The sequence below is a fragment of the Moschus berezovskii genome, chromosome 14 (genome assembly GCF_049115385.1).
Source record: "Moschus berezovskii isolate FMDL1 chromosome 14, NW_MosBer_1.0, whole genome shotgun sequence".
In the NCBI taxonomy this organism is placed as follows: domain Eukaryota; kingdom Metazoa; phylum Chordata; class Mammalia; order Artiodactyla; family Moschidae; genus Moschus; species Moschus berezovskii.
In genome coordinates, this window is record NC_142473.1 from 50,888,265 (window position 1) to 51,027,951 (window position 139,687).

General features: G+C 48.7%; 6 protein-coding genes, 1 long non-coding RNA gene and 1 pseudogene across 13 annotated transcripts; 4 read left to right on the forward strand and 4 right to left on the reverse strand.

Annotated features, from left to right (window-relative positions):
* Positions 1-9,151: 9,151 nt before the first annotated feature.
* Positions 9,152-11,273, reverse strand: TIMM10B (translocase of inner mitochondrial membrane 10B). Its single transcript, XM_055423493.2, has 3 exons — positions 11,179-11,273; positions 10,884-10,979; positions 9,152-10,704 (listed from the first exon to the last, which is right to left on the reverse strand). The coding sequence occupies exons 1-3, from the start codon at positions 11,218-11,220 to the stop codon at positions 10,492-10,494; spliced, it is 351 nt and encodes a 116-aa protein (XP_055279468.1). The 5' UTR covers positions 11,221-11,273; the 3' UTR covers positions 9,152-10,491.
* A 96-nt stretch (positions 11,274-11,369) lies between these two features.
* Positions 11,370-16,488, forward strand: ARFIP2 (ARF interacting protein 2). The gene is made up of 8 exons (XM_055423495.2): positions 11,370-11,517; positions 12,325-12,465; positions 12,721-12,817; positions 13,768-13,886; positions 14,063-14,284; positions 14,830-14,987; positions 15,135-15,309; positions 15,755-16,488. Exons 2-8 carry the CDS (start codon positions 12,367-12,369, stop codon positions 15,908-15,910), a joined length of 1,026 nt encoding a protein of 341 aa, XP_055279470.1. The 5' UTR covers positions 11,370-11,517; positions 12,325-12,366; the 3' UTR covers positions 15,911-16,488.
* A 1,485-nt stretch (positions 16,489-17,973) lies between these two features.
* Positions 17,974-18,543, reverse strand: LOC129554587 (uncharacterized). The gene is made up of 2 exons (XR_008685615.1): positions 18,347-18,543; positions 17,974-18,109 (listed from the first exon to the last, which is right to left on the reverse strand). It is a non-coding gene; the product is annotated as an uncharacterized LOC129554587 (long non-coding RNA).
* A 156-nt stretch (positions 18,544-18,699) lies between these two features.
* Positions 18,700-44,589, forward strand: TRIM3 (tripartite motif containing 3). 4 transcript variants are annotated; one of them, XM_055423496.2, is made up of 12 exons: positions 18,700-18,870; positions 27,272-27,437; positions 34,541-34,772; positions 35,000-35,151; positions 35,360-35,540; positions 35,823-36,555; positions 36,688-36,791; positions 41,929-42,096; positions 42,268-42,436; positions 42,679-42,749; positions 43,749-43,889; positions 44,012-44,589. In XM_055423496.2, the coding sequence occupies exons 2-12, from the start codon at positions 27,307-27,309 to the stop codon at positions 44,162-44,164; spliced, it is 2,235 nt and encodes a 744-aa protein (XP_055279471.1). In that variant the 5' UTR covers positions 18,700-18,870; positions 27,272-27,306; the 3' UTR covers positions 44,165-44,589. The 4 variants fall into 4 exon arrangements, with proteins under 4 accessions (XP_055279471.1, XP_055279472.1, XP_055279473.1 ...); XM_055423497.2 differs by lacking the exon at positions 44,012-44,589 and having other exon boundaries at positions 18,739-18,870; positions 43,015-43,883; XM_055423498.2 differs by lacking the exon at positions 27,272-27,437 and having other exon boundaries at positions 18,747-18,870; positions 34,541-34,767.
* A 7,417-nt stretch (positions 44,590-52,006) lies between these two features.
* HPX (hemopexin) lies at positions 52,007-61,518 on the forward strand. The gene is made up of 10 exons (XM_055422544.2): positions 52,007-52,132; positions 52,503-52,573; positions 52,664-52,735; positions 52,896-53,017; positions 54,632-54,782; positions 55,715-55,927; positions 56,190-56,297; positions 60,686-60,816; positions 60,898-61,060; positions 61,181-61,518. The coding sequence occupies exons 1-10, from the start codon at positions 52,056-52,058 to the stop codon at positions 61,450-61,452; spliced, it is 1,380 nt and encodes a 459-aa protein (XP_055278519.1). The 5' UTR covers positions 52,007-52,055; the 3' UTR covers positions 61,453-61,518.
* Positions 61,519-70,304: 8,786 nt separating this feature from the next.
* Positions 70,305-74,976, reverse strand: LOC129553581 (uncharacterized; annotated as a pseudogene).
* APBB1 (amyloid beta precursor protein binding family B member 1) lies at positions 70,967-93,934 on the forward strand. Of its 3 annotated transcripts, XM_055423499.2 has the most exons (14): positions 71,277-71,425; positions 78,156-78,887; positions 84,985-85,160; positions 85,259-85,315; positions 85,399-85,484; positions 85,582-85,645; positions 86,067-86,216; positions 86,578-86,705; positions 87,094-87,208; positions 87,355-87,439; positions 87,858-87,941; positions 92,843-92,958; positions 93,103-93,279; positions 93,362-93,934. In XM_055423499.2, the coding sequence occupies exons 2-14, from the start codon at positions 78,170-78,172 to the stop codon at positions 93,527-93,529; spliced, it is 2,124 nt and encodes a 707-aa protein (XP_055279474.1). In that variant the 5' UTR covers positions 71,277-71,425; positions 78,156-78,169; the 3' UTR covers positions 93,530-93,934. The 3 variants fall into 3 exon arrangements, with proteins under 3 accessions (XP_088699247.1, XP_055279474.1, XP_088699246.1); XM_088843121.1 differs by lacking the exon at positions 71,277-71,425 and adding an exon at positions 70,967-71,094 and having other exon boundaries at positions 92,843-93,279; XM_088843120.1 differs by having other exon boundaries at positions 92,843-93,279.
* A 132-nt stretch (positions 93,935-94,066) lies between these two features.
* SMPD1 (sphingomyelin phosphodiesterase 1) lies at positions 94,067-98,521 on the reverse strand. Of its 2 annotated transcripts, none has more exons than XM_055423501.2 (6): positions 98,054-98,518; positions 96,392-97,164; positions 95,686-95,857; positions 95,337-95,413; positions 94,989-95,134; positions 94,067-94,836 (listed from the first exon to the last, which is right to left on the reverse strand). In XM_055423501.2, the coding sequence occupies exons 1-6, from the start codon at positions 98,351-98,353 to the stop codon at positions 94,427-94,429; spliced, it is 1,878 nt and encodes a 625-aa protein (XP_055279476.2). In that variant the 5' UTR covers positions 98,354-98,518; the 3' UTR covers positions 94,067-94,426. The 2 variants fall into 2 exon arrangements, with proteins under 2 accessions (XP_055279476.2, XP_088699248.1); XM_088843122.1 differs by having other exon boundaries at positions 94,668-94,856; positions 98,054-98,521.
* Between the last annotated feature and the right edge of the window lie 41,166 nt (positions 98,522-139,687).

Consider the following 139,687-nt stretch of genomic DNA (forward strand, 5'->3'; position numbering starts at 1 on the left):
TCCACCCTTGCCCATACAATCTGTTCTTTTTAGACCAGACCAGCCAGTGCCCTTTTTCAAATACAGGCAGATCATATCACTACTCTGCTCAAACTCACTAATGTTTTATCATCTCATTCCCTCAGGAAGTCCTACAAGGCCAAATTGCTACTGCTTAGCTGGCTACTACCTCTGTGAACTCTGTCCTTCTCTCCCCGTTCACAGAATCACACCCAGCACGCTCCCACCCCAGAGCCTTAGTACGGTGCATCTCTGCCTATCAATCCTTTAAGAGACAGACAAGTTTTCTGTGGCGGTATAACCAACTGCCACAAACTAAGCAGCTTGAAAGCAACACCCATTTAGTATCTCACAGTTCTGTATGTCAGTGCCCTCAGCATGGCTTGACCGTGTTCTCTGCTCAGGATATCATAAGCCTGAAATCTAGCTGTTGGTTGGACTGAGTTCTTGTCTGGAGGCTCTGGGGGAAAATCCTCCAAGCACATTCTGTTTTTTTGTGCATGTGTGTATGGAAGTGCAGAGTCTTAACCATTGGATGGCCAGGGAAGTCCCCAAGCTCATTCTTGTTCTTGGCACTTTTCAGTTTCTTGTAGTTATGGGATGGGGTCCCCGATTCCTCCTGGGCATCAGGGGCTACTCTCTGCGCCATCCAAGAGGCCACCAGTCTTTTTTTGCCATATGGTATCTTCATCTTCAAATCAGGCACAGTGCCTCAAACCCTTCTTATGTTTCAAATCTCTCTGACATTCTCTTCTGCCTGCCTTTTATTTATTTATTTATTTGGCTGTGCCAGGTCTTTGTTGTAGCATGTGGGGTCTGGTTCCTGACCAGGGATCAAGCCTGGGCCCCTTGCATTGGGAGCATGGTCTCAGTCACTGAACTACCAGAGAAGTCTTGAAAACTCCCTCCTTTTAAAACGTGGTTAGAGCGACTGAACTGAACTGAACTGACTGAAGCCTGGCCTATCCAGATAATCTCCTTTTCTTACAGTCAAGTATGTCACATAACACAACCTAATCAGAGAAGCATTGATCACTGAGGAAGGCTTTCTTATCTCTCCTTGCTATTCTTTGGAACTCTGCATTCAGATGCTTATGTCTTTCCTTTTCTCCTTTGCCTTTTGCTTCTCTTCTTTTCACAGCTATTTGTAAGGCCTCCTCAGACAGCCATTTCGCTTTTTTGCATTTCTTTTCCATGGGGATGGTCTTGGTCCCTGTCTCCTTTACAATGTCACGAACCTCCGTCCAGAGTTCATCAGGCACTCTATCTATCAGATCTAGACCCTTAAATCTATTCCTCACTTCCACTGTATAATCATAAGGGATTTGATTTAAGTCATATCTGAATGGTCTAGTGGTTTTCCCTACTTTCTTCAATTTCAGTCTGAATTTGGCAATAAGGAGTTCATGATCTGAGCCACAGTCAGCTCCTGGTCTTGTTTTTGCTAACTGTATACAGCTTCTCCATCTTTGGCTGCAATGAATATAATCAATCTGATTTCGGTGTTGACCATCTGGTGATGTCCATGTGTAGAGTCTTCTCTTGTGTTGTTGGAAGAGGGTGTTTGCTATGACCAGTGCATTCTCTTAAAACTCTATTAGCCTTTGCCCTGCTTCATTCTGTGCTCCAAGGCCAAATTTGCCTGTTACTCCAGGTGTTTCTTGACTTCCTACTTTTGCATTCCAGTCCCCTATAATGAAAAGGACATCTTTTTTGGGTGTTAGTTCTAAAAGGTCTTGTAGGTCTTCATAGAACTGTTCAACTTCGGCTTCTTCAGCGTTACTGGTTGGAGCATAGGCTTGGATTACTGTAATATTGAATTGTTTGCCCTGGAAACGAACAGAAATCATTCTGTCGTTTTTGAGATTGCATCCAAGTACTGCATTTCGGACTCTTTTGTTGACCATGATGGCTACTCTATTTCTTCTAAGGGATTCCTGCCCACAGTAGTAGATATAATGATCACCTGAGTTAAATTCACCCATTCCAGTCCATTTTAATTCACGGATTCCTAGAATGTCTATGTTCACTCTTGCCATCTCCTGTTTGACCACTTCCAATTTGCCTTGATTCATGGACCTAACATTCCAGGTTCCTATGCAATATTGCTCTTTACAGCACCAGACCTTGCTTCTATCACCAGTCACATCCACAACTGGGTATTGGTTTTGTTTTTGCTCCATCCCTTTATTCCTTCTAGAGTTACTTCTCCACTGATCTCCAGTAGCATACTGGGCACCTACCGACCTGGGGAATTCCTCATTCAGTATCCTATCATTTTGCCCTTTGATACTGTTCATGGGGTTCTCAAGGCAAGTATACTGAAGTGGTTTGCCATTTCCTTCTCCAGTGGACCACATTCAGCTGTGGTCCATGTGATCAGATCAACTAGTTTCCTGTGATTATGATTTCAGTATGTCTGCCCTCTGATGCCCCCTCCCAATACCTACCGTCTTATTTGGGTTTCTCTTACCTCGGTCTTGGAAAATCTCCTCACAGCCGCTCCAGCAAAGTGCAGCCGCTGTACCTAACTTGGACGAGGGGTATCTCCTCAAGGCCGCCCCTCCTGACCTTGAACGTGGAGTAGCTCCTCTCGGCCCTCCTGCGCCCACGCTGCCACCGCCTGTTGGACGTGGGGCAGCTCCTCTCGGCCACTGGCCCTGGCCTCAGGCGTTGGGTAGCTCCTCTCGGCCGCGCCTCCGGCATCTCTCGCGTCTGCGCCGCCGGGCCAGCAGAAGCAGAAGATATTAAGAAGAGGTGGCAAGAATACACAGAAGAACTGTACAAAAAAGATCTTCAGGACCAAGATAGTCACGATAACGTGATCACTGACCTAGAGCCAGACATCTTGGAATGTGAAGTCAAGTGGGCCTTAGAGAGCATCACTACGAACAAAGCTAGTGGTGGTAATGGAATTCCAGTTGAGCTATTTCAAATCTTGAAAGATGATGCTGTGAAAGTGCTGCACTCAATATGCCAGCAAATTTGGAAAACTCAGCAGTGGCCACAGTACTGGAAACGGTCAGTCTTCATTCCAATCCCAAAGAAAGGGAATGCCAAAGAATGCTCAAACTACCGCACAATTGCACTCATCTCACAAGCTAGTAAAGTCATGCTCAAAATTCTCCAAGCCAGGCTTCAGCAATATGTGAACCGTGAACTCCCAGATGTTCAAGCAGGTTTTAGAAAAGGCAGAGGCACCAGAGATCAAATTGCCAACATCCGCTGGATCATGGAGAAAGCAAGAGAGTTCCAGAAAAACATCTATTTCTGCTTCATTGACTATGCCAAAGCCTTTGACTGTGTGGATCACAGTAAACTGTGGAAAATTCTGAAAGAGATGGGAATACCAGACCACCTGACCTGCCTCTTGAGAAACCTGTATGCAGGTCAGGAAGCAACAGTCAGAACTGTACATGGAACAACAGACTGGTTCCAAATAGGAAAAGGAGTGCGTCAAGGCTGTATATTGTCACCTTGCTTATTTAACTTATATGCAGAGTACATTATGAGGAACGCTGGGCTGGAAGAAGCACAGGCTGGAATCAAGATTGCTGGGAGAAATATCAATAACCTCAGATATGCAGATGACACTACCCTTATGGCAGAAAGTGAAGAGGAACTCAAAAGCCTCTTGATGAAAGTAAAAGAGGAGAGTGAAAAGGTTGGCTTGAAGCTCAACATTCAGAAAACAAAGATCATGGCATCTGGTCCCATCACTTCATGGGAAATAGATGGAAAAACAGTGGAAACAGTGTCAGACTTTGTTTTTTTGGGCTCCAAAATCACTGCAGATGCTGATTGCAGCCAGGAAATTAAAAGACGCTTACTCCTTGGAAGGAAAGTTATGATCAACCTTGATAATATATTAAAAAGCAGAGACATTACTTTGCCAACCAAGGTCTGTCTAGTCAAGGCTATGGTTTTTCCCGTGGTCATGTATGGATGTGAGAGTTGGACTGTAAAGAAAGCTGATCGCCGAAGAATTGATGCTTTTGAACTGTGGTGTTGGAGAAGACTCTTGAGAGTCCCTTGTACCACAAGGAGATCCAAACAGTCCATCCTAAAGGGGATCAGTCCTGGGTGTTCATTGGAAGGACTGATGCTAAAGCTGAAACTGCAGTACTTTGGCCACCTCATGCGACGAGTTGACTCACTGGAAAAGACTCTGATGCTGGGAAAGGCTGGGGGCGGGAGAAGGGGACGACCGAGAATGAGATGGCTGGATGGCATCACCGACTCTGTGGACATGAGTTTGAGTGAACTCCGGGAGTTGGTGATGGACAGGGAGGCCTGGCATGCTGTGATTCATGGGGTCGCGGAGAGTAGGACACGACCGAGCGACTGAACTGAACTGAACTGAACTGAATCAGAAGCAGAATCTGTCATATCCACAGTCCTGGGGCTTATACATGGTGTGTACACAGTGGGGTGGGGAATCTTGGGCACCATGTTAACATTCTGTCTACTACACATATGCTGTAATAACAAAAAGACCCCCCAAATACAAGGGCTTAAACAGAAGTTTATTTTTTCTCTCATAGAACTGTCCAAGTATAAGTAAATCTGGGGCTTAAATGGCAGCCTTTGAGTTGTTCTGCCTTCTTCAAGGAAGCGGTCCCTGTCTTCAAAGTCCAAGAGAGTTCACCAGCATGTGTGTTGAGCCCCATCCCAAGTAGTGAGATGGGGGAAAGAGCAGGAGAAGGCATGCGCTTACCCTTAAGAGCACAATCTAGCAATGCATACATCATTCGTCACATGGACACACCTAGCTGCAACGAAAGCTACAGAATTTGATCTTTATTTTCAGCAACCATCTGTCTGGGTTAAAGTCAGGGGTTCAATTAGTAAAGGAAGAAGGGGACAATGGATGCTGGGTCAACTAGAGGCTATAGCTCAGTGAACACTCTTCTTCCAGATGTCCCCAAGGCCTGCTCCCTCATTTCAAGTTTTGGCTTCGAGACCTCATTAGTGAGTTCTTCTCTGACAACCTAGCATAAAATAGCAACAGTATCCCCATCTTCCTTGTCCTTCTTACTCTGCATTAATTTTCTCCATAGCACCCATTACCATCTCATATCAGTACGTTGTTAACTGCTTCTTGTCTGTTTCCCCTGACTAGAAGTCTAAGCTCCATGGTGACAGATTATGACTGCTCTCTGCTCTCTCTAGTGCTAGGCACCATGAGTAGGTGACCAGAAAATATTTGTGGAACAAATGCATAAATGTACAGCAATCTTCATTAGTGAGAAAGAGGTCAGACTCTGGAAGTCAGACTGGGCTGAACACTTGACTCCACCAATTACTAGTTGTGAGATATTTTTCTGCAGTTTCATTTTTCTGTGTGTAAGATGAAGATAATAGTACTTACTTTACAGTGTTGTCATGAGAATTAAATGAGTTGTTATATAAAAAGGTGAAATTAGAACCCGGTAGATAATAAGCATGTGATATAATTGATTTGTGCAAACTATGTATTTTTGTTGTTGCTTATGGCACTCTACCAACTGCTGTGGACATAATGGTGAATGAGACAGAAAAAGGTTCAGTAAGGGCCATCTGAGGAGAGAATGGGTTGCTATTTTAAATAGGGTAATTAAGGGAGTTCCCTGGTGGTCTGGTGGTTAGGACTCACTGCTTTCACTGCAGAGGACATGGGTTCCATCCCTGGTCAAGGAACTAAGATCCCATAAGTGAGGCCACACAGTCTCCCAACCGAAAAAAGTGATAAGCTGATAAATAGGGTAATTAGTAAAGACTCTTGAGAGTCCCTTATACTGCAAGGAGAGCCAACCAGTCCATTCTAAAGGAGATCAATCCTGGATGTTCATTGGAAGGACTGATGCTAAAGCTGAAACTGCAATACTTTGGCCACCTCATGCGACGAGTTGACTCACTGGAAAAGACTCTGATGCTGGGAAAGGTTGGGGGCGGGAGGAGAAGGGGACGACTGAGAATGAGATGGCTGGATGGCATCACCGACTCTGTGGACATGAGTTTGAGTGTACTCCGGGAGTTGGTGATGGACAGGGAGGCCTGGCGTGCTGTGATTCATGGGGTCGCGGAGAGTCGGACATGACCGAGCGACTGAACTGAACTGAACTGAATTAGTAAAAGGTGGCATCTAAACAGGAAAGGTGGAAAAGAGGGCAGCACTTCCCCCTGTCTATTGCCTGGCTAATTCTAATTTATCTTTCAAGTCTCCCCTTCAGAATCATTTTCCCAGGGAAGTTCTTCATCCCACACACAGTTAAGTTAGTACTACTGTCTGTTCTCATTACAATGCGTATTTCTTCTTCATGACATACGTCACAGTTGTGATTGCTTGTTCTATATTGACCTTCACCATACCCACATTGAGTTCCAAGAAAACGACTGCCTTTCTCATTAACAATGTTGGTAAAAGCAGTCACTCAAGTATTTGTGATTTATTATAAACATATGGAAGAATGTGGGGCATAACCAGAAAAACAAAGAGTCCAGAGTTAGCAGGATGTGTCTGAACACTGCAAGTAAATTGATTCCTTTATAACCAAGGATAAGAGAGTCAAAAGCTGGCTGAAGATGAGGCCAGAGCCCATCAGAGAAAGCTTCAGTTGTGAGGAGGAGTCTGAAGGTCATGGAAAGCGTTAAGTAGATGAGTACCATGGTTAAATTTCTATTTTACAAGAATCACTCTTGGTTAGTATGGAAAGTGGATTGGCAGTACCTTCCAGTAGCCATTCTTTTCTTAGTAACAGAACCTCAAAGTTAAAAAAAAAAAATCTTTATTTATGTATCTTTATGGCTGCACTGGGTCTTTGCTGCTGCACTCAGGTCTTCTCTAGCTGCAGTGGGCTGGAGGCTACTCTCTAGTTGCAGTACACAGGCCTCTCATTGCAGTGATTTCTCTTGTTGTGGAGCATGGGCTCTAGGTGCCCAGGCTTCAGTAGTTGTGGCATGCAGGCTTAGTTGTCCTGTGGCATGTGGCATATTCCCTATGTGGCAAACTCGTATCCCCTGCATTGGCAGGCAGATTCTTCACCACTGAGCCACCAGGGAAGCCCCAGAACCTCCCACTTTTAACTGGGTAAATGACTAGTAAGATTAAAGATAACATTTCCCAGCCTCCCACATAGTAAGATCTGAATAATTTGCTGCAGACAGAGGTTTTGGGGTGTTGACTTATCTCATTAAGGAAGATACAAAAAGTGAAATTTTGAATGAAAAAAACTTCAAAATCATTGGCAAAATGTCAAATGCAGATTCATTGCTGTCCCTTTTGATTAAAGGTCTCTTATTATATAAATAGTTGATTGAGCTAGGAAGACTGAAAGATACTCATTCAACAAATATTTATCAAGCACTTTTATGTGCCAGGCATGGTGATAAGGATACAATGGTGAGCAATACAGACAAGGACTCTGACCTCACGGGGTTTATAATTACCAAGTGGACAAGTGCTACACGCCAAAAGCAGAAGCATTTATGGGAGCTGGAGTCTGGGATGAGTTATTTGAGGAAAGTATTTGAACTGAGAACTCAAGAATGAGTAGAAATGAGGTGGGGAAAGGGGGAAAGCACTGCAAGTCAGGAAACAGCAGGTACAAAGGAATCAGGTATGACAGGCTCGAGGAACTGAAAGGCCAGAGTGGTTAGAACTCAGAGTGAGGTGCGTGGTTCCTTTCAATTCAACAAACAGTATTAACTGTCCAGTGTTTGACAGTTACTGACAAGATTAAGCTGAGATAGGCAGGGACTGGATCATGCAGGGCCTTGTAGGTCACGTACAGAATGTGTTTTTATTATTCTAAAAACGGGAAGCTACTGCAAGGTCTTAAGCATCAGTTTGTGTCTTCTGGCTGATGCATGGAGAATAGATTGGAGGGCTGCAAAAGTGAGTACGAGAAGCAGCAGGAATTGCAATAATCCTGGTGAGATTGTGATGATGAAGAGAAGCAGACAGAATCAAGGGATTTTTAGAAATTTAATCTGATAGGATTTTGGCAGTTGAGTGAAGGGATGAGTGAGGTTTCTAGTTTCTGCAACTGGTTGAGTACCAGGCACAGGAGGAAAAATTTATCAGAAAACATGTTGAATTGGGATGTTTTTGAAGCACCTAAGTGGAGACATCAATCAAGTAGCTCAGAGGAGAGATCTGAGTCATCAGTAACTAGGGCTCAGCATGAGGATGAAACAATCCCAGAAAAACTAGACTGAGAAAGAACAGGACCTAGTGAAACTTTTAGATTTAATGGGTGGAGGCAGGTAATCCTACAAAGGAGGCTAAGAAGCTGTGGCCAGAGGTAGTAGTAAAACCATGTGTGGAATCACAGACTCCAGTGAGTGTTGATGAGGAACTAGTCAATAGTACCAGATGCCACTGAGAAATGAAGTAAGCTGGAGAAATAGCCACCAGATTCAGGGACATGAAGGTCACTTGGTGAGCTAGGGTGAGCTCACGAACTATTTCAGTAAAGGCTGCTGTGCTGTGCTGTCGTGTCCAACTCTTTGAACCCCATGGATTGTAACCCACCAGGCTCCTCTGTCTATGGGGTTTCCCAGGCAAGTGGTAGTTATTAAGGATAAGTTCTAATAGAGGGTGGTAGAGTTGAATAGGCCCAAAGGAAGGAGACTTGACAAATGAGTGGGCAGTTAAGTTCTAAAGCCACAATGGCAAGAATAACCCTGTCTCAAGTTATGTTGGTGAAAAAATGATAAAGCTTTATCAATGTTTATCATTGTGTTGTGCTTGAAATGTCACATTGCTCTCATTATGCCAATGACTAACACTTTTTATGCCAAGACCTGAGGGAGACTTCAGTGACAATAGAAGATCGTAGGAATAAGGTTTTTTTCATAAATACTGAACACATTTATACACAGAAGAGATTGAAAAGTTAAGGAACTAACTGGTGGATCAGATTGAGAAACACTTATTTTTCCATGCCTAGGGAAAGGATGACTGCAGATGAGCAAACAAACTTCGGAAGCTCGAAGAATACAGACTTGGTAATTCCTTGTCTAGTAGTTATGGTCAGAGGTTCACTGCCTGGTTAGGAAACTAAGAACCCAGCAAAGGGCAAAAAAGAACATAGGCTTTAAGAGTCAGACAGATCTGTGTTGTTAACCCTTCTCCAGCAATTACTCAATTATGTGACATGGGAACAGATAATTCACATCAGAAGTTTATTGAAAGGATATACATAAATGTTGATGTGGAAGAATCTTTTGACCATCACCACAGTATTCCAGGTCCCTGTTCTCGTCTTTGGGACTTGGGAAATTCACAAGTGGTTTCATCTGCATTTATACTTTCCAAGAGACTTTATTGGGCAAACATGAGGCCACTCAGTAGGAAAGTTTCTGGTCAACAACTTTTTTGTTAAGAAAGGTTCTTAATAAACCTGTACAAGATTTGTTCTAATAAAGAGAGCTACTTTTCTCCACAGGTAACTGTGTATAAGGTGGGCTTCCGGTACATACTGCATTCTTGCTTCCTCACCTGTTGAGTGAGAGTAATACCTATATCAGAACCTATACAAAATGGGTACTCAAAAGATATTTTGAAAGGCAGCCTGGTGGAGTAAAGAAAACATGGATTTTAAAGTCAGATCTGCATTTTCAACATCCTGATACGTACAGGGGTGAAAATATCTGCTTTGTGGGTGGTTGTACTTAAAAAAAGGCACAGTGGGAACACGAAGGGGTAGAGGAAGAGATGGAGTTAGGAGATTATAGGCAAGAAGTGAGACATAAGGTAACATTCAAGAAGTCCTGAAGATTTTACTTTCTTCCCTTTTCTTTCCATAACCATCACCACCTACTTCTCCCTTAGGTTTTTATCCCTCAAGTCTGAATGTATTGCAGAATATGGTTCCACAAGTTTTCCCCTTTCTGACTGCTCCTGAAGACAAGAACACAGATTTTATTTAAAGGTTTAACTGCTCATCCTAAGAAGACAGAAAATATTAAGTGAGTAACATCTTGAGGAAGTGCTTGATGTTCCAGAACACCCCTGAATTCTTACAGGTTTCATCTCTGTCTGACGCTACTGACTTCCCAGGAGGTAATGCCTAAAAGCCCTGTGGATTCTTAATCTGTTTTCCAAGATATCTCCAGGCGAGCCGTTTCAGTCAGACAGATTTAAGGACAGCTAGATAAGAGTTCCCATTTCCTTTCATCGGGGCAACCAACTTGTTGCTATTACCAGTCTTAAAACTGTACCCTCAGACCTTGCTTTAACCAGATGCCTGGCTATAGGCTTTCCTTCTACAAACAGAAGGCAATTTCTCTGCTTCCAGGGCTGAAGCATTAACTGACAGAATAATGAAGATGGTGCCAACAATGTGGGCAAAACTTCCTTGCCCAGAATATAAACCAAACAGAGGAAAAGTGGGTTTATTAGCTCCATGAAAAGGAGCAACAGTACCCAGCTCTCGGCCAACTCCTCACTTGCTATACACAGGCTGCACCCAGCCCTAGGTCCACTGACTCCTTCAATTTGAGGGTTCATCCAGCGCCTCCTTTCCCGAGGTTGGCGGATGGCGAGCTGCCGGATGGTGAGGTTTCCGGTTGTTCAGCAGCAGCATGTGGCACAGCTGAGGCAGCCTCGTAGTCTGCCATGCGGCGCTGTACAAGGGCAGGCATGAGCTGCACGTAAGCGGCCATGAGGCGGTGATTAGAATGGATCAGCTTCCCGGCACAGCTGTGCAGACATGCCTCCTGGAGGGAAGACAGGATGGAAGCAGAAGTCAAAGGAGTCCTGTCAGGTCCTGCCGCAACTCCAGCCTAGGGGCGAGGGTCACAGAAAGGCCGGGGCCAGAGGGAGGGGAAGTGAAAAGCGGTCTACTGTTAACTCTTGAGGGTCGAGGGTAATTCCCCCACTCAGTGCCCCACCTAACCTCCTCTGCATCCAGAGCTCGGTGGTGCAGGCTGGGCACGCAGCGCTGGAAGCAGAGTTCTGTCATCCGATTGTAGACCAAAAGGAAGTCCCGCAGCTGAGAGGAAGGGGGACAAGGAACTCAGCGAAGAGGGGCCACATCTTAATTCAAGGCCGCGCCGCCCGAGCTTTCCCAGGACCGCGCCCAACGGCCCGACGTTCCCAGCCCTCAGATGCTTGGCTATTTGGGGTTCCCGCTATGCAGACACGGATGCTAGTTGAACGCATGGCCCTAAAGCGACTTAGCTCCCACTCACGTTTCTTAATTGCTGCTGCTGCTGCTGCTGCTGCTGCTCCATCACGCCAGCGGCGTGAGCTCTAGGTCACTTCCTTCTCAGCTTCTCGGTAACGCCCCGGAAGTGACGTCTCGTAGCTCCCCAGGGACAGAAGGGTTAGCTCCAGGATCGCCCCGCCCCGCGTGTCAACGTCACTTCCGCCCTCATAATCTGCGACGTGGCCGGCTTCTTCTGCCCGGGTGGAGACGTCACTTCCACCGAGTCCCTGACCTGCTGCTAGGATCGCGACGGGAACTGGAGCCGGAGGTCCCCGCGCGGCCCGGGCCTGGCGCCCTGAGGGGAAGAGCGGCCCGGCCAGAGGTGAGAGGGACATGCATGGGCGAGGGCACGTTGAATGCACGAACCTGACCAGAGGGCAAGATGCCTCTGAGCCCTGGGGAAGGATGAGGACACACCTGATGCCCAGGTGTATGTGGGGGAGGGCGGAGACTCACACACCTGGGGAAACTAAACTGACTTTGGAAGGGATCACCTCCCTATGTCCTGGGAAAAAAGAGGTTTTTTCCCAGAGGTCGAGAACTTAGACCAACTGATTCAACTAAGGCCTGGGGGGGCAGGGCCGGAGGAAGAGGAGGTGCATGGGATGGAGGAGGGGGAGACCACCTGCTGGAAAGGGAAGAAACACGAAAGGAGTGTGAACAGCCAAACAGTGGTGAGCATGCCTGAATGGGAGTAGACACCTGAGCTCGGGGAAAGGGGTTAATCTCCTGATGGGGAGAAACACCTGCATGGGGATGCGCTTCTTGAGAACACAGACTTTATCTTTCTTGTTCGCTGCTGTATCTCCACTGTCTGAGATAGTGTGTGACACATAGTAGGCACTCATTAAATATCTGTGGAGTGATTGATTGAGTGAATAATCAGTGGAGTCCTGGTAGGGTGAGGGGTTCATGGGGACATGACCTCAGGTCAGGCACACCTGAGGCCTGGGTTTGCCTGTGTACAAATATGCACCTTGGAGGGGAGAAATACACAGAGTTCAGGGAAGAGTGGTGGCCAAAACCCCAGAACTCTGAAGCCCTGGGACAACCTCTAAAATGGTAGGGGGAGACCTTCCTCTTTGGAGTACTGGCCAGTCTCCAGAGCTGTCTGTGTTGGGTTTTGCAGGGCGCTGGGTTGGAGACCTTGACTCCAGTCCCTTCGCTCGCCATGACGGACGGGATCCTAGGGAAGGCAGCCACAATGGAGATCCCCATCCATGGGAACGGTGAAGCTGGGCAGCTTCCTGAGGATGATGGGCTGGAGCAGGTGCTTCTGTTTGATTCTTCATATTGTTTCAATTGAGGAATCCCAACTCATAAACCCTGAACTCTCACCTCTGTTCCAGTAGCCTTCCCCTAACTTACCTAACTCCCTTCAATCTTTTTACAAATCTTTGTTCTGATTCTGTGCAGACTTCCCTTGTGTGCTCTCTCTATGATGCTTCAATCCAAGCTTGTTTTCACCCCCCAAATGCTTCAGCTGCCCCTATGTTCCTGAAGCCCCCTCTTCTCTGGCCTATAGGACCTCCAGCAGGTGATGGTGTCAGGACCCAACCTCAATGAAACCAGCATTGTGTCTGGTGGCTATGGGGGCTCTGGTGATGGACTCATCCCCACAGGTATGAATGATCAGAATAGGACAGGGTGCTTGAACGGAGATGGGGAGAGGGATGGTTCCAGGGAGCATCAAAAGTTCAAAGTGAAGTCGCTCAGTCGTGTCTGACTCTTTGAGACCCCATGGATTGTAGCCTGCCAGGCACCCCTGACCAAGGGATTTCCCAAGCTTGAATACTGGAGTGGGTTGCCATTTCCTACTCCAGGGTATCTTCCTGACCCAGGGATTGAACCCAGGTCTCCCGCACTGCAGGCAGACTCTTTACCGTCCGAGCCACCAGGGAAGTCCTAGACTGTGGAAGCATAGACTATGTCTAAGAAGGCTTGCATTTTGTTTGGAGATCCTTGGAACCTCTGTTGTATGAGCCTTATGGAATCTCAGCCCAAAGCCAGCTCCCAGAGTTGTCCTTCTGCTCCCGCTTGCAGTGACAGCCCCTGCTGTCACTACCTAAGACAAGCAAAGAACTCTGTTTCGTAGCTCTCCTTCCCCCTAACCTGCTCTAGAGCCTGAATCTGATTTGGAACTTTGTGAGGCTTCTCAGAGTTTTAATTTGACGCTTAATGTTTAGAAGAACAAACAGTTGTGAATCTCATGCTGACTAGAATCAACATGGGAGTTGTCAACCGGGTTTTCTGTTTGCTGGACTCACCATCCATGAGCAGTCACCCCATACTGGGCCTACTTCCTGCTGTTTCCTCTACCCACCCCTGTACACGTGCCACTCCCTCTCTTTTCCAACCCTCACTTTAAGAAGAGGCCAGTGTGTATTGGGATTTGGGTCTCAGGGCACAATGTATAAGTTTCTCCTGAGTGAGTAATAGAATCTAATTGTCTCTAGCTTCTGCTGCTTCAGGGAAGTCATTTTGATGTGCTGGGAGGGGAGTGGCGGGGGGAACCACAGAGGTGTCTGATTGTATCTGAGAGAGACTGGTGTCAGAGAACTTGGTCCTTTAGGGTCTGGCCGCCATCCATCTCACAATGCTACTCCTGCTGGCCCTGGAGATGAGGTGGCTCGGGGCATCGCTGGAGAGAAGTTCGACATCGTCAAGAAATGGGGCATCAATACATATAAGGTGGGATTCAAGCACCTCTCCCTTCCCCCAAACTGCCCTGGGTACCTTTTCCCCATCTTCCAGATCCTAATATCCCAGCTATGGCTGAGACTCAGAAGCCTGGGGATGCTGGGGTAGGTGCCTTTTCCGGGGGCAGGGTACTAGGGTCTCTGACCTGCTCCCCCACTTCCCATTAGTGCACAAAGCAGCTGTTATCAGAGCGATTTGGCCGAGGCTCCCGGACTGTGGACCTGGAGCTGGAGCTGCAGATTGAGCTGCTGCGTGAGACGAAGCGCAAGTATGAAAGTGTCCTGCAGCTGGGCCGGGCACTGACAGCCCACCTCTACAGCCTGCTGCAGACCCAGCATGCACTGGGGGACGCCTTTGCTGACCTCAGCCAGAAGTCCCCAGAGCTCCAGGTGCCTCGGCCAGGCCAAAGAGGGTGGGGGGACTGGGCCCAGGCCCTCCCAGGCAGTCACCCCTCAGCCTCCCTCCCTCCCTCCCTCCTGCAGCCCAGAGGGAGAACCCCTCCAGGGTGGGCCCAGCCCCGCCCCCAGCAGCACTCACCTGTGGAGGCAGCCTAAGGGTTTGTACAGAGGTCCAGAAGTGGGAGGTGGTGGGGGAGGCGGCACACTAGGTGCCTCACAAGTAACCCTTCTCTGCATTGACAAGAATGCCTTCTGTGCTCAGCCTAATCAGAGCCCCTCCCTTGCCTGCTGCACTAGCTTTCCCTATTCCAGTCCTATGAACTTATCTGAGAGCCCCCCCACTCCAACATTCCTGCCCCAGGCAGCCCCAGGGTGGCCCCACTAACGTTGTGGCTAAGAGAGCCTTGCTGGAGGCAGTCCTGACTTGTTCCAGTGTCATTGGCTGTTTCCTCCCGGGAGAGGAGGGGGAGGAAGGGCCCTTTAGCTCCAGTCAGGTGGTGATTGTTACAAGGCCTGTCCCTTCCTTCTGCCCTCAGGAGGAATTTGGCTACAATGCAGAGACGCAGAAGCTGCTGTGCAAGAACGGAGAGACATTGCTAGGGGCTGTGAACTTCTTTGTCTCTAGCATCAACACATTGGTAACCAAGACCATGGAAGACACTCTCATGACTGTCAAACAGTATGAGGCTGCCAGGTGTGGGCACTGGCAGGGCCTAGGGTTTTGGGAGTTGGCTGGCATGGGAGAAAGTTTGAGCTTTAGGGGCAAAAGAATTGAGAAAAGTAGGAGAATATGTGTGGAGGGCAAAGGGGTGGAGACCAGCCCATATCACCCCCTCCCCAGGCTGGAATATGATGCCTACCGGACAGACTTAGAGGAGCTGAGCCTAGGCCCCCGGGATGCAGGGACGCGTGGTCGACTTGAGAGTGCCCAGGCCACTTTCCAGGCCCATCGGGACAAATATGAGAAGCTGCGGGGAGATGTGGCCATCAAGCTCAAGTTCCTGGAAGAAAACAAGGTGCTAACCCCACCCCTTTGACCCAGCCCACCTTTCCATCTGTACCACTGACCTTCCCCTCAAACTCCCCATCACTGATTGGGGAAATGCATCCTGCCTAAGGAGTGGGAACATCCCCCAGCCCACTCAATCCCTGGACCTTTCCCTATCATCCTCCCTCTGATCCCTGGCCCTTTTCTATTAGAGGATTTGGCTGCTGATCCCAAGAACACAACTAGGAAAAAAACACCCCTTGAGCTTAGGTGCCAGAACCCCTGGCCCAGCCAGGCAAGTTAGGTTTCTCCTACTACAGGCTTTTATCCCTTGACTCTCTTGGTGGAGTTCAGCCCCCACTTCAAAAGCACCATCAGAGCAGAGTCCTTGTGCCCCTGATCTGGGTTCAGGATCATAGCCCCTCAGAAAGGGTGTCTGAGTCCAGTCTCAGCTAACCCTGCTGGACCCCCAGATCAAGGTGATGCACAAGCAGCTGCTGCTCTTCCACAATGCCGTGTCCGCCTACTTTGCTGGGAACCAGAAACAACTGGAACAGACCCTGCAGCAGTTCAACATCAAGCTGCGGCCTCCAGGAGCTGAGAAGCCCTCCTGGCTAGAGGAGCAGTGAGCCACTCCAGCCCAACCTGGCTATCAAGAAGGACATCGGGAGGGGTAGTCCCAGGGTGGGGGAGATTCGGACATGGGACATCCCTTGCCACCTGCACTCTGGCTTGGGTTCCCTTTCCCTGGCTGGGATCTGACAGGGGGCCTGCAGGCCCAGCAGCTGCAGCCCTGTCCTTTATCTTCCTGGCCACTGGGCTTCATTCCCAGATCTTTTCCTTTCACTCCACAGCCAAAGGCTATGACAAAACCACTCCCTGGCCAATGGCATCACTCCTCAGGCCTATCCCCAGTTTCTGGGGTGTGCCCCCTGACCAATGGCAGAGCCTCAAAAGGCCCTGTCAGCCAATGGCAGCTCTTCTTGGGCTCCCCTGAGCCAATGATGTTGCCTCCAGTACCCTTTGTCCCTCCTCAATGCGTGCCCATTGCAGAGAAGGGGACTGGGACCAAAAGGGTGGGGATATGGGGAGCCCCATTTTTGGCCATGCATCTGAATGGGTCTCCCCTCACCTGCCCACCCAGTTTAATTGTGCTTAGAGCCCTGGAAGATTGGGACCTAGCACTAGGAATAAACCTTTCATAAAAGCAGGCCCAGTGAGGTCAATTTGTGGGGGATTCTAGGAGGGTGGTCTGGGTGGATAAATGCTCAGTCTAATCATACATCAAAATCCTACCATTTCAGGAGAACTGGGGCCAGATAGCTGAAGTCACAGGTTTCTGGAGAGCCTAGTCCCCTCCCCCAGCCCCAGGAGGAGCCAAAGCTTTATTTGCCCTTTAGGCTCGTGCCAGGATAACAATGTATCTTAAAACACAGGGCCCAGAGGGGGTTGGGCCTACCGACCTCCATCATCTGTTCATTCATACAGCAAATATTTACACTACTGAATGCTTTTATTTGCCAGGCACTGCGCTAGACCCTGGGGAGACATCAGGGAATAAAACACGGTCCCTGCCCACAGTGCTTACGGCCTAGTGGGGGATAGAGGCAAGTAACCAGGCAACTACAGTACAGTGATAAATACTAGAATACAGAAGTACAGGGAGCTATGGGAGCACAGAGGATGGATGCTGGATGGAGCCTAGATGGATGGAGGTGGGGATGTCAACTTGAAAGCTGAGACCTGAGGGTAACTAAATGACGGCCAGGTAAAGAGTAAGGGGAAGAGTATCTTAGGCAAAGATGCTGGTGTTATGTGAAGGCCCTGAGTAGGAACTGGGAGGAATTAGCTTGGCAGAAATGAAGGGGGAATGGCTAGAGGATGACTACAGGGGCAAGGTAGCAAATCATGCTGAGCGTTTTCAGGCTGCTTAAGGACTTTTGCCCTTTGAACAGAGTGCTGTTGAAGCCTTATCAGCAGATATTTGATGGCATGAGGGACATTTAGGGTTGAGGAAAGAAGTCTTGTGAGGCTTAAAACAGTGTTCTGCAGACCCAAGTCACCTCATATTGGGTAGTCTCCTAGCCCTGGCCCCAAATTACGGAGCAATCATGAACCCTGAGGCTCATTCACAGGCACCAGAGCACCTGTGCCAGAACTGAGGCAGGTGAAAAGCCAAGGCACTTCTCAGGGTCCCTGCTGCACCCAGGTGTTGAGCCCAAACCTGAACCTTGTGTGTTGCAAGAAAGCTCCCTAACAGCATTTTCGTTTAGTCAGGGTCCAGGTACCATTGCCCTATATCCCTTGGCCAAAGAATGCTCCAGAATTCAGCATTGTCCTCTACCTCAAAGGGTGCAGTTTTCTGACAAGTTTGATTATTGAGTGGGGTGGCCCACATACAGGCCCCCAGCTTACGGGTCACTGGGATACTTCAACATGAAACGTTCTGAGGCTCCACCTAACTGGAGCCAGGACCTACAAGCAGAACTCAAACCCTGTTTCCATCCCTTTCTACCTGAGTGAACAGGGTTACTGTCTGGGGAGCCGAGGGCCCTCAGTTCTTTACGTTGCAAAACACGGCTAATGAAAGAAGCTACCTATTAAGATGATGAGTATTAAAGAAGATTATTAAAGAAGATCATATATTTAAGGTAATGCGTTATGTGTCTGGCACATAATAAGCAGTCCCTGCTAACAGTTACACTTTTTATTATTTTACGCCGGGACTGGTTTTCCGCAACGCGATGATTCTGAGAATCGCTCCGGTCTTGGATGGCGGAAGGGAGTCGCTGGATGGTCTGAACCATAATTTCCTTGCGAGGGGGCTCCTGAGGGAGAGTCAGGCACCTTGAGCCAAATCAAGCCCCGTCTTTCTCGGCCGTCAGCCCCTTCTCCCAGCGCTCTGGGTACTGCCCTTCCACTTTGGGGCTCTTCCGTCGCCCAGAGATCCGCGCCGAGACACAGGCGATCCCTGTCTCCCCCCGCTCAGCAGAGACCACACTAGCATAGTCCGTAGGAGCCCCCCAAGACTGCCTGGAAGGGCACCTCCAGGAGGCAGCCCTTACCCGCTCCCAGAGTCCGAAAACCCTGCTGCCCAGGCGCCTTTTCGTAATGGAGCGTCCGTCCAGTCCCTGAGACCGACTACGCTGCCCTTTCCTGGAACCGTCGGGAGTCAGAGGCAGCTGGCGGGGATCGAGGATCCGGGGTCCGGGATCCGGGATCTGGCTCAAGGGTTGCCCAGCCCGACCGCGGAGGCACCTCCTGCAGGAGCCTCAGGGGAGTCTGGGGATCTGAGCGGGTGGGGTAGGGGCGGGCGGGGCCTCCTCGGCGGCGGGCGGGGCGTGGGTGGGTCTTCGGTCTCCGAGCCGACCCCTCCTCCGGCTGGTCCGCAGCCCCGCCCCGGCCCCTCCCTCCGGCCTGTGCGGCGGGTCCGGCGGCGGCGCCGGCGCGGGGACAGGCGGAGGCGCGGGACGTGGGGCGGCGCCGCGGGCACGGCCGGGCGGACGGGCGCTGGCAGCAGGGGCAGCGCCGCGGCCCCCTCGGCGTGGCCGCAGTCCGGGTCTTGGCCCTCCCATCCTGCCTGGCCGCGGTGAGTGCGACGGGCGGCCCCCAGGGGTGCGTTTGTGTTCCTGTCTGCCTGGGTCCGGGTCTGGGTCGGAGCGGCGATGTGTCTGTCCGAGTGGTTGTGGGTGGGGGCATAGATGCTTTTCAAAAGCTGTGCCTGTCTCTGCCCACGTGAGGCGTGTCCCTGTCCGTGAGAGCCGTGGGGGGATTCTTCGGGCTGTGGCTGCTCACGTGAGGTCCATGTTTGAGGGGGGAGGCGCGGGTGGATGGGTGATGGTTCCTTGGAAGAGCGCAGGGTTTGGGAGCTTGTGTATGCTGGCGGAGGGTGCGAACAGTGCGGCCGAGGATGATGGGGGGCGGGGGCGCGGGTGGGGCTGCTGAGTGGGACTCTGGAGTCCAGTGGCCCAGCTTGTCTGAGGGTTCCTTTCTCCCCGGTGCAGACGCTTCCGCCCCTTGCTACCCTCTCCGTCCTCAGGCACCTGGAGGCCCATCGGCGGGTATAGAGGACACCCTTTCCTCCTCTAGCCTTGGCCTCAGGACGGGCAGCCTCGTCCGGAGGCTGTTTCTTGTAGGAAAGGACTCTTCTGTTTCCCATGCAGCCAGGGCCCCGCCTGGAGGACCCCAGGCTCCTCCCTGGTTCTGGCCTCCTCCCTTCTGGACTTGGCTTCAGATCACGGGCTGCAATCCTGCAGGGACAGATGGTTGCAGGTTGGAGGGGCAGGCTGCACCCCAGGGAGGTCAGTTCGCTAAAGGCCGGTCCTGGGCTTGTTCCTGCGCGAGGGTCTCTGATGTGGAAAGCATAAACGAGGACTGGCCCCTGGAGGAAGATGAGATCTGGGAGGTTGGAGCAGGTGCAGAGGTCTTTTTCACAGGTCTCTCCCTGCCTGTCTGTCCAGCTCATCAGTGCCCATTCATCCCCTAAGCAGTGCTGTGATTTGCTGCAGAATTGGAATCAGCTGCAGGCCTGACAGGTGCCCTGCCTCCCTTGGCTTGCATGCCTCCAGTGACAGAGCACTTACTACCTTCTGCTATGGGGAAGCTTCTTTATGTTGAGTGGAGGTCTTTTTCCTTGGAACTTTGTCCCCTTGTTATTGCTTTGATTTTGCCTCTCTGTCTGCTGAGAGGGAACTGCAGTGATTTAAACATGGCTCTCTTGTCACCAACATATACTGAGCACCTCTGTGTGCCAGGTGCTGCCTCAGCCACTCAGGGGACAACGGCATTCTTGCTGAGAGAAGAGCCTGAGCAAAGGCCCATAGTTTGTATAGTATTTGTGTTCAGAAAAACAGCAAAATCATTTTGCTGGGCTAGGGTAGAGGGTGTTCAGAAGAAGTGTCATTGGTGCCCTCAACTCAGCAAGAGAGGTAGACAACTACAACCGTTGTCTAACACACCTAGCCTTGCTTTGAAAACCAGAAATCAAATACTCAAGGTTGTACAAGGTTGGATTTGATCATGGACACATATTACAATCTGTAGAGACCTTTAGCTGGACAGAGAACCTTGGGAATCTCAGATTTGGGGAAGAAAAAGATATGCACACCCCGCCCTCCAACACACGCACACAATTTGTAAGTAAGGGGATGGAGTAGGAACTTGTCCAGAGTCTTACCTTGCATTAGTGAGGTTAGTGAGTGAGAGTCAGGACTAACCCCTGAACCTCCTGACCTTTAACCAAGACACATTTTAGAAACAGAAGCAAGGATATAGTCATAGCCTATACCTGAAAATTGAAGGACAAGAAGGAATTGAGAAGACTCCCAGGATTCTGGCTGATGGAGCTAGATGGATGGTGGTGGCTTTTATTGAGATGAGAGATGTAGCAAGATGAATATGTTAGGGGAAAGTGAAGTCAGTTTTAGACTAATCTCTAGCATCATCCCTGTACAGATGTCCTAGGTACAGCTAGATATACAGGTCTGGGTTCAAGAAAGTTTTCTGCAGAGGAGATAAGACTTTGGGAGTCGTTAGCAAGGGGATGGTAACTGAAATCATGGGGGATGGTGAGATCTCCCAGAGTATGAAAGTGAGGGGAGAAAAGGCCCTAGAACAAAGCCCTGAGGAACTAGACAGATAAGGAATGGACAGTAAAGGAGCAGCCAGAGAGGCTAGTAGAGAACTCATATCAAGTGGGTCGTGATCACATCAAGTACAGCCACTGCCTTTTTGAGTCTCGCTCTCTTGCCCAACTGGTCCATGTTTCTAAATTTTTCATGCTTCTGTTCCTTGACTCACTGTTTTCCCAATGTACTTATCCTATTTGTCCCCCAAGATCCAGTTCATATATCCCTTCTTCTGCAAGTTGTCTTTATTCTCCTCCCCTACCTTCAGAGTTAGATACTTCCTCCTCTTTGCTGTCACTGTAGTTTGAATATGTTAATATCATGACACTTATCACATTGTAGGTTATATAGTTACAAGTCTGATTCCCACCCTAGTCTGAGAACTTGTAAAGGACAGGGAGTGTGTCTGTTTCAGCTTGTGTCTCCAGTAACTGTTTTAAGGGCCTTGTCCAGAGTGCCCAGGAAATTCGATTGCTTGATAGGATGATCAGCTGATTGAATGGTTCATTCACCTACTCAGTCTAGCAGTAGGGGGCGAGGAGAGTGGTACTGCAAATTTCATCACTTTCCTTCCTTGCCAGTCTTACTGCAAGGGTTCCTTGGCTTTGAGGACTTTACCTTCTCCAAGGTTTCAACTGTTCCAGAGAAACCCCAGAGACAGTAACTTGCAACATTCGTCATTTTGCTGAGGCTTCAAATGATCAAGTACACTTGAGGCTGGTGAACAGGAGAAAGTCATTTTCAGAAGTGAGTGAACCTAACTGGCCTTTTGCAGCCACTGTTTAACAATGTCTTGGTCACCCACCTTTACTCACAGCTGTGTAAGTAATGTATACTGGGACTCCTGTGAGGTTGTAGGGGGAAGTCCTAGAGGAAATTAGATGCTGCTTGAGAATTTGGAGAAACTGAAAAGCCTTGAAATACATCCTTTGCAGATGTCAGAGATCTAGTGGAATCAGCACTAGCTATCCTCATTTGCTCACGATCAACTTCCTCTTCAGCTCCCTGGGTCTGGTTTCCTTTCCTCCAGCCCTTAGAAACCACACTCCCTGGGGTTAATACCAGCTCTTTTAGAGCTTTAGATCATGGGAACCCTTTGCAGCATTTCACAGTGAAGACTGTTCTCCTGTCCATGAAACTCTCTTCTCCCTTTGCTTTCAGGATATCTTTCCTGATTCTCCTGCCTCTTTGGCTACATCTTTTCAGCTTGTTTGCAGGCTTTGCTTCCTTAAATGTTAAAGTTCCTTGGGGCACAGTCACAGGCTCTCCTTTCTCATCTTATACTCTCTCTGGATGATGTCATCCGCTTCCATGGCTTCAGGCACCATGTCTACACCCAGGACTCCAAATTCATTATCTCCAGGCCAGACCTCTTTCCTAGGCTCCAGCTTATCTTTCCAATTGCCAGCTGGATCTCTCCACTCAAAAGTCCCATAGGCACCTCAGATTCCTTTTACTAAATAAACACTGAGCCTGTCACCCTCCCATTCAAACTGCTTGTCTTTCAGAGTTTTCAAGCTAGAAAACTATGAATCATCTCTAATTCTTTCTTCTCCCTCTACTCTTCATATCTAATAACTGGTCACCAAGTTCTGTGATTTCTTGCTATGAAATCCACTTCTCTCACCTCCCCTTTGCTACTCCACTAATCAAGGTCACTCTCATCTCTCCTCTAGAATAACATGGCAGTCTCTTAACTTTCTACTTGTGACACCCTTCATCTTTTTTCCACACTGCAGTCAAAATTTTACTCTCCTCTCTCCCTCAGCCTGTACTTAAACCCTCTCCACCTCCCCACCCTGCCCCTAAAAGGTTTCCTTTGCTCTTTGGATAAAGGCTTAACCCCCTGCCAGTGTAGGGTAAAGTCTAAATTCCTTAATAAGACCAACAAAACATTGTGATCTAACTGCCGCTTACCGCTCCATCTCATTTCTCAGCCCTCCCCTGTCACAGTGTTTGACTCAGTCTCCTGTTGCAAAAGACATGCTCTCTGTAACTCTTACTCATCCTGGAGCTCTTGGATGACCTTTTCTTCTGGAGAATTCCCTTGACCTCCAACCTTTAGTACCCTCTTCCCCTGCCCAGGATCTAGGTTAGGTGACTGTTAACAATCTGTCCTTCCCTATCATAGCCCTCACCGTATTGCACTGCAGTAATCTATTTATTGGGTTTCCTTGGAGGTTCAGATGGTAAAGAATCCACCTGCAATGCTGGAGACTTCGGTTTGATCCCTTGGTTGGGAAGATCCCCTGGAGAAGGGAACAGCTACCTACTCTTATTTCTACTCTTAGATTGTGGAACCCATGAAGGCTAAGCTGTGATTATTTATCTTTGTATCCCCAGACCTAGCAGAGGTGCTGAATGAATGCTGAAAGAGGAAACCTTTAGAACCTCAATTAAAAGATGGGAAGGATAAGGGATGCAGAGATGGCAGTAGGCAGCCTGAGGAAGCAGGGTGAAATCTCAGCTCTGAGTTCAAGATCTTCCGAGTGTCTGCTGTGATAAACAGTTCATTTAAACCATGGCCTATAGGACCTTGGGGGCAGTGAGACGGGAGTGGTGGGAGTAGAAGCCCGGGAGAGGAAGGGAGCCTAGTGATTTAGGCCAGGGCGGGGGTTGGGGGGGTTGGGGAGTGGGTATGACCTACGCAGCTGCGTGCCCAGCACGTCTGGGTGGGGAACTGAAGCAGGAAGGGGAAGGGAGGGAGGAGCTGTCAGTGCCTGGATGGAGCCCAATCCCCGCCCCTGTGTGACAGGCTGGGAGAGCCCCTTGGGCTTGGAGAGAGGCGGAGCCTGACTTCCAGCTGCTGGAGAAGGGCCTGGTGGACCACTCCTACTCTTCCTCCCAGCCCTCCCCTTTGCCAAACAGAAGCATCAGCTTGGCCCTGGCCTCCTGTTCCTCCGCCAGCCCTCAATCTGTCCTCTTCCTGCTGGGTTGTTGTCTTTGTATTAAGTCTGCAGATTCAGAACCCATCATATCTGGAGAAGGAACCTCAGAATCCCAGTGATCACATCGGGGGAGGATGCTCACAGGGATGCTTTCCACCCTACCCATGCCCACCCTCACATAAATATGAGACCCAGGCAGCCAAGCCTCGCTCCCGCCCCTCCACCAGCCTGGAGAGGGCTCTGGGCTGGCCCCATTGCATTCATTCATTCTCCATTCACTCATTGTCTTTAGAGGGCCCATGCTACATTGAGCTGGGCACAGAAAGGGATGGCCTGCTCCTCGTCACTGCCTGTTTTGAAGTAGTCTGATTATCTTTCTGCCTCCTTTCATGGCCATGTTTCTCTCTTAAATGGTTTACATCCACTGTGTTAATTTCTTCATCTCCAGTCATCCTTCCTTCACTCTGACTTGGATTCTGCCCCTTCCATTCCACCACATCCAAATCTGTTGGATACCCTCAGTCTTTATCTTCTTTCACTGCTCCTTCTTTCTTGAGTCACTCTCTTTCCTGGATTTCCTTGATCCCATACACTCTTGCAACCCACTCCAGTACTCTCGCCTGGAAAATCCCATGGATGGAGGAGCCTGGTGGGCTGCCATCTGTGGGGTCGCACAGAGTCGGACATGACTGAGGTGACTTAGTAGCAGCAGCAGCAACAGACACTCTTGGTCTTCCTCCCATCCCTCTGGGTTCTCCTTCACCCTTCACTCTCTGTCTCTAGATGGTCCCATCCATTATCATTGCCAGGCGTGCGTGCATGCTCAGTCACTTTGGTTGTGTCTGACTCTTTGTGACCCTATGGACTGTAGCCAGCCGGGCTCCTCTCTCCATGGGATTCTCCAGGAAAGAATACTGGAGTGGGTTGTCATGCCCTTCTCCAGAGGATCTACCCAACCCAGGGATCGAACGGGAGTCTCTGGCATCTCCTGCATTGCAGGCAGATTCTATACCCACTGAGCCACCTGGGAAGCCCCACCATTACCTTAAGTATCATTAATATGCCAGTGCTTCAAGTCCAAAACCAGTCCAGACTTCTCCCTTGAGCTCCTATATTCTGTTCCTTACTTGACAACTCTACCTGGGTTATCACATCTCAGACATAACTGGCCCAAATCAGTTCCTCAGCTTCACTGTCTCTGAGCACAGTCCACATCTGCTCAGGAGAGAAACCTGTGAGTCCTTATTGCCTTATTCCTTTCCCCTCCACATCTGGTCAGTCATGATATCCTCTTGACTCAACCTTATGGCTATTTCTCAGCTTAGTTCACCTTTTTGCTTATAGGCTGGTGGCTCAGATGGTAAAAAGTCTGGCTGCAAACTGGGAGACCAGGGTTTGATCCCTGGGTCAGGAGAAGGAAATGGCAACCCACTCCAGTATTCTTGCCTGGAAAATCCTATGGATGGAGGAGCCTGGAGAACTACAGTTCATGGGGTCACAAAGAGTCAGACACGATTGAACAACTAACACACTGCTGATACCCAACATCAGCCTACCTGAAGGACTGGGGTAGCCTCCCCAGGGGTCTTCCTGCTTCCACCCGGCTCTTCTTCAATCCTCGTAGCCACCAGAATAGCTCTTTAATTTATTTTTATTTTTTTATAAATTGCATCATTTCCCTCCCAATTTGGGATAAAACCCAGATTCTTAACATCAAGGTCCCTTTGTCATCTCATTCCCAGAGTTACCTCCAGTCTTTTATTCCTTTGTTCTAACCATGTGGTCCTTTCAGGTTCTCAATGACCTTTTGCCTAAGAGCTTTCCTTCATGTTGTTCCTTCAGCCTGGAATAAATTCCCTCCCTCACTTCCTAATGCCTCTACCCTCATCCCTGCCATTTACCTTCTAGCCCCTCAAAGCTCTGCTTAAAAATCACCTGCTTGGAAAGGCCTTCCTCAATCACCCAACTGAAACCTCATAACTTTCTCATAACACCCTTTCTTCTGTATAGCACTCCCTTCCCCAAATTTGTGATTATATATGTGTGTGTGTATATATATTCATTTATTTACTTTTTAAATATCTGTCACCACCTCCCCATCACAAGGACAGTGACCATATCTGTTCTGTTTATCACTCTATCCCCAGTGCCTGTACAAAGTAGGCACTTAATAAATAGTTACTGAATTATTGAATTTCTTCAATAAATACCAACCAATCCTTATATCAGACTCTGTGCTAAGTGCTAGGATTAAAAATGAATAAAATATAATACCTGTCTTTAAGAACTCTTCATAAAGTGGAAGAAACCAAGAAATAAGAAAATTACAGTGTAGTGTATAAGGGCCAGGATGGAGGAAATACAGGGTGCAGAATGATGCAAAGGTGGAGCACCTCATCCAGACCTCAGGAAATCAGGGAAGGCCTTCTGGAGGAAGTGACATTTACGCGCAGACCTGAAAGATAAATGAGAAATTAGACAAAGCAGGGGTTAGAAGAGGATCTCAGGCAGAGGGAACAGAATGTGTGACTGCCCAGAAGCAAAAGAGAACAAGGAGTTTTCCAGGAACTGAAAAGAAACCAGTGTGACTGCTCACAGAATCATGAGACTTGAGGTTGTAGAGGGAGGTATGGGCCAGACAAAGCTAAGCCTTATTGGCCAATTTAAGGAGTTTGGACTTTGTCCCTGGACAATGGAGAACCATTGAAAGAATTTAAACAGGGAGTTAGTGACAAGATGGAATCTGTGTTTAGAAGCTTCATTCTGGCTGCAAGGGGGATTGATGAGAAACAGGCGAGGAGGACACCAGTTAGGCTGTTGCTGTATCGTTGGAGAGAACTGGTGGCAGCATGAATTGAGGGTGGTATCTGTGCATTTGGAGTAAAGGGGATAAGATATTTGGGAGGCAGAATCCATGACATCTAGATACTGATTGGATGTGGAGAAGAATGCGACCCTGGGCAGTTGTGCTGGGAGGGGGGTCAGAGAACTGCTAGAGGGGCTGTAGGTGGCCAGAGGAGAGACACTGTATCAGAAGAGCCTCCTGGGGGAGGGTTTAGGGAGGCAAAGGAGATAAAGGGTGGGTGTGTCCATGAAAGTGGACATCCCTGTACCATGCGCTTGACTGCACTTGACGGACGCAAGTGAGAATCCTCAAAACAACCATTTCAGGTAGGAATTAGTGTTCCCATAACTGCAGATTATGGAAACTGAAGCACAATAAGGATATATGAGTTGTCCAAGGTCACATAGCTGAGAAGAGGCTGAGCTGGGTTTGAAGTCTAGTCTAACCTGATGCTTGTGCTTTTGACCAGAGCATATGGCTCAGAGGGCCCCCAGTCCACCCACTTCACCTTGCTCCATTCCCGGCAGGGAAGAAATGGGGCTAGTGCTTTTCAGGGATTGTGGGTGGTGGGGATCACGTGGAGGAAGGGAGTGCTGGCTTCCCTGGTGCTGACCATCTCTCTGGGTACAGGCTGGTGTGAGTGGCAGGAGCCGCCCGTGGGCACCATGGCGAAAAGGGAGGACAGCCCTGGCCCGGAGGTCCAGCCGATGGACAAGCAGTTCCTGGTGTGCAGCATCTGCCTGGATCGGTACCGGTGCCCCAAGGTCCTGCCTTGTCTGCACACCTTCTGTGAAAGGTGAGGGGGTGTGTACCGGGGAGGGATGAGGACCTTGCAGGCCCTCTGGAGAAGGGAGTGGCGTGCGTAAACCTGTAAGCGGTAAGGGAGATGTGTGCACAGGTGGAGGGGGGCAGATGAACCCTGAGCTGCAGGAGATGAAGGTTTGGGCCTGCGAGAGGTCCAGTGGTTTCCTAACACTGGGCTGCACCTCCTGCCTAGAACGGGGCCTTCTGTGCCCCTGCCCAAACCCTGAGGCAGCCTTCGACAGCACCAAAGAAATCAAAGAGCTGAGGCTCTCAACCAGCTCTGGCACCAGAAATTTCTGACCAGTGGGAGGATGTTCAAAGCTAGGTCTATCCTCCCTGCCCGTCCTCATTGTCATCCTGAGGCACTGAGGGAAAGGCAACCCCTCCCAGCCTCTGGGCTTCTATCTATTGTTCATCCACTCAACAAATATTTGTTTATCGAGCAACTACTACGAACCAGACCTGTCCCAGGTGCTGGGCAAGCAGTGATAAGCAAAAACAGATATGATCCTTGCTCTCAAAGGGCTGACAGTATAGTGAAGGAGGAAGATAGTAATCAAATCATCATACAGCCAGACTACAGATAAATGTAATATTGCAGATAAAGGTAATATTGATAGAGATAAATGTAATTTTGCACCCTGAATAAGTGCTGCAAATAAAGTGCTAAGATGGGATCTGTTAGAATTTAGAGAATCAGAGAAGCCTTCCTTGAGGTCTGATCCAGAGGCTGGATGGGAGTTCACTGAGTGAAGGGAGTGGTCAGAGCCTTTCAGGCAGAAGGCAGAACGTGAGGAGGCCACATGGCATGAGTAACTACATCCGTGAGAGGCTCTAGAGGAAGCCCGGCGAGGCTGGAGCATAGCGAGTGCAGTTGAGAGTGGCCTGGGACAGAGCTGGAGCTCAGACCCAGAGGGCCTTTGCGGACCTCTTGGGGAATTTTGTTCTTAGCCTGAGAGCCACATGAAGCCTTTGAAGGGTTTCATGCATGATCACATCTGTATTTTGACAGTATTCTCTCTCCAGCCTCGTCCCTTATTGCTCTGCGGTGAGTTACCAGATCCCTGGGTCTTGTCACCATTGCCTCCACCCAACCCCGCCCCCCCAACCCCTTCACTGAACCCGGCTCTGCCCCAGGGATGCTCTTCCCTTCCAGCCCTGCTCTTTCAGGTTCCAGCTCTACTGCTCTCTCTCCTCTTCATCAGCTGGAAACAGTCTCAGCCTTCCTGTCTATTCTTACATCGACCTGGCTGACTTCACTACCTACCTATGCCCCTTAGTTCTTGACTGTTTCTCCAGGGATGCCCTCCATACCACTTCAGTCAGACAGCCTCCCAAAGACACCCTGGATCTTGCCATCACCCAAAATAACGTGGCCACTTCTTCTGTGGCCACAAGCTCCAGCATCCCACTCTTGGCTCCCATCACTCCACTTTCAGTACACCAGCTTTGACTGGATGTAGATGTCTGATGCTCTTGACGGCTTCCCTCTTCTCCCAATCACCCGCTCCTTCCTGGACTCCCTGTCTTTCCTACCCATTCTGAATCCTATGCAGACCATATACCTTTGTCCTCTTCCAAACCCATGTGGCAGAAGCCCAGTCCTCGATCTGAGCTGTAATTAGATGTCTCCACACCTTCTCCTACACCCAGATCACTGAGAACTCCTGGGAAAAAATCAGTGCCTGAGAAATTATAACAATAGCTACCATGTATTGATTGCTCACTATTTGCCAGGGACTGGCTAAGTGATTTACATGTATTGATTTACTTAATCCTTCCAACAGATACTATATTATCCCCATTTTTAGAGAAGAGGAAACTAGGGTTCAGAGTCATTAATAAGAAATATTTCCAAGGTTCTGCAGCAAGTGAAACATTCAAGGTCTGAATCCAGGTTTGACTGCAGAGCCTTCTCTCCCAACTACCACTCATTCACTCATCCCTTGGTCCCTGCTCTCAAAGACTTATGCTCTAGTGAGAAATGAGACAGTAGGCGAGCAAATAATCAAACAGGAGAGTCACAGTTTGGACTGTTTTCCAGGAAATAAATAGGGAGCAGGTGAGAGTGGTTGGGCCAGGGGCTAGTCTACAGAGAGTCATCAGGGAAGGCTTCCCCAAGGAAGTGACGTTTGATCCGAGACCTGAGGATGAGAAGGAAACAGGCATGTGCAGATTGTTCCAGGCATGGGGATCATCTTTGCACTGTTTCATGCAAAAGCCTTAAGGAAGGAGTAATTGGGGCATGTTCAGAGACCGGAGGAGACGCCATTGTGCATGAATAAAGAGGAAAGTGGGGTGAAGTGAGGTAGGAAAGAGTCAGAACAGTTCATGGGGGAGCTTGGCGGTTTTAGAAAAGTGTTTGAAGTTTGTTCTAAATGCAGTGGGAAACCCTGGAGGATTTTCTTTAGCAGGGAAATAATGTGACATAAATTGGGTTTTTCAAAGCTCATTCTGGCTGCTGTAGAAGAGTGGGTTCTAAGGAAGCAAGAGTGGAAACAGGAAACCAGTTAGGAAGCCATTGTAAGCCAAGCATGAGCAACACATAGGATGGGGTTCTTGATGAGTTCAAAGGTATTCTGCAGGGTAAACCCCAGATTCAGCGAGCTTGGAAGAGAGCTACAAGGGAAACTAAACGGAATGGTTGAAATGCAGACTTCAGGGTTGATGAGACATAGGTGGTGCTGGGAACATGGGAATAGATAGCTGAGGTTAAGTAAAGGAAAAATTCCTGGGGGTAAGGGGGTAAAGAGGCTTAGGAACTAAGAAATCTTTGTTTTTCTCACGTCACGCACAAATGTGTGATCTTAGTTCTCTGACCAGGGATTGAACTCATGCTCCCTACATTGGGAATGCAAAGTCATAACTGGTGGACCATCAGGGAAGTCCCTGGAACTAAGAAATCGTGATGGTGGGTGGGTTACTCTGTGGATGTCAGAGTCATTGAGAATAAGGGCAGGAGTGTGTGTTGGGGTGGGAGAGGAGTAATAGAAGAAGAGAGTGAGCCAGGAGAAAGACTTCAGCCAATGGGGAAGCAACCATTAAGTCAGCAGAGACAACAGCAAGGTGGGGTGTTGTAGACAGAAGGCCTGAGCTTCCAAGGAGCTGAAGAAGGAGAATTTAGAAATGTTCCAGTTGCGGGTGGGGAGGACTCAACCCCACCTTCTGGCCCTGAGGAATGTGGAGTATGAGACCAAAACCACCCTCAGCTTGAGAAGACTGAAGGGGAAACTAGGTCACCAATAAGTTAATATTTGTGAAGCACTTAGAACTGTGCCTGGCACATAGTGTTTGTTAAATAAATGAGATAAGTAATTCAGATCAAGAGGTGTAGACAACACTAGGAGGGGAGATTGAGGATATGGGAAACTTTGCACCAGTCAGATTTTCCCTCCACAAATTGGTGGTCTCCAAACACGGTGGCTCTAGTGGTACAGAGACTGCCTGCCAATGTAGGAGACTTAAGAGACGCAGGTTCAATCCCTGGGTCGGGAAGATGCCCTGGAGGAGGGTACTGCAACTCACTCCAGTATTATTGCCTGGAGAATTCTACGGACAGAGGAGCCTGGCAGGCTATGGTCCATAGAGTCTCAAACAGTCGGACACGACTGAAGCAACTTAGCACGCATGCAAACACAGCTGCCATCAGTCTGTTTCTAGTAAGACCCCTCTCCTCCTCCCTTCAGTGCTGAATCCTAGCCTCCTTGTCCTCCTGGGCCCACCTTCAGCCACTCATTTGCTTTCAGCCGCTACCCTTGCCTGAGGCGAGTTCAGTTCAGTTCAGTCGCTCAGTCGTGTCCAGCTCTTTGCGACCCCATGAATCACAGCACGCCAGGCCTCCCTGTCCATCACCAACTCCCGGAGTTCACTCAAACTCATGTCCATCGAGTCGGTGATGCCATCCAGCCATCTCATTCTCTGTCATCCCCTTCCCCTCCTGCCCCCAATCCTTCCCAGCATCAGACTCTTTTCCAGTGAGTCAGCTCGTCGCATCCTAATTTTGGCCCCCGGCGCTCAAGTACAGCCACCTCCATTTCCCCCTCCCTCCGTCCATCCATGCCTCTTCAAGCCAACCTGAGCCACTCTCCCATCCCCAGACCTTGTCCCCTGTCTTGTAGTCTCTTCCCTCCCTCCTCTGCTGGCTCGTCAATTTATAAACACGCTCAAGCCTCCCGTTGCAGATAAGCACTCTCCTTTGTCCCGCTGTCCTTCCCAGCTGCCACCCAACCCCTCAACCTCCTTTTTACTCAAACTTCCAACCTGCCATTCACTCTTCAGTTGGCAACATTTTCGCACCCTTGCCTTCCCTGACTCAGCTGCTTTTGACTCTGATGACTACTCATTCCCTGCTTCTGGAATTGCTCCCCTCACTTGGCTGCCCTGGCCCCATCTCTCCTGTCTCTCTGCACGTTCCTCTTTGCTCTCCTCGTTCAGTATTTGCTGGGTCCTGCCCTTGGCACTGGAATCCCCTTCTTGGTGATCACGTCCTCTCCCATGGCTACAGAAGCCATCTGAATGTTGGTGGCCTCCCTCTTTCTCTAACCTGCCTTCTCCCCAGCTGTCTACTGATCCCCTCTGCCTGGATGTCCCAGGGTTACAGTCAACTCAACCAGGCCAAGGGTGAACCTCCCTGGAAACGAGTCCTCTTTCTGTGTTTCTCCTCATGGTGAATGGCACCACCCTCCGCTTAGTCATCTAAGCTAGGATCCTGGGAGTCAACCCAGGCTCATCTTTGACTCCCCTTATCTAATCAGACAACACCTCCCCCTGGCTGCACTTCTTAAGCACTTCTCAAATTTGTTCCATTTTGGTCTACATTGTTATTGTTCTGTTGCTCAGTCATGTCTGACTCTTTGCGACGCCATGGACTGCAGCATACCAGGCTTTCTGTCCTTTACCATCTCCCGGAGCTTGCTCAAACTCATGTCCCTTGAGTCGGTGATGCCATCCAACCAACTCATCCTCTGTTGTCCTTTGGTCTCCATTGCTAGTGCCCAAATCCAGGTCTTCCTCACCTCTTGCCTAGACTATTACAGAGTATCTTGCATAAGCACATGCATTACCTTGGATCTGCCTCTTGTATTCACTAGCTTTGTTATCTTGGCGCACTTAACCTTTCTGAGTCTGTTAACAAGCAACAGGTGTACACTATGTGGCACATTGCGCCTAGTAAATGGTAGCTGGGTGCTAAGGAGGAAGATGCTACCACCCCTTGTCTGCTGTCTCATCATATTCACAGTCATTACCTCCTCTTCTGCCCTTCCTGGCTACCCGCTCCACCCATCCTTGGCCAGATGCCCCTTCTGTGAATTTCCTTATTACTACATCTTCTGTGTTCCTTATATTTATTTGTTTGTTTTGACTGTGCTGGGTCTTTGGCGCACGGGCTTCTCCAGTTGGGGCATGCAGGCTTTAGAGCATGCAGGCTTAGGAGCTGTAGTGCTCCTGTTTAGTTGCAGGATATGGGGTCTGAGTTCCCTTACTAGGGATTGAACCCTGGCTCCTTACAGTGAGGGGGCTTAACCACTGGACCACGAGGGATTAACCACTGGGCCACCAGGGAAGTCCCTGTGTTCCTTATATTAATGATCAGTCCCATCACTTCATGGGAAATAGATGGAAAAACAGTGGAAACAGTGTCAGACTTTATTTTTTTGGGCTCCAAAATCACTGCAGATGCTGATTGCAGCCATGAAATTAAAAGACGCTTACTCCTTGAAAGGAAAGTTATGACCAATCTTGATAGTATATTAAAAATCAGAGACATTACTTTGCCAACAAAGGTCCGTCTAGTCAAGGCTATGGTTTTTCCCGTGGTCATGTATGGATGTGAGAGTTGGACTGTGAAGAAAGCTGATCGCCGAAGAATTGATGCTTTTGAACTGTGGTGCTGGAGAAGACTCTTGAGAGTCCCTTGGACTGCAAGGAGATCCAACCAGTCCATTCTAAAGATCAATCCTGGGTGTTCATTGGAAGGACTGATGCTAAAGCTGAAACTGCAATACTTTGGCCACCTCATGCGATGAGTTGACTCACTGGAAAAGACTCTGATGCTGGGAAAGGTTGGGGGTGGGAGGAGAAGGGGACGACAGAGAATGAGATGGCTGGATGGCATCACCGACTCTGTGGACATGAGTTTGAGTGTACTCCGGGAGTTGGTGATGGACAGGGAGGCCTGGCGTGCTGTGATTCATGGGGTCGTGGAGAGTTGGACACGACTGAGCGACTGAACTGAACTGAACTGAATACTTATACCCGTACATGAATTTGAGCAAACCCTGGGAGATAATGGAGGACAGAGAAGCCTGGTATGCTACAGTCAATGGGGAAACAAAGAGTCGGGCACGACTTAGTGATTGAACGACAACAAATACTGATAGTCTACAATATATGGCACTTGCTGTGAGTCAGGCATTGTCAGCACTTTACATTTAATCCTCCATGCTTTGTGAAACCTGTACTGTCTCCATCTTACAAAGGAGGGGTCCTTAGTACATAAAAAATTAAGTAACTTGTCAGGGGTCACATAGCGTAATAGGTGATGGACCTGGGAATTGAACCAGGCAGCCTAACTTAGGACCCATGCTTTTAATCATCACACTGTTTACTTCTACAAACTCTAATTTTGTTCCTTTTTTTCCTCTATAAACTGGAAGTATTTTAGAGGTAGGCACTGTGCTTTATCTTTGTATTCCCAGAGCTTGGCACAAATTTGGCAAGAGTAGGCAGTCAATAAATGTTTAATGAATTAATGGCAGGGGGTGGGGACAGGCAGTCGCACGTTTTCGCACGTTTGAGAAGGGTTTGTAAACACCCGTGAAAGGTGAGCCTGTGTTTGTGCACGCTGTGAGGAATGCGGATCCGTCTGCTCTTCTGAGAGATGTCAGGGTTGTGTTTCCACTCACAAGTTGTGAGAGAGGAGGCCTCTTACCCCTGCTGGCAGGACAGGGTGCATGTGCCAACCAGAGCGGTTTCCAAATGAATGTAATGGCACACCTGTGCGGAGAGGGATTGGCACCCACAGAGGTGAGAGGAGGGGTGCGCTGACACCCCCTCACCCCTTCATTCCTCTGACGCCCCCTCCTCCCTGGCCAGATGCCTCCAGAACTACATCCCTGCCCAGAGCCTGACACTGTCCTGTCCGGTGTGCCGGCAGACGTCCATCCTCCCCGAGCAGGGCGTCTCTGCACTGCAGAACAACTTCTTCATCAGCAGCCTTATGGAGGCCATGCAGCAGGCACCTGATGGGGCCCACGACCCCGAGGACCCCCACCCCCTCAGCGCAGTGGCTGGCCGCCCCCTCTCCTGCCCCAACCATGAAGGCAAGGTGGGCCCAAGCAGGCCCAGTGAGGCCAGGACTTGGGGTGGAGGGGCAGGAGAGGTCGGGGGAGGGGGCTGAGAGGCTGTGGGTGAGAAGGGATTTCTCTGGGTAAAGTGGTCCAGGTAAGGGGATGCACCTGGAAGGTGAGCGGCAAGGAGGGCAGGTGGGGGAGGGGAGGGGACAAAGAAGTCTGGTTTCTAGTGGATGCCTGACTGGAGTCCTTATGCCGCCAGACGATGGAGTTTTACTGTGAGGCCTGTGAGACGGCCATGTGCGGCGAGTGCCGCGCGGGCGAGCACCGGGAGCATGGCACGGTGCTGCTGCGCGACGTGGTGGAGCAGCACAAGGCGGCCCTGCAGCGCCAGCTCGAGGCGGTGCGCGGCCGGTAGGCGCCTGGTGGGAAGCGGGCTCCTGGGGCCATCTGGGGTGGTGCTTTCCCAGGGGCAGAAGAGAGACCCTCGGGAGGGTGGAGATACAGGCAGGTGGCAGGGAGGGGAATTCGCCCAGGGCAGCGGTAGGGTCCCCAGGGAGAAGGAATGGGTTGGCGCGGGCGCCCACAGGCAGCCCCAGTATGAGATGTTTCCCCTCCCCAGACTGCCACAGCTGTCCGCAGCTATTGCCTTAGTCGGGGGCATCAGCCAGCAGCTGCAGGAGCGCAAGGCAGAGGCCCTGGCCCAGATCAGCTCAGCCTTCGAGGACCTGGAGCAAGCGTTGCAGCAGCGCAAGCAGGCTCTGGTCAGCGACCTGGAGGCCATCTGTGGGGCCAAGCAGAAGGTGCGTCTGCGCACCCTTTCCCACCGCTGTCCATCCTGAGACAGCCTGCTGCCTTCCCCGCCTTTCCACACCTGTGCAGACCTTCCCCTGGCCTCTGCTTTCCGCCTCCTCACGTGGTCAGTAGGCGCTGCGGGCATCCGTGTCCTTTGTCCATACCCACCCTCTTGTATTTCTTTCATGCCATAGTACAAGTTCATCAGGAATCACAAGAAACACCCCCTGCCTAGCCTTCCCCCCACCACACCAGTCTGCTCACCCAGACCTCCCGGAACCCCTCCTCAGGTGTTGCAGACCCAGCTAGACACACTGCGTCAGGGTCAGGAACACATCGGCAGTAGCTGCAGCTTCGCGGAGCAGGCCCTGCGCCTGGGCTCGGCCCCGGAGGTGCTGCTGGTACGCAAGCACATGCGAGAGCGGCTGGCGGCTTTGGCGGCGCAGGCCTTCCCGGAGCGGCCCCACGAGAACGCACAGCTGGAACTAGTCCTCGAGGTCGACGGGCTGCGGAGATCGGTGCTCAACCTGGGCGCACTGCTCACTACCAGTGCCACTGCACACGAGACGGTGGCCACGGGCGAAGGCTTGCGCCAGGCGCTGGTGGGCCAGCCCGCCTCGCTCACCGTCACTACCAAAGACAAGGATGGGCGGCTGGTGCGCACAGGCAGCGCCGAGCTGCGCGCCGAGATCACGGGCCCGGATGGCACGCGCCTGCCGGTCCCCGTGGTGGACCACAAGAATGGCACGTACGAGCTGGTGTACACGGCGCGTACGGAAGGCGAGCTGCTCCTCTCGGTGCTGCTCTACGGACAGCCGGTGCGCGGGAGCCCCTTCCGCGTGCGTGCCCTGCGCCCTGGGGACCTGCCACCTTCCCCGGACGACGTCAAGCGCCGCGTCAAGTCTCCTGGCGGCCCGGGCAGCCACGTGCGCCAGAAGGCTGTGCGAAGGCCCAGCTCCATGTACAGCACGGGCGGCAAACGGAAGGACAACCCCATCGAGGACGAGCTAGTCTTCCGAGTTGGTACAGCGGGGCCGAGGGCTGAGCCAGAAGGGGCGGGGCGGGGCGGGCAGGGGGCGGGATGGGTGGGGCCAGCGGCTCAAAATGACCTCAGTGTGAATTTTTGTCTGTTTCCGTTCCATCTGTTCCCCACAGGGAGTCGTGGAAGGGAGAAGGGTGAATTCACCAATTTACAGGGTGTGTCCGCAGCCAGCAGCGGCCGCATAGTGGTAGCAGACAGCAACAACCAATGTATCCAGGTAAGCTCTCCCTTGACGCCAAATTGAGATTCTCAGGCTATAGCCTACTCAGAAACAGAGTATCTCTGGAAGGAAAGGTGAAACCCTGCAGATAGTACCTTTCCTTAAAGAACAATGAATCATGGTACCACCCCTCACCCGGCCACTTGCCACCCCAACCTCACTGGCCACAACGGTAACCAGCAACTTCACAGTTAGGCACCAGGGTTTACTGAGCTGGCAGCCTCTACCTCCCAGGCTGTGGTCAGGCAGGACCATCTCCTGGACCCCAAAGATCTGGCTCATTCTTCCTTTCCCTCTGCCTCCACCTGAGGTTCCACTTGGCTGGCTTACATCTTGCCCTTTTCACCACCATGTGGTCAGGACACAGGCTCCACACCTCCCCTACTATCTTCCAACATGCCTGTGTGTCATCTGTGCTGGTCTCTGCAAATGTCCAATTGACTAGACGGTCAGACACGGGTAACTTGTGAAAGCAGTGCCTTCCAGTGGCTAGAGCGTAAGGCATTTCATAGGTGGCCCTGCCCCTGGCCCTCCTAGTGCCTCAGGCACCTGAGTGGGCATCCACCACTCAAGGGGACATGGTCTCTGCTGCACTCTGGGCTCCAGAAAGCTAGAAAATGTGGTTTTCTCTGTCTCTTCCTTGTAGTGAGCCTAGGAGTGGGCAGAACCTATGGCAGTCACCAGTGTTCTAGATGCAGCAGCGCCGTTCAAAGCTCAAGGTCTGAAACCAGACACCTGGGCTTGAATCCTAGTTCTGCCACTTACTGACAAGTCATGTGACCTCTCTGAGCTTTGGTTAACTCATGTGTAAAATTAGGAAAAGAATACCTCAGAGGGCTGCCTGACATAACGAACTGTGCTTGACACCGAGTGAACCTTCTAACGTTAGCTGTTGTTGACAATATCATTGTCCAGGTGGGAGCTGTAAACAAAAGTCAGGAGGTGGGAAGGTGCTGGAGGATGCTGTTCAGGGAGCTGGAGAGAGGGGCTGGAGGGAGACTATTTTAGGAGTGAAGTATCTGAGGTCACGCTGTAAATGGTTTGGGAGCAGAAGCTATGGGATTTTGATTTTGATAACTGCACAGGATTGCTCTAACTACTGTAAACTTTCAGTTCTTGAAAACATTTTGTCGAACAGCAAAACTTGTCCTTGAGCCTTACTTCACACCTGTATGTTTAACTTCTTCCCGACCCTCTGCCTGAGTACCCCTGTCACAGATACGGCTCTTCCAAAGGTCTGTCTCCTTAGACTCAGCTCCAGCTGGCCCTTGCTTTCCTTCTAGCAGACTGAAGGAGCCAGGGACTCTTGCATGAGTGTATTCCCCAGCCTGTCTAGCCTGCCTTTATTCCCACCCTGTTGCTAAGTGCAGAGGAAAGGAGAGTCTCAGGTCAGCACAGGGAGGCGTGTGGGTCCATCCTGCATAGCATGGAGTGGAGCAGGTGGGTGGGTAGGGCTGGTGATGAGGCCTGCTGTCGTACCCTCCACCCTCCAACTTGATTCCTCCTCGGTATGCCAAGGGTGCTTTCTGGCACAAAAGTTGAGGTTGGGGAAACTTCTCCTGGGGTGGACACACATGTCACGTTGTCTCCCCAACAAGGGTCTGTGCTTGTCCATTGTTTCCAGGTGGGAACTTAAGAGGGAGGGCCTAGTACAGCCCCCTCCTCGCTCCAAATACTTCCTTCCCCTGCAGCAATCCTCCTGGCCCCGCCCCCACCCACACAGCCACCTCATAGCTGCTAGGAGTCTGGCTTTCAGTTCTAAAGCTGGGTTTCTACTGCTTTCACTCTGGGGTCCTCAGGTCTGGTATGGGCCAGGCTTCCAGATGGACTGTGACTCCCCCCTCGGTTCATGATGATTGGAGCCCTCGTGAACTTTTCCTTCTTTGGAGCTGGCTATGGTGGCGGCCAAGACAAATCTCCTTGTGTTGAATCCACATCAGCTGACAGGAGAGAAAAAACATTTTGTGATTTTTGAATGAAGGATTTGATTTGGCTATATTATATCCTTGTGAAATTAATTGTCTGAGTCCAGAAATTTTATCAGCTCTTTTGTGAAAGCATCCTCATTTCTTTCAGGCAGAATGTTAATCACATTGTCCTCTGAGCTCCCTCAGCCTTTTGCCATGGCCCTTTTCATTCTTTACTAGAATCACTGGTTTGCTTGTTTTATTTTATTTAGTCTCTTGCCCAAGTAGATACAGGTCCTGAAGTTGTTTACTGCTACCGTGGCATAAGAGAGAGATGTTAAGGGTCAAATTAGGGCACTGGTAGATTCTAGAGATAAGTAAGCAAAGATGACAGGTTTTGATGAGCCATCAGAAATCAAAAGAGAGGGAGGGATCAAGAATTGCAGCACTTGGTGCCCTGGGTAGGTGGTGTTGCCTTTCAGGAAGGGGCCTGGGAATGAGTTGATGAGTTCACACTTTGATGTGTGGTGAGTTTGAGATAACTGTGCAGTACCCGAGGAGAGGTGTCAGTTTTGGTCTGGGAGTGAGCTGACGGATTCATTCATTTGTTGAATGTCTGCTGTGCGCCAGTTGCTGTACCAGTGCTGCAATGCAGCAGCGCATAAAACAGACACAATCCATGCCTCACCTAGGGCTTACGTCCTTACAGGGAAGGCTACTTAGCAGTTATTTAGTTACAGAAGTGACAGTTGTTATGAAAAGAGCTAAATAGTGTGTCTTATGGAGAGCTAACTTTATATATATATGTATTGATTCAGGTAGTCGAATTGAAGCTTCTCTGAAGAAGTGACCTGGGAATTTTGAGAATTGGAAGATGAATTGGAGTTGGCCAGTTGTAAGGGTTGGGATAGGATAGGATGAGAAGAGTAAGACCCCCCATAAAGCCTCAGTGTTGAGATAGAAACGAAGCTGCTCGCAGTGAAGGACGCAGATGTGTGGCTTCACTGCCGATCTGGTTGTACCTTTTCGTCTGTCTCATAGCAGCTCTTCAGCCCATAGAGTGCCTATCTTCTTGTGCTGGCAAGTGCTGTCCAAGCATAGGACCAGGGAAGAACCCAGGGGCTGTTCTGATCAGACAGGGAGGGCATGATGGAAGGTCCATCTTAGGAAGAAGTGATGTCCATAGGTGGGACCAATTCAGACATCCCAGCAGGCCTGAAATATGGGGATGAAGCAGGCGTGGGGACCTCAGTCCACTAAAGAGGGAAGAAGTCTGGAGCAAGAGCAAGGCCAAGGCCTGTAACTTGAGTTCTGCAAGGCTGCTCTCGGCTCTGATTTACCTTGTGTCCCTGGAGTTATAACAAAGACTTAGGCAGACAGATGTTTTGGCTGTGAGGAATAAGCAAGAGGGCTTAGCTATAGAGAAGAGGAGCATTAAAGTAGTGTTTTAAGGATGGGGAGACCTGACTGTGTTGCTAAGGTGGGGGAAGTAGAAGCAGGAATGAGAGGTTGAAAGGTTTATTCTGTCCAGATTACTTCATCAGCCTCATAACCTGGAGGGGCTAATCCTTGTCCCTTACCCTGACCCTCACCTAACCCTTTCTTGTCTGCTACCAAGTCCTGTTGAGTCTTCTTCCTTATGTCTCTTGAGTCCATCTACTTCCCTCCAGCAAGTGCCCTGGTCCACAAGCCAGGATTAGTTCTCCCCTGGATCACTGCAGCACCTCGGACTAGTTAGCAATTTCCAGTCTCGGCTTCTCCCTGCAGCCAGAGTGCTCTTTTTTTTTTTTTTACTCCTTTAAAAAATTTTTTTTGGCCATACCATGTGGTATGTGAAATCTTAGTTCTCCAGTCAGGGATCAAACTCTCACCCCCTGCTGTGACAGCACAGCATCTTAACCACTGGACTGCATGGAAATCCCTAGTGTGCTCTTTCTTAAAAAGCTCCCATGGGCTTTTTTCCAGCACCACTAAGCAATTCTCCAATTCTCAGTGGACACTGACCAGCGATCCTATGAATTTAACTCAATTCGGATACTACCTGAAGATGGCATCACACCCACAGGTTAAAGGCTCAGCCCCATAGGATGGCCCTCTTCAGAGGTTAATCGACAGTTCAGGTTGTCACCTATTCTCTGACCCACCAGCTGTAAATTGGAAGTTCCTACATCCCACTCCTTGGGCTCAAATAATTAGCTACAGCAGCTCACAGAATTCAGAGAAATATTTAATTATCTTTATCATATCCTTTATTAGTATAAAGGGTATTACAAAAGATATAGATGAACAGCCAGAAAAAAGGTACATAGGGTGAGGTCTCCTAGTGTAGGAGCTTTGGTCCCTGTGGAACTGGGGAACACACCTTCCTGGCACCAACCTGGAAGCTTATCGAATCTTGTTGTTCAAGAGGATTTCTTAATGTGTGCTCCCAACCCCTTCTCCTTCCCAGAGGTTGGTGGGCAGAGCTGAAATTTCTGACCCTTTAATCAGACGGTCTTTCCAGTGACCAACCTCATCCTGAAGCTATCCAGGGGTCCCACTCTAAGTCCTTCATTAGCATAAACTCACAAGGGGCTCCTTGTGAATGACAAAAGACACTGCTACTGATCAGGAAATTCTTTCAGGGTCTGAAGAGCTCTGTGCCAGGCACTGGGGACAAAGACCAAATATATTTCATATTATAGCACAGAGTCAGATCTTGTCATTCTCCTGCCCAGAACTTTTCAGTGACTCCTCATCGTATCCAGAATAAAGTTTTCTTCTGTTCTTTACGGAAATGCCCACTACAGTCCAACCACACTGGACAAGACCACACTGGACAAGCAGTGCCCATGCTGGACTTAAGTAGTGTACATATTGAACTCTGTGCCTATTACATACTGTTGACTCAGCTTAAACACCTTTCTTCCTCCTTTTTACTTGCCAACTCTGGCTCATCTCTTGGCATCCTTATGAGGCTGTTAACTCAGATTGCCCCTGCTCTTGGAGCCTTTCCTGACCACCCCTCACCCCTTTCACATCCTCACAATCCCAGTCACACCTCTGCTGCATGTCCGCTAAGGTCTGCCATGTCTGATTCTGCCCTGTACCCCCAGCAGGGTGTCAGGAAGTGCTGGTTGAGTGATGAATGAATGGGGGGGTCTCCTTCCTCAGGATTCTGCTCCCTTCCCTCTGTGCCCACAGTCTGTCCCCTCCTGCCCTCTCCCTCCCTCGCTCCTCTGCTCCAGGTTTTCTCCAATGAAGGCCAGTTCAAGTTCCGCTTCGGGGTCCGAGGGCGCTCACCCGGGCAGCTGCAGCGCCCCACGGGTGTGGCCGTGGACACCAATGGAGACATTATCGTCGCAGACTATGACAACCGTTGGGTCAGCATCTTCTCCCCTGAAGGCAAGTTCAAGGTGAGAGGCCTACTGTCACTCTACTCTGCAGCCGCAGTGGCCATTCTTTTGCCTCCTGGTGGTCAAGGCCTGGACTGCCCGATCCATCCTCCGCCTAAGGTTCTGTTTTGGTGCCAGGCTGGGACTGCTGTCCCGACCAGGCAGCCCCTAACGGGTCACCCGTTCCTCCAGACCAAGATAGGAGCTGGCCGCCTCATGGGCCCCAAGGGAGTGGCTGTAGACCGGAACGGGCATATCATTGTGGTCGACAACAAGTCCTGCTGCGTCTTCACCTTCCAGCCCAATGGCAAGCTGGTGGGCCGTTTTGGGGGCCGCGGGGCCACTGACCGCCACTTTGCAGGTATTGGAGGAGGATTGAGAGACCTAGTTCCCAAAACCCCAGCCGCAGAGAACTCCCCTATATGCCCCAGTTCTAAAGACCCCTTCTCCTATATTTTGACCCCCCTCCCTGCACTGTACCCTAGCACCATCATCCCAGAGACCCCACCATCTCCTCCCAGCCCAGCTTTGTCATCACAGATGTTCTTCCCACCCTGCTCAGTCTCCCGGCTTACTGCCAGAGAGCCCACTTTGTATTTTCAGGGCCCCATTTTGTGGCTGTGAACAACAAGAATGAGATTGTAGTGACGGATTTCCATAACCATTCAGTGAAGGTCAGTGCCCTCCCTGCCTCCATGACCACTGTCCCAGCATCCTTTCCTCCTCCACAAGACCCCTCTCTCCCTCACCTCCCTGCTTTCTCCCCCGAGATCATTCCTTTGCTCAATAAACATTTGTGACGTGGTTGCATTGTCCCAGGAACTGTGCTCGAGGCTGGGAATAATCACTATGTTAAAGCAAATATGTTCCCTATCCTCTTGATTTTGGTCTAGTGGGGTTGAGAAAAAGGTGCCAGGGTATTGTAATATGATGTGACAGATGCTGTGCTACGGGAGTGCGGGGAAACTCGGTGAGGGCATCGCAGGAGCACTTGATTTAGGTGAGACTGAGAATGACCTGAAGCACAAGTGGGAATTAACCAGAAGACAGGGGGACAGGAGCGCTAAGGAGGTGGGAACTCTTACCATGTAGTTCAGATGAGGTTTGAAGATGGGGGAGTAGTGCCAGGTGAGAAGCGAGGCTTGCTCACTCCCTGAAGGGGCTTGCTTTCTTCCTAAGAGTTATGGGGAGTCACTGAAGGATTGCAGGCAGGAACGTGATGCAATCTTGTGTGTCTTAGAAAGAGCGCTCTGACTAGGGTGAGACTAGAGGCAGAAAGATCAGTCTTTTGCAGTAATCCAGCTGAGCACCATTGCAGTGGCACTGTATGCACAGGATACAGATTTGACATAGACTCAGCGGCTTATGGTAATTCACTGGAGGTCAAGCAGAAGAGAAGGTGGAGTTGAGAGTGACTTCTGGCCACCAGGGTGTTGCCAGTCACTGGGAAGGAGAATGAACTGCCTTCCTGGGGAAGGTGAGCTGCCCAAGGGACATCAGTGGGGGTGTCCAGTAGGCAGTGGGATGCATGGCCGTGAAGCCTAGGGAGAAGAAATTGGTTTACAGCTGCAGATCTGGGGGTCCTCAGCCCTGGGGCTTCACCCCATCCTCCTCCAAGGCCCTGCCTTCTGCCTGAGGCTGGGTCCCCAGTCCCCAGACCTTTCCTCTGCCAGGTGTACAGTGCCGACGGGGAGTTCCTCTTCAAGTTTGGCTCCCATGGCGAGGGCAATGGGCAGTTCAACGCTCCCACAGGGGTAGCTGTGGACTCCAATGGGAACATCATCGTGGCCGACTGGGGCAACAGCCGCATCCAGGTGAGGAAGGCCCAGGGGTGGCACGAGGCTGAGGTTTCCCGCCGGGCCCCGCACACCCCCTCCCCAGCTGCCGCTCATCTGCCTGATCTCACCTCTCCCTCTGATCTCCACTCCCTCCCCAGGTATTCGACAGCTCTGGCTCCTTCCTGTCCTATATCAACACATCTGCAGAGCCACTGTACGGCCCCCAGGGCCTGGCACTGACCTCGGATGGCCACGTGGTGGTGGCCGACGCCGGCAACCACTGCTTTAAGGCCTATCGCTACCTCCAGTAGCTGCACAGGGGCCCTGCCTGGCTCATGGAGGGATGGACATAGGGGTGATTGGACAAGATGGTCTGGCCGGGAGGTGGGCCAGGCCTGGCAGCACTGAATGTGGGCTGCGGGCGTGGGTGCGCCCGGTGCCCTCCCTCTCCCCCCTCCCAACCCCCCACGGTTGCACTTTATTTATTCGGTTCTTGCTTTGGTGACTGGGTGGGCCTGGACCATGGTCCCAAGGATGTGTGCAGAGCTTCACCCTCCCCTCCCCACCTTACACACCTCCCCGTCTCCTCAGTCTGCTCCCCACCCCCCAGCCTGGGGCCAGAACAGCCTCTTACTCTAGGGCGAAAGTCCCTCTGGTTGTCTCCCTACCACCCTATACACACTGACAGAGGCAGCAATACCCCACCCCCCATATTAAATAAATGTGTTCACCACGATGGTTTTGTTGCTTTCTTGTGGGATGGGGCTTGGAAGGGGAGATGAGGGTACGACCAGCTCTTGATGAAAAGAAGGGCAAGCAGCTGGGTTAGGGGACCCAGATTCCAAATGCGCCCTGATGTTTTGAAGCTTCAGGAGAAGAGAGCAGAGAGGCAGAGCCCCTGGAACTCAGCCACCTCTAAATGCCTGTCCCCAGGCCCACGTCTCCTGCAGAAACAGGAAGGTCTTTGGTTCTCTGCTCTAGGGCTGAGAAAAGACCCTACCCAAACACAACCAGCAGCTGTGGGGAGAACAGTTGTAAGGATGACAGCAATCCTTGAGGCGCAGGCCTGGGTTAGGGACCTGGGACGAGCCGAGGCTATGGGAAATTCGGGGCATTGGAAAACTCAGTCCCAAAGACTTTGAGCTCTGCTTCATCCTCCTGCTCTTTGAGCCAAGACTGCTGCCCTTTCCCTACAGTGGAGCAAGGGTCCTGGCACCCTCTTCTGAGCTCTATTGTGCCAAGGTTTGGCTGCCAATTCCAAAGATAATTACCAGCAGCGCTCAGTGATTTGGGAATTAGGGTTTATGATTTCTCCCTGTCTACAAAAGGCTGAAGCTGCTATTTATTGCTAAGTAAGAACAGAGCCCAGTCTTGAATCTGGAGCGGTCATACCCCTAACTGGTAAGTTGTAGCACCTCATTCACCCAGCATGGTAACTGGCAGAAAATGCACTCAACAGTATTTGGGGAGTGATGAGTCTGGGAAGGTTGGGTATAAGAGGTCATGGGGAAGCTCAAGACTTTGCCCTGGTGGAGCACCACCTTTATGGCAGAAAGTGAAGAGGAACTAAAGGGCTTTTGATGAAAGTCAAAGAGGAGAGTGAAAAACCTGGCTTAAAACTCAACATTAAAAAAACTAAGATCATGGCATCCAGTTCCATCACTTCATCGCAAATAGATGGGGAAACAATGGAAAACAGTGACAGACTATTTTCTTGGGCTCCAAAATCACTGCAGATGGTGACTACTTCAGCCATGAAATTAAGACACTTGCTCCTTGGAAGAAAAGCTATGACAAACCTAGCGTATTAAAAAGCAGAGACATTACTTTGCCGACAAAGGTCCATCTAGTCAGAGCTATGATTTTTCCAGTAGTCACATATGGATATGAGAGTTGGACCATAAAGAAAACTGAGTGCTGAAGAATTGATGCTTTTGAACTGTGGTGTTAGAGAAGACTCTTGAGAGTCCTTTGGACTGCAAGGAGATCAAACCAGTCCATCCTAAAGGAGATCAGTACTGAATATTCATTGGAAGGACTGATGCTGAAGCTGAAGTTCCAAAACTTCGGCCACCTGATGCAGGGAACTAACTCATTGGAAAAGACCCTGATACTGAGAAAGATTGAAGGCAGGAGGAGAAGGGGACGACAGAGGATGAGATGGATGGCATCACCGACTTGATGGACATGAGTTTGAGCAATCTCCTGGAGCTGGTGATGGACAGGGAAGCCTGGCATGCTGCTGTCCATGGGTTTGCAAAGAGTCGGAGATGACAGAGCAACTGAACTGAGCACGATTCCTGGGTCTAGGGTGGGAGGGCCTATTCATGGAGCTCTGGAAGACAATAGGGGCTTTTCAGAGATCAAAGGGACACCTTGTGGACCATAGGGAAGTCTCAGTTATGTATGATTTGATAAAATAATCACATTAAGTGTTTAGCACAATGCCAGGCAATACATGTGCCCAAAAAATACAAGTAAATTATTATAATCATTCCTAGGGAGGGACCAGAGGTGGCTCAGTGGTAAAGAACATGCCAGCCAATGCAAGAGACTTGGGTTTGATCCCTTGGTGGGGAAGATCCCCTCAAAGAGGAAATGGCAACCCACTCCAGTATACCTGCCTGGGAAATCCCAAGGACAGAGGAGCCTGGCAGGCTACAGTCCACTGTGTTGCAAAAGTTGGACATGACTGAACACACAGGCAGACACACATTCAGAGGGAAGTAAGAATGGACTATGCAGGAAGCCCATTATAGACGGAAAATCTTGAAGGAGTTGGTAGAGAGCAGCAAACACTTTGGGTACCTGGAGCTGCATCCCAATTCTTCTAGGTCCAGAGAAGAGAGAATCCCATCTCTGCTGCCTGGAGTGCTCAGCACACGCAGCACTCATGGAAGTGAGAAGTAACTGGGATGAGAGAACTCAGTGGCAGAGCGGGCTGCACACAGCCAGTCCAAGGGACAGTAGGGCAGTGTCCAGCTTAACTGCAGCCCTTGGCGATGCCAGAGGAAGCTCTGTCCAGGAAGATGTTTGCAGGCACACATTCACACTCCCTCCCTTAGGGGGAAGTCAGAGAGCTGCTGGTCAGGAGGGTTGGGAAGAAAGACTACATGGTAAAGGGCATGGTTAGATAATTCTGGGCTTGAATTCCCCAAGAAATCAAGCAAGGGACCAAGGTCCCTACACCTGCTCGGGGCAGCGGAGATTTTCAGAGGGAGGGGACATGGCACTCAGGCCCCACAGCGAGGCTGAGAACAGTGAAAGGGAAAAACTGTGGGGAGCTGGTTTCAGGGAGAAAATCTCTGGGGCTGTGGCTTCTGGTTGCAGGGTGGGAGTGCACTGATCCCCGAGGCCTCCAGGGGGCGCTCAGGCCCAAGTTTGGACACGCGCTTTGTCCACAGCCCAGGGCACAGCGCTGGGAATAACTCAGGACAAGCAGAAATGGCCAACATATCCACACCTGGGTGCTCAAATGGCCTCTCAGCCCCTGCTGAAGCGGTGAACTTTCATGCGAGCTGCCTGCTGTGCAGAAGACTCTGTTGGCCTAGTCCCTGAGCGGTTGGGGCGGGGGTCGGGGAGGAAGGAGGAGGGCTTCCAATAATGCCATGTGAAACAGCTTAGAGCAGACAAATTAGGAAACAATGGTGGAAAAGTGCCACAGATCAGTCTTCTGTGATAGGTAGATCCAGGGGTGCTGTGATGGGGACCAGAGCTGTGTGGGAAAGAAGAGGCCAAGCTGAGAAACCACCATCCAGTGTATGTGCTGTCTCCCTGCAGAGAGCCCTGCTAGGCCACAGGGGAGGCTGCTCCTGGACCAGAAGGTCCACGCAGGGCCCTGCCAGCACTATTGAAGACCCTCATAGTGGCTTTCCCTGGGGGTGTTCCCGCTCGGTGTGAACACTTCAGTCTCCCCAGGCAGGCTCAGTGAAAGCTGTAGGACACGTGGACACAGTTCTGGAGCTAGAGATGGTTGTTGAGGGGTTGGTGATGAAGGGTCACTGGGTGCTCAAGGAGGGCTAATCCCAGGAAGGTTATAAGATTTTAGAGACTGAAGACAAGGAGAAGGGGAGTCTGGGAGTAGCAGCCCCTGGTGCCCAGCAGCTGGGAGGAAACAGGCCCAGTCAGAGATAGCCTGAAGTGGGGGAAATGGGTGTCAGGTATCTGCTGAGGGAGTCGAGGTGCTACCCATGCTGCCAAGGGCCTGAGGAGCCCAGCTCTGTCCACTAACCTCAGGGGAGGAGTCATGTTAACATGACGTGTTTTCATGGTAAGTCAGGAGAGGACGCCAAACCTGATGGCTGAGGCCTGGTAACACGTTCCAGGGGTCCCAGAAATCTCTGTCTTCCTGTCAGGAGGAAACTTTGCAGAGTAGATAAGGGATCTGAGGCCTTTGCTGAGGTTATTTAAGGGGATGTCAAGGGCATCTGAGAGGGATCAGAGGCACTTCAGCCTGGATTGGGGAACAGGGATTCTGGAACCTCAGCCTGGCCCAGAGCTGACTGTTCATATTTGTCTCCTGCAGCTATGTCTCAGATAGAAACAGGCAGACCCCAGTGGGTACTGAAGATAGCAGATACTAGAGATGGCAGAGCTGAGAGGAGGAGAGGAATGTAGGGCTGGACACCGGAGAATGAAACAAGACCACAAGATGAAGGTCAGTGTCGTGGAGACCTATGACCCCTAGATCACAGTACGTCTCCAAAATAAAACACCCCAATCCTGATATTCTCCTTACCTGGGAAGGAGAAAAACTGTCAGAAATTTGGCAACATTAGTAACACTATTCAATACTTGAAATTAATATTTTTCATTCAACAAATATTTATTTAACATCTAGAGATGGCTGGATAGCATCACCGACTCGATGGACATGAGTTTGAGTGAACTCCGGGAGTTGGTGATGGGCAGGGAGGCCTGGCGTGCTGTGATTCATGGGGTCGCGGAGAGTCGGACACCGCTGAGCAACTGAACTGAACTGAACTGAACTGAACAGGCATACCTAGTTTATTGCACTTTGCTTTATTGCACTTCACAGATAGTACTTTTGTTGTTGTTGCTGTTGTTACAAATTGAAAGTTTGTTGCAACCCTGGGTTGAGCAAGTCTTTTAGCGCATTTTTTCCAACAGCATTTGCTCAGTTCATGTTGCTGTGTCACATTTTGGTAATTCTTGAAATATTTCAAACTTTTCCAGTTTTATTATATTTGTTCCAGTAATCTATGATGTTACTATTGCAAAAAGATACAACCCCCGAAGGCTCAGATGATGGTTAGCATTTTTAACAGTAGTGTTTTTAAATTAAGGTATAGAAGCTTCCCTGGTGGCTCAGTGGTAAAGAATCCGCCTGCCAATGCAGGAGACACCGATTCTCAGACCCCCCGTCTGAGAAAATCCCAAGTGCTGTGGAGCAACTAAGCCCTTGTACCACAATTATTGAACCTGTGCTCTGGAGCCTGCAACCCACAACTACTGAGCCCTTGAGCTGCAACTACTAAAGCCCACACGCTCTAGGGCCCATGCTCCACAACAAGAGAGTAGCTGCCACTCTCTGTAACTAGAGAAAAACCCACATAGCAACAAAGACCCAGCGCAGCCAAAGATAAATAAATAAAATAATTTTTAAAAATTAAGATATGTACTTTTTTTGATCTAATGCTGCTGCTGCTGCTGCTGCTGCCGCTGCTGCTGCTGCCGCTGCTGCTAAGTTGCTTCAGTCGTGTCCGACTCTGTGCGACCCCATAGACGGCAGCCCACCAGGCTCCTCCGTCCATGGGATTTTCCAGGCAAGAGTACTGGAGTGGGGTGCCATTGCCTTCTCCTGATCTAATGCTATTACATACTTAATAGACTACAGTATAGTGTCATTGTAACTGAAACTCCAATACTTTGGCTACCTGATGCGAAGAACTGACTCATTGGAAAAGACTCTAATTCTGGGAAAAATTGAAGGCAGGAGGAGAAGGGGATGACAGAGCATGGCATCACTGACTCGATGGACATGAGTTTGGGCAAGCTTTTGGAGTTGGTGATGGATAGGGAAGCCTAGCATGTTGCAGTCTAAGGGGTCGCAAAGAGTCAGACACAACTAAGCGACTGAACTAAACTGAACTTTATAAAAACAAATTTCCCAATGTTCATCGCAGCAATGTTTATAATAGCCAGGACATGGAAGCAACCTAGATGTCCATCTGCAGACGAATGGATAAGAAAGCTGTGGTACATATACACAATGGAGTATTACTCAGCAATTAAAAAGAATACATTTGAATCAGTTCTAATGAGGTGAATGAAACTGGAGCCTATTATACAAAGTGAAATAAGCCAGAAAGAAAAACACCAATACAGTATACCAACGCATATATATGGAATTTAGAAAGATGGTAACGATAACCCTGTATACAAGACAGCAAAAGAGACACAGATGTATAGAACAGTCTTTTGGACTCTGTGGGAGAGGGCGAGGGTGGGATGATTTGGGAGAATGGCATTGAAATATGTATACTATCATATGTGAAATGAATCGCCAGTCCAGGTTCGATGCGTGATACAGGATGCTCGGGGCTGATACACTGGGATGACCCAGAGGGATGATGTGGGGAGGGAGGTGGGAGGGGGGTTCAAGATGGGGAACACATGTACACCCGGGGCGGATTCATGTCAATGTATGGCAAAACCAATACAATATTGTAAAGTAAAAATAAATAAATAAATACAATTTAAAAAACGAATTTCCTTATTTTATTTCTAGTTGTTCTGGGTCTTCATTGAAGCACACTGGCTTTCCTTAGTTGTGGTGAATGGGGGCCACTCTCCAGGGGTGGTGTGCAGGCTTCTCATTGCAATGACTTCTTTTTTATTTACACTGAGAAACCAAAAATTTGTGTTACTTTATTGCGATATTCATTGTATTGCAAGGGTCTAGAAACAAACTTGAGATATCTTTGAGGTATGCCTGTACATGCCTGGTACTAGTTTAGGTGGAGAAAATATAATGGTACAGGAACTTCCCTGGTGGTCTAGTGGTTAAGACTCTACCCTTCCAATGTTTGGTTGGGGAACCAAGATCCTATATACTACATGGCGCAGCCAAAAAACATTTTAAAAATTAAAAAAATACATAATGGTACATAAGACAGGCAAATCAAAGCTAGCAAAGAAAAAAAAAGCATAAACAAGCAGAAGCAAAAGCATAAACAAACAAAATAATTTCAATTTTTATTAAGTAAAGAAAAGGAAACCAGCGAGATTCTGAAATAGCTAGATGAGGTGGACAAGAAAACCTTCATTGAAAAGATAGCATTTAAGCAAGAATCAACTATAAATATTGTGAAACCCCAGTATAGTTTTATTTATTCTGTAATAGGTAAACAAAGCACTTTCCCCTTAAGATAGAAACTATGAAGAAAGTCTAATTACTAGTAGGTCTCTCTGAAAGAGACACCTCCTCCAGCCCTTCCATCCCAGGTGATTTTTGAAAAGTCTGTGGGGGTGGGGGCAAGGGCGGAACTTGGACTTTCAGCAATGGTGAAATATTATTGACCTGCCAAGGGTGAAGATAAAGAGACTTGGGAATGCCCCCAACAGGTCCCTGATGGAACTTGGAAGAAACTGTTCTCTGAGTAGTTCTAAGTTTGCTTGTATGTATGTGGTTATTAAGTATACGTAAGTGTTAGTGTCTTTAAGAGTCTCAGAGCTGGGCTTGGCACAGTTCACAAAAATGTTATTTTCCTCTTCTCCCCTCCTGCCTTGTTCAGGTAAGTCCAACCACAGCCAGGTGGTCCTCAATCAATCTACCCCCTTCTTACCCTTTATGGGTACCCAGACCCATCAACAAGGTGAAGAGTCATGTTGAACATCAATGGCCTGGGCCAGTCACTGCTTAAAAGTCACTAAAGGGCTTTGCTGTCCACCTGAAACTATCCAACATTGTTAATTGGCTACACTCCAATATAAAATAAAAAGTTAAAAAAAAAAGTCACCAAAGGGGGATGGGGCCTCCTGCCGGGAAGAGTTAGTCCTGGACTCAGATTTCTGTTCAGACCCTGACCTTATTTACACTTATGTAATCAGCCAATATTGGCATAGTCCTGAGAGATCTTGTTCCCAGCAGGCTTGGAGGTGGGGGTAGTGCTGCTGCCTTCTCTATATAGGGGGTTCAGCCAGGTGCCCAGCGCTGTCCTGGGGCCTCTCCGGCTCACCATGGCTCGGGCATTGGGAGCGCCAGTTGCACTGTGGCTGTTGGGTTTGTGCTGGTCTTTGGTTAAAGCCCACCCTCTGTGAGTGAAGCTGAGGCTGGGAAGGAGGACCAGGGTTGGGATTAGAGTGGGATAGGGCCAACTTTTAGGTCTGGGGTCTTGGGACTTCCCTGATGGCCCAGATGGGAAAGCATCTACCTAAAATGCAGAAGACCTGGGTTTGATCCCTGGGTTGGGGAGATCCTCTGGAGAAGGAAATGGCAATCCACTCCAATAGCCTTGCCTGGAAAAATCCCATGGACGGAGGAGCCTGGTAGGCTACAGTCCATGGGGTTGCAAAGAATTGGACACAACTGAGTGACTTCATTTCTCTTCTTCAAGTCTGGGGTCAGGAGCTAAGGGAGAGGGGTTAGCTCCTGTGGAGCCAGACAGCTCTGCGTCTTCTCTCTAGGGCTAGAGCTCCTGAGCTTGGGCACGGAGTTGAAGGTGGGAATGCGGCCAAGCCGGATCCAGACGTGACAGGTGAGGCCCTGATTCTCTGCGTCTGTCTCTGCTTCTGCGTTGTATCCTCTTACTGGTCTTTCACCTGCTGTCTCCCTACCTCCTCCCCAGAACGCTGCTCGGATGGCTGGGGCTTTGATGCTACCACCCTGGATGAGCATGGGAACATGCTGTTTTTAAAAGGTAGGAGGGGCTGGGATTGGGGCATTTGGGACCTCAGACTTGGTCCCCCTCACCAGGATGTATCCTGGTGGTCATAGGAATTATTTAAGAGCAGCACCCACGGCTTCTTTGTGACTATCTCAGTTTGCTCCAGGTCCCTCAGTGACTGTGTGTCTTGCAGGGGAGTTTGTGTGGAAGGGTCATGCCTGGGCCCGGCAGTTAATCTCAGAGAGGTGGAAGGATGCCCCCAGTCCCGTGGATGCTGCATTCCGCTATGATCATAACAGTGTCCTTCTGATCAAGGTACGACTGGACCCAGGTCAGGGCCAGGCCAGAAGTGCTGGAATCAACACGAGAAACTCTCTCCCAGGTGGCCCTTGCCAACAGATTCCAGGTTTCCTCCTCCTGGGCCTTCCTTTCCTGAGAAAAGTCAGGCTAGGGGTGTGTGTGTGCGTGTGTGTGCGCATGTGGGCCTGACAGGCACCACATCCAGTGGCTCTTCTTCAGTCCTATCTGCGTCCACGCCTCTCTGCTATGGCTCAAGCTATGGACCATCCTTTCCTTCCTAGAAATTCTTCCTTGGCTTCCATGCCCCCACATCTGGTCTTCTTCCCGTGGTTGCCAGGTGTTTGCCGCCCAGCGGTGCCTGGCTGAGGGGTGAGTGGAGGATGAAGTCCAGCCTGCTGTGCTCATCAGGCCCCGGGCCCTGGCCCAGCTTGTGTCTGCTCCTTCTGGGCACCTTCTCCTGACTCACACAAAGATGCCACATGGCCGGGTGGCCCTCACTGCCGGCTTTGTTTTCCCTCCTGCCTTTTGTTTCTGCTCTTCTCAGCTTCTCATCCTGGGCCACTCCCTGAATCTTCCTTGGGGATCCTTCCCAACCTTTCCATTCAACCTCCCTGGGTGATCTCAACAACTGCCATGGCTCTGAGACTGTCCACGTTGTGGACACCAGATATGGATCTCTCCCCAGAGTTCCAGACATTTCTTTGCAATTTCCTGGCTGACATCTGCAACTTAGAGGTTCCGTAGACACCTGAAATGCAGCATCCCCCAAACAGAACGCAGTATCCTCTGTACAAATCCCTCTCCTCCCGAGTCCCTGTTTCAACAAATGGCACCACCACATGCTGCATCCTGTAAGCCAGGTGCACACAGGTCATGAGACCTGGCCCTTGCTTATCTTTTCAGGTTGATCTCTTCCCCCACCACACTCACTGTGTGCCAGCCACATGAGTATTCTGTGTACATGCTATGCCTTTGCTAGTAATACCCTGTCCACACTTGTCTACCTGGAAAATTCCTGCTCAGTTTTGAACACCTGGCCCAAATGTTCCTCCTCTGTGCAGCCTTCTAGGAATTCTCTAGGTTAACTTAGGCTCCTCTCCTTTATTCCCAATGCACTTCACACGCCTTCACCTTGGGGCTCACATGGCTAGGACTCACTAGGGGCTCACTTTCTGCTTTTGCACAGTGAAAAAAGAAAATGAAGTCCTTGAAGGCAGAGATAAGAGTCTTGTCACCCCTTCATGACCAGTGCTTCTCACAATACCTGGCATACGGTAGTCATTCAGCAACTGTTTCTTGAGTGAATAAATGAATAAATAGATGTTTGAATGGATGGATGATTGCAGGATGACTGTGGATGTGTTTGCCAAAACCAATGGTGTTGCAGATAATTGTACCATGGGAGCGCTAGTTGTACATAGTCAGATGTGTGTGTGTAGTAACAATGATTGGATTTGCACAAACTGAAGGTATATATTTGTGCAAGGGGTCAGCACATTGTTGTCCACAGATGGACTGAGCGTATGGGGGACTGCAGAAGAATATTAAGTGCATTAGATCAAAGGTGCTGTGTGAGCAGAGTGGCAGTGTCTGGCGTGCATATTAAAAATAGCATGCTTTTGTGTGTAGGGGGACAAATTCTGGGTATATCCTCCTGAGAAGGGGCAGGAATATCCAAAGTTGCTCCAAGAGAAGTTTCCTGGAATCCCATTCCCACTGGATGCAGCTGTGGAATGTCACCGCGGAGAATGCTCTAATGAGGGCGTCTTCTTCTTCCAAGGTCAGTGCAGGCTGGAATAAGAGAGCGTGGAGTAGTGGTGGGAGGGTGGTGAGGGAGGTAGTGGTAGGGAGGGTGGTGCTGGTAGACCCATGATATGGTTTCCCAAGAAGGAGAAATAGAGAAGCTAATTAAGGTCTACACAGTTTAAGTAGGGGAAGTAAGAGGAAGTCATTCTGGGGAAGTTCAGTTCAGTTCAGTTCAATTCAGTCGCTCAGTCGTGACTGACTCTGCGACCCCATGAATCACAGCACTCCAGGCCTCCCTGTCCATCACCAACTCCCGGAGTTCACTCAAACTCATGTCCACAGAGTCGGTGATGCCATCCATCCATCTCATTCTCTGTCGTCCCCTTCTCCTCCTGCCCCCAATCCTTCCATCAGAGTCTTTTCCAGTGAGTCAACTCGCCTGGGGAAGTTAACTGGATATAATCTCCTAAAACTCCCTCACTGTCTTCCATGACCCTTAGGACAAATCTATGTTCTTTAGTCTCACAGACAAGGTTCTTCATGACCTTTCATACAAGGTTCTCCAAGCCCCTCCAGCCTATTGACCCTCCAGCCTTTAGTCTCTCAATCCTTTCCCTTGAATATGAAGCCCCCCAAACTCTCTGCTATTCCCTAGACACCCAATTTGCTTCATGCTTTAGGCTTCCATCTCCCACTCCTATCTGCTTTGTAACTCCTTCAGATTTTAGTTTAAGTATCACCTTCTCTGGGAAGTTTTCCCAGACTCTCCCCACTGCCCTTGCTGAATTGATCATATGTACTTTGCTGCTGAATTTTGTCATATGACTACTTTCCTCAACTCTTTCCCTGCTGGGCTGTGAGCTCCATGTGATGGGGACCACATCTGGTCCATCCTGGGGCCCATTGCAAGCATAAGGGAGGGCACAGTCTGGCCTCATCGAATGCCTGTTGGTTGATTGGACAAAGGTAACCACACGTGGTTCTGGGACTTCTCTACGAGAACCATAAAGGAACGTTCCTGGCCGGCCGTTGGGAACTGCTCCTCAGCCATGCGATGGCTCAACCGCTACTACTGCTTCCGGGGTAACAAATTCCTGCGCTTCGACCCCGTCAAGGGAGAAGTGAATTCCAGCTATCCTCGGGATGTCCGAGATTACTTTATGTCCTGCCCTAACAGAGGTGAGAAAGCCCCAGCCCTGGGACCTCTGGAGACATGTGCACCTTCCCTGAGTCTGCAAATGCCATCCACCACAGCTCCTACCCTCACCTATGGAATGATACCTTGGCCCTTGCCCCAGCCCTACTTCCATTCTGGCTCTTCCCAACTGTCTTCATATGGGGAAGACCTGCACCCCCAATACCCCCAGCAGTTTCTTCCACCTCAGACCTCATTCTGACCTCTTGCCTCCATGTGTTCTCCCTTGCTTATTTCTCCCCCAAGGCCATGCGCATAGGAATGCATCCCAGCATGTGGATAAGCGCTGTAGCCCACATCTAGTCTTGTCTGCATTGCTCTCTGACAACCATGGTGCCACCTATGCTTTCAGTGGTAAGAGACACCCTCCAATCCCCCCATCTCTGTCCTCCAATCCCCCCATCTCTTTCCTCCATACCTCCCAACTCTTTCATGTGTGCCTCTCATCTCTGAGCTATTTCCTCCATTTTCATCACTGTGGCCTGTATGAAAAGCTCCCATTCTTTCACCCTCGCATGCTCCTTTTCCCCTCTCATTTCCTCGGATGCATATGGTCCAACCTATCTCATTGTCCAGGCCTCTAACTTCTTCCACCTGTCTGCCTCTCAGTACTGTCCAGGCCAGGTCTGTGTTTTCTCTGGACACCCTGAACCTATGACTCCTCATATTCCCTTTGCTCCTGCCTGTCTCTGACCCTCTCCCCGCCCCCCTACCTCAAGCTTATCCCCAGGAGCTCCATCTTTTTCCAGGTGCCTGGGTCCTATGTCCAGGCCTCTGGGCACAGCATTACCTGGAAATAAGATGTTACCATTGCTGAGAATCAGCCAAGAAGTATTCAGTTCCTTAGATCTTTAGGCAATAGCTTCACTAGCCTGATGAGATTTCTCCCTTGAGTGACCAGGGGAGAGCCCTCTCCCCAGACCTGTGCCATTAATTAGTAAAAGCCATCTAAGGATAAGTCTTGATCTATACTTGAGGACAGCTCTAAGAGAAAGAGTGACCTACCACGTTACACTCTGCCTAAGACATAGGTATGACAGGATACAAGTGTGAAACAGTGGTTTAGAATACAGCGGAGTGAAAAATCCTTCCTTACTCCTAACCCCTGAACAAATCCGATCAGATGTGACTACCAAGCTATAATGAAAAATACACAGCCACAAACAGAGCATATCCCCATAACAAGGGGTATATATAACATAATAGCATATCCCCATGATGTAATGGGAACATACATCCGTGATGAAACTCACACCTATAGTGAACGAGTAGACCTGCACCGAGAATACACGCCAGAGTAAGAACACATCATATCAGGAGAAGACGCAGCTATGGCACCATCGGGAGAACACACCCACAAAGTGAGACCGCTATGCAAACAGAGATAGAGGTCGATAGAAAGACATGGAGATAGAAACGCTAAGAGAACAGGGCTACAGGGACCACAGGGAGAGAACACTCACCCGTGGCAGAGCGTGGAGTCTCAAGACCACGTGCACATAAACAGAATGCAACTGAAATCCTAAATCAAGAGTATTAGAGATGTTCCATAGCTGTTGAGAGAACACCATTATGTTAAAAATACCCAGCCAAGGTGGGAACTCACTGTGTTGGCAAAAACACCAGTATGACCTAGCCATTCAGCAAAGGGCCAGTTCTCTCCTCTCCCTTACTGATAAATCTCTTGCCTCTATCTCACGGTTTCTGATCCATTCTTTCTGCTTTCCCAACTTTGGCTCACACACGGACCATTATTTCTCTCGATTTTCTCTCTCGTTATGATCTTTTAGCCTCAGATACAACTGATAACTGCTTTGGTTACTCTTTTTCCTATTGGCTTTCCAGAGAGAATGGGACTGGCCCAGCCCCATAGTTTTATTCCAGACCACATTAAAGTGGCTGCTGGTTGGCCTCTGCATTGGCTATTGATGGACTGGGGGCTCAGCACTTATTTCCTCTGCCCAAAGAGCAGCATAGCTCTGATTCTCAAAATAGGAGCCATGAGCAGGGTAGATTCATCAGGAGGGAAAGGTGGACATGTGGTCACTGAGACTTGCCTGGTTAATACACATAAAGAGAGCCTGTGGCTGCATGGGGAATACCAACTATTTATCAAGCACCTGATAGGCACTGGGCATTGTTCTAGGCACTGGGATACAGTGATCAACAAGGCAGACAAGACAATTACCCTCATATAGCCTGCTGGAGAGAGAGATGATAAAAAAAAAGAGAAAATAAAAGAGAATACTTTCAGGCAGTGTTAATAGCTGTGAAATGTCCTGGGAACATTAGAATATTTCTTATTCCCAAATACCATCTGAAGTATAAATGGATTTGTGAGTTGTTGATATTTTAAAATATAAAATAAAAAATGTTAAGTGTCAAAATGCTATGAAGGAAATAGGACAGAATAATTGGATAGAGGTGAAGAGAATGATGGGCCCCTTCTCTGAGAGATGATTTTTAAAAAATAGTTATTCTATTTATTATTTGTCTGTGCCAACCTTAGTTGTGGCATATAAGATCTTGTTCCCTGACCAGGGATTGATTAAACTCGGGTTCCTGCATAGGAAGCATGGAGTCTTAGTCACCAGACCACAGGGAAATCCTGAAGAGATGACTTTTGAGCTGAGATTTCAGTGATAAAGAGAAATTAGCCCCATAAAGCAATGGAGGAGAAGCATTTTAGGGAAGGTGAACAGCAAATACTTTGAGGAGTCAAGAAAGGAGGCCAGTGTGAATTGAGTGTCAGGAAAGAGCAGATGAGTGGCTTAAAAAGAGGGAGAAAGGAGCCAGATCACATGGGTCTGGGAATTCCCTGGTGGTCCAGTGGTTAGGACTCTATGTGTTCACTGCTGATGGCCCAGGGTTCTGTCCATGGTCAGAGAACTAAGATCCTGCAAGCTGTGCATGGACCAACCAAAAAAGAAAAAAGATTATATCGTGGGCCTGGTAAGGATTTTCAACTGTAAAAAGAAGCCAGGAGGGGATCTTGAGCTGGGCCATGATCTGTTCTGACTTAATTTTTTAAAAGATCATCCTGGTTTCTTGTGAAATGTAAGTCACAGAGCTATAACTGTATAAGCAGGGAATCAGGCAAAGAGTTCTCGCAGCTGTCTGGATTAGAGGTGATGACAACTTGGACTGGGATAGCAGCACAGAGGTGGTGAGCAGTCATCATGATGTATTCTGGATTCGAGTCCACAGCATTAACCAGCGCCTTGGATATTGGTCAGAGTGGGGAAGGGAAAAGAGAGGTTGCAAGAATGACTTAGCTTTGGGGAACTGGGCAGCTAAGTGACAAATGGTTCCTTTTATTAAGATTGGAAAAGACTAGGGTAGAAGGTGTGTGTGTTTGGTGGGAGCAGAAATGAGTTTGGACACATTAGGGTATTGGTATCTAGTAGCCCCAGATGGACATGTCAGGTAGGCAGCTGAGTTTGAGCCTGACACTCAAAGAAAAGGTCCATCAGAGGTGAAGAGAACAGATCAGAAGTCTTCGGTAGGCAGATGGGGTTTAAAACCCTGGACTAGGTAAAATCACCTAGAGAGTGAGGGCAGATAGAGTGGAGGCCCAAACTAGGGGATTCTAATGTGAGATACCAGGCTGAAGAGGCATCAAAAAGGTAAGAACACTGGAAGAGTCTGGAATAACAAGCCAAAATTAAACAAAAAAAAATTTAAAGAAGGGAGCTGTGAGCAGTCAAATGCTGCTTAGAGGCAGAGTAAAAAGACATTAGATTTGGCAAGTTGGAGGATGCTTAGCCCTGAAGAGAGACATTTCAATGGCAGAGGGAAATAGGAATGTAAGTGAAGTGGATTGAGGGAGGAAAGGTAAATAAAAGTTTAGACAATTTCTTTAGGAAGTTATTATGAAAAGGGGAGAAGAAAATTAGGGGGCTGGTCTGGCTACTCCCTCTGTCTCTGGCCATCTCAAGGGATTAGAGAACACAGCCTGTATGAGAACACCCAGTGGGAGCTTGCTGTGGTCTTCCCTTTTCTTTTCTTTTTGAACTTTTTATTTTGTATTGGGGTTTAGTTGATTAACAATGCTGTGATAGATTCAGGTGAACAGCGAAGGGACTCAGCCATCCATATACATGTATCCATTCTCCCCCAAACCCCCCTCCCATCCAGGCTGCCACACAACACTGAGCAGAGTTCCATGTGCTACACAGTAGGTCCTTGTTGGTTATCTACTTTAAATATAGCAGTGTTTTAGGTTATAGGTCCTTGTTGGTTATCCATTTTAAATATAGCATTTCTAAAAAGAAATGACGCAAATGAACTTACTTACAAAACAGAAAGAGATTCATAGACATAGAAAACGGACCTATGGTTGCCAGGGGCAAGCGACAGTTAGTGAGTCTGGGATGGTCACACATGCTGCTTCCCTTTTAACTTCTGGCCACCATCTCATTGTAGCACCTCCTCACATGGACATCTGAGATGCATAAGGAGCCCACACCAAACCTCATCACGTTGGCCTGATCTAGCAACCCGGCCACTTTTCTCCAAGCTTGCCCTTCCATCAGGCCCCTACTGCCTCCAGTTCCAATCAGGTCACCATGCCTAACTTTTCCAACCACACGCTCGCTCTGCTTTCTCACCTAGCCTCTTCCCTCTTGGCCTCTGGATGCACTCTCTCCTCCCTCTCGGGACTCACCCCTGCATCTGTCACTTGCCTCTTCACGGCCTGGCCTTTTACCACCAGCACTAAAGCTGCCTCTGCTACCCCACAGAGAACCACTACTGGCGTCTGGACAGCAGCCGGGACGGGTGGCATAGCTGGCTCATTGAGCATCTGTGGCCCCACGGTCCCTCAACAGTGGATGCTGCCTTTCTCTGGGACGATAAGCTCTATCTGATCCAGGTGTGTGATGGGAGAGATGCCTGAGGTGGAGACTGTGGAGAATACCCTGCTCCGTGCTGATTAATGTCCTTTGTCCTCCAGGGTACCCAGGTATATATCTTCCTGACAAGGGCAGGCTACACTCTTGTAAAAGATTATCCAAAGCAGCTGGAGAAGGAATTTGGGAGCCCTCATGGGGTCAGCCTTCATTCCGTGGATGCAGCCTTTACCTGTCCTGGATCTTCTCGGCTTCACATCATGGCAGGTGAGGGGCGTCGGGTGCTGAGGGATGGTTGGTCCTGTGCTTCTCCATCAGGGCGTGAGAAAGGCCAGGTGCAGATCCCCGTGACGTGGAAGCCAGGTTACATCTGGTGTTTCTTCCCAGGCCAGAAGCTGTGGTGGCTGGACCTGAACTTAGGAGCTCAAGCCACGTGGACAGAGCTTCCTTGGCCCCATACGAAGGTCGATGGGGCCCTGTGTACAGAGAAGTCTCTGGGCCCCCACTCATGCTCCGCCAATGGTCTGGGCTTGTACCTCATCCAAGGCCCCAACCTGTACTGCTACAAAGACGCAGAGGAACTAAGCAAGACCAAGGACCTTCCCCAGGCCCAGAGGGTGAACAGCCTCCTGGGCTGCGCTCCCCTCCAGCACTCCTGAGGCGAGTCTGGCCCGGCTCCTCCTCCCAATTTCCTCACAATAAAGCCAGAGTGCTTCTTCACTTGAATCAAAGGGCCCTGGTTGTGGAACAATCTCACGTCTTTGAGTTGAGAAGCTTGTAACCTCTCTTTCTGAGGCTCTTAAAGCTACAGGAGATAAGGAAGGGGAGGGCTGAAGGACAAACCTCATTTCTTTACAGGTGATTCCTGAATCCTGGTCATAAACTGGCTTCTTCCAGACTATCACCACAGACAGGGAAACAGAGGGGAGGGAGATTCCAGAGGGAGGGGATGTGTATATATCTTTATGACTGATTCATGTTGTTGTACGGCAGAAATCAACACAGCATTGTAAAGCAATTATCCTCCAATTGAAAAACAATATTAGAAAAAAAAAGAGAAGGGAACAGAGAAGAAATGAAGAGAAAGGAACCCCTTTGTTGACACAGCAAGAAGCAGAGCAGGGACTCTGCCCGGCTAATAGCTGACCACACCTTGGCCCCAGGACATCAGGAAAATAGGGTTGGAAGTGGCTACGCATGCACCAAGTGAACTGGCCCAGAGCTGCCATGAAGGGCTGTGGCAGTCCTCAAACTGTAGGTCCAGGGGGTTCAGGCAGCATCACAGCAGAAGATGAGGCTTGGTTGCTATGAGTTAGGCACAACAAGTGGAATGAAAAATGAATGTTTCCACCTGCCTGAAGCAAGCTGGGAAAATGGAAGGACTGACTCCGGGACCTGCACTATGAAACACATTTTCAGAATGTCACACAGCCTCGTGGGCGTCCTGTTGGCTACCCGTCAGTCCCCTGGGTATTTGCACCATCTAGGCCAGCAGTGTCATCTGGGTGGAGGTTACAATGGCTTGTAACCTCCTTTTCTGGTCATAAGCTGACCAAGACTTTAGGGTCCAAACTTACTGACAACCATTTGATTGGGGATTGGCCTGGACTATAGGCAACTGGGTCTCAAGGTGAGACCTTTTTCTTCCTCTACCTTTCCAAGTCACCTGAGGTTGAAAACTTGTTTTAGACTCAAAAAAACACAAAAAACAGCCTCAGACTCTAGCAAGGGGCCTCACTCTGAGCCTCCATACGCTAGCCTCAGTGACCTCTTCCATTAAATGGGCACATACTAGACACTTCCCTGTGACAATGAGTATGGACTCAAACCCACATCTTGGATTCACTCCAGAGGATCCTTGGAAGGATAACCACACTCTGGTCCATGGTCCCTCCTGACCTGGTGGCCCCATCCTCTGTGGGGCTTTGGGGTCTAAGTAGAAGAGAAGACAGACAAACCTGGCACTGAGAGGCCAGGCCATAGCGTGGTTCCCAACAGGCACCAGGCCCTTGTTGTTCAGAAATGCCTCAGGTTCCTTTCCCAGGCTCAATGCCTGGAAGAGAAGCAGGTGATGAACCCAGGCCCCTTAGATCATGGTCCATCCAAGACTTGAGTTTGGCTGGGACTGGAAACAGAGGTAGGGGCCAGGCACCAGGGCTGCGGGATCCACTTCCAAGAAGTGTCTTGAGTTTTCCCTTCCATCCTTGAAGATGTCTGGATGGTTCTCCTCATGGGGTTGGCTTCTTCTCCTTCAGCCTGAGGGGTGAAGACAAGGCCAGAGTCTTAGTTCTAGGTCTCGTCCAGTCCATGTGCCACATCTGGGGCCGACACTGCATCATGTCAGGATGCCTAGAGGTGCCCTTAACAGCTATCCAGCAACTCTGGTACCGGAGGCTGACTTCCTCCTCTCTACTGAGAAAGGAGGACTGCGTCTCCTCTTTCTTCTCTTCTCCCATCTGCTCTGTTGAAGGGAAGCCTCTAAGCTTAAGTCCAAGGAAATTTCAGAAAAGGTCAACTCATGATTCTTCCATCCACCCTCTTAGCACCTCCTATGCTCAGGGCAGTGTGTCAGGCAGTAGAAAAAAAGATGGGTTGGACAGTTCCTGCCCCCAAGGTCTGCCACTCTAAACAGCTGGGGCCAGGGGAGGTTGTGGGGGGGAATGCAGACAAGGCATCAGATAAATGCAATAGAGCGAGACAGACATTAAGATGGAAGACTATATATGAAAATAAAATCAGAGCCAGCAATACCTGGATGGGGAGCAAGTTAGGAAAGTCTTTACAGCTGAATTTTAAAAGATGAGTAGAATGTATGCAGTCTTTTAGCAAATACATATATTCATTGCCTGCTATGCACTACCATGCCTGGTGAATTACAGGCAGAAGAGGCAACACAAGCAAAGAAGAGCCAGGAGTGGGAACCACAACTTCTCAGCAGGGCTGAGTTCAGTGGATGAGTGAGAGGCCGCTTGGATGTGAGGCTGGAGAAGGAGCCAGGGGCTTCTCAGCTCATGGGGGGCTTGCCGGTAAGGCTCGGAAGCTTGGATTTTGTCTATCTTTGGGGCAATGGAGACCTACTGAGGGGTTTTAGACCAAGGAGTCCTCACACTTGATGAGATTTACATTTTAGAAAGATGACTCTGTTGCAGAGTGGATTCTGGGTGAAAGGAGATCGCTGTGGATGTGAGAAAGTCACTGAGGAGGTCAGTGCTGTGGTCCAGGTATAAATCATGGAGGCCCAGACACTGGTACAATGGAGAGGAAGAGAAGCAGGCAGATTAAAAATCATTTAGGGGATCTCCCTGATGGTCCACTGCCTGAGACTCCACACTCCCAATGCAGGGGGATGAGTTCGATCCCTGGTCAGGGAGGTAGATCCCACATGCTGCAACTAAGAGCTCGCATGCAACTAAGTCCAACTAACATCTGGTGCAGCCAAATAAATTGCTTAATTAAAAAGAAGACATTCTGTAGGACTTAATGATAGACAGGATAGGAGGGTGATAGAGTGAGAATTTCACCGCCAAACTACTCCATGGCCCCTTTTTCCTGCTCATCATTGCGCTACTTCTTCCCAAACTTCCCATGGTGCCCTCTCAAACGCACACTCCATGGTCAATAAGCTTCTCCATATTCTTTACAGACTCCGTGGTTAATATGCTTCTCTCTTTCTCTCCAATGAAGAGATCAGGCTCTGTCCCAGGGACTTTTTCCTTCCCCTGGATCTGTCCCAGTGGAAGGGAAGCAGCTCAGCATTGGCAAGACTCCCATACACGCCTATGCTATTTTCTTCCTCTTTCTATACACGTTAAATTCTTTTCTTTGGCATCAAGCAAATGAGCCATAGTATCCTTATGGCTCCCTTCTACTAACCTCCTGACCGTGTCCTCACTTGCTGAAGACCCTGCTTCTGTCACCCAAACTCAGACCCTAGTCCTCATTCACACCTGCTCCACCTGTGAAGAAATTCCTTAAATTCCAACACCCTCCTTGTGACCACAACCTCCTACCTTTATCCTTCTTCATTCTCTCTCTCACTGCTCTCTGACTTTTTCCCCATCGAAATTGAACATCAAGGTTGATCAACTGAACAGTTTTCTTAACAATGGCTTTATTTCTCTGTTCCCTTTAACTTCTATTTAATCTAACTATGGAAAAGAAAAAAAAAAAAACAAAAGCCAACTTTAAGGCAGAGAAAGAGTGCGAGCTAGAGGCAGACATGTTTGAACTCCAGTTCCAGTTGGCCCACTTACTAACTCTGTAGATTTGAGAAACGCAGCCTTTCTGAGCCTTGTGTGTGGTGTATATGTGTATGCAAAATAGGAAAATATGTATCAATCACTGTTCCATAAGGATAGAGAGAGCACTCTAGATATTCCAAGTGGAGGAGGACTTTTTTTTTTGCATTAAAAAATTACTTATTTTTAATTGGAGGATAATTGTTTTACAATGCTGTGCTGGTTTCTGCCATACATCAACCTTAGAGGAGGATTTGATAGCAAGGAATTTGTTACAAAATTGTGGAGGAGGTCTGAAGAAGCATAAGAAGGAAAACAGAGTTACCCAGAGACCAGGAAACTACCACTAGTCTTGACTTAAAGGAGCAAAAGGCAGAAAAGGTTTTGCCCAAAGAACAACAGGGAGGTGGAACCCACAAATCTGCAGTGGGTGCTAATACAGCTGGAGTTTGTATTGCTGATGCTACTCTAACAGCCTCCATGTTTGCTAGGGTTGAGCCGCTGCTCCTGAATTTGCCAGAGGCTCTGCCAAAAGCAGAGTGACTCTTTCCTTCCTCCCACTTTCCTCAAGCGAGGGTTCCCATTGGCACAAACTAACTGGAATGAAGGGACAAAGGGACCTGAGAAATGTGGTTTTCAGATCTCCAGCCTTGTTGGTACAAGGGAGATTACAGAACAACGGATGTAGGGCTGAGTACCAATAGGCAATATTGACCTCATATATGTGTCATAACTCTTGGTTGCAAGCTATAAAACCTGACTCAAAGTGGTGCAAACAAAAAATATTGATCAATTTATGTGCCTTCAGGAAAAGGTAAACAAAGGTTTTAAATGGATGTTATCAAGCATCTGTCTCTCTCCATCCTTTAGCTCTGCTTTTTTTTGCATTGGCTTCATTCTCAGGCAGGCTTATCCCTTCTGGTGGCAAGATAAAGACCAGGCTTATAGTCTACCAGCACCGCTAGCCCAAAAGTTGAAGGAAAATTCCTGGAACTGAGTTTAACTGGCTCAGATTAGTCATGTGCCTATCTCTGAATTGATCATTTTGACTTGATCCTGGATAAGAGCCCAGCACTGAAATGGGTTGTAGAGTTCGAATGATTCCCATCTGAACCCCACAGATTAAGAGTGGGGAGGAGATGGGTCTTCAAAGAAAACTGATGTGCTGTTACCAATCAGAGGAGGAAAAGATGCTGCTGCACTGGTAACAACAAAGGCAACAACAACTTATTCATGACAAGATAATATATATAAGGTTTTCCATATTCAACATCCAATCCTCCTTCCCTTCCTCAGCTGGAGACTTCAGAAAATTGATATCACTAGGCGTGAAATACCTTAATCTCTTGCCTGGCTCCCACCATATTAATTATCCTATCTACCCTCTATCCTCACCCCAACCCTTCAGCCTATAAACCTCGGGTGTCCAATTCTATCTGAGCCCTTGATCTCACCTCCCCTCATCACCTCCAGGATCTCAATCTATCTTTCATTTTCTTTCCTTTCAAATCTATCTTCTCTACTTGGTATCTTTCTGTAGCTTATACCCAGACAGTGCTGGTGGTAAAGAACGCTGCCAATGTAGGAAATGTAAGAGATGCAGGCCTGATCCCTGGGTTGGGAAGATCCTCTGGAAAAGGGCATGGTAACCCATTCCAGCATTCTTTCCTGGAGAATCCCATGGAAAGAGGAGCCTGGCAGGCTACAGTCCACAGGGTCACAAAGAGTTGGACACGACTGAAGCAGGCACACAGACCATATTCAAGTCTCTGTCATTTTTAAGGAAAAAAAAAAAAAGATAAAACCAGAATCTTCAACTTTGTACCACTTTTTAGCTACTGTCTATTCTTTCTTCCAACCTTCTTAAAGAGGGATCTGTACTTACTTATCCTACTTCTTTATTTTCATTTGCTTAAGTACTATTGCATTGTGGCTTCTACCTCTATTTTCTGCTAATATAGATCATATGGGGATCCATGACCTCCATATTGCCAAATTCAAAGGATACATTTTTTGACCTTGACCTGTTGGAAATCTCTGTTGCATTTGATGCTGTTGATCACGTCTTCCTCCTTGAAAATCTTTCCTCCTTTGGATTTCTTCCATGACATTATTCCATGAATAATCTTCTCTTATTCTCTGTTTCTTCTCTGCTTTCCTCTGGGCCTTCTTTTCCTCTGCTGGCTCACCAAATGCTAGTATTCCCAGAGTTCAATCCTCCATCCTTTTCTCATTCTCTACTTGGTCTTCCTAGGAATGTACTAGAATAGTCCTGTTGAAGAATGGTATTGAGGAAGTCCTTGCTAGACCTAGCAATTGACTTTTGATATCCACTGCATATAATATGGGAGAAGGCAATGGCAACCCACTCCAGTACTCTTGCCTGGAAGATCCCATGGATGGAGGAGCCTGGTAGGCTCCAGTCCATGGAATCGCTAAGAGTTGGACATGACTGGGTGACTTCACTTTCACTTTTCACTTTCAGGCATTGGAGAAGGAAATGGCAATCCACTCCAGTGTTCTTGCCTGGAGAATCCCAGGGATGGGGGAGCCTGGCGGGTTGCCATCTATGGGGTCGCACAGAGCTGGACATGACTGAAGCGACTTAGCAGCAGCATATAATATGTAGTAAGATTTTACTCATGGATTTCCCAAATGATAACAACCAGTCTGAAGAAAGAGGGTTTATTGTATCAACTACAAGAAAAATTACAATATCAAAGCAATATTTGCATGTAGTAGTAGAAAAGGTCATCTTCGCTCCAAAAGTGTCTTTGCTGCTAATAGGGTTGCAAGCTCTATTCTTCCCTATAGGTGACTTGGTTGATACAGATGTTCACCAGGCTGATCTATTAAACCAAACAGCATAAAGTCAGTACTCCTGGTAAAGGACTCTGGGTGGATTTGCTTCTAATCAGTTTTTCCTGGTAAGTCCAAGGTAACACTTTGAAAAATTTGTTGCCTCAGTGGGACCCACATTGGTTAAAACCACACAGAGTATCTGAGATGGCTCATAAGCTACTGGTTGTTATGGAAACCATCAGAAGAGGGATGAGATACAACATGGCAAGGATGGATGAAGGGTACAGGTTGATGCCCCACCAATCAGGAGGCTTTGCAGAACTAGGAGAGCAGGGATTCAGGAAAACTGTGTGTGGATCAAACTGCACTGTATGGACATCTTTTCTTTTTTTATTAACAGCTTGGTTACAGCTCAAAGTTTTATTAGTAAACAAAGGATAGTACACCCCCCAAGCATGAGGGTGGAGAGGGTGGAGATCCCAAAGGAGAGGTCTGTATGTACATCTTAACTGCACTTAACAGTACGTTTTCATCTTAACTAATTAGATGCCTCTCCCCATCTTCACCATCTACTTGTGATGATCATCTCTGATTACCTGAAGAGACATCCCTGGATTATTACAGCCATCCTGCTTAATGGGATTGGCAAGACAAGTATTCTGGTGGGCTGTCTGTAAATGGGTGCTATTCCTGGATTTTTTTTTTTCATTTGCTCAAGCAGAAATCTGGAAGTCATCCTTTCCTTCATTCTACCTTAACCAATCAATTAATCACTAATTGTTGAGTTCTTTCTCCTGAATATTTATTAAAGCTATGCAATCTTCTCCATCCCTAATCCCACCACTAGAGTCATTTCCTAGAATTTCTTTCTAACTGGTCCTCATCCTGCCAATTTTGTTCTCTTCCTATCTACTCTCTACTTAGCAGCCAGAAGTGATCTTCTAAAATGCAAGGGTGGGACTTCCCTAGCAGTCCAGTGGTTACATCTTTGCTTTCCAATGCACGGGCTGCAGGTTTGATCCCTGGTTGGGAAGCCAAGATCCCACACGCCTCACAGCTAGTATATATATATATATATATATATATACATATATATAATTATGCATAAAACAGAAGCACTATTGTAACAAATTTAATAAAGACTTTAAAAATGGCCCACATCAAAACAATCTTTTAAAAAATTTACCTCTTAAAAAAAGAGGATTGATGCTGAAGCTGAAACTCCAATACTTTTGCCACCTGATGAGAAGAGCCGACTCACTGGAAAAGATCCTGAAGCTAGGAAAGACTGAAGGCAAAAGGAGAAGCAGCCAGCAAAAGGATGAGATGGTTAGATAACATCACCGACTCAATGGACATGAATCTGAGCAAACTCCAGGAGCCAGTGAAGGACAGGGAAGCCTGGTGTGCTGCAGTCCACGGGGTTGCAGAAAACTGGACACAACTGAGCGGCTGAACAATGGCAAAGACAAATTGCAAAGGTGAACGAACATGTCCCTCCCGTGCCCCAAACCTTTTGATGATTTCCCATTGTCCTTAAAGTCCCAAACCCTAAGCCTAACAACATGGTTTGCCTTGATTTGGCACCTACCTTTGCAGCTCACCTTATGCCATTCTTCTACATTATCACACCCATCCTGGCCTTCTTGCACTTCTCCTTTGACTTGGAATCATTTTCTCTTCTCCTGGATGACCTCTTTCTTTTTCACCCTTTCCCCTCACCTAAGTGCCACTTCCTTGTGAAAGTCTTTCCAAATACCCCTAGGTAAAATTTAGTCCACTCACATAGTATTCTGTAGATTTCATTCAAAACACTCATCAAAATTCTAATCATATATTTAGTATCACTTTCCTTTGTTACTCAAGCTTCATGAGGGCAGGGACTGAATCTTGTCTCTTGACAAGTTCCTAGCATCAAGGACAGTGCCTCCCACACTATAATTATTTGTTGAGAGAGAATTATCAAATGAATGAGGACATCTTTCTTCTTCTGAGTAACTCTTACTCATCTTTCAAAGACAAAAGTCATATGTTATACCCTCCAAGTTGGGTGACAGTCAAATCTGATTCATCTTTGGGACCCTAAGACCTAGCCTGAGGCTTGGTATGTGGTTGGTATATAATAGAAGTTTGTCAAATCATAACAAACTCTTGGCCAGGAGTTGATAATTTCTGAAGTCGAAAGATGGGTATATGAGAGTTCATTATACTATTCTGTTATTTTTCTGTATATGTATTTGAAAAGTTCTATAACAAAACGTTAAAACATTTATATTCACCTCAAGTCAAGTGAAAGTGTAGTCAAATATGATCTTGAGACTTCTGGCTTAGGCAAGTAGTAGATGGTGATGCCACTCACTGGGATGGATGAAGTAGGGCTGCATCCAGTCATGGGTATGTGTGTGTTCTCAGATACATGTACTGGATAGAATTCTTTTTCACCCCAGTGAAACTTCTTAAAAGGCAAAAAAAAAAAAAAAAAATGCGGTGAGACAATAATGAGCTTAGATTTGGACATTTTTAGTTTTAGGCATCCCAAAGGCATCTTCAGTCAGTTGCTCAATAGTTCACAGGTACAATAAATTAAACCTCTGCCTTAGAGGAATGAGTCAGGGGAGGGTTTCTGGATGGTGACACTCCCTCTCACTGGCTTTGATGGCCTCTGGGCCACTGACCTGACCAGTGGGGACTACCAAGGAGTCTGCAGTGTTGAGCGCCACCATTCGTCCTTCACACTTTTCATCTGCATTCTCCCCTTCTTCTTGCCCTCCAGTGAATTTCTGCCAGGGAGCTATTCGTTCTTCACATCTGCAAGGCCTTGGTGTCACCGTCTCATGTCCAGCCGCAGAGGGAGGGGTGAAGAAACATCTGGGCTCCAGTTTGTTTCCCCCACTTACCTGTGACCGCAGACAAGTCGCTTTACCTTTCTGAATCTCGGCATCTTGTCTGCAAACTGCGGATAATCAGAGCGGCGACTTCACAGGGCTGGTGTGAGCACGAATGCGTACAAAGGGTTTAACACAGAGCCTGGCACCGTGAAAGCGGTCAATAAACACGAGCTATTATTATCATCAACGCTGTGTCCTCATCGCTTACCACCAGGACATCAGGGAGTGTTGCCACAAGAGCCGAGCAGGCGGCCTCCTCCAGCCCCTCCCCCCGCGGCCGCGGCCCGGGCACCGCCGCCGCCGCTCCCGCTCCAACCTCGTCTGAGCTTCGCCCCGCGGCCGTGCGGGGCCAGGGCCCCGCGGGGCGCGCAGGGTGAGTCCGGGGTCCCCTGCTGGAGGGCGGTGCCGGGCTGGGCGGGGGTCGGCGGATGCTGGGGCAGCGCCCTGGGACCCGGGGACCCAGCCGGGCGCAGGGACGGCGCCGGCGCGGGGCTGGGGGCGCGGGGCTCCGCGAGGCCGCAGGGCGGGGCCCGAGACGGCGCCCCTCCCCCACCGCCGCGCGCGCGCCTCCGCCGCTCCGGGCGCGGCCCCGCGGCCCGCGCGCTCCCGGGCGGGGGATGTTGTGATGGAGAAGCTGCCGCCGAGCCCGAGCCCCGCAGCCTGAGCCGCCGCCGCCAACCTGGGCCTGGGGCCTCCCCGCGCAGGTAGGAGCTGCCGCTGGCGGGGCCCATCCTGGGCTGTCGGATCCCTGCCCCCAGCGGCCCGCGGATCCTGCAGCCCGAGCCCCGGGGCGGCCCGCGTCCCCCGGCCAGGCCCCATCCCTGCGGGCGGCCCTCCCACCGCATAATCCTGTCCCCTCCTTCCAAGGTCCGACTCTGCTAAGGTCCTCACGCCGTTGCCTCCCCGGCCTTTACCTGCTGCCCCTCCGGAATGAATACGGAGCGAGAATAAGGAGCGGGGAGCTGGGGGCGGTGGGGGATGGGGGAGGGGAATAAGGGGGTGGGGGAGGGGTGGTCAAGGACTGGGAAGGGGACGTGGGGTGAGGTGGGCCGACAGGCCGCATGGATTCCTGCAGGGACCCAGGCCTGAAATCTGTCAAGCCGCATTCTGTTGCCCTCGGCGACCGAGGGGTGTGCCCTGGGGCCGGCTGGCCCCAGCTCAGCCTGGAGGCCTAGCGCTGGCTGAAGCACTCATTAGGAGCAGTTTTCCCATTGTCGATTAAGAGGGTATTTCGAATCTATTTTGAACCTGCCTGTGTGTTTCTTGCTTTCCCAGCCCCTCGGAGCCCCAGCTGGCTACACTCCTTAAGGCCAGAACCTCCTCTACACTTTGATATCTTTATTTCCTCGCTTCTCATTCATTCTTAAAACCACTTCACTCCATCTTCTGTCTCTGGCACCTATGGAAACTGCTTAAGCCAAGCCAAGGTCACTGGAGACTTCCATGTGGCCAAATCTCATGGACACTTTTCCTGTACCTCCTTGCCGTTTCTTAGTGTTGGTGGTGTGTGTCGACTCTCCCTGAAACATTTTCGGGTTTCTCTCCTGCAGCCTTGTCTGCTCCTTAGTCTCGTTTGCTACCTCCTTGCGCTTTCTTTAGTTGCTGGTGGTGCTCTTGGTTCTTTCCTAGGCTGTCTGCTCTCTTTCTGCACTTTCTTCTCATATTTTATTCACTCTCAAATCGCCAAATTTCAGCTCTCAGAAATGGATACTTTCCAGCCAGCTACCCAAGCTAGATTCCTGGGCAACATTCTAGATTAATCTCTGTCTCTCACCCTATATCTTATGTCAGCAAGTTCTGCCACATCCACTACCTAAGTGTTTTTCAAATTCATTCATTTCACTCCGTCTCACCCACTGCTGCCAAACTTAATCTAGGCCATACACCCCCTGTTTTCCTTGATTGCTTTGATAACATACCCTCTTGCATACTTCCCCTTAATACTCTAACATAATTTTTCTTTACTAAAAAAAATCATTGATTTATTCAACAAGTGTGCTTTGAGCACCTAATGTATACCAGGTACTATTAGGCACTGAAGGTTAATGATGAGCAAAATACACTATGCCTTTGTTCCCATGGAGCTGACAGTCTAAGGGGAAAGTCAGATAAGATAAAATTACTGATATAATAAATACCATGAAGGGAAAGGTGAATGGTGTCTTGAGAACACACAGGAGCACAAGCTAAACTGTACTGGAGGGTAGGGAGAGAGGACTGAGGAAGGTTGAGAACATGACATTTTAACTAAATGGTAAAGGATGAGTAGGAGTTAAGCTGGGAGGGTAGGGAAAGGGAGTTCCAGGCAGAAGGGGAATCATGTGTAAACACCTTATGGAAGGAGAGAGCATGGTGTCTTCAAGGAATCAAAAGACCAGTGACGCTGGACAGCAAAGTGCCAAACGTGGAAGGAAGGCAGAGGCCAGGCTGAACTGGACAATTTAGGCCATGTTAAGAATTTTGATCATAAAGCCTTTGTCCTTGGTGTGGATTGTTGATGGTAGTAGATGTAGAACGTCAATCAAATCCAGAAATTTTTCTTGGATCAAAGGTCGTCGGTACTTGGGGATAGATTGAACATGGGGAGAGACGGAGAAGGTGGTGTCAAGGATGGAATTCCTACTTCTGGTTTATAGAACAGGTTGGATGGTCATGTTATTCCATGAGCCAGGATTCTGAAAGAGGACCAGTTAGGGTGTGGGAGAGAAACATGAGTGAGTATGTTGGTTTGAGAGGCCTTTGAGACATCCAGCTAGAGATATTGAGTAGAAAGTTGAGTGTATCTGTCTGGAGCTCAGATGAAGGTTCTGAAATGGAGGTATACTTTTGGAAATCATCAGTTTGTAGGGTGCACCTGAAATTATAGGCATGAATGAATACTTGTATTGAATATTGGGTGAGAATGAGAAAACAGCATGAGAATAAGCCATGAGAAACTCCAGCAGAGGAAGATGAGCCAGCAAAAGAGTGTAAGAAACCGTCAGACAGTATCGAGAGTGTAGGAAGAGAACCAGGAGATACAGTGCGTGGAAGCCTTGGCTGAAAGCTGGATGAGAGGCCATGGTGCCAGATGCTGCTGAAAGTACAACCAGGATGAGGACTCCCAAGTGTCTTGTTGGAGTAAATGACACTGGGGTCATGTTGACCTTGGAAGGAGCTGTTACTGAGGTGTGTTGGGAGTGAAAGCAGGCCTGGAAAGAGTTGAAGAGTGAGACCCAGGTGAGGCAATGGTAACTGTGAGTAAAGACAGTTCTTTCAAGAAGTTTATGGTGTCAGGTCGGGAAAGATTCTGTGTTGAAGTTGGGAGATAGTGGATCTCATTGAGGACCCATTGACTGCTGCGGCTGCTGCTAAGTCACTTCAGTCGTGTCCGACTCTGTGTGACCCCATAGACGGAAGCCCACCAGGCTCCCCCGTCCCTGGGATTCTCCAGGCAAGAACACTGGAGTGGGATGCCATTTCCTTCTCCAATGTGTGAAAGTGAAGTCGCTCAGTCGTGTCCGACCCTTAGCGACCCCACGGACTGCAGCCTACCAGGCTCCTCCATCCATGGGATTTTCTAGGCAATAGTACTGGAGTGGCTTGCCATTGCCTTCTCAGTGGTTAAAAAAATTCCTAGAAGGTGTGAAAGGAAGAATTTAAATGATAAGTGAAGCGATTGGTTTTGGAGAAAAGGAGAGAAATGAATAGATGCTGAGTCAGTAAGTTTTTGGGCCTGAGGATGTTCTCTGGCTGATGGCTCAGATTTCCTCAATGAATTAGGGGTGGCGGGAGGGTGGCCTTATCCTCTGAGAGGGAGGGGTGGGGAAGGGGTTGGTCCAAGGAGAGCTGTGTTCTTGTCTCAGGCAGGTCTTCGCTGATGTCTTGGCTAAAGTAAACCTTGGGATCCTGTAGTGCCGTGTTCTTTTCCCATCATAATGCTCAGCCATTTATTCAACAGAGTGCTTAGAGGGTTAGATTCTGCCATTATACTGCAGTGTAATGAGCTCTTCAACGACTGTTTCCTGATAGACTGTGAGCTCCATCGAGGAAGAGCCATTTCTTTATTATTCATCTCTCTCTCCCCCATGCCTAACACATTGCCTGGCATACAGTAAGCAGTCAGGATGAAAAACCACTGACCTTGAGTAGGATTCATCCCCTACCCCTGTGGCCTCCCGTCAGCCCCTTCAGGCTTAGTGGCCACTCTTAGTTCCTCCCCTGAGGAGCCCACCTGCTCCCTGCCTTGAGCCAGAATCCACGTGGCTCCTTCCATCCTTGGAGAGGTCCCAGGTGTGAGTAGTACCAGTAGGAGGGGAGAGATTGGGTTGTGCCCCCTCTTGAAGATACTGAGCAACTGGTCAGTTTTTGACCTTAGGAAATGAAGGGAAGGTGACCGCACTTTCCTGGGACAGGCACTCAGGCTTCAGCACCCACAGCAGAACACCTGCTTCCATCTCCCAGTACTTTCTGCCCCATGAGCAGATGGGCAGGGGTGTCCTGAAGTCACCCTGGCTCCTCAGTGTCCCAGCCTCACAGGGCATGTGCCCTTCTCAGACCATACCTCCAGATGCCAAGGAGGTTGGTCCCGAGTACTGAGAGACCTGGCGCCACACACTCCTGCTTTAGAGAAGGGCCTGTCATCCCTGTGATGCTCCGAGCATAGCACAGTCATGGGGTCTTTCATCTCCTGAAACTCAGAGGAACAGCCTTTGAGCCAGGATGTTCGTTTGAGCCAACCACCCCCCTTTTTCCCTAGATCTCAGATCTTGCTTGCCTGGGGCCCCATACTGCTTCCTTCTCAGGGACCCTTCAGCATTCTCCAGCACCCTCCCTGATTCTCCTTCCCTGGCCCATGGGACCACACAAGCCTGTCTCAGTGTCTTCCCAATTAGTTCTGAGCTGCCTAGTTCTTGGCTCCCCTCGCCCCTCCATCCTGACCGGGGGCCCACTCTGCAGCTGCACAGCACACTCTCTTTGGTCATGGAGTGTGAAGCTGAGTAAGACACAGTCTCAGATGTTCCCTTGGAATGCGGCGGTGCTGGGCATGGTGAGACGCGTGAGGAGGGGAGAGGAGACCAAACAGGAAAGGCTTACTGCTTAGGAGCTGCGATGGCTAAGCCAGGTTTTGAAACCTGATCAGAGGTCCTCACAAAGGGAGACAGGATTCCAAGCCGAGGGATCAGTGTAAACAAAGAGCCAGGGCTCGGTGGGTGTGACACGTTCTAGAGTCCACCATTCTTCCTGTGGCTGGGGCATAAGCTGAGGAGGAGGCAGGATGGGGAGGGGGTCCAAGGGGTCACAGGGATTGGCTCAAGGAGGCTCTGTGATCTGCTAATGAGCGCAGACTTTATCCTAAAGGCAGCAGTGAGCCATCTAATTTTTTGAGCTGGAGAGTGACACAATCTGGTTTCCATTTTTGGAAGATTACTGTGGTTCTGGGTAGAGGCAGAGCCGTTTATTTTTCTTGTTGGTGCCAGTGGCCACGAGATTTCTCATCGCCCAGGGGAAGGCATACTGAGCAGACCAGCAGTCAGTTACGTGGGAGGCAGACATGTGGACAGGAACCATTTTTCATTTCTTTCACAGATGTGTGCATGGCATCGTGCTAGGGTCTGAGGAGCTAGAAATGATGGAGAGGTGAGCTATGGCATCTGCCTCACAAGTGGGGCACTGCACCCGGGAGTTGGCCAAGCCTTGCCTGGCAGCCTAAACACCTCCCTGTGACCAGTGCTCAGGGTTGAGAGCTCTGCCAAAGAAGCAGAAAGAACTGAGGCCATGGGTTCGGGGAGACAAAGAGCTCAGGGTGAACAGGGAGCTAGAGAGCACTCAGGTGAGAAATTGAGGAGAAAGACCTGTGCAGTGAGAATCAGAGAGGAAGATGCGCATTGGGGGCAAACGGTGGGGTCAGTTGCCTGTTGGGGGAGGTCAGGTAGGAAGAGACAATTCTGAGGGAGGCTATCAGGGAGGGGAGGAGAGTGTGACAGGGGCTGTCTAAGAGGGTCAGGATGCGAGAAAACTGAGTAGTGGTTGGTGAGGGAGAGCAAATTGTGAGGGGGGCATCCAGGGAGTGGGCACGTTATAGTGGGGGTCAGAGAAGGGGAGAGCTCAAGTGGAAGGTCATGGAGATGGGGAGGGTGGAATGGGGCTCTGAGGGTGGGATCAATCATTAGGGTGATGGGAAAGAAGCCTGATAGGTGGAGAAGGTGATCCATAAAGGGCTTCTGAGGATGCAGGAGGGGGTTCAGGGGGCCAAGAGGGGTGGACTGTCACTGTGGAACAGGTGAGCCCCTCACCAGAAGGGCCAGTGGAGTTTGGTTGGGGCACCGTGAGCAGTGCCTGACACACAGTAACATGACCACCACTGTGTGTTTTCTGAAACTGGCAGAGGGGATGCCCAATGGGCCAGGGGAGATGGGAGGGCAGATTCATACATTGATTCAACAAGTATTTATTGAGTTCTTGCTTTGTGTCAGCCCTGAGCTAAGCTGAAGGCATACTGCATTGAGTAAAAAAAGGCAAAATCCTCACCACCATGGAACTCAAATTACAGTCACGAGAAGACAGTCATTAAACCAAGTAAATAATAAATTAGCTTGTTAGATGGTACTGGTGCTGGGAAGAGTTTGGGAACACCTGGAAAGGGGCATGGTGGCCTACAATTTTAGGGTATTCAGGGAGGGCCTCCCTGAAAAGGTGACATTTAGGCAAAGACCTGAGGGGCTGGGGGTCCAGATCAAAGGCTCCTGCAGCGACCCAGAAGCACTATAGGAGGAACTGGTACCCAAGGTGAGATACTCTATAAAATGCAGCTTCAGCTGGTCAAAGGAGCCATGAACTGGGGGTCAAGGTCCTTGTTTTGGGAGCTTGGAATGCAGTTCATTCTCTCGTCTTCCTGGTCCCTCATTCAGGGTGGACTTGGGGGCCAACTGGGCCCAGTGATTTATGATGAGAGCAACAGAGCCTGGGGAGCTCACAGTGGTGGGGCTTGGGTAGCGGTGTGGCAGGAGGCAGGGAGCAGGCAGTGTCCAGTGTCTAGAACACAGGAGCTAGTTCCTCACCAGCCGCACTCCTGGTACAGTAAGCCCCAGTTGGATGAGTTGGGGGTGGGGATGCACAGAAAGCCATTGTTATGGAGTCTCTGCCATTGGGAGCAAGGGCAAAGCAGGGACTGGCTGTGCTGTCCCTGGAAGCTCGGGGCTGGGGGTTTGGGGATGGGGTGGACCTGGCCTGGGCCTGGCTTGTGCAGGTGGGGGTTGAGTGGTTGTGGTGGTGATGGGGACAGAGTGGAGCCCAGTTACTCTCCTGGGATAACAGCTCACAGGACACAGTGGTATGTGCTAGCCTACTGAGCACAGGAAGGTGAAGAGTTGCAGGGCACAGGCCTGGGGCTGAAGCAGGGGTGTTGCTCTGCTGACCTGGAGGCTCAACATGGACTCCTCTCCCCACTTGCAGGATCTGCTGAGGCCATGTCTGTTCCATCATCCCTGAGCCAGTCGGCCATTAATGCCAACAGCCACGGAGGCCCCGCACTGAGCCTGCCCCTGCCCCTGCACGCTGCCCACAACCAGCTGCTCAACGCCAAGCTGCAGGCCACAGCCGTGGGACCCAAGGATCTGCGCAGCGCCATGGGGGAGGGTGGTGGGCCCGAGCCAGGGCCTGCCAACGCCAAGTGGCTAAAGGAGGGCCAGAACCAGCTCCGGCGGGCCGCCACAGCCCATCGCGACCAGAACCGCAATGTGACCTTGACCCTGGCTGAGGAGGCCAGCCAGGAACCCGAGATGGCACCCCTGGGCCCCAAAGGCCTGATGCACCTGTACTCTGAGCTGGAGCTCTCTGCCCACAATGCGGCCAACAGAGGGCCGCGAGGACCCGGCCTGATCATCAGCACCCAAGAGCAGGGCCCGGACGAGGGAGAGGAGAAGGCGGCGGGGGAGGCCGAGGAGGATGATGAGGAAGAGGAGGAGGAAGAGGAGGAGGACTTATCTTCTCCCCCAGGGCTGCCAGAGCCCCTGGAGAGCGCAGAGGTGCCCCCTGGGCCCCAGGCCCTGGCAGATGGCCCCCGAGAGCACAGCAAGAGCGCCAGCCTCCTGTTTGGCATGCGGAACAGCGCAGCCAGCGACGAGGACTCGAGCTGGGCCACCTTATCCCAGGGCAGCCCCTCTTATGGCTCCCCGGAGGACACAGGTATCTTGTGCAACTTGACGTGGGGAACGTGGGAGGGCGAGAGGGCAGAAGTGGGTCCCTCCGTACAGAGGCTGGTGTCCGCCTGGGCAGGGGTCACCATGCCCGTGTCCTCAGTCCTCAACAGGCCATGCCCTGCTTTTTCCGGAAAGAAATGTCCCTACATACTGAGAGTGCTTGAACAAGTGGATAGACCTTTCCGTCACACACCCCTGATGGATGATGGACTGGTCTGTTTATGAGGCACTTACCAAGTACTGGCTCTCTGCTCAGTATTATGGTATTAAATCTGCACGCCAATGGGAGGTAGATGTCATTAGTATGCCCATAGTACAGGTGACAAAAAATGGGCCTGGAGAGATTTAGTCCTCTCCCAAGGTCACCCATGGGCTTCCCTGGTGGTTCAGATGGTAAAGAATCCTCCTGCAATGTGGGAGACCTGGGTTCCATCCCGGGTTGTGAAGATTCCCTGGAGAAGGGAATGGCTACCCACTCCAGTATTCTGGCCTGGAGAATTCCATAGACAGAGGAGCCTGGCAGGCTACAGTCTGTGGGTCGCAATGTGACAGACATGACCGAGTGACTTCCACTTTCAAGGTCACCCACAGTCTGAGATCACAGTAGAACTGGGATCGAAACCAGTTCCAAGTGCAGACCCGAGCTCTGGGCCCTTATGTGGTCACCGATGCATACAGCCGGACAAACCCAGGAGCCCTACAGGCAGTTTTGAACAGGCAGCAGCTCCCCACAGAGGTCTGTTTGGAAAGCCTGGGGTGTTATGTACAGAGCACCACACTGGATGTTGCATGAGTGATGTTTTGTCAGGAAGAAGATATTAACTAAAAGGAAACAAAGGAAGAGTAAGAGAATGCTTTGCTGGGATCGGGGGATAGATGTTAGGACTCCAAGGATGGACCCTTCAGTGGGTCCCATTTAAAGGCGCTGAGTCTCTGCGATTGCTCGTGTCACATGGGGATGCAGATATAGCTGAGGAACAAAGGGCAGAGGTCACGGGCTGCGGCCACAAGCCTGTGCCGGATGGTAGTATGAGGAAAGACTCTCCCACTCCAGGCAGCAGGCACCTTACCCAGACCCCAGACTGGGGAACCTTGGCAGGGAGCAGGCAGTTCAGATGAGCGAAGGGCAGCATGCCATCCGCCTCCAAAAAACTTACTATGGACATTTTCAGACATATACAAAAATAACAGAATAACGAACCTGACTTACCCATGACCCAGTTTCAACAATTATCAACACATGGCTAACCTTGTTGCATCCATACCCCCACCTACTACTCCTGGGCCCCAGCCTAGTCTGTTTTGAAGCAAATACATCTGTAAATGTTCACTGATGCGTTTCTTTTTTTTTTTTTTTTTAAATCTTGATTGACTGATTTTTGTCTACACTTGGTCTTAGCTGCTGTGATGGGTGTTCTCTAGTTGAGGCAAGTGGGGGCTACTCTCTTGTTACGATGCTCCGTCTTTTCATTGCTGTGGCCTCTTTTGCTGTGGAGCACGGGCTCTAGAATGCTTGGGCTTTAGTAGTTGTGGCACAGGGCATGTGGCACATTGCCCTGTGGTATGCGGAATCGTCTCACACCAGGGATCAGACCCGTGTCCCCTGCATTGGCTGGTGGATTCTTAACCACTGGACCACCAGAGAAGCCTCCCAACTCGTGCATGTCTAAAATATAAAACACTCTTTAAAAATGCAGGGACTTCTCTGGTGGTGCAGTGGTTAAGACTCTGTGTTTCCATTGCGGGGGGCACAGTTTCCATCCCCAGTTGGGAACTAAGATCCTACATGCATGCTCCTGCCTGCCCCCAACCCCTGCCAAAAAAAAATTCGAACTACTAAAATCATATGCACAGAAATTTAACAGTACTTCCTCAATATCACTGAATATCTAGTCAGTGCTGACATTTCCCAGTTGTCTAATGAATGTACTCCCTGCCCTTTTAAACTTTGATTCATTTCATCAGTATCGAAATAGGAACAGACATTTTGATGGCTGGTCTCAAAGTTTCTTTTGCTCTGTACCTTATCTCTCCATCTCTATTTTTGCTCGAAGTTTGGTTGTTATTTTAATTGAAGCCACTGTGTTGTTTGCCCTGGGTTTTCCGTGTTCTGGATTTGAACATGTTCCGCTTCCCCTGGATTTCCTGTAAATTGGCAGTGAGTTCTTGATTAGATTCAGAGTTTTTGTTTGTATTTTGTTTAAAAGGACACTTCACAGGTGGTATTGAGTACTTCTACCGAAGACAAAGTCTAATTGCCTGTCTTTAGAGGGATGTTAGCGACCGTCAGTGATCATTGCCCAGATCCCCTTTATAGGGAACTGCTGCTACTCCACTCCAGCTGGTTGCTCATAGGGTTAGGTGGGGGGAAAATTAGTCTCAGTGAAGCCAGTTCTTCAAGGGAAACTGAAAACTAGATATCGATGTGAAACATCACAACCAAGTCTGTTTTTTAAAAAAGTACCACACAGGCCAAACAAACTCTATCTGAGGCTTACACCAGTTTGCAGGTGGCTTGTTTGCAACCTCTGCCTTAGGGGGTGTAAATCAAGGGCCAAATAATGGAGAGCCTGGCTGCTCTGGGGTCCCTGGATGGTCACTATGGTGGTCGCTCCTATGAGTCTTCTGAGAGTGGGAGGACAGAACTGCTCTCGAGCTGGGAAGAGTGTGCCGGGTGCAGGCAGTGGCTTCAGCAAGGGAGCTGGTGTGGTGAGAGGATGGGCAAGGATCAAGGTCTGCTGGAGGCAGTGGAAATGGAGAATCTCGGAATAGGCTGCGTCACTGCCCACTCTCTTATGACTGTGGCTGTGACCAGGAAGACTACAGAGGAGGCCTGTAGGAATGTGGTAGAATTGAGCAAACATTATTTTCTCCTTCCCACCCTAGGATCTCCACAAGGTTGTTAATTGAATGCTGAAGTACATTAATGGATGGATGAATGATGAGTGAATGATGAGTGAATGAACTTTCCTACCTGTGTTGGGTTCACACTCAGTGCCAGGTCTTGTCCTAAATGCTGAGAATACATACTACAAGTGACAGATATTCCTGCGCTCATAGCACTCAGTCTAGTATTTTGACAGAAGTAAATAGGTAGTTTGTGCCCTGGGGTCAAGGAGGGGCAGGAAGAGCATGGTAATAGACCAGGGGTGGGTCAGTTTTGTGAAGGAGGAGTAGGTGGTGCCAGGTGAAGTTTGAGGGAAGGGAGGCTGGGCTCAGAGAGGATAAGGGGCATGTCCCAGGCAGGGAGAGAGACCAGGGATGTGGGAGTGGTCAGAGGTAAGGCTGAGAGGCAGGCAATTAGGGGCTCATAATGTCTATGGACATGAGTTTGAGTGAACTCCGGGAGTTGGTGATGGACAGGGAGGCCTGGCGTGCTGTGATTCATGGGGTCGCAAAGAGTCGGACACGACTGAGCGACTGAACTGAATGTCCTACAAACCCTGTGGAGGAATTGGGTTCTATCCTGGGGGCAAAGAGAAAACAATTACAGTATTCAACTGGAAAGAAGGTTGTTAGCATTTTGGAACAGTCATTTGGGCTGTAGCATGCAGCTCAGATTGGAAAGGGCTAAATAGGAAGAGGGAAACCAACTTGGGAGGCTGTTGCAGTGACCTAGGTGAAAAACACTAGTTGTCTGGACTTAGGGAGTGAGTAGGGGTGAGGAATGGGAGAGCATTACTGACTCCTGAGCAGGTGACTACATCCGGCTTAGCCAAGGAGGCCTGTGTGGCTGAGTGAATGATACATGAACCTTTGAGTGCGTGGGGGAAGAGCCTGAATGAATTGGTCCAGGAGTGAAAGTGTGCATTTCTAAATAAATGTGTGCTTATGGAAGCAAGGGCCGGGGTGGGGCTGTGCTCGGAGGGAGATGTGCCAAGCTCCAGAAGGGCCTCCCATATGGTCGGGGGGGAGAGCGGCCCCTCCAGGACGGATCGGAAGGATGAAGCTCTTTGAGGCAGGAAGGTGCCGACTGACAGGGATGGCAGATGGATTGGTGTGTGTGACTCAGTCAGGAGATGGTGACCTGGTCCTCAGATTCAGGGGTATATGGCCCTTCAGGAAGAAGGGTGTGGCTCTGCGGGACGCAGCTGCCCTGGGTGTGGTGTTCCTGGAAGGTTTGGTGGGAAAGCCCTGAAGACCGTGGAGGGTCTCTGGGGTAAAGCAGGCATTGTAATTCCCTAGGGCCTGAGGGGAGAGGAGGCTGGGGGGAAGGAGGCAGGTATGGGTACCTGGAGGCTGGATGGGCAAGAAGAGCCCCTCCTCTGGGAGGCCGCTTCATTGGAAGCTGAGGGTGGTGAGGCGCCTTGCCAAAGTGACTCTCGCGTCAGGTACACAGTCACCTTGGTGTGGACACGCCCACTGCCAGCCCTCCTTGCCTGGTTGCCCAGCAGCCTGGGTCTGGGGACTGACTGCCTGTCCCTCAGTGCTGCCTCTTGGACCAGTCAGGATTCCTGGTTTCCCTGGTAACGGGAAGCACGTCAGCAGTCTGGGCGCTCCCAGCCGGTCCTGGTGCTGCGGTTGCCGAGGAGACGCTGCAGCCTAGCTGGGCCCTGGCAGGTGAGGGGGGTTGGTGCTGGGAAGCCCCAAGCCCAGCCTCAAGTTTGCTGGGGCCCAGCCCCTGAAGCCCACTCTCCGCTTGAACTGCTTGGCAGATTCTGGGCAGGGGCGGGATCCCCGGGAGCCTGGAAGCCACACCCTGTTTGCATGGAGAGCTTTAGGCTTTGCAGGGCCCCAGGTGGCCGGGGTGTTCCCACGAGGCTGAGACTCCTGTCGTCCCTAAGGCTGGGCTTGACTGTGGCACTGAGGTGACTGCTGAGGGGGATGGGATGGAGATTCAGGATTGGGGGAGGGGATCTAGGATCAGAAAGAAGAGATGTGAGCAGGGAAGGCTGGGGTCTCACGAGCTGCACCCTCCATCGCCACTCCAAGGGGGTTCCCTTCCCTTGTGGTCCCGGCCCCTCCCTGGTGAGCTCCAGGTTGGGGAGGATCCTGCCTGGCAGGCTCTCTGCCCTGGTGAGAAGTGGGCGGGATGAACGTCTCTCTGCAGCCCAGCACCAGGCTGTGAGCCCAGCTGGCCGGGCTGGAGGGGCTGTGAGGAGGCAGGGTGGAGCAGGAGGGGCTGGGAAGGAGCGCCATGTTCTCCCAGGACTTTTTCCTGGCCATCCTCCTGCAGGACAGTAGCCCAGGTGAGGGACAGCATGGGCCTGGGCACGACGTGGGGCGGGGCTGGCAGGGAGCATGGACGTGGTGGAGGCGTGAGATGGGCTGTGGGGCTGGAAAGGTATGGCTCTGCTCGGAGAGGGGAGGGTATGTCACAGGTGTGTGGTGTGCGTGTGTGCATGAAATGTATGCATGTGTGTGTGGCAAGGGTCAAGGTGTGAGTGTGGTATCTGCACACATGTGGCAGAGGTTGACATATGTTGCGTGTCTGTGCATTCACTGTGGGTGTGGTACCCACACATGTGTTGGGGGGCACTGTGGATGTGGTCTCTGCGCATGTGTGTGGCAGGGGCTAGAATATGCATCTGTGTGTGTGCACACCTTTGTGGATGGTGGCTGCATTAGTGGATGGATGGAGTTGGGGTGTGTGTGTGTGTGTGTCCCTGAACCTGTGTGCACCTGAACGCAATACCTGCCATCTGTGCGGGTGTCTCCTATGTGTGCACACCCTTGTGTTTGTGGTGGCTACACAGGTGTGTAGTAGGGCTTGTATATGTTGAGTGTGTGCATGTGTGTGTACAGGAGCTGGTAAGTATGTCCACTTGAGATACAGATATGTATGACAGGTCATTTGGGGTCACTCAACCTCCTTGCCTTCTCTGCCTCCCTCCTTCCCTCTGTGTGGCCACATTAGGGAGGAGCAGGGCCCAGGAGGAGACCTGAGTCACATCCCCTGCTGGTGGCCCCCCCATGCTGTGACTCCAGACTTCAGGCTCTAGGCCCAAGCAGGAATCTTGTGTTGGAGCCCTTCCCCCATCCCTTCTCCACCACTGGGGCTTGGGAGGGGACTGGGCATAGCACCCACGATTCTCTTGTTAGGTAGGCAGACCCTTACCAAGATCCGCCCCCCCACCTGGCAGATTCCTTTTGGAACCCCAACGCCTTCGAGACGGATTCCGACCTGCCGGCTGGATGGATGAGGGTCCAGGACACCTCAGGGACCTACTACTGGCACATCCCAACAGGGACCACTCAGTGGGAGCCCCCGGGCCGGGCCTCACCATCACAGGGGAGCAGCCCCCGTGAGGAGTCCCAGGTGAAGCCCACAGGCCTGATGGTTCTGATCTGGGGTGGAGGGGGTTGCTGCTGGAGCAAGATGAGCCAGCCACTCCTTGCTCCCATCCCTGTTCCTAGCTCACCTGGACTGGCTTCACTCATGGAGAACGCTTTGAGGATGGAGAATTTTGGAAGGTGAGTGAGGGAACTTCCTTCACGATGGGGGAGCTGGAGATGGGGTATCATTTGGGTCCTGATTTCTCTCTCCGCTTCCTCAGGACGAGCCCAGTGAGGAGGCCCCGATGGATTTGGGGCTAAAGGACCCCGAGGAGGGGATGTTGCCTTTCCCAGCTCAGAGCCTCAGGTGAGTCGGCTGGCAGTAGGATGGTGTCTGTCTGGAAGGGGCCTTGGGACAGCTCCCCCTTCGGGGGCCTGTACCAAGTGTTACCATCTGCCTCCAGCCCAGAGCCATTGCCCCAAGAGGAGGAGAAGCTGCCCCCACGGAATGCCAACCCAGGGATCAAGGTGTGTTCAAGGCAATGCCTGTGCCCAAGTTGGGCCCCCGTGAACAGGAGAGCCCTCAGGTCAGGTTCTGGGGTCTCCCTGGTCTCAGTATAGCGCCACAGGTCCTGGGCTGTTGCACTCTCAGCACAGACCCTTGTGTCTGAGTGGGAGGCACTTCAGTTTATAACTCAGGCAACCCTTTGGCTTGCCAGGGGGTCCTTCCTGGCTGGGCTCAGGTGCTTCCTGCCCAGGGGTCTCCTCTGAGACCATCAGCCCTCCTGCAACTCTGTCCTGTTTGTAGAGGCTCTTATGTCCTCCCACCTGCCATGCTCTGAGTTGGGAACTCCTCTAGTCTCAGCAGAGTGCCGTGTATCCTGGCTGGGGGCTCTTCTGGGTTTAGACTAGACCCTCTATCTCCCACCCCCTCTTTTGTGTCTGGCAGTGTTTCGCCGTGCGCTCCCTAGGCTGGGTGGAGATGACCGAGGAGGAGCTGGCCCCCGGCCGCAGCAGTGTGGCAGTCAACAATTGCATCCGTCAGCTCTCCTACCACAAAAACAATCTGCATGACCCCATGTCTGGGGGCTGGGGGGAGGTGAGCTGGCAGGGTGGCCGGGTGGCGGTGAAGTGCAGAAACTGGGAGAGCTGGGAGAACCAAGCTGCCCCTCTGCCAGGGCTGGGGAGGGAGGTGCAGACCCACCAGGCAACAGTCTGTGAGATGGAAGTGTGAATCCTGATTGGGAGATGGTTGCCTAACAGCGATGGGGTTGATAAAAGGAGTCATGTCGGAGATGAAAGGTGTGAGCTTTGTTAGATTTGAAGCCTGCCCGGTGGCTGGTCCCACACCAAAGCGAGGGCCCTAGAGGTGTGGCTCACCTCCCTCGAGCTGGAAGTGGCAAAGATCAGCTGCCTTCCCGGTTGGGGCACCGCTGAGCATCTGCTTCCTGGGCCTGCAGGGAAAGGACCTGCTGCTGCAGCTGGAGGATGAGACGCTGAAGCTGGTGGAGCCACACAGTCAGGCCCTGCTGCATGCCCAGCCCATCGTCAGCATCCGCGTGTGGGGCGTCGGGCGGGACAGCGGAAGGTGGGAGCAGGGCCGGGGCTCCGGGGTGGGGGCTCAGCCAGCAATCAGAGCGAGGCCCTCCTCCCTAACTCTGTTGTTTGCCTCTCTTGTGCTGCCGGACCCAGAGAGAGGTACTATGCCTAATTTACCCTGATCGTTCCTCTCCCCACCCTTGGACCAGATGCGGCAAAGCGCCCAAGTCTCCCTAGTCTGCTCCGCCCCTCCCTGCGCGCTGTGCTCGCCCACCCTCCCCGACCTCGGCATGCTTGCCTGTCGACCCTCCGGCCAGAAGGCAGTGCCCACAGAACAGCGACCCGAGGGCAGACGGATGGGGAGGGTGTGGAAGGGCGGGAGTGAGGCTCCGCACTGGAAGGCACTGGGAGACACTGAGGCGCCCCTCCCCCAACAGGGACTTTGCCTACGTAGCTCGCGATAAGCTGACCCAGATGCTCAAGTGCCACGTGTTTCGCTGTGAGGCACCCGCCAAGAACATCGCCACCAGCCTGCATGAGATCTGCTCTAAGGCACGGCCCCCTTCGCACCCTGGAGTAGCTGCCACCTTTGCTCTACAAGGACGTGGGTGGGGTCACCGAATCGGGGTTGGGGGCACTCCAGGGCTACGAAGCCCTGACTGACCCGCCTTAGCTCTTCCCCCTTCTCCCTTCCTCAGATCATGGCCGAAAGGCGCAATGCCCGCTGCTTGGTAAACGGACTTTCCCTGGACCACTCTAAACTTGTGGATGTCCCTTTCCAAGGTCAGTGTCAGTCACAACCCCACCAGGTCTGTCTCAGTTTTGTTGGCAAAGCTGGGGGGACCCAAGAAGAGGCACGAGCTCCTGGGCAGAGTAATAGTAAAATGGAGATTCAGCACTTAACCTGGTAGTCCAGTGGTTAAGACTTCATACTTCTGATGCCGGGGGTGTGAGTTAGATCCCTGGTCAGGGAACTAAGATTCTGCAAGCCGTGCAGAGTGGCCAAAAAAAAAAAAAAAAAAAGAAAAGTGGAGATTCAATTCTTGGGGTCAAATAAGTGGAGGGACTTTGGTTAAAGAGAGGCAGGGGAGGGATGGAGGTGGGGCCTTGGCCGAGTCAGTGTTCAGCTTATGCCCTGGTGGTGGGGACTGGGAGAAGCAAGATCTGTGCCTGTGATTGATCCTCTTCTTTCCTCCTGCAGTGGAATTCCCAGCACCTAAGAATGAACTGGTGCAAAAGTTCCAAGTCTATTACCTGGGGAATGTTCCTGTTGCTAAACCCGTTGGTATGTGTGTCCCTCATCACCCAGGGACCACCGCCTTGATCTCAAAGCCCTTCCCCCACCCTCCACCTCCCAGTACCTCTTTCACCGGACCTTCCTCATGCTTCATGTCACCCTGCTCTTCAGCGTGCATCCCACCTTCTGTCACTCTGTCCCAGTTTCACCCTGTGTCCTGGCTTCCCTGAGTGTGAACCAGTGAACCAGGCAGATAGGGAGACCCATCCTTGAAAAGCTTTGGTTAGCTTGGGAGGTAGGTCTCTGATGACTAAAACGCTGGAGCAGCCAGGAGCTGTGTTTGGTATTATAGCACCAACTATGGACTGGGATCATCTCAAAAGGAATCAGTGAGCATGTTTGTCAACATGCTTTGTGTTGGTAAAGTACTTCCTTATATGTCAGCTCATTCTTGAGGATCCTGTGAGTTTTGGATTATGATGATACCCATTTTATAGTTAAGGAGACTGAGGGTAGAGACTGTTAGGTTCACTCTGATATTTCTAGTAGTTTCACAGTACCTGTTATTTACTTGTTCATTCACTTAGCAAATAACTGTGAGGCCTACCATGTACCATGTCCTGAGAGAACAATGGCCACAGCCCTGCTTTCATGGAGGTTATAGGAGATTACGGTAGAAAAAAAGAGGATTAAATCAAACAGTCACACAAATAAATGTGTAATTACAATTTGAGTCATTTTACTGAAAGAAAGTAGCAAGATGCATGGAACTATGTAACAGAGGAGCTTCCTTTAGTCTAGGAAGTGAGAAAAGATTTGAGAAAGTGACATTTGAACTGAGATAAAAAAATAAATAGGATCTAATGTGCCCAAATGGGATGGAGACAGGAATAAAGTGGGGAAAGATCACTCTAGACAGAGGGAAGATTGGGTGTGAGGACCCGTCATGAAAGACACTTTAGTATTTCAAAGGCATTGAGAAAAGTGGTGCCAGGTGAGGCTAGGAGCTCGGCAGCAGTCAGACCCTGCGGGACCTTACAGGCCGTGTTTATGATTTGTTCTTCATCCTCAAGTGTTAAGAAGCTATCAGAGAGTTTTCTGGAGCGCACTTGGCGTAATCATTTTAATTTTGTAAGGACTTCCCTGGTGGCTCAGCTGGTAAAGAACTCTCCAGCCAAGGTGGGAGATGCAAGAGATATGGATTTGATCCCTGGGTTGGGAAGATCCCCTGGAGAAGGAAATGGCAACCCACGCCAGTATTCTTGCCTGGAAAATTCCATGGATTGAGGAGCCTGGTAGCTACAGTCCTTGGGGTCACAGATTTGGATACGACTAAGCACGCATGCACGCACCTTGGTGATACCATGGAGAAGGATGTTCAGCAGGTAGAGGTGGACGTGGGGACCTCAGGAGGACCTTGCAGTAGTTGTGGCTGGTAATGAGAGTATCTTGCACTGTACTGGGGCTGAAGAGGAGTGTGTGGATTCAAGAGGTTATTAGATGATTAAAGTCAACAAGCCTTGGCTGGATGTGGGGTGAGGGATAGAGGCCTTAAGGTTGACCCCGGTTTCCTGGCTTTTGACAATAACTGGATAGTGGTACCAGTCTCTAAAGGTAGTAGGTACTGGAAGAGGCCAGTTTTGGTTTGGAGATTTGAGTTCAATTTTAGGCATGCTTAGTTTGGTGTGTCTTTGGGAAGGTGAGTAGCAAACTCAAATTGGCAGCTGGATTCACAGAGGAGAGCACTGGGCTAGAGATACAAATGTGGGCATTGTTGGCTTAGAGAGGTTATCAAAGCCATGAGTCTGAAGAAGATTGATCCTTGAATGTGGGCAGCCACTGTGAGAAGGGATATTAGGCTAGGCCTGGCTGTGAGCCCCTCCAACATTTAATGGATAGTGGAGGAGCAGGTGTGAGGTCAGAGGAAAAGAGATGCCTTCAAGAAATGGTCAGGTGTCATGTCAAAAAACACTTGGGAAGAACTCAGCAGTATTTGATGAATGGATAAACAAACACACGAACGAAAGAATGCTCAGGTGAGATAGCCCAAGAGATGGTGGACTGAGGACTCTTAAGCCTGATCATCTTCAGTTCTCTGTCCTTCCCCTTATAGCATGCTGACTAATGATCAGCATCATTACGTTCAGTGAGGGAACCCTTCTTAGGGTGGGGATTGAGCTGGGGTTGAAGGAAGGCCCGGATTTGCAGAGAGAAGTAAACTGGATTCAGAGGCACTGCCACAGCTGTGGAGCTGGAGGTGAGAATATCCGCGTGGGAGAGCAGGAAGGACTCGTGACTCTGCCCTCCCTTTTGTGTTGTTTCCTCCTCCCTTTCACCCTCAAGTTCATGACTCTTCCAGTTATTGCATCACTACCCTATCTACCTGCCATTCACGTAGCTTCTCAGTACAATAAAGGAACTGTCTGCAGCCCCTGATAGATCCTCTGCTGCCCATCAGCTTAGTAGGTCTGCTCTGTTGAAGCCAAGAGTTTCACACGGTAGTCCCTAAACTCACTTTATCATGCTTTATTTATGCTCCATTTTTAACCTGAGCAAGTTTAACATTGGCCCCTCCTGAAGCTGCAATATTCGCCCATTAATCATCCATCCAGCAACAAATGACTACCCAGTGCCTGATTTGTGCCAGGCACTGGTCTAGGTTCTTGGTATATGTTAATGAACAAAACTGCCTTTAAACCAAGATTCCTGCCTTTAAGTAGTCTATTCAGAATAGACAGGCAATAAGTAAATTATATAGTATGTTGGAAGGCTACAGTTGAGACCTGAAGTGATGAGCCTACTCATTATAAAAGATCCTGATGCTGGGAAAGATTGAGGGCCGCGGGAGAAGGAGGCAACAGAGGAGGAGACGGTTGCATAGCATCACCAACTCAACGGACATCAGTTTGGGCAAACTCCGGGAGATTGTGAAGGACTTAGTGACTGAACAACAAGGATAAGAGGGGTTGGGAGTTTGGGGCTGGGATCAGGGTGTAGGTTTCAGTCCTGAGCTGTTACCAAATATGACAGACTCTTTCCAGGTCACCTAGTTCCAATGTTGTCCCCGCCTCCATGCTGATCCTCCCCACTCTGGGGCCAGGTGCCACCCCCACAGCTCCATCTGCTTATTAGACAGTCTGACTTTGATGTCTGGTCTCCACATGACTGGCATCAGTGTCATTCACATCTGAGCCCTCTGCAGGCTGCCCTCACCCACCCACTCCTTCCTGTGTCATCACACTTCTGTAGCTTCTGGGTTGCTGGGTTATTATACCAGTTTGGGTACATTTGCCCATTTGCCTTTCTCAGACATCTGGAATTCCTTCAGTCGACAAGCCCTGTGCTAGGACTGGGAACACAGACAATGAAACTTGATTTCTGTCCTTGAGATGGCCATAGCCTAGTGTGAAGAAGTTCCTAGCAGTTACAAGATGTGCCAAGAGTTGTCTCAGCAGCACCCTGTCTGCCTGCGGCAGGGAAGGCTTCCCAGACAGGAGGGCCTAGGTGAACCCTGATATGTGAGAACTGGGAGTTTCACAGACAGTCAAGAGGGGAGGAGCCCTCTGGAGGGAGGCTTTCCCTCAGTTACAGTCTGTCCCTTGAGGGCATCCTCTTCTTTTACTTTGTATTTCCCATCTGCCTAGCTGGGCATTTGCCAAGATTAGATGTTAATAATGCTACATAAATCATTTGAAGCTCAGGGAGCAGTAAAATAAGAAGCTTGACAGGTCAGATGAGGCCAGTTTTTGGAGGACTTCATGCTTAGGAGAGAAGTTTGGCTTTGATCCAGTCAGAGGTAAGATGAGCAAGGCCAAGGTGAGGGAGGAGTTTTGGGGAAGACATGTTTTCTGCCGTCAAAGGGGCCACGTGTTCTGTTCCTAGTGGGAGCCCAGAGGCACTGACAGGGGCAAGCGGGCCTGAGAGCAGCCCAGTGTGTGCTTTTGCGTTGGCATCAGTCACTCTAATGTCTTCACTACAACCACACACAGATGACACAGCCGCTCATGGTAGTGCAGGGAGCAGAATCTCATGTGCTGCTGGCCTGGTTCTCTGCTGAGGACCAGTGGCAGTGGGATGCATGGGTGGAAATGTTGTGAGTGGCAGTGTTTAACGGCAGTTAACATTAGGAGTTAACGGAAACATTGTTACGAGGGCAAGCTGATTGATCTCAAAGCCAGGAACCTTGGATTCCTTGGCTTTTGCATAAATCATAGAAATTATTGAGTGTGGTAAGATTTTGACAGCCCCTCTGGTTCTGAGACTAGGACTATAGATAAGGGGCAGGAGAAAGGCCTGGCTAAGAACCCAGGCTCTGGAATCAGACTGCCTGTCTTCAGATCCTCATTTCTCAGTTGTGACCTAAGGTCAATTACCTGATTTCTCAATATAAGCTTCTGTTTCCTTATCTGTAAAATGGTGATAAAGGGATCTATTGTGAGATGGTGTATGACAGTGCACCATAATGTCAAAACTGCTGTGACACATGAGACAACATTGCTTAAATGGAAATCTTAGAAAAAAAACAAAACAAAGCCAAAAGCAAAGCTTGCATCTTGGGGTCTTAAGGACTGGCGAGAACTGGCCTGTAGGGGCTGATTTAGGAGTTGTATGAAACACTGCAATGTGAGAATGTGGAGAGCAAGGTATGGAAGGATAGAGCTCTGGGGGTCAGTCTGCTTAGAAAGCTGGAGGGAGAGACAGAGTCAGTGAAGCGAAAGAAGCTTAGGATTCAAGATGGCAGAAACTAGCAAAGTGCCAGGTCACTGAAACCATGGAGGAGTGCACCAGAGAAGGTTATCCATGCGGCCAAGTCCAGGGCTGTGGGCAGGTGAAGTAGGGGATGGGGCAGAGATCCCGGGCTTGACTCGGCAGAGCTGGACAGTCTAGTGTAGAGCTAGGTGTCCTCTGTCCGCCACCAGCACTGCCATGTTCATATCCTTATCTTTCAGGGGTAGACGTGATAAATGGGGCCCTGGAATCCGTCCTGTCCTCCAGTAGCCGTGAGCAGTGGACCCCAAGTCACGTCAGCGTGGCCCCTGCCACCCTCACCATCTTGCACCAGCAGGTAAAGACCTGGGTGGAGAAGGTATGGCAGGGCCCTGCCGTGGAGGGGAAGACCGGGCATGGGGGGACGGGCCGCCAGGAAGATGGCCGCACCCAGTGGAAGAGGGTCCGGCCATCCCTTTCCAACTGGCGCCCCTCCCCGCAGACGGAGGCAGTGCTGGGGGAGTGCCGGGTGCGCTTCCTGTCCTTCCTGGCCGTGGGCAGAGACGTCCACACGTTTGCATTCATCATGGCTGCCGGCCCAGCCTCCTTCTGCTGCCACATGTTCTGGTGCGAGCCCAATGCTGCCAGCCTCTCGGAGGCCGTGCAGGCTGCGTGCATGGTAAGTGGGGAGGGTGGTGGAGCGGTGGCGCCCAGCCCACTTGGGGCAGGCTGCGGCGTGACTGCACCTCCTGCCTCTGCAGCTCCGCTACCAGAAGTGTCTGGATGCCCGCTCCCAGGCCTCCACCTCCTGCCTCCCGGCGCCCCCAGCCGAGTCCGTGGCCCGGCGTGTGGGGTGGACTGTCCGCCGGGGCGTTCAGTCGCTGTGGGGCTCCCTAAAGCCTAAACGGCTGGGGGCCCACACCCCCTGAAGCCGTCCCTGCTCCCTCCACCTGCTTGCGTTGGGCCCCAGGGAACTCATGGGTGCGGGGTGGGGAGGGGCCCTGCAGGCTATTATTAGACTTCAGGTCCCCCCCCAGAGCTGCCCTCCCCAGTAGCTGGGGTTCCTCACCTGGGGGCTGTGAAGGGAGATCTAATTCTGCAAGTGACAATATTGGATTGAGAGAAGAGGAGCAGGAAGAGGAAGCAAGGTCAGCCCCAGCTCTCCATCCCCACGTTTCAGGTGGAGCAGGAGGAACTGGTTGAGGCCAGGCCCCATCTTCATAGGATCCTGCTGGGGCAGAACGGGGGGGACTGGGCCAGGCATGGGTCCTCTCCCCTCTGCTCTGTGGGCACCTCTGCTGTACTGATATCACTAATAAAGTCTGCCCTGCTGAGCTGTGTGCTTTCCTGTGCCCGCAACACACCATCACTCCAAGAACCCTCCTCCTTCCGTTAGGATCTTGTTCCTGGGGCCCCCTTGCCCTCCCTGCCTCAAAGAAAGAAACTGGGACAGTCACAGCAGGGTCTCGAGTCCAAGTCCCTTGTATTTATTTGAACAGCCTGGCAACCAGGCAGCAGCAGCAGCAGTACAGGGTTCCTGGCTGACCAGCACAGGCCTGGGGCGACAACTTCTGTCCGGTCTGCCCAGGTCAGTGCCAACTTAGACCTCTGCTCCATGGCCACAAAAGGACAGCAGCCTCAGAGCAGCCAACCCCCCTCCCTTATTTTGCTAAACCAGCTCCAGGAAAGGAGGTCTTGTTTTCGAGGTGTGCTTGGGCCCAGAGATGGGCCCTTCCACCAGACGTTCTTCTCCTCACAGTGGCCCTCTGGGGGTTTTCACTCCTTTCCTACAACAAGCACTTTCCCACTTCTGGGCCCCAGGGGTGTTAGCACAACAGTGGCCTTGACCACAGGCTCTGGACATTGGGGAGGCTTGCATCTGGCACCAGGTGGCGACACAGAGCAGGGCTGTCTGAGCGGGCGGAGAGCTGGGCGCACAAGGTAGCCAGGCGGCAGGGTGTGCCGCAGGGCTCTGAAGGCGGGTGGCCCTTATGGTAGAGAAACCAGAAGGTCTGGAAGAGCTGTGTGTCCCTCCGCATGCGGTACACCAGGTCGTGCCAGGCGGTGGGCAGCATGTTGGGCAGCCCATAGGTTTCCCGAGCCCTATAGAGGAGGTGCCAGTGCGGCGTGGCTCCGGGCTTGTTCGCCTCCGTCAGGTTCAGGATGTAGGTCTCATGGTCCAGAACCACGTGAGAGCTCCCGGAGTAGTTGCCATCTATTTGGTAGACGCGGTACCCTGCAAGGAGGGAGGGCTGACTGGACACAGAGAGGGCAAGGCCACTCCAGCAGGGAGGCGCAGCTTATCCCCTGGGTGGCCCTGGCTCCAGCTCGCCTTCCTCTCTCTCAACCACCTCCTTCATCCCTACAGTTTGCTTAAGCCTCACTCACCAGGATTAAGGCTGATGTAGGTGGTTGCACTGGGCGCCAGGAAGGCTACAGACAGCGGCCGGCTGAGGGTCTCTTCGTCATAGAAGACCTCAAACTCATCCACGTGGGTGTGACCAAAGAACTGACCAGCCAAGGTGTTCTCATACCTGGCCAGAAGACACGAATCACATTCAGAAGATTCTAGTGAGGGGGAGAAGACGATCTGAGGAGGAGAGGGTGCTTTCTTTGTCCATCCATTTCAAGGATGGACACCCCACGGGACAGTGGGGGATGGTGAGATGCCTGAGGGAATTTCTGACCTTTAGACTCTTGAAAACCACTCAGGCCTGTAACACGTCTCCCTCCTACCTTTCCACAATTCTGTAATAATTCCAGCTCCAGCTCTTCAGGCAGTGCCCTGGGGGAATGTGGCCAATTATATGCACCTGTGGGGAGGGTTACGGAAGGTTTTCAGGAGAAGAGGGGTCCAGGCAGCACTAGCCAGGACAGCAGGTGTTCATGCCTCCAACAAGGGCTGGCATTCCTGGCCAGAGAAGGGGAGCAAGTGAAAGGACTTTCTAAGGGTGACAGTTGAGCAAATAGAGCTTCTCTGCCTCCAAGTGCCCCAGCGCCAGACAGCTGACTGCTCGGGAAGGGCCTGCTCGTCCCTCCCACCCCTGGCACCTGCCCACCTGCCGGGTTCCCACCACCCTCTCACTTTCTCTCCCCGGTCTTCAGCAGCCTGAAGCTCCCCCACCAGCCACTGGAGCTGTCCAGCAGGATCTGTGGAGTTGATCAAGAGCCAGAAGTTCTCACGGGAACAAAAATTCATGTTGAGAGAGATGAGGCGGAGGCCAGGGCGTGGGGAAAGGGCATAGAAGCCCCCAATTCTGAAACAAAGTGAACACGGGTCAGCATGCATTCATGGTCTTGGCCCTATGTGCCTAGTCCTGTGCAAGGAAACTGTGTGAAGGAAAACGGCACCCAGGATGATCCCTACCCTCATGCTCACATTCTGGCTGAAGGTCAGACAGCACTGACTAGAGGGCCCATGGGACGGGCGAGTGGCTCAGAGGACTAGAGGCTCTAGGAGCTCAGAGGAGGGAGAAAGTGGGCTAGAACGGGAAGCGAAGGTCGTCCGGAGAGAAGAGGGCCCGGGCCTACCTAGGTGAGCTGGAAAAATGGGGATGTTAAAGGGGAAAGGCACCTTAGAGAGGACCAACATGAGCAAACACAGTGCCGCTAGCCCTGTGAAGGAGGGTGCCTGGAGGTAAGGGTGGAAATGGAAAGTGGGGTCAGACTGGGAGGCAAGTGAAGCAAGCTGAGGGCGCAGGCAGAGCCCTCACGTGTGATGCCAGTCCCCCACTCCTTCGCTTTCATCCACCTTTCTCCTCCCTCCCTGGCTTTCCGTGGGTCTCAAATACCTGAGGGTGCGAAGGGCTTCAGCCGGCAGCCAGGGCTCCCACGCCTTGGCCATGGCCTCATAGAGCCAGTGGGAAGACTGGTTGCCCTTTATGAAGGGGGGAGGGAAGCCGTTGACGGGCGTGCTCTCGTGGTTGCCCACGGCAGGGTACACTGGCACGGGCCCCAAGAACTTCTTCACAAGGGCTGTGATGGTGGTCAGCGCCCGCAGCTGGTCCTGACGAGACTGCTGCCAGATGTTGTGAGCAGGGATGTCTCCCGTCCAGTACACCATATCAAAAGGGCCGGCAGGGCCCAGCCCACTCAACAGGCTCTCCAGGGTTCGCAGGGGCAGGTCACACTTGCTATACTCGCCCCAGTACCCAGCACCGGGCTGGGAGGCAGGTGGCGGGCCAGAATCCTGGCGGCAACACAGTGGGTTCTCACAGTTGGGGTCTGTGCCCTCCAGGTAGTCGTGATCCCAGTGCAGGTCAGTGAGGAAGAGGACGCGGCTGACAGGGGAGCCTGGGGCTGGGGGCTTGGGCGGCTGGGGCGGCGGCTTTGGCACGGACGGCAGAGAGATGTTCCAAGAGGAGAAGATGTCCCAGTGCCCACAGGAAGAGCCCAGCAGCAGACCACAGGCCTCCGACGGGCTCAGCACTGAGCGTGTCCACACCTCCACCACGTCGTCCTCGAAGAGCTGGACAGCTGACTGGCACACGGCAGGCGGCGCGATCTTCAGCAGCATGCACAGCTTGATGGCCACGGAGCCCACCCAGGCCACACTGGCCTGATTCTGCCATGGGAAAGCCAGTGGTGAGGAGTCAGAGACAGAGCTCAGGGACCAGGCCACCCTGGATATGAAAGACCATTTGGGCTTCCATACCCACAGTGGGGCTGGAATAGACTCCACCATGGTGAAGAGACATCAGTTCACACCTGTCTCCCACAGACATTGCTCCGTGACTCAAGCAGCACCAGGCCAGTACTTCCTTTTAAGCTCAGTGGCAGTTCAGGCCTTTGCTGGCCCAGCTGACTTTCTCAGACACTGTCTGCTGAGTGCCCTGAAATTTGGACTGGGCAGAATGACAGACTGACCAGGATTTGGGGACACACATGAGGATAGGGCCTTGATTCCCCGAGGAAACCCTCCCCCCCCACCCCCAACCAGCGCTCATCACAACCCAATGAGGGCAGCCCAGACCCAACTAGTCCCACATCTCTGGATATTCCTTAATTCAGGTTCCCTTTTGGGTAGTAGCTAGCCCTAGGCATAGTGGTGCTGGGTGTAAGGTGGAGGGGATTCAGTCAGGCACACCAAGCTGGGAGTCCCACCCTCACCAGCTGCTGGCCCTCCTACAAGTGACTTCAGCTCTGGGGCCTCTATTCATTTGTAAAGCAGAGATAACAGTAATGAAACCACCTAGCAGGCTACATTTAACCGTATAAAAGGGCTAGCACAGTGCCCAGCATTAAACTTGCACTGTTTCCTTACTTCACAAGGTCACAGTGGAGGTGGTGGTGGTGTGCAGCCAAAGAAAGGCAAATTCAAAGCAAAGTCTTGTGGAAGACAGCCTCTCCATCAGGGATGCTCTTGGAAACCCCAGAGCACCGGCCTTAGCCCCAGCCCCTACCCTCAGCTGCACCTTTCTGGCCTGTCTCCCAGCAGCCCCTGTAGCGCTCACCCTCAGCCCGAAGTCGATGGCGGTGAACAGTCCTTTGCAGGTTGGGCAGGTGAGGTTCCACCAGCCAAAGGTCTCCTGGAGCTGGGGCGCTATACGAATGAACTTGGCGGGATGGCCTTGGGCAGGAAGAGGGTGGGCCTCCGCAGGGGACCAGAGGACCAGGGAGTCGGGCAGTGCCAGGGCCAGCGCCAAGCCCAACCACAGGAGCCTCAGACAGGGGGCCCCCAAGGACCTGTCCGATGCCTGCTCCCGGCCCGACCTGGGGCGGCCCTGGCCGGGAGACACTCCAAGGCGGGGCATCGCCCGGCTTCCTGGACCAGGCTGGTTCTGCCCGGCCCCGGCTGGTGTAGGCCCCGTAGGCTCTCGGGATCCCAGGCGGTGCCAGGGACACCGATGACCCCCCGCGCAGTCGGCTGACTGCTCGGAGAAAAGCCACAAGGCAGCTCCGCCCCTTCCTCTTTCTGGGTTCCGCAGCAGCTGATCGCGGTGGCTGGAAGCCAGGGCGCAGCTCGGGAGGCGGAGTGGACGCGGAGTGGGCGGGGCGCGCCCGGGACCTGCCCAGGCTCCCGCCCGCGATCCCACCCCGGCCTGGACTGCGGCGGGAGGCGGCTGTCGCTGCCCCGCCCTTGCTGGAGCCCACCTAGTGTGGCTGGTGAGAGGCTCCTCCGAGGCCCCTTAGGCAACTCCTCTGTCTCAAATTCCTGGAATAGCTAACTGCCAGGCCCACCGGGCTTTAAACTCGAAGCGGAGTGGGCAAGAGCTGTTGTTGGTGGCGGGGAGCACAGCGAGGCCGGGATGCTTACACTGTGTCTGTTATCTCCCCGCGCAGAAGGTGCCAATCCTCAATTTCCTGTGTTCTGCCACTGGTCCCTGCACCCGTGTGTCGCCCTGTCTTTAGTCGCTGTATCTCAGACTTCTCTAAGTGAAGGGACCCTAGGCTTACCCGTGTCTTCATTATATGTTTGAGGAAAGGGAGGCTCAGAGCTGGTAAAGTGGCTAGTTGAGTTGAGTTCAGCAGCTCAGTCGTGTCCGACTCATTTTCAGTAACATGGATGCATCTAGAGATTATTATACTAAATGAAGTAGCTCAGAAAGACACGACAACCTGTGGCTAAGAACAGATTAAAGACTATACAGCCAGGAACATGAATTAGAACTTGGGTCTTCCACCTTCCTATATCCTTGATAGTGAAAGCTATCATTTACCGAGTGCTATAGGATGTCCCAGGCACCGAAACAGGCATTTTATAATGACTAATCCTCAGTTCTAACAACAACTCTAAAAAGTTAGTATAATACTGTTATTATCTCCATTTTACAGATGGGGAAACTGAGGCACGGTGTAGTTAAGTGGCAGAATAGTAATTAAAACCTGAACTGTATCTCAGTGCTTCTCCAGATCCACAGAACTATCAAGTTCCTGTCAGTTCTTCCCTTTGAGAAATTTTTCTTAAAAAAAAAATTCATTTATTTTTATTTTTGGTTGTGCTGGGCTTTCTTCAGTTGTGGTGAGTTGGGGCTATTCTTTGATGTGGTGCTCAGGCTCTAGGCCCACAGGCTTCAGTGGTTGCGGCACACAGATTCAGTAGTTTTGGCTCATGGACTCTAGGGAGTAGGCTCGGTAGTTTTGGCACTCCAGCCCAGTTGCTCTGCTGCATATGGAATCCTTCTGGATTGAACATGTGTCCCCTGCATTAGCAGGTGGATTCCTATCCACTGTACCACCAGTGAAGTCTTGAGAATTTTTTTTCAAGTGACACTTGCCCCCAATTTCTATGAGCATCGTATCAGATAGAGAGTAATTGTAGTATAATAGGAAATATATTTGGTTTGTCTCCAGTTTCTGGCACAGAGCTCCTGAAATCTTTAGAATTTTCTGATAGGAGTGTCTTTTGTTATTTTTACAAGCCCTTTTCGATCACACCTGAATTTATGTTAATAGGTGAATTAAGGTGGGGCGCCTAAGTAGCCTTGGGATGGGGCTGATCACGGGGAAGAAGGAGTGATCAGAGTGAGATGTTTTGGTCTCACTCTCAGTCTCCAGGCTGGGGAAGAGGGCTGGGGATTGAGCTCTACAAAAACTCTCAGAGCGCTTCTGGGTTGGTGAACAATCGAGGTGTTGAGAGGGTGGTATGCCTGCAGAGGGCATGGAAGTTCTGTGGCAGTCCCCCTCCCATGCTTTGGCCTATGCGTCTCTTTCATTTGGCCATTCCTCAATTGTACCCTCAGTATTAATCAGAACGTGTAAGAAGGTATTTTCCTGAGTTCTGGAAACTGTTCTAGCAAATTATCAAACCGAGTAGAGGGTCATAGAACCCTAGAATTCACAGCTGGTTGGTCATAAGTATAAGTGGCAATCTGAGACATTTTGTAAGCAGGTAGGGAAGGGGGTCCCCAGAAAGAAAGAATCAAATATAGCTTTTAGACATAAGAGAAGCCATCTGAGGTCTAAGCCATTTTGTGGTCTAGTCTGACACAGTGTCTGCCCTTGAACAGGTCTTGTGCTATGTGCTCAGTCGTGTCCAGCTGTTTGTGACCCCAGGGACTGCAGTCCACCAGGCTCCTCTGTCCATGGGATTCTTCAGGCAAGAATACTAGAGTGGGTTGCCATTTCCTTCTCCAGGGGATCTTCCCAACCCAGGGATTGACTGCATGTCTCCTGCATTGACAGGTGGATTCTTTACCTGCTGAGCCATCTGGGAAGCCTCCAATAAAGATCTTAAGGGAAAAAAAGAACAAGACTTTTTAAGAGAAGTAACCAAAGTAAGGGTAATAAATCAGTTGTAAAGACTCCCAGTTCTGTTTCAATGGTAAATATTAGCCCGAAGCACTTTCTTGAGCTGTTTTTCAGAATTTAAACCCTTTCTCTGAGTGAATACCCAATTCTTAGATCAACTGGAACCTAAAGGATGCTGCTGCTGACTTTTTCTGACCCTTGGGACTTCAATCAACTAAAGCTGGAACTCTGTCAAGTTCTGCTTCTGTCCTCTGCAGAATTCTGCTTAACCCCCTTCTTGTATATGTATGCATCCTTAGCTTAAAACTTCACCAATTTTGCTGTTTAGGAAGATACTACTTTGGGAATGATTCCTGATGTTCATCTTACTTGTTACAAGTAATAAATTTTTTTTTTCTGCTAATCTCTGTCTCCTTTGCATCTTTTGGCTTGACACCCACAAAGAGCTGAATTGAGTTTTCTGGTAACATTGTGACTGGCTATGTTGCAGGAAGGGGAACTTCTTACAGGGCCTGAGAGTGGGCTCTTGTCTAACACTCTGAAAATAATTGTCGGAGGAAACGCACATACTGACAAAGCAAGAAGGGGTGCGGAAGGGGTGGGAAGGGGTGCCTAGGTGGAGAGCAGCAGGATAAGGGAACCCAGAAGAACTGCTCTGCCATGTGGCCTGCCATCTCATTTTATGGTAATTGGGTTACTTTCCAGGTAGTCTCTGGCCAATCATTCTCACTCAGGGTCTTTCCTGGTGGCATGCGCATCCCTCAGCCAAGATGGATTCCACTGAGAAGAATTCTGGGAGATTGGTAGGACATTTGGACTGGAATCTCTTCTCTCCATTTGACCTTTCTTAAATTCTTCTAATTGGTGGTAGCTTGTTAGTTCTGCACTCCTTACCAGAACCTCCTGTTAAGATAACTCATGCAAGTGGCTACTACCTCGCCTGGCCAGGGCAGGTGGTTTCAGTCAGTATTTCCCTAATGTCTGGAATGGGGACAATCTTGTGGGACTTACCCGTTTAATTTGTGGGATCTGAAACTCCAATGCTTTGGCCACCTCATGGGAAGAGTTGACTCACTGGAAAAGTCTCTGATGCTGGGAGGGATTGGGGGCAGGAGGAGAAGGGGATGACAGAGAATGAGATGGCTGGATGGCATCACCGACTCTGTGGACATGAGTTTGAGTGAACTCTGGGAGCTGGTGATGGACAGGGAGGCCTGGCGTGCTGTGATTCATGGGGTTGCAAAGAGTCGGACACGACTGAGCGACTAAACTGAACTGAACTGATCCTAACTCCAGGTAGATAGTATCATAATTTAGTTGAATTGTTGTAAAATTAGTTGGTGTTGGAGAATTGGTGGGTGTCAGAGAAAACTCTTCCAGAAGTGGTGTCAGAAGTACAATTTTCTAGCTTGGCCCTATCTCATGGAAACTTGTGATCCAGGAAGAGATAGAATGGAAGAGCAGGGGAAGAGGAACCTTAGATTTCTGGGTGACCACATAGTCACTCATGGTATGAAACAGCAGCTGTGCTGTAATCAATTACCAAAGGTAAATTTTACCAATGGAATTTAGAGATAGATCCAACTCCTGGGGCATTGTTCACTAGAATCTCAAGGAAATAGAAACTAGTAAGAAAAAAGCAAACTACACAATCTCTTGGTTATTGATATTTATAGTAGCTAAAATGAAATAAGAGAGAGTGCTGGATTGGACCTTGATTGGTTTGAGCTTCAGCTACTAGCCCCAAAGCCACCAGCAGAGGGAAAATATTATGTGGGGACAACAGAGAGTAAGACTCTGGTCACCAAGAAGATAGTCTGTGTTGGGAGAAGACAAAACCAAGAAAATACTAAAACCAGGGGTTATAATGTGAAGGAATTGTTTTATTTTATAGATTATTATCATCAACTTCTTAAATAGCCTTCACTGAGATGCATTGTGAGAATGACTAATTAGGGGATAGTATTTTTTTAAATGCTACAGAATGGAAGAGCATGTTTAGGTTGATACAGGACTTATAGCTTACTATGAAAGTGGTTATACATAGCTTACTATGAAAGTGGTTATACATGATCCAGACACACAGGAAGTTGTTCCTGAGGAAATGGCCAGCCTGCTGGATTGGATAAAAGCCACTGTAAGGTCTGTTTACTCTGGTAAGGTTAACTATTCAGCAACCCCCATTAAATGTCAAATGGAACACTTCAGATAAAGAAGCTGATCTGCTTCATGTGCAGGCCATGTGGAATGGATTTTATGATGACCAGGATATTCACTCCCTTGATCTTGAGTGACCTCAGCCTGCAGCAGCTTAAAGTGGGGCTTTGGTACGCAGCCAGAGATTGAGGTTGGGTCACAGTGGTAAGAGCACTGAATCCTATCCACTAGACCAGTGATCAGTGACAAGGCCCTGGCTCTTCAGCTTTGCAGAAAAAGAATTCCCACAAAAATGAAAAGTAGTGAAACCAGTCAAGTATTTATTAGGGGGGAAAAGTACAGTACTTGAGGATAGACACATGGGAGGACTCGGAGAGAGAGAGAGCCTCTGAGTTGCACCCTCGTGGCAGTTTGAATTACTTTTATGGGCCATTTCTTCTGGGTTTCCTTTGGCCAATCATTTTGATTTGACTGGTTCTGAGTCCGTATTTGGTTTACCTCAGGAGTCTCCCATACGTCCATGTTCATCTCTTAGCCAAGATGGATTCTAGTAAAGAGACTTATGAGTAATTGACATTACTTACTAAGACGTGACGTCCCCTCCCTTTTTGACCTCTAAGGAGCCTTTCTGTGCATATGTAGTTGGGGAGGTCTCCTTGACTTCGAGAATGAGGAATATGTGGTCTTTTATCTCTTACCTATAATGCGGGAGACCCGGGTTAGATCCCTGGGTCAGGAAGTTCCCCTGGAGAAGGAAATGGCAACCCACTCCAGTATTCTTGCCTGGAAAATCCCCTGGACGGAGGAGCCCAGTAGGCTACAGTCCATGGGGTCGCAAAGAGTCGGACACGACTGAGTGACTTCACTTCACTTATCTCTTACCTGGGCAGGGCCCAGACTCCTCCATCATCCTGTTTTCATGGAGCTTCCGTCCACAGAAGATAAGTTATTCAGCCAGCAGCCCATCCATGTCCTGCCTTACCCTGACTGTGCCCAGTACCCAGGACATGGTAAATGCTATGGTTAAGCAGGCTCCTTTTGCATGGACACCACTGTTGCATTGACACTCCATGTAACTTTACTGCTACATAATCAGTCACCAGTCCAAGAAATCTTATTTGATCTGTTGTCTTCCCTTCTCATCCATTTTACAGATGCTAATAAAAACATTATATTAATTAATAAGATAATGGGGAGATGTGGATGGGAGAATCAAGGGACTCATCCCAACAGGGTGGATATCTTTAGATGGTTTTCAAGAAAGGGAGTTCAAGTAGCCCTATTTCTCCTTATCTTTCTGCTCTGAGTCTCTGTCCTTACTTACAGAGGACACTGATGACCCTTAGGGCCCACATTCTGTCTGTTCTCCAAGACCTTATTTTCTAAGGTCTTGTAAGCAAAAAAATGTTATATATCATTCCAGACCTACAAGGTTCATGTACTGCAGTTGCCTACATAGTTAAGATGCATATCTAAAGAATAATTTCAATGAGTCCAGATTCTTGCATCTTCCCATACATGGAAAGAACTAAAATAACTTAAAATACCTGTTCTTTGTGGTTAGCAGCAACTTTTTGATGTTCAACCAAATGTTTGTTTTCCCAGCGCAAACCTCATGTATATTCTTGTTCCTCCCTAACCTCTTTGGAGCAGTTCCTCAGAACTATTTGAGACGCTGACGCCTGGGCTGTAGCTCTCAGTTTAGTCAGTTCAGTCACTCAGTTGTGTCCGACTCTTTGTGAGCCCATGGACTGCTGCACACCGGGCTTCCCTGTCCGTCACCAACTTCTGGAACTTACTCAAACTCATGTCCATCGAATCAGTGATGCCATCCAACCATCTCATCCTCTGTCTCCCCCGTCTCCTCCTGCCTTCAATCTTTCCCAGCATCAGGATCTTTTCCTGTGAGTCAGTTCTTTGCATCAGATGGCCAAAGTATTGGAGTTTCAGCTTCAGCATCAGTCCTTCCAGTGAATATTCAGTGATTTCCTTTAGGATAGACTGGCTGGATCTCCTTACAGTCCAAGGGACTCTCAAGAGTCTTCTCCCACACCACAGTTCAAAAGCATTAATTCTTCGGTGCTCAGCTTTCTTTATAGTCCAACTCTCACATCCATACATGACTACTGGAAAAACCATAGTCTTGACTAGACGAACCTTTGTTGGCAAAGTAATGTCTCTGCTTTTTAATATGCTGTCCAGGTTGGTCATAGCCTTTCTTCCAAGGATCAAACATCTTTTAATTTCATGGCTGCAGTCACCATCTGCAGTGATATTGGAGCTCAAAAAAGCAAAGTCTCTCACTGTTTCCATTGTTTCCCCATCTATTTGCCATGAAGTAATTGGACTGGATGCCATGACCTTAGTTTTCTGAATGTTGAGTTTTAAGCCAACTTTTTCACTCTTTCACTTTCATCAAGAGGTTCTTTAGTCCTCAGAAAGATCCCCAATTAAACTTAACTCACAAATTTACATTGTGTGTTTTTCTTTCAGTTGACAATCTTATCTTTCATTGGGTCTCATCTCCTTAGTAACATCATTTTTGATCACTCCCTCCTTTTTCATTTGCCCAGTCCCCTTTTTCACAGTGATTTCACATATATTGTTGCTTTTGATTGACCCATCACTTGCTACATATTTAACATCCTTATTCTTATGGATAGGTGGTCAAAAACCTCTCTTCCCCTGATATGGATGACATTGTTCTCCAGAAATCAAATTCAGAGATAGAGATTAACATGCAAGAGATTTGGGAATTCCCTGGTTATCCAGGGGTTAAGACTCTGCCCTTTCACTGTTGTGGGCCTGGGTTGAGTCCCCGGTTGGGGAAAGAAGATCCTACGGCAAAAACAAAAACAAAAATGAAACAAACAAACTAAATAATGCAAGAAGCTTATTAGGAGATGCTCTGTGGAAAGAAAGGGAAGGTAGTAGCATTGGGCAGAGGGACAAGCTGAGCTGCGGTGCTGTCTCCATAGCGGCTTCAGTGGATTTCATGGGAGTTTTGAAGCTGAGATGACCCATCAGAGTTGTTCTGAAATAGGGTGAGGAGCTTGCTTCATCTGGGGAAATCCCAGCAGCTGATCCCAGAATAGCAACTGATACCCATCATTTTCCTCTTCTGTATCTTCTAGATTTCCTTCACCCCTAGCTAGCACCTCTGTTGATTTCAGTGGCTTACCTGATGGTGTGACCCAGACTTTTCCCTTCAGGAATCTGAGCTCCAGTATCCATGCTCTCCTAAGTCAGAGCTGCTGAACTTGTCATGACCATCAAAATAGAGCAAAGCAGGGGGGTATCAAGAGGCTCCCAAGTGAATCAGCTGGTGCCAAACACATCCCACTATATCTCCTCTAGTAACAGCTATCCTATCTCCCTTTATTTATTTATGATCACGCTGCACAGCTTACAGGATCTTAGCTCCCCAACCAGGGATTGAACCTGTACTCTCTGCAATGAAAGCACAGAGCCCTAACCACTGGACCACCAGGAAATTGCCCCTTCCATCCTGCCTCCCCCTGTTCCTGTGATCAGGATTTGAGTTGAGAATTTTTTTTAAATGCTATATATTTACTTATTTTTGGCAGTGCTGTGCAGCTTACTGTGTGCAAGCTTAATCTAGTTGCAGTGAGCAGGGACTACTCTCTAGATGAGACGCATCTGCTTTTCATTGTGGAGCACGGGCTCTGGGGCACCCGGTCAGTAGTGGTGCATAGGCCTAGTCCATGCCGCCCCCCACCCCCACCCCCCACCGGCCCCTGGCATGTGAGATCTTCCCTGACCAGGGATCAAACCCATGTCCCCTGCCTTGACAGCTAGATTCACTGGACCACCAGGGTAGCTGGGGTTCCAGTTTTGAACAGTGATTGGCAGAGGGATAATATGGGTTGGGACTGTGAACTTGCTAGTTATTTTGGGAAGTCTGATCCCACTTTGGGTACCTATGTGCCACTGTGTTAGGAAACCTATTCAAATTCTGTACAGATAACTAGCCAACTCTTGGGCTACCTGTGAATCTGGAAATTAAATCTGTTATTTGTCAGCAACCAAGAACTGATGGGGAAAGGTCTCCCTCTTGTGGAATTTCTAGAAAGTACAAGAGACCCTGAACAAATGGCATCTTCTGACAGGCAGTTCCAACCAGGTGTGCACAGACCCCTGCAGGGCAGAGCAGTGCCTAAGGGATGGGTTTTAGAATCAGCTTCCTACGTTAGAATCCTGGCTCTGCCACTCGCTAACTGTGTGACCCTGCAAGGCATGTCACCTTGTAAACTTCCATTTCTTCCTTCTTGTGCCACATGGAAATAATAGTACAGAATTTTGGTAAAGATTCAATGAGATAAAGCATTGTTGTTTGGTTGCTCAGTCATGTCCGACTTTTTGTGACCCCACGGACTGCAGCACATCAGGCTTCCCTGTCCATCACCAACTCCTAGAGCTTGCTCAAACTCATGTCCATCAAGTCAGTGATGCCATCCAACCATCTAATCCTCTGTTGTCCCCTTCTTCTCCTGCCTTCAATCCTTCCCAGCATCAGGGTCTTTTCTAATGAGTCAGCTCTTTGCATCAGGTGGCCAAAGTATTGGAGTTTCAGCTTCAGCATCAGTCCTTCATTTGAATATTCAGGACTGATTTCCTTCAGAATTGACTGGTTTGATCTCCTTGCAGTCCAAGGGACTCTCAAGAGTCTTCTCCAGCACCACAGTTCAAAAGCATCAATTCCTCGGCGATCAGCTTTCTTCACAGTCCAACTCTCACATCCATACATGACTACTGGAAAAACCATAGCTTTGACTAGATGGACCTTTGTTGGCAAAGTGATGTCTCTGCTTTTTAATATGTTGTCTAGGTTTGTCAGTAGTAAACTAGAGATAAAGAGCAGTTAGAATAATATGTAGTGTCTGCATCTGCCATTTATACTGGCGATCCTTGATGTAATTTAATGAGGTCTGACTCCTGTCCTCCCCAGCTTCCCACGCCCCATTCACTGTGTCCACAGTCAGGGGAAAGGAACTCTGGTTGCAGTGAGGTAAAGACCAGAAGAAAGAATGTGGGAAACAAATGCTCGCCCCCACTGAGATATAGGTAGCATTTATTTAACAGACAGCAACAGCTCCTTTTATTGTCAGGCAGTCATACTTTCATTCACTCGAAACATACACACACTGATTTGTCAAAACAAAACCCTCATTGAGTTCAGCCTCCCTAGAAAAGCCTTGCTGTATAGTCATCTATTGTTATTCATGCAGCTTCCCGGGGCCTCAATCTCCCCACCCATGAACTTCTCATCAAAGGATTCTTTCAATACAAACAATTCTCCTCTGAAAGGAGAGGGATAAATTCTGCATCTAAGAAAAATATAATTAGAAAATTTTATATATTGGTATACTATTGTCTGTTGGTATCTGTGGAGGATTGGTTCGGTAGAAACCAAAATCCACAGATGCTTAAAATCCCTTGTTTAAAATGGCATCCCATGAAGAGTACAGTTGGCCCTTCTCTCCTCGGATTTGTCATTTGTGGATTCAACCAACTTCTCAGTTGATTGAATCCATGAATTTCCAACTCGCGGATAGGGAGGGCCGACTGTGTTAGCAGTGTTAGTAACCCAGCAATTGTAGTCAATCACACAAGTGCTTCAGCTGCTGAGAGGAGTCGTGGGAGCATAGAGGAGAGCGACCTGCAATTGAGGGCTCTCATGGAGGAAGAGATTTGTTTGCCTAGATGTAGGAGGACTGATGCCCCCACACAGGGAATCTCTTGCATAGTCCTCTGGCGGGAGAGGGCTGGGCAGGCTTGGAAACTGAGAGGGATGATGGGAGCCCTGAGAGGGAGTTGGAGTTGGAGAGTGCCAAGAGCTGAGATGCAGAGGCTGGCACCAGCGGGACTGGGAGGATCACGTTAAAGAGTTTAGTGTTAATCCTCAAAGGAACGGGTGCATTTATTATTAATTCTATTCCTTCATTCATCCAGCCAGCCAGTCATTAAGGTAATAAACACTTTCAGAAATCTGCTCTGTGCTGGTTGGTGTGCCAGGAACCGTGAAACACAGAGATGACTAGAACATTAGCATCTCCCTCAGACAGCTCATGGGTCTGTGGGAAGAAACGGACATGAAAGCACAAGCCTTACAATAAAGATATTTCGATGACACTTCATGGTCCAGTAGAGGTCAAAGGAAGAAGTGGTGGATTCCTGTTGACGAGACAGTGAGGGTTGGTGGGGATGAGACCTGTTTTTTCCAGAAGAGGTCAGCCTTGAAATAGGATTATTGCCTGGAGGACATGATTGGCAAGTGGTTTCCCCTTTCTTCGCAGTGCTTGAGATGCACTAACCTTTCAGAGCTTACACAACATGCGCTCAGCTTTCTCAGGGCCTCTGCATGTGCTGTTCTTTCTGCTTAACTCATTCTTTAGCTGAATTATGATTTCCTTGGGAACATTTTTCCTGGTCTATTTTTTCTCTTTTCCTTCTTTTTTCTTCTCTTCCCTCTCCTTTCTCTCCTTCTTTTCTTTTTCCTCTACCATAGGTCCCATTACAGCTATAAATTTATGTATATTTATGTGCTTTTTTGATTCATGTCTGTCTTCTGTAGACTGTAAGCTTCATGAGGGCAGGGACTGTGTCTGATTTTGTGGGCTTCTCTGGTGTCTCAGATGGTTAAGAATCTGTCTGCAATGTGGGGGACCTGGGTTTGACCCCTGGGTCAGGAAGATCCCCTGGAGAAGGGAATGGCAACCTACTCCAGCATTCTTGCCTGGAGAATCCCATGGGTAAAGGAGCCTGGCAGGCTATACAGGCCATGGGCTTGTAAAGATCTGGACATGACTGAGTCACTAATACTAATACATATCCCCATTACTGACCATGGAGTCTGGCAATGTCTCTATAAAAATGGTTGCTTAAATAAATTAGAAGTGAGAGTATAACAAAAAGACCAAAGGTATGAAATATTATTTAATAAGGAGAAATTTTTCAAAAGTTTAGATGAAGAGTAGATGAAGTTTGAGAAGAGATGGGTGGGCAGGGAGGAGATCTTGAAGAATTTAGTTACCATCTAAACAACTGAGTCATTAAAGGAGTTTTTAATGGGAGTATGGAGATGCAATGAGGTAGGGCCAGGGAAATCAGCTGGTAAAGAATGGTGATAGGAGGACTTCTGTGGTGGTCCAGTGGTTGAGTCTGCCTGCCAATGCAGAAGACATGGTTTCGACCCCTGGTCTGGGACGATCCCACATGCCTGTGGACAATCCCACATGCCTTGGAGAAGCTAAGCCCATGTGGGCCACAACTACGAGCCCATATGCCACAACAATAGAAACACCCAGCTTGTTTTGTGAGAAAGCCCACCCCCAAAATACTAGGTAAATAAATAAATAATTAAAAAATAAATAATGGTGATAGATAAGTTAGAGATGATGAATTATGACAAGTGGGATGGAAGCAGGGTGTTCCTCAGAGCATATATAGAGAAGAGATATTTGGAAAGTGGCCTCAAAAGAAATAACTTCAGGCGGGGAGAGGACTCTTGACACCGTCCAAGTAGCCAACTCAGAGCCATAAGAAAACAAGTGAAAGCAGTGCATGGTGGCAGACACCAGGGTTTCTGGCTTGGGAGATAGGAAGATGGAGCACACATGAAAATGTCAGGCTGGGACAAGAAAAGAGATCCAGCTTTCCCTGAGGCTGAAGGTGGTGTACTTCAGAGTCATGTAGGGGAAGGAGGAGAGAAAGGGAAGGGATTTCAAAGTCCCTGTGATCTCTGTCAGCTAGGAGCTGAAGTCACACAGGTCTTGGTCTGTACTGCCTTCTTTCATCTGTCTAACAGCTATCCTTCAAGTTTCGGCTCAGCTACTCCAGCACTCACTGGCCACCCCTCGCCATGCTCCTCCCATCAGACACCCAACCTGAGACAGTTACCAGATGTTTGCCCTCTGAGAGCAAAGTGTGGTCGTCAGGGGAGCTTCAGTTTCACCACTTTGCCCCCACTTCCTGGAATGGCGCTCACTGTTCATTTGTTTCCCAGAAAGGAGCGGAACTGGGACTGGGGTATGGAGGAGAATGTTGACAGGGTAGAGATGAACAGAATGACAAAGAATTTAAGGAGAAACAACCAACCTTCTTGACAAGCAAGACTGGAAATTCAGGTCAAAAGGTACAAACTTCCAATCATAAGATAAAGTACGAGGATGTCATGTACAGTATGATGAGTGTAGCTAACACTGCTGTCTGGGATATTTGGAAGTTCTTAAGAGAGCAGATCCTAAGAGTTCTCACTGCAAGGGGAAAAACAATTTTTTATAATTTCTCTTTTTTGGTATCTTTATGAGATGACGGATGTTAACTAAACTTATTTTGATAATCATTTCTCAGTATATGTAAGTCAAGTCATTATGCTGTATGTCTTAAACTTACACTGTGCTATATTTCAATTATATCTCAATAAAACTGAAAAAAAGAGAAATGATCTAAAACCTGAGAAAATATGAAATCTTATACTACTGCACAGATAGATAACCAAGTCGAACCACCTGGAGAGACTAACTGGGAATGAACTTTGTTGTTTGATCAGATTGATTTGATTAATAGTCCCTTTTAGAAAGTTAGAATTTAACCGTCTCAGTTGCCCATTAATCTTGTGATGAGCCAAATGATTTTTAATCAAACATATTTTTTCTTGCATCTTATCTAATAATTTTATCAATATTCTTCTTTTTGCTCCAAAGAAAAAAAATTTTTTTCAACCTGGTTTCTTGGAAGCCTAGATCCCTTGAAATAAAACTTTAACCCTTCCTTAAAGTTAGCTTGTTTGAGAAGTTGCTTTAACAAAGGCATTGCTTGGTTTTGTGTAATACCACCCACACTTTTCTGTTACACTAGTGAAGGGACCATACTCCAATAAGATGTTTCAGAGACTGTCTTGGAGATGAAAGAGTGAATAGAGAAGATTTCAATGTTTTTAAAGATCAGTTTTTTTAAAATTAATTTATTTTTTATTGGAGGCAAATTATTTTACAATATTATATTGGTTGGTTTTGCCATACATTGACATGAATTCGCCCCAGGTGTACATGAGTTCCCCCTCCTGAACTCCCCTCCCACCTCCCTCCTCCCTTTATCCTCAAATTGAAAAAGTAATATGAACACACGTAAAAAATTGTTTTCAAGTACTTTAATGGGTGTACTTTTTAAAAAAAGGATGTTTTCTTCCTACCCCACACTCTTGAGCCTTTCTCTGGAGAGAACCATGACTACTTCTCTGTGTGTCAGTAGAATGTATCTGTCATAATATGTATGTGTGTGTCTGCGTGGGTAGCAAAAAGTTGAAGGGGACTTCTGATATCTCAGTATTTTGACAAATGCCCTAGCCTTAGAAAATACACATACCCGGGCGCAGACGCGGGAGACGCCCGGCTCCGGCGGCGCAGACGCGGGAGACGCCCGGCTCCGGCGGCGCAGACGCGGGAGACGCCCGGCTCCGGCGGCGCAGACGCGGGAGACGCCCGGCTCTGGCGCAACTGACCACGTGCAGAATCGTGGCTGAGATGAGCTACCCCGCGCCCAGGGTTAGGGCGGTGGCCGAGAGGAGCTGTACCACGTTCAGGAGGCGGTGGCTGCTTGGGCACCGGAGGGCCAAGAGGAGCTGATCTACATTCAAAGCAGGAGGCGCGGCCTTGAGGAGATACCCCTCGTCCAAGGTAAGGTACAGCGGCTGCACCTTGCTGGAGCAGCTGGGAAGAGATACTCCACGACCAAGTCGAATATAAGAATCCAGTGTTCTGGGGAGGAAGGAACAAGATGGCAGAGGGATAAGATGGCAAGACCACTTTCTCCCCCACAAATTCATCAAAAGAACATTTGAACGCGGAGTAAAGTCCACAAAATAACTTCTGAATACTGGCAGAGGACATCAGGCTCCCAGAAAAGCAGCCCATTGTCTTCTAAAGGAGAGAGAAGAAATCCAGCTCAACCCACCAGAACACCGACACATGCTTCCCTAACCAGGGAACCCGGACAAGTCACCCGTCCAACCCCACACACAGCGAAGAAACTACTTAATAAAGAGAACTCCACAAACTGCAAGAAGAGGGAAAGGCCACCCCAAGCAAAGCAATATAAGCAAGATGAAGAGGCAGAGAAATACCCAGCAAGTAAAGGAACAAGATAATTGCCCACCAACACAAACAAAAGAAGAAGATATAGGGAATTTACCTGATAAAGAATTTCAAATTTTGATGGTGAAAATGATTCAAAATCTTGAAAGCAAAATGGAGTTACAGATAAATAACCTGGAGAAAAGGATTGAGAAGATGGAAGAAAGATTTAATAAGGACTTAGAAGAAATAAAAAAGAGTCAATATACAATGAATAATGCAATAGATGAGATCAGAAACACTCTGGAGGGAACAAACAGTAGAATAACAGAGGCAGAAGACAGGATAAGCGAACTAGAAGATAAAATTGTAGAAATAAATGAAACAGAGAGGAAAAAAGAAAAACGAATTAAAAGAAATGAGGACAATATTAGAGACCTCTGGGACAATGTTAAACGCTCCAACATTCGAATCATAGGAGTCACAGAAGAAGAAGACAAAAAGAAAGACCATGAGAGAATACTTGAGGAGATAATAGTTGAAAACTTCCCTAAAATGGGGAAAGAAATAATCACCCAAGTCCAAGAAACCCAGAGAGTCCCCAACAGGATAAACCCAAGGCGAAATACTCCAAGACACATATTAATCAAATTAACAAAGATCAAACACAAAGAACAAATATTAAAAGCAGCAAGGGAAAAGCAGCAAATAACACATAAGGGGATTCCCATAAGGATAACAGCTGATCTTTCAACAGAAACTCTTCAAGCCAGAAGGGAGTGGCAAGACATACTTAAAGTGATGAAAGAAAATACCCTACAGCCCAGATTACTATACCCAGCAAGGATCTCATTCAAATATGAAGGAGAAATCAAAAGCTTTACAGACAAGCAAAAGCTGAGGGAATTCAGCATCACCAAACCAGCTCTCCAACAAATGCTAAAGGATCTTCTATAGACAGGATACACAGAAAGAGTGTATAAACTTGAACACAAAGCAATAAAGAAAATGGCTACGGGATCGTACTTATCAATAATTACCTTAAACGTAAATGGGTTGAAATTTTCAAAAAGGCTAGGAAACAATTCTCATAGCCATCAATAGTTCAGTGTTGAGTTCATGAATAGTTTTTAAAGTTTGGGACAAACTGTAGTATTTGCTATTTGAAGTACTATTTGTAATTGGCATATTACGATGTAACGTTGGTCTTCATTTCCATCTTAAAACGCCTAAAAATGCCTAACAGGTTTTTAGATTTGTGAATTTTAGTTGAAATGTATTTTAAGATGTTACTAAACCTGCAGAAATATTGAAATATTTCAGAGAACTTATTCACTGTACATTTAATTTATTTTATTTATAAAAGTTATGAACTGTAGAAAGTTTTACTTGTTGGGTCAAATGCTTGTTGCTTCAAATGCTTGTTGCATTTGAAGTGCTAGTTACAAGAAAATCAAATACCTCAATGTATAAATGCTATTAAGTTTTTAAAGGACTCTGGAGTATAAGTAAGTTTGTTTGAAGAAATTTAGTCTGTTCAACTTGAAAAAATAAATAAAAGTGGTTTTCTGAAAAAAAAAAAAAAAAAAAGAAAATACACATACCCGAAGGATTACTTAAAAGTTATCTGAACAGATCTTTTGATTCTTACTCTAATATCCACTTTCAGCCTATATAAAAGTAGTCTGAAATTCTATGAAAGTTAAAGCATTAGGCGCCAGTGCTATCAGATGCAGGGTGGGTGGGGGGAGATGTTCTAAGAAAACAACTCAGAATGATTGGGAACCCGGTACCTTTCTTGGAGAGAAAGGGTTGGGAGAGTTGCAGAAACATATATAGCCAGGACAATCCCAATGAAGTTACCAGGGCAAAGTATGGTGAGAGAGTCCTTGGAACAAGCTTGATATGTGACACAGAGTCTGCTGCCTTCTTTCCAGCTATGCTTTTCAAGAAGGGAGGCTGGCTGAGTGAACCTTAATGCTAGAGTAAGGAGGAGGCAGCAGTGCCGGAGTCTGCATGCTCACAGCTTGTTGTGGTGAAGGCAAGTGGATGCCATGGAAGAGAATGAAATGTGAAGGAGCCTTGTCCAAAGGGGTACTTGGTACTGGCATTAAGAGACGGTAGATTGTGAAGAGGAACTGAGATGAGGACTCAGAACATCATCTGGATAGCCTATTTCCTGACTGTTTTTTTCCCCCACATCCTAGGCCAGGGAACAGTACAGGGTTGATATCCCTACTGGGCCTCTGGAATATGCAAATGTCCCCAGGAGAGAGCCAGATATCTATGCGGAAGTTATGAAGAGCTCAGTTACAACAGGCTAATGCTACAGGAAAAACTCACACCCAAACACACTTTGTGGACTCTGGAGGAGCCAGCAGGAGGTGAAGCAGGTGGATGGAGAATGAAAGAGCTATTCATGTCTCCTTTCACCACTATAAATTCCCAGGCCACAGAACTGGCCTGAGCTGGAAGTGCAAGGTTAATGAGGAAAGCTCTGAATTGGAAATGTTTTGGATTTTGATTTAGGCAGAACAGAATCATTTTAATACATCAAAGTGAGTTTAAGTTGCCAATGTGAGACTTTTTCTGTCTGAAGGTAACCAGAACTCTATGAGATCTACTTGAGACATCATGAAGGGTGGTGTGAAAAGGCATTCAGGGCAGCATGTTTGAAGGCTGTGGTTGGAAAGAGAGCGGAGACTTGACTGTACTCCATTGAGTTTGTAACTGAAAGTGGGGTCCAGCTGCTCATTGCTCAAAGGCCAATAAAGAGGCAAGGTTGGTGGAAAGGAAAGTTTGCTTTATTTTGGATGCCCGCAACCTGTTGTGAGAGGGGACAGACTTCTGTCCAAAGGCTGACTGTCTCCCACCGACAACCAGTAGGCAGGAGCTTTTATAGACAGAGGAAAGGGGCCACATGCAGAAACAGCACAGTCAGCTCTGACAGTCACCTAGAAACTGGTCATCAATGGTCTGAAATTGGTCATCGATGGTCTGACCAGCATCATCTTGATTGTCTTAGGTACAGTTAGTCTTCAGTTCCAGGTTCAGTTTGTTCCCACTTCCTTGAGGCCAATTCTCTGTAATTGGGTCAGATTATGACATGGCCACAGATTGGTCATCTTGTAGTTAGCTTCTTCCACCTGGTGGGGATTTCAGTATCTACAAGACAGCTCACAGGATATGGCTCAGAATATTATCTTTAGCACTTGAGAAGGAACCAGAGGTCCTTGACTTGGCTTAATGAATAAACTATTACTGTTTGGCCTCCTCTGACTGCCTTCCTTTGGACCACCTGTCAGCAGTCACACGATGACGCCATGTCACCGGTGTTGACTGATGATCCCCCCGTCATTCTTGGGAGGAGGCTCTCTATTCACTGTGTGTACTTGTTACTAATGATGAAGGTTAACTGTTAGTGTCCTGAGAGAGTGCTGCACCCCAACCACATTGCCCGATGGAGATATTTTGAACTGCACTGAAGCATGTCATCAGGCCTTTGACACCATGGGTGGAGTGCGATGCCAAAGCGATCATCCTTTACTGGTGTGGGGTTTAATAGGGGTGGAATCCACCCTACCACCAGTGGATCATTTACATTTATTAGCATCTCTGCTATCCATAGAAGTAAAGCCCTGGTGGCACTTTTCAGCCAGAAAACAGGAATTTACGTAGAAAACCAATAGGTATAGTTGTGAAGACATGTGCACGTGAGTGGTGAGCCTGGATGCGCCCTCCTCCCCATCCCCACCACTGCAATGACTCTCTGACTTCACCAATACCTTAAATCTGTCATTATTTTTCTCCCTTTTATCCGCCTGTCCTGGCTTCACATCCTTTCTAGATCACAGAATGTGATCTAACACTACAATGATTCTCCACAGACACCCGCAGCTCCCTTGCTCCTCTTTCCTCTGTCATTTTCATCTGGCTTTTCTAATGATGAATCCTAGTGGCTGAAATTGTTACAGAAAATTCTATAGGTGAGAAGATATATATGATGATAAATTCATAATCCACAGCTTCGCATAAGCTGTCAGTGCTGCCTGGCAATTTTTCTGCTTTTCTCTAGTTGGCTTGTCCTAATTTTTCTGTAATAACTGTTTCATAACTTTGTTAATCTTTTTTAAAAAATTTAAGTATGGCTGATTTAACAGTATTGTGTTAGATTCTGGTGTACAGCAAAATGATTCAGTTACACATATGTTCTTTTTCATATAGGTTATTACAAGATTTTGAATATAGTTCAGTATATTCTCTGTGCTATATGGTAGGTCCTTGTTGTTTATCTATTTAACATATAGTAATGTTTTTGCTAATCCCCAATTCCTAGTTTGTCCATCTCCCCTCTTTTCCTCTTTGGTAACTATAAGTTTGTTTTCCATGTCTATGAATCTGTTTCTGTCTTATAAGGCATTTGAATCACACTTTAGATTCCACACATAAGTGATATCATATTGTAGTTGTCTTTCTCTTTCTGACTTCACTTAGTATGATTATCTCTGGGTCCATCCATGATGCTGCAAAAGCCATTATTTCATTCTTTTTTATGGCTTAGTGGTATTCCATTGTGTATATACACCACGTCTTCTTTATCCATTCATCTATTGATGGGAATTTAGGTTGTTTCTATGTCTTGGCCACGTGAATCATGCTGCTGTGAACATAGCGGTGCATGTATTAATATCTTTATGAATTAGTTTTGTCTGGATATATGCTCAGGAGTGGGATTGCTGGATTATACAGTAACTCTATTTTCAGTTTTCTGAGGAAACTCTATACTTACTCCATAGTGGCTGAACCCACTTATATTCCTACCAACAGTATAGGAGAGTTCCCTTTTTTCCACATCCTCTCCAGAATTTATTGTTTGTGGACTTTAATCTTCTCATACCTCTGATTCCTCTGCTCCCATTCCACAAAGTTGCATTTAAGAATTTTGTCTTCTATTTAACAAATAATTTAGGAGCAGCCACAAGGAAATACCCTTGTTTCTGATATAACAAATGAGGTCTATTCACATCTGTAGCCATCCTCTCCCTCTCCCTTCTGTTGTGTCCTAACAACCGCAGCAAATATTTATATAACACTTACTGTGTGCATCTACTTTTATACTATTTTAGGGACGATGAAACTTGGGTGCAGAGAGGTTAAGGAACTTGCCTAAGATCATACAGCAAGCAAGTGATAGAGCCCAGTTCTGAAGAGGGGAAGTAATTCTCCTTCTACCAAAGGCCAATGCTTTTTTTTATGGTTCTGAGGCTTTTATTTTTTATTTTTTTTTTGAACAGAGGAAAATTTATGCGTCGAACCTGGACTGGTCACTTATGATAATATACATGCTACAATTCCATTCTCCCCAATCATTCCACCTTCACCCTCTCCCACAGAGTCCCAAAGACTGTTCTAAATGCCTATGTCTCTTTTGCAGTCTCTTATACAGGGTTCAGGTTACCATTTTTCTAAATTCCATATATATGCGTTAATATACAGTATTGATGTTCTTCTTTCTGGCTTACTTCACTCTGTATAATTGGCTCCAATTTCATCCACCTCATTAAAACTGATTCAAATGCATTCTTTTTGATGGCTGAGAAATACTCCATTGTGTTCTGAGGCTTTTAAACCAGGGATCAAATTGCCAACATCCATTGGATGATCAAAAAAATCAAGAGAGTTCCAGAAAAACATCAACTTCTGCTTTATTGACTATGTCACGGCCTTTGACTGTGTAGATCACAACAAACTGTGGAAAATTCTTAAAGAGATAGGAATACCAGACCACCTTACCTGCCTCCTGAGAAATCTGTATGCAGGTCATGAAGCAACAGTTAGAACTGGACATGGAACAACAGACTGGTTCCAAATAGGGGAAGGAGGACGTCAAGGCTGTATCTTGTCACACTGCTTATTTAACTTATATGCTGAGTATATCATGAGAAATTCTGGGCTAGATGAAGCACAAGCTGAAATCAAGATTGTTGGGAGAAATATCAATAACCTCAGATACACAGATGACACCACCCTTATGGCAGAAAGCAAAGAACTAAAGAGCCTCTTGATGAAATTGAAAGAGGAGAGTGAAAAAGCTGGCTTAAAACTCAACATTCAGAAAACTAAGATCATGGTATCTGGTCCGATCATTTCATGTCAAATAGTTGGGGAAACAATGGAAACAGTGACAGACTTTATTTTCTTGGGCTTCAGAATCACTGCAGATGGTGACTGCAGGCATGAAATTAAAAGATGCTTGCTCCTTGGAAGAAAAGCTATGACCAACCTAGACAGCATATTAAAAATATTACTTTGCCAACAAAGGTTGGTCTAGTCAAAGCTATGGTTTTTCCAGTAGTCATGTAAGGGATGTGAGAGTTGGACTATAAAGAAAGCTGAGCATCAACGAATTGATGCTTTTGAACTGTGGTGTGGGAGAAGACTCTTGAGAGTCCCTTGGACTGCAAGGAGATCCAACTAGTCAATCCTAAAGGAAATCAACCCTGAATATTCATTAGAAGAACTGATGCTGAAGCTGAAACTCTAATATTTTGGCCACCTGATGTGAAGAACAGACTCACTGTTCTTCACAGAGAGACCCTGATGCTGGGAAAGATTACAAGCAGGAGAAGAAGGGGATGAGATGGTTGGATGGCATCACCGACCTGATGGACATGAGTTTGAGCAAGCTCCGGGAGCTGGTGATGGACAGGGAAGCCTGGTGTGCTACAGTCCATGGGGTTGCAAAGATTTGGACATGACTGAGCGACTGAACTGAACTGAAATCTCATTCTATCTATAGATTTAACCACCACAGACTATGGGAGAGTGGTTCAGAGGACAATAACAGTTTCAGCCACACTCTCTTGCTCTTCCTGTTTTTGAACCCAAGTTTATGTTCCAGACAAACAGGCAAAACAAATTGAAATGTTGGATTTTAGAGTATAGAAAGGTTTATTGTAAGGGCTAAGCACGTGGTTCATGTTCAACAAGCCTGAACTCCTCATAGGTTTCAGGGAAGAAGGTTTATTTACTTATTTCTTTATCTATTTAGATCTTTAGTTGTGGCATATGGGATCTGTTTCTCTGACCAGGGATTGAACCTGGGCCCCATGTATTAGAAGTGTGGTGTCTTAGCCACTGGACCACAGGGAAGTCCCAGGAGGAAGTTATTATAGGCAAAATTTGGGGGAAGAGCTGAGGGTGTGTAGCCTTCCCCTGGCTGACTGATGTGAAGTAACTGGCTGGTGTTCCAGGAGTCGCAGTCATCAGCCTTCTGGTTTCAACCATCTGGAGCCCATGAGCTTGAGCTCAACCTGAAGTTACCATCTTCCCTTGGGTGCAGGGACGCCTATTCCTCCCGATGAACTCAGAGATGTGCACCAGGTTGCTATGCACACCCTCTGAAGAGCAGCCAGGACCAGGCCCTGCTGCACTATTGGTTTTTTTTTTTTCCTGCATTCCCTCACTCTCCTAATTAGTAACTGCTTGAATCTCTCCTTTGGAAGGTCTAGGAGGCTAAAGTCTGCTTTCTACAAATAAGAAACGGGGAACACAGAAAGGCTTTTATGCGTGGGAAGTCCCCACAGTGTCTAGCTCACTGTCAAGCCTCCCTTTTGATTCTCCTCAATCTTGCAGAAACAGGTGTTGGACAAGAAAGGGAATAACGTTTTGCATAGAGAGGTTAATAATAAACTCGGTAGAGGAGCTAGGTTTTAGGGGGACCCTGTTTCATCCCCTCTCTAACATCTTCAACTCCTTCTACTCAACCTGAAAGCTCAACTGACACTCCCATCTCTAAAAATTAAAATGATGCAAATCAAGACAAAACAAACACAGTCCCTCTCTGGACCTAACCTGTTCTCCGGCCATCCTTATTCTGATTTCTTAAACAGGGAGCATCTCAAGAGACCTCACCATTCATGCTGTCTCCACTTTCTCACTTATTTGTCCTTCAAGACACTCCAATCTCATTTTGACCCCACCAGTTTACCAAAACAGTTAAGGTATATATGACCTCCACATTAACAGATCTAATGGATAATTTTCAATCCTTCTTTTCTGGATCTGCCAGCAGAATTGGACAGTTTTTTTTTTTTTTGGCTGCATGATGTGTGGGATCTTAGTACCTTGACCAGGGATTGAACCCATGCCCCTTGCACTGGGAGCACGGAGTCTTCACCACTGAACTGCCAAGGAAGTCCCATAATTGGTCACATTTGAGCCCTCTGTCTTTAGGCTCTCTTCTCTCCGTTTCTCTGCCACCTCAGTTTTCACTTTCCTCCTTTCCCCTCCTTGTCTAATCCTTCTCAGCCCTTTTCTGTTGCTTCTCCTCTCACTCCCTCCCAAGCCCTCATGACTTTGACTTCTTGTTCTTGCACAAGAAGTGGGCTGAACAGAAAGATATACAAACACAAGGTGACATGTGCTCTTCACCCATATTCTGATTTTACCTGAGGGGTCAAAGGACCTTGGTTTTACAAGTTACTCGCTAATTAACCTAGCATCAGTGGAGGCTTAAAGATGTGAAAAAAAGTAACCTGGGCTGATATAAAAATCATGGTTCTGCTCCCAGCTTCAAATAGAACTACAATTTTTAGATCTTATTTTGATGGTTGGTTCCCTGTCTTACCCTCCTCTAGGATGACCTTGTTGGCTTTAATGGGGGTTCCTTGGTGGCTCAGACAGTAAAGAATCTGCCTGCAATCAGAAGACCTGGGTTTGATCCCTGGGTTGGAAAGATCCCCTGGAGAAGTGAATGGCTACCCATGGCTACCCACTCCTGTATTCTTGCCTGGAGAATCCCTTGGACAGAGAAGCCTGGTGAACTACAGTCAGTGGGATCACAATGAGTTGGACACATTCACTTCCACACTTCCTGGCTTTATACTACTTCCACTTAGACCACCAAATTCTGACAAAACCAACCTTCAATACAGTTGCTTTTTGCCTTGAGGGGTGGCAGGGGGCACTTTCTCTTGAGCAAGGCAGTTAATTTCAGCCTCTGTCACCTAGAAGTATAAGAAAGCCCACTGTCTAACGTAAGGACACATCCCATAACAGGGTATTTTGCCTGCCTGCCTCAGAACTTTACCTCTTGGTATTTACTTATCTTTCTTGTCTTTCTTGAATCCAAGCCAAGAAGGTAGTAAACTATTTTCTATTTTCTTTCCTTTTCTTTCTCTAAAAAAATATCTTTTATCTATTCTTCTTTGTGACACTGAGAGGTTCCCAGCAGTCAGTAATTGACTTTCTTTTGCTTTTTACCTGATGCAGAACTCCAGCTAAAAGCAGGCTTCCTGCTTTAACTTTCCTGTGTTAAAGCAGACACCTTAACATATGATTCACACAAAGATACTTGGGAGTCGCTGTGGCCAAAAACCTGTGGGCCCCACCTCAGTACAGAGCTGGCTGCTTGCCCAGACCTGGGCGGCTGTGAAGTGTGGACAGCTCAGGTGACCTTCTAGAACTTGTCAGGCCTGTGACGTTCTTTCTGTTGAAATCCAGTTTATCCTTCTCACCATTTCTTTGGATGTAAAATGGTGGAGTTCTAATTTTTGTTTGCTTCATTCAAAAATTTAATATACAAAACCTGGAGGGATACTAACGCATATATATGGAATTTAGAAAGATGGTAACCTGAACCCTGTATACGAGACTGCAAAAGAGACATAGGCATATAGAACAGTCTTTGGGACTCTGTGGGAGAGGGTGAAGGTGGGATGATTGGGGAGAACGGCATTGTAGCATGTATATTATCATAAGGGACCAGTCCAGGTTCGACACATGATACAGGATGCTTGGGGCTGGTGCACGGGGATGACATGGAGGGAGGATATGGGGAAGAGGGAGGGGGGAGGGGGGTTCAAGAAAGAGAACACATGTACACCTGGGGCGGATTCATGTCAATGTATGGCAAAACCAACCAATATATTAATGTAAGGTAATTTGCCTCCAATAAAATAAATTAAAAAAAAAAGAAAACAAAAAATAAAAGAGAAAAAAATAAATAAAAGTGGACATTTAATTTCCAAACAAAAAAAAAAAACAAAAAAACAAAACCTGGAGGGGATTGTAAAAATCACATTCTAGACCCAGGCTCTACAATCTTTAAAAAAAAATTTTATATTAAAATATAGTTGCTTTCGGCTTCTCAGGTGGCACTAGTAAAGAGCCTGCTTGCCAATGCAGGAGACTTAAGAGAGAGATGGAGATTCCATCCCTGGATCTGGAAGATCCCCTGGAGGAGGGCATGGCAACCACTCCAGTATTCTTACCACGAGAATCCTATGGACAGTGGAGCTTGGTGGGCTATGGTCCATAAGGTGGCAAAGAGTCGGACATGACTGAAGCTACTTAAGACACACACAGAGAGTTGCTTTACAATGTTGCGTTAGTTTCTGCTAACACAGTGAATAGCAAAGTCAATCAGCTATATGTATACATATATCCCCTCTTCTTTGGATTTCCTTCCCATTGACGTCACCACAGAACGCTGAGCAGAGTTCCCTGTGCTATAGAGCAGGTTCTCGTCAGTTATCTATTTTATGCATAGTAGTGTATATATGGAGAAGGCAATGGCACCCCACTCCAGTACTCTTGCCTGGAAAATCCCATGGGCAGAGGAACCTAGTAGGCTGCCGTCCATGGGGTCACTAAGAGTCGGACACAACTGAGTGACTTCACTTTCACTTTTCATTTTCACACATTGGAGAAGGAAATGACAACCCATTCCAGTGTTCTTGTCTGGAGAATCCCAGGGACGGGGGAGCCTGGTGGGCTGCCGTCTATGGGGTCTCACAGAGTCGGACACGAATGACGCGACTTAGCAGCAGCAGCAGCAGCAGTGTATATATGTCAGTCCCAGTCTCCCAATTCATCCCATCCCCTCCATTCCCCCTGGGTTGTTGTTTAGTCACTCAGTCATGTCTGACTCTTTTGTGACCCCATAAACTGTAGCCCTTCAGGCTTCTCTGTCAATGGGATTCTCCAGGCAAGAATACTGGAGTGGGTTGCCATTTTCTTCTGCGGGGGATCTTCCTGACTCAGAGACTGAACCTGCGTCTCCTGCATTGGCAGGTGGATTCTTTACCACTGAGCCACCAGGGAAGCCCTTCCCCCTTGGTATCCATACATTTCTTCTCGATGTCTGTCTGATTCCTTAGCTTTGGTTCTCTCTCCTTGGCCAGGCAGATTTCTATCAGGTACTATGAAGACATACATAAAGAGCATGTGGATGGGAAGTCAATGATTTGAGGAAAGTTAAAAAAAAATAGTGCTGTGGAACAGCACAGAAACTTTTGATTCAGGAAGCACAGTGATGTTGCAGGACAATTGGGAGTTTGTAGGACTAATATCGCTCTATTTCCGTCCCTGTATATTAGTCAGGATAAGTAACTCTATGTGCTTTAAGAAACAATCCTAAAATATCAGTGACTTAAGGTAGGTTGTAATTGTCTAGTGTGGGTCTGTAGTAAAAGAGAAGTGAGGTGGACCCAGTTAGATAGAGGTTCAATCATATTCAACTCATGACTCCTGAAGTTGCTGTAGATGGTGAAATCCAGACGCCAAATGGGATGGGGAGGGGCGGAAGGGTGGGGGTGGGGGCAGGGGAGAGGATCCAGGCTTGGAAGTGGTTTTCATGCACCAAGTCTGGAAATAGTACCCACTTTAATGCCCAGATTCCCTTGGCAGGAAGAGGGACAAGGAGGCTGGGGGAATCTAACTTGGCTGCAGCCCAAGGAAGGCGAGAACAGGGCTGTTGGAGAGCACAATGTGGAGCTCTTCCATGCCAGGTCTGATTAAATTTATCTGGATATTCCCTCTGCACTCACCCACAGTGTCTGGCCCACATAACCTCAGAGAATGGTCTGAATTTTTGAATTTGAGAGCTTGAGCTTCGATAAGAATTCAAGCTTTCTGTGTTTACTTTAACTGCTTGTACTTACCTGATCCAGACTGTAAAATAAGGTCACTGTGTGCAGGGGAGGGGGAGGTCAGTGTGGGCTTAGTGATCAAGAAAGTCTTCAAGGGGAAACTTCCCTGGTGCTCCAGTGGTTAAGACTGCCTGCTTCCAACGTAGAGGAGGAGGGTTTGATCTCTGATCAGAGAACTAAGATCCCACTTGAGGCTTGCAGAGGAAAGCAGTACCTGAACTGGGTCTTACAGGATTTGGATAGAACAAGCAGAGGGGCCACAATGTTTGCTTCCCTGGTTGCTCAGAGGGTAAAGAATCTGCCCGCAATGTGGGAGACCCAGGTTTGATCCCCGGGTTGGGAAGTTCCCCTGGAGAAGGAAATGGCAACCCACTCCAGTATTCTTGCCTCGAGAATCCCATGGACAGAGGAGCCTGGTGGGCTACAGTGAACGGGGTCACAAAGAGTCGGACACGACTGAGCGACCGATACACACAGGCAGAGGGGCAGCACCCTCCAAGCAAGTTTGCAAAGCTAGATTTGGACTCAGACAGTGACTGTATTTATTTACTCCAACTTATATTTTTAAAAATATAATATTCACTTATCTATCTATTTGGCTGTACTGGATCTTAGTTGTGGCATGCACGATCTTCAATCTTCACTGTGGCATGAGGGATCTTCAGTTGCAACATGTGGGATATATTTCCCTCACCAGGGATCGAACCCGGGCCCCCTGCATTGGGAGCACTGAACCACCAGGTAAGTCCCTGTATTTTTTATTAATTAAAATAATTTTTATTAATTTTTAAAAAGGTAACACATTTACACAGTTAAAAATTCAAAAGGGACAAAAGGATACAGAATTAAAAAAAATAAATCTTCCCCCTATTCTGTTCTCTTTCCCAGAGGCAAACATTATTACCAATTTCTTTGCTATCTTTCCAGAGATCATCTTCAAATATAAAAACAAATATCTGGGACTGTACATCTTTTAACAACTTCATCATAGCAAAACCTTAATTTTGCTAATATAATTGTGTAAAAAATATTTCAGAGTTGTTTTAATTTGTACTTTGTATTTTTATGAGTAAAATTGAGCATCTTTTTGTATTTAGGGCCAGTTGTATATTCTTTTATCTGAACGCTTTCCTTTGCCCATTTCCCTGTTGGATTATTACTACTATTCTGTTCAGTTCAGTCGCTCAGTCGTGTCCGACTCTCCGCGACCCCATGAATCACAGCACGCCAGGCCTCCCCGTCTATCACCAACTCCCAGAGTACACTCAAACTCATGTCCACAGAGTCGGTGATGCCATCCAGCCATCTCATTCTCTGTCGTCCCCTTCTTCTCCCGCCCCCAACCCTTCCCAGCATCAGAGTCTTTTCCAGTGAGTCAACTCGTCGCATGAGGTGGCCAAAGTATTGCAGCTTCAGCTTTAGCATCAGTCCCTCCAATGAACATCCAGGACTGATCTCCTCTAGAACGGACTGGTTGGATCTCCTTGCAGTATAAGGGACTCTCAAGAGTCTTCTCCAACACCACAGTTCAAAAGCATCGATTCTTCGGCGATCAGCTTTCTTCACAGTCCAACTCTTACATCCATACATGACCACGGGAAAAACCATTGCCTTGACTAGACGGACCTTTGTTGGCAGAGTAATGTCTCTGCTTTTTAATATACTATCAAGGTTGGTCATAACTTTCCTTCCAAGGAGCAAGCGTCTTTTAATTTCATGGCTGCAATCAGCATCTGCAGTGATTTTGGAGCCCCAAAAAATAAACTCTGACACTGTTTCCACTGTTTTTCCATCTATTTCCCATGAAGTGATGGGACCAGATGCCATGATCTTTGTTTTCTGAATGTTGAGCTTCAAGCCAACCTTTTCACTCTCCTCTTTCACTTTCATCAAGAGGCTTTTGAGTTCCTCTTCACTTTCTGCCATAAGGGTAGTGTCATCTGCATATCTGAGGTTATTGATATTTCTCCCAGCAATCTTGATTCCAGCTTGTGCTTCTTCCAGCCCAGCGTTCCTCATGATGTACTCTGCATATAAGTTAAATAAGCAAGGTGACAATATACAACCTTGACGTACACCTTTTCCTATTTGGAACCAGTCTGTTGTTCCATGTCCAGTTCTAACTGTTGCTTCCTGACCTGCATACAGGTTTCTCAAGAGGCTGTTCAGGTGGTCTGTTAGTATTATTAATTTCTTGGAAATTCTTCTATATTGGAGAAATGAAGCCTTTGTCACCATTAAAAGTTTAGATTTTTTCCAGTTTGATTTTTTTGTCTTTTTTCTTTTGCTTACAGTAGTTTTTGTAACACAGAGTTTCTGTTTTACATTGTGAAAACTTTAATATTTTCTTTTATGATATGATTTTTGTGACCTACCTAGAAAGATCTTTCATACTCCAGGATTCATTTCAGAAAAATCCTGTGCTTTTTTCTGAAGGGAGAAAATAGGGATTGTAGCACACAGAGATCCTGACACAGGTTTCAGTTCAGTTCAGTTCAGTCTCTCAGTTGTGCCCGATACAGGTTTAGGGTGACCCAAAGGGGCAGTGCTGCTGGCTGTAGCCAGCCTCGGGCACCAGAGGAGACAGCAAACTTGGGGCAAGGCCCTCCAAAGCAGGGATCCCTCGAGTCATGGGGTTGGGGAAGGGACCTTGTTTGTAGGAATCTTAAGGTCATTGTCTAAAGACCCTGATGCTAGGAAAGATTGAGGGCAAAAGGGGAAAGGGGCGGCAGAGGATGAGATGGTTGGATGGCATCATCAACTCAATGGACATGAATCTGAGCAAGCTCCAGGAGAGAGTGAAGGACAGAGGAGCCTGGCGTGCTGCAGTCCACGGGGTCACAAAGAGTCAGACACCACTTAGCTACTGAGCAACGACAACCACCACTGCCACCACCAAGGCCATATTAGAAAGCAGAGATTCACTTCTGATCAAGAAAACAATGAAGATACAGGGAATCAAGCAGTCCACAAAGTGATGAGGAAGATCTGCTGCCTATTTGGGTCCTTCTTTTGGTCAACCTGGCCCAGTGCAAGACAGTCCAGCATCCCCTGAGGGCCAGGTGGTCTCTGCCACATTTTCGGCCTCACACAGTTTTTCTCTGTTGGTGATTCCAGATTTACATATCATGACAGTAGAAACTGGAGCTTAGAAGTTAGAGCTCAGACATCTCTAACTTAACTATGTCTAAGATGGAACTTCTGATCTTGTTTCCTGTATTTGGCTGTGCTCCAGTCTTCATTATTTATAATGAAGAAGAAACTTGAGTCATCTTTGGCTTCTTATCTCCCTTTATCTCTAACTTTTATTCATCACCAAATCTTGTCTGTTTTTCCTCCAAAGTCTATCCAAAACCTAGCGCAGCTAAGTACCTCTGCAGCTCCTCTGTTAGCCAAAGCCACTACTGTCTCTTGCTTAGATTTCTTCAAGCTATCCTAACAAGTGGCCTCACTTCCACCCCTGCCCCCAACCCCAGGTTTCCCACAGGCTGTTCTCTCCCAGTCTTTCTACTCCCTGCTGCCTGTTTTCACTTTATGCTCAGCTACAGGACTGTGGAGCGCTCAGAACACCCCCTGGCCCTTTCTGTGCATTTGTACCTGCAGCTCCTTCCTCAAATACCTTCATGCTCTTTGACCTGTAGGCAAACTCCTACATGTGCTTCAAACCTCAGCCCAAATGCCTCTTCTGCGCCACTGTCCACTGCACACCAGCTGCCTCACCCCTCCTCATGTGATCCCGTGTAGAAGCTCCTTTAATGTTTGTTTGAATCAATATATGGACCTGCGTAGTATGAGGACTGAGGTTAGGAGGGCCTGAATTGTGCCGGAGTCTGGAAGGGAGATGGGGAGAGACAGGAAGACGGCGGTACAGCCATTTTGACAAAGAACTGGGGAACAACTTTGGGCCAAACAGGCCTTATGAGCTAAAGAACAAAGGCCCTGGGGGCTGGGGCGCCAGAGACAAAAGCCAGGCTTGCAGCAGTAAAAGATTAACTTTATCTCTGTTACACGAGCATACCTTGTTGCCGTAAGTCAAGAAGCTCAACTATAAATTTTAACCTTATCTTTCCTGTGTTCTTTGCAGAAAATGCTCATACAGTTCTTTCCCCTCACAGAAGCGCTCCTTATTCCCAATAGCCACCATTGAGTCCCCTGCTGCTGATTAAAAAAAATTGACAATTTCTGGAAATTATCAGTGATCACAAGACAAATCTTTCCTTTTTTGGAAAAAAAAATTTTTTTTAAGTTTTTTTTTTTTTTTGATGTGGACCTTTTTTAAAGTCTTTATTGAATTTGTTACAATATTGCTTCTGTTTTAGGTTTTGAGTTTTTGGGCCTTGAGACATGTGGAATCTTAGCTCCCTGACCAGGGACTGAACCCACACTCCCTGCACTGAAAGGTAATGTCTCAACCACTGGACCACCAGAGAAGTCCCAAGACCTTCTCTTTCACTGTAAAGGCAACTTGCCCCTTCAGCTTGGGGAGCTGGCATTTCTTTCCCCCACCATTTTTTTCTGGTGCACAAGCGATCTAGTTTAGTAAAAAAAACTTTGCTTGCTAAGAATCTTGTGGAAGTGCTACTCATTTCCATTGTATTTCTGTCCAAGAGTCTGGGAAGTCCCAGTGACACCAGTGCCTGGGGTGGGTGTCAGGCCTGGTGGGAGGCTGGGTCCAAGGAGTGCTCAGCCCTGTGTGACAGGACTGCGATGGGACAGAGGCCCTGTTTGTGAGGGAGACGGGGTGAGAGAACAGAGAGTGACCTAGTGTTGGAGGGCGAGCAGTTTTGAGCCCCTGGTGGGGGAAAGTGGGCTGCCCTGCTGTGGACAGAATCTGATCTTCTCAGGTCAGGGTTTCTGGGATGGGATCAAATGCCTCAGCAAAGCTTACCGTCTTTGTGAGACCCAGGCACCGCCGTGGCCATGTCTGAAGCAGGGACCAGGAGCACAGGCAGAACAAGATGGAAAGCCCTGGTGACCAGAGGCCACTGTCTCAGCCTCTCTGGAAACTAGTGGGAGGGGGAAGGTAGATGAGGGAACCAGACGGGACAGGCTTGGCACTTGGGGGGCCAAGAGCTCCCCAATACCACTCTATATCCCCAATGGAAGATTCCCCTGGAGGAGGGCATGGCAACCCACTCCAGTATTCTTGTCTGGAGAATCCCATGGGCAGAGGAGCCTGGTGGGCTAGAGTCTATAGGGTTACTCAGAGTCAGACATGACTGAAGCGTAGTAATAGTAGTATATGCCCACTGGGCTTTGAGTAAGGGTCTCTAGTTACTGAGGGGCAGAGGGCCCTGAATGAGGGGACTCGAGGTCACTGAGAGGCCCTGGTCACTGGGACTTCATTGAGGGTCCCTGGCCTCTGGGAGTCATAGGTCCTGGTCATTAAGTGGACTGAGAGGGAGGCTCTAGTAACTATGGGGCTTGAGTGAAGGGTTCTGACCATTGAGGCCCAAGTGAAGCTTTCTGGTCATTATGGGGCCTGAGAAGGAGGCCCTGGTCACTGCGGGGGGTCGGGGGCAGGATTGGGGGCTGAGCGAGGGGCCTGATTCCTGAGGATTTGTACTGGTGCCATGGTCACTAAAGGACCTGGGCAGGGAGCCTCTGATGACTAAAGTCTGAGTGAGGGGTCCTGGTCCACTGGGGGTTTAAGGGGGAGACCACTGTATTAATCCTGAGCTGAGGTCACGGGGGAGGCTTCCAGATGCCCCTCATCTGTCCAGTATGTTCCCGGCCTGTCCAGCATGGCTCACAACAGCCAGCAGATGGCGCTGCGGCCTCACGTGTGGCCCGAACTCAGCCTTGTGGAGGCCTCGCGCAGGCATTCCTTGGGGGGGCGGGTGCCGGGGTGGGGAGGGTGGCGGGGAGAAGCTCAGGGGAGAAGGGTTCAGGTGCAGCCTCCTCCAGCAGCTAGAGGAGCTGCAGGGGGATGAGTGGAGGAGGCGGGGAGTCAGGTGAACTCTGACCAACCTCCCTGGGGTGATGGGCCGAGGCATATTCCCTGGAAGCCGAGGTTCTGTGCTGTGGGTTAGGAGTTCTGGGTCTGTTTCATACAGGAGCCAGGACAGGCTTGGCCAACAGCTCCAGAGCTTGGAACAAACTCTCCAACCTGAACACTAGAGAGGTTTTTCCTAGGGCCTTTGGTGTCCTGTGAAACCCAGACAGAAATAGAGCCGGCACCTTGTCATGATCAGAACGTGTCAGAGCCCAGAACTCATCGATACCATACCTCACAGGGCCTGGTCACCTTTTAGAACTGTGTCACACTCCAGGGCCTTGTCAGACCTCAGATACAGTCACAGAACAGGGCTCTGCCATCTCACAGATAAAGGCACGTCCCAGGGCCCTGTCACCCTTCAGGCATAGAACAACCTGGGGCCTGAGCCATCAGTCTTTATACGCTAACGCTTCCCAAGGTCCTGTCACAGCCTGTGCTTGGCCCTGAGGTGTGGTAGTATCTGCGATGTGACAGCTGAGCTGTGACATATGAGGTACATGACCAGACTCTGACATGTGCCTGGATTTGAGTGATGACAGGGCCCTGGGCTGTGACTTTACTCAGAGAGTGCAGAAACTGGTTTCAAAACCTGCACCTGTGAGTCTGGCTGTCATCACCAAGAATTCATGATTAGCATCTGTAACTATCATGGCGACAAGTGCTGAGGAGGATACAGAATGTCTGAAGCAGTGCTTCACCAACTATCTATGGTAGAAGACCACTTTCATATTTTAAATTTCCCTTTTGAATCCACTGCAAACTGACACTTTTGTAAAGTACAGTTATATTGCTAGAAAAATGAAATTGAAGAAAGCCATGCAAAGTGAGTTACATTATGCCTTCTCACTGTATCTCTGACATAATGCCTGTGGGATATTGGAATACGTACTCATATGTCATGTAAATAATATGAAACTGTATATTTTTCAAAGCTTTATTTTAACTTTGGGGAATCTTTTGTTAAGGTGTTAAAGGAATAAAGAGCTGGAAAAGAAAAAAAACATATAAAATATAAGCCCATATTAAAATAAAGACATTTTATTTTGGAATAATTGTAGATCTACAGAAAAGTTGCAAAGAGAATAGAGCGACTTGCTGTATGGCCCTCACTCAGTTTCCCCAAATGCTAACATCTTAGATAACTGAGACATATTTGTGAAAACTAACAAATACATTGCACCGTAACTAAACTATGGACTCTCTTTGGAGTTCAGCAGTTTTCTGGGTAATGTACTCTTTCTGTTTCAGGATCCAATCCAGGATATCACAGTGTATTTAGTACACTTTTTATGGTTAGGTTCAAATGACTTATAATTATTCTGTCAAATTGCTATGTTTCTAAGCAGGTGCTCTTTTTTTTCTCTCTCTTTTTGTTTAAAACCTTTTTCTTTTATATTGGAACATAGCTAATTAACAATGTGATGGTTTCAGGTGCTCAGGCATACATATACACGTATCCATTCTTCTCCAAATTCCTCTCCCAACCAGGCTGCCACATAACATTGAGCAGAGTTCCCTGTCTAAGCATTTACTCTGAATCTCATCACGGACTGGTAACAGTCTGAGGCCTGGCGCTGGGTGTTGGCCACTCCTCGAGTAGTACTGAAATAAGGAATGCGTGTGCATGTGTGCTGAGTCGCTTCAGTAGAGTCTATTTGCGACCCTGTGGACATAGCCCACCAGGCTCCTCTGTCCACGGGATTATCCAGGCAGGAATACTGGAGTGGGCTGCCACGCTCTCCTCCAGGAGATCTTCCTGATCCAAGGATTGAGCCTACATCTGTTGCATCTCATGCATTGCCAGATGGTTCTTTACCACTAGCACCACCTGGGAAGCCCCAGGTATAAAGAATAGTTGCCATATTTATTGTCATGCATCGAGTAAGAGGGCAGGAGGCAATTGGCATGAACAACTAGAGCACAGGGTACAGAGGAAGGAAAGATGGCAGCCAGATGGGTGGGCCTGGGGCATGACTTGTGTGGAACAAATAGGAATGGGAAACTTTGGGGAAAGAAATTTCACAAAAGATAGCCACGAAGGCTGTGATCCTGCATTTGTGCACACTGTTTTGAACTTCAGAGTGAATATGGGCAACAACTCTTTGGTTCTGTGAGTATTTTAGCTTGTTGAGCTCTACCAGTGTCTGGGCAGTGAACTTAGGACTTGAAAAGACAACGTCGTGTATGGGCTCAAAGATTCCAAGGGCTGACCTAGGCCCCTGCCAGTTTGAGGACCCAGCATAGTTTGAGGATGACTTAGATCTAGGATTTCATGAAAGGACTCCAAGACACACAAAGGGGCAGGGATGACAAGGTTCCCCCAGCCAAGGAGAAGGAAACCCAGAGAAGGAGATTCATGTTCCAGGGCTTCCCTTCATCCTGACCTTGTTGTGATCCAGGCTTTCAGCAAGTGAGTAATGTAAACACTCCAGGCCTTAATCTCCCATGTATGCAGTGGGATAAATAACATATCAGCTCAAGGAGGAGTCTGAGGATGAAAGAAGAATCATATGGAAGTATTGTCATGATACCTGGCATGGAACAGGAGCGCCCCTCTCCTGCTCATGACAGCCCAACCAGGATCTTTGGTTTCCCCATCTTCACCTGTTTCTTTCCCTCTAGGAAGCTGGAATCAAGGTTCTAGGAGGGGTTGCCTGGCCTAGGTCCCATCTCATTGCAGATTCTCCAGCCTCCTCCTCTTTGTATTAGGGCCCGCTTATCCCTCAGGTCTCAAAGGAACCCTCCCCTTTATCACCTCTGAGAAACACAACTTGCCACTCAACACTCTACTCTTGATCATCAATGCTTAATCAATCACAAGTAAATAATGACAGAAACTTGATCCTATCTTATTCTCTGCTCTATTTCTAGCACCAAAAAGTGCCTGGGCCGTATTTGACATTTTATAAATATTTGTTGAATGAATAATTTGGGAGGAAAATAGGTGATTTCTTCCTTTAAACAACTTTGAGCATAGTTAAGACAGTGTACAGAATGTACCATCAAGTAACAAAAGTATCGTTGTTTGGAACCGAATAGGTTGCCTGTAATAAAAGATGGCCCTGGTAGAAATGAATTCAATATACCATAAAGTTGGAATCAAAAATTATTGGTAAAGGCAGAAATTTATTTTGTACACGATCTGGAAAAATTGGCTAGCATCAAAGAAAAATAATCTATATCTTTTCTTCACATTGTACACCCAGAACTTTCCAGATGGACTAAAGAGCTTTAAAAACTTCGGAAACACCAACCTATTTATCAAATCTCTGGAAAGAGTGAATTTTCCATCTTAGAAGCAATAGAAGCAGTCATAAAGGGAAAGGTTAACTGATGATTATTGAAGTATTTTAAACTTTTACAAGTTAAAAAAATAAAAGGTATCCCAAATATAAAGGCAAACACACTGGGGAAATATTTGCAGTCAGCTGTAGCAAGAACTTTCATAAATTGATTTTAAAAGTATACACAGAGGCCCCGGTGAATAAATAGAGTATGTGACCAGATCTTTTTCCAAAAAGGAAAGACATGCAATGATGCTCAGTCTTAATAAAGAAAGATAACTCCAGGAGGCAGAGGTCCGTTGTGGCCTAAAGAGTTGGGGAGACTTTGCTGGTGAGGTGGAGTGTGAGCTTGTCTGAGGATGTGGACTTTATGGAGAAGGAGGGGAGATGGCATACTCTTGGCAGGCATTTCCTGCTCATTAGGCTCTCCTGGCTCCCCTCTGACTTTGCAGGGTTTTTGAGGCTGAGAACTGGACAATCTCCTTAGTGTCAGTCTGAACACTGTTATCCATCAGTAACGGAAAGGACTTTACTCACAGAAACAAACCACCACGGAAACTCAGGCAGGCTTAGCAGAAGGATGTTATCAAGGGAAAGTTCTGTGGTTGTGGGCTTAGGGAGATGGCCAAGGACCCCAACTTTCCCATCTCATCTACTGCAGCAACCTTGGAGTTTCTGACTTAAAAATCAGCTGCCTGGGGCTTCCCTGGTGGCCCAGTGGCTAAGACTGTGCTCCCAATGCAGGGGTCCAGGTTTGATCCCTGGTTAGGGGATGTCTGGTCAGGGGAGGCCCGACCATGCCACAGCTAAGACGTGGCACAGCCAAATGAATGAATGAATAACTAAATAGATATTTAAGAAAAACAGCTGCCTGTCTACCCTTGCCCCCACACCCAACCTGGATTAAACTGTTTGTTTTTCACAGCTCTCCTGGGAATGTGAACAAAGGTGTCATTCACTGCTCTGAAACACACCTCAAACTGGCATTTTCACTTTAAAGTTTTTTCTTACTATGACTTTTAATAAATATCTTTTAAAAATTAAGCAAGCAATACATATTCATTGGAGGAAGCACACATATAGCTGGCATTTCTGAAAGTTTTTCTGAAGAACTGAGAGAAAGAGAAAAAATTGAACATATGAATAGTTCACCAGTAGTCATATTTCCAAGCAGAGCAAGCAGTTCCCACAGTAAGGAGACCCCCCGCTTCCAGCTAGACTTTCTGAGCCTGTGGGCTGGCTTCCTCTCCAAGTTCCAGACCTGATTAGATCTGAGAACCTTGATTCCTTCCCCACTGGAGAGGTCTCCTGACAGCTTTGCTGCCTCCAGGCTGCAAAACCCAGATTCATACTTGCAGCTCCCTTCCGCTCGGCCTCCCACTCAGCTCCCTTTCTGGTCTAAGAACGTGATTCATCCTCAGTTGCGTGCAACAGCCATTCTCAATCATTCTCCACCCACCACAAGAGATGGATGACATCCATATTAACACACGCTCTCAAAGGTCGAACCCAATTTTATCTAAACCTGGGAAGATTTTTGCAGGAAATGAAAGCCAATGGTAAAAATAACCATTACATCTCCATGCGACATGATGATTTGAGATTGGCACGACTGTTGGTGTGTTAGTGATTGCCCACTGTGGTCTGCTGCACACATAGCATAGCCTTTGGAGAAGCCATTCCTGAATGCTGGCTGTGATGCCGCCTCTTCCTCTCCCAAATTAGTGGGGGTGACTATTATTATAGGGATAACCTTAGTAGTGGTCACCACTAAATCTCCTGCAATGGCACCCCACTCCAGTACTCTTGCCTGGAAAATCCTGTGGACAGAGGAGCCTGGTAGGCTGCAGTCTATGGGGTCACTAAGAGTTAGACACGACTGAGCGACTTCACTTTCACTTTTCACTTTCATGCATTGGAGAAGGAAATGGAAACCCACTCCAGTGTTCTTGCCCGGAGAATCCCAGGGATGGGGGAGCCTGGTGGGCTGCTGTCTATGGCGTCGCACAGAGTCGGACACGACTGAAGCGACTTAGCAGCAGCAGCAGCAGCATTGTGTTTAGTTGTATGTCTACTTTCTCAACTAAACTTATGTGCTAGTAGCTGTATCCTTAGTGCCCATCACAGTGCCCGACATTGATCAGTGGACAGTAATCGCATGAATGAGTGAATCAGCCCCTTTTGCTGTAAAGTCCATCTGCATCTTGCTGACTCTGAAAAATCCACCCTCCCACAACTCCTGTATCTTAGGTTTTTTCTTTGCTGCTGCGTTTCCTAAACTGAGTTTGCTTTCCTGGTGACCTGTTTGTGCTCATCTAGCCCGCCAGGCCTGCCATCTTGGTCCTGCTTCTGAGGCTCCTTTATCCTAAGATAAATGAGAAAAAAAAGTCTCAATTTTTTTCCAGTCATCAGGAGTCTTTGAGATATTCTCAAGAGTTTTATTTAGAGTGAGAGATTTGTCCAAATTTCTCCTCTTCTCAACAGGAGTTCTAAATTGGCTCTGCATCTAGATTTTGACTCTTTGACAGTAATTTATGTCTTATCCACTTTTATGTCACCCAGAGAATGTAATACAGGCCTAGGTCAGATTAGGCCCATCTCCTTTGCAGCATGGACGTGATTTTTAAGTAACTAACCATGTAGTTTGTCTAACATTTGTATCTCCCATTTGGAGGTAAATTCCACAAGGTCCAGGACTCTATTTAATTCACTGCCCAATCCCCAGCATCTATCACAGAACCCAATACACAGCATATCTTAATAAAGATGTGTGGTAAGAATAAATGAATGACTGAGTGAATTAGTAGACTGGATGAATGACCAGTTATGACTTTGATAGACAAGGGATGATTTTGTTTCTCTGAAAGTAAGCCTTAGATGCTGAAGCCTCTGTTTGTGAAAGCGAAAAGCAGGCCTTGGGGCAGCTGGAGACCAAAGCACTGGTTAATGCTTAAAGTAATCCCATGGGTAGCCTGGCTAAGGGCAGGGGAGCCCAGCTTCGGTCAAAACAGAGGGATAAATGGCTCTGGGAGGGCTGAGAATGAGAATGGGAATTTGAGATACAGTTTCCTACCCACCAATTGCTCCCATAATTGTATTTACTTTGGACCCTAAGCTATGTTCTCAGAGGATTTGGAGTCAAAGTGGAAGTTGGTTTGTTTGTTACATGGTTCACGTGGATTAGTGTGTGGCAGCAACATTTCAAAGAGGATTATTGCTAATCACTCCTGATACAGGTGGGCTGGGGTGACGGTGGCCAAAGTTGGCCTTTTGAGGGACAGTCCTTGGGACTGGACCAATTAGCCCAACAGGCCCACACCTTCTCCTGAGACTTGGGCTCAGCTGTGACCCTTGTCTGAACAGGGGGCCCAGGGAATGCAGGAGGCAGAAATCCTGGAGACAAGAGGCTTTGGTAGCTTCTCCAGGGACAAGAGGGAAGCAGAAGGTGGACGAGTGACCTTTAGGGACCCACTGAGCTCTTGTTATGTCACCAGACCTTAATTAAGCCCCTTCAACCACAAAGCCCTGAGAGTGGGCACTGAGCCCCTAAGGGGATGGGGCTGGATCAAGAAAGTTAAAGGTCTAAATATCTTAAATATTATGATTGGTCTTCGTATGTCATTCACTGTAAAAACAGTTAAACCACAAAATTAGTGCAAAGGTCACTACAGTTCAGTTTTATCACATGATGGTCCCATTGATGCTTTTCTGCATATATTGAATTCTTTAAAATAATTTTTTTGTTTTGTTTTTGCTTTAGTAATGCCATAAAGTCTTTCTTGTGGGTCTGTTGAAGAATCTGAGGGAGGGGCCTGGCCACTGAGATCTGAATGAAAACAGAGATCTGAATGAGGGGCCTTGGCTCACTGAGGGGCTGAGAGAGGGGTCCAGCTGCTAAGGGAACAGAGACAAGAGCTCTGATAACTGAGGGATCTTGGTGAGGGTCCTGGTCACTGACAGTGCTGTCTGGTCTCTGTTCACTGAGGACTGAGGAAAGATCCCCATCTCTGAGTTATCTGAGCCCTGTTTACTGAGGGGCTTGGCAGAGGCATCTGGTCACTGACACCTGAAGAAGAGGCTCTGGTCACAAACTCTTGAGTGTGGTCAGTGGGTCCAAGTGAGAGGCTCTACTCCCTGAGAGGACCAGGGAGGGATTTTGGGTTCCGGAGTTAGGGCTACTAACTTCTGGGAGGACTGAGTGTGGGGGTACCAGTTTCAAGGTTTGAAGAAAGGACTCTGACCACCGAGACATGCCTGAGAGTTTTTGGTCAATGAGAAATATAAATAAGAGGCTCTCTCCATCAAGTCTGGGCTCACATAGGTGGACAAATCTGCCCAGTGTGGGGTTCAATAGCTGAGATTCCACATCCAGATTAAACCGTAGGGGCCTTTAATGCCTTCTTTCCTTCTTCAGCCTGACCTGCAGGTCTTCCAGTCACCAGTAGATGGCACTGCAGCTTCACATGAAGAGGGGGCTGCAGGCTTGGGTCCCAGGGTAGGGTCCAGGTGCAAGCGGGTGGCACATGGGAGAGAGAAGAGATTAGTTGCCTCTCTCCTCCCTAGACTCTCTGGAGGCAGGGAGGAACCAAGTTTTGATGGCCAAGGGAGACCCCCCTAAACACAGGCCACCTAGAGGCTGAGTCCTGTAAGCACTAAACCAAGTAGTTCCAAACACAGAATGAATGATTTTTATGTTTGATTCATTCGTGTAGTCACTTGCTCAGCAAGTGTAGTCCAATACATAAAGAATGTATGCTAGGCACTGAGGGTACAAAGGTGGTTAAACAAGGCCGCTGTTGTTGAGAAATCCATAGCCTTGGAGGTGAAAAGTTAATGTAAACATATTAAATTAACATAAATGTGTGTGTGTGTGTGCTTAGCTGCTCAGTAGTGTCCAACCCTTTACAACCCCATGGACTGTAGCCTGCCAGCCTCTTCTGTCCATGGGATTTCCCAGGCAAGAAGACTGGAGTGGGTTGCCATTTTCTCCTCCAGGGGATCTTCCTGACCCAGGGATTGAACCCGCGTCTTCACCCGCGTCTTCTGCATTTGCAGGAGGATTCTTTACCACTGAGCCACCTGGGAAGCCCTAATATAAATGTGCTAAGGACTGTAACACACGGATGCAGACTGTAATATGGGAGATCAGGAGAGGAATGAATGTAGAATTTGGGGAGGTTGTGAATATGAGAGAAGAAAGAGGTGACATTGAAACAGAGTCTCAGAATAAGGGCTGGGACTTGTGGCAATAAGGGATGGTGTCTTGGACAGGAGCAAAAGTGTGAGTAAAGATGTGGGGTGATGAGAATTTCCTGGTGGTTCTGTGGTTAGCTATTCCACTGCAGGGGGTATGGGGTGGATGCCTGGTCTGGGAGTGAAGATCCTGCATGCTGTGTGGCATGAAACTGCCTCCTCCCCAAAAAGAGAGATG

Bases quoted from the DNA above. Each gene is read 5' to 3' on its own strand.
- TIMM10B (XM_055423493.2), bottom strand. From the start codon at position 11,220: ATGGAGCAGCAGCAGCAGCAGCAGCAGCAGCAATTAAGAAAC. The intron at 10,980-11,178 runs GTGAGTGGGAGC...CCTTCCTCTCAG, and splicing joins AGCAGCAGCAATTAAGAAAC to CTGCGGGACTTCCTTTTGGT. The intron at 10,705-10,883 runs GTTAGGTGGGGC...TCTTCCCTCCAG, and splicing joins GAGCTCTGGATGCAGAGGAG to GAGGCATGTCTGCACAGCTG.
- ARFIP2 (XM_055423495.2), top strand. From the start codon at position 12,367: ATGACGGACGGGATCCTAGGGAAGGCAGCCACAATGGAGATCCCCATC. The intron at 14,285-14,829 runs GTGCCTCGGCCA...TTCTGCCCTCAG, and splicing joins AGAAGTCCCCAGAGCTCCAG to GAGGAATTTGGCTACAATGC. The intron at 15,310-15,754 runs GTGCTAACCCCA...CTGGACCCCCAG, and splicing joins AGTTCCTGGAAGAAAACAAG to ATCAAGGTGATGCACAAGCA.
- TRIM3 (XM_055423496.2), top strand. From the start codon at position 27,307: ATGGCGAAAAGGGAGGACAGCCCTGGCCCGGAGGTCCAGCCGATGGAC. The intron at 36,792-41,928 runs GTAAGCTCTCCC...CCTCTGCTCCAG, and splicing joins GCAACAACCAATGTATCCAG to GTTTTCTCCAATGAAGGCCA. The intron at 42,097-42,267 runs GTGAGAGGCCTA...CCGTTCCTCCAG, and splicing joins CCCCTGAAGGCAAGTTCAAG to ACCAAGATAGGAGCTGGCCG.
- HPX (XM_055422544.2), top strand. From the start codon at position 52,056: ATGGCTCGGGCATTGGGAGCGCCAGTTGCACTGTGGCTGTTGGGTTTG. The intron at 52,574-52,663 runs GTGAGGCCCTGA...CCTCCTCCCCAG, and splicing joins GCCGGATCCAGACGTGACAG to AACGCTGCTCGGATGGCTGG. The intron at 56,298-60,685 runs GTAAGAGACACC...GCTACCCCACAG, and splicing joins TGCCACCTATGCTTTCAGTG to AGAACCACTACTGGCGTCTG.
- APBB1 (XM_088843121.1), top strand. From the start codon at position 78,170: ATGTCTGTTCCATCATCCCTGAGCCAGTCGGCCATTAATGCCAACAGC. The intron at 86,217-86,577 runs GTGAGCTGGCAG...CTGGGCCTGCAG, and splicing joins TGTCTGGGGGCTGGGGGGAG to GGAAAGGACCTGCTGCTGCA. The intron at 87,942-92,842 runs GTATGTGTGTCC...CTTATCTTTCAG, and splicing joins TCCTGTTGCTAAACCCGTTG to GGGTAGACGTGATAAATGGG.
- SMPD1 (XM_055423501.2), bottom strand. From the start codon at position 98,353: ATGCCCCGCCTTGGAGTGTCTCCCGGCCAGGGCCGCCCCAGGTCGGGC. The intron at 97,165-98,053 runs GTGAGCGCTACA...TTCCCATGGCAG, and splicing joins CCATCGACTTCGGGCTGAGG to AATCAGGCCAGTGTGGCCTG. The intron at 95,858-96,391 runs GTATTTGAGACC...ACTTTGTTTCAG, and splicing joins GAAGCCCTTCGCACCCTCAG to AATTGGGGGCTTCTATGCCC.